This window comes from Stegodyphus dumicola, chromosome X2, assembly GCF_044657685.1.
Source record: "Stegodyphus dumicola isolate Sdum_Otavi_A_Nest chromosome X2, ASM4465768v1".
In the NCBI taxonomy this organism is placed as follows: Eukaryota; Metazoa; Arthropoda; class Arachnida; order Araneae; family Eresidae; genus Stegodyphus; species Stegodyphus dumicola.
In genome coordinates this window covers 87,692,797-87,836,975 of record NC_140781.1, presented here as the reverse complement: position 1 = coordinate 87,836,975, position 144,179 = coordinate 87,692,797, and the positions used below count along the sequence as shown (strand labels likewise).

At 34.2% G+C, this 144,179-nt stretch overlaps 1 protein-coding gene across 3 annotated transcripts; it reads right to left on the bottom strand.

Moving 5' to 3' along the window:
- Positions 1-39,254: 39,254 nt before the first annotated feature.
- Positions 39,255-83,258, bottom strand: LOC118192615 (putative fatty acyl-CoA reductase CG5065). 3 transcript variants are annotated; one of them, XM_035363609.2, is made up of 14 exons: positions 83,143-83,257; positions 68,678-68,711; positions 63,317-63,445; positions 61,682-61,798; positions 58,924-59,099; positions 56,521-56,593; positions 56,232-56,338; positions 54,991-55,168; positions 54,793-54,837; positions 54,159-54,277; positions 53,192-53,431; positions 50,388-50,517; positions 42,962-43,089; positions 39,255-40,237 (listed from the first exon to the last, which is right to left on the bottom strand). In XM_035363609.2, exons 3-14 carry the CDS (start codon positions 63,398-63,400, stop codon positions 40,090-40,092), a joined length of 1,545 nt encoding a protein of 514 aa, XP_035219500.1. In that variant the 5' UTR covers positions 63,401-63,445; positions 68,678-68,711; positions 83,143-83,257; the 3' UTR covers positions 39,255-40,089. The 3 variants fall into 3 exon arrangements, 2 of the variants coding, with proteins under 2 accessions (XP_035219500.1, XP_085665805.1); XM_085809679.1 differs by lacking the exon at positions 68,678-68,711 and having other exon boundaries at positions 83,143-83,180; XR_004758791.2 differs by lacking the exon at positions 50,388-50,517 and having other exon boundaries at positions 40,098-40,237; positions 83,143-83,258.
- Positions 83,259-144,179: the final 60,921 nt, after the last annotated feature.

The following is a 144,179-nucleotide window of genomic DNA, read 5'->3' as shown; positions in this document are numbered from 1 at the left end:
TATAAATTTATGTAATGTAATGATTGATACAATGATAAATATTAAAATTTTTAGTTTTTAATATGGGCGACAATAAGAAACACAAAAATAAAGCGACAAGAAAAGGCATTTCGCTAGAAACTAAAATGCAGCTGCTTAGAAGATTAGATAGTGGTGAACGTCAGTGTCAAACTGGTGTTGCATTGAACTTGTGAACTTCAACAATAAGGACACAACAATAAGGTAAATGCCTACAATATGGTATTTTTCCTTCCTGCTTCAAGATAGGACAGATAATTCTGTTCAACAAGAAAGGTCAAGATGCATCCAATCCGAGCTCATATAGGCCAATGAGCCTTCTCCCAGCGCTGGGAAAAGTTTTTGAAAGAGCCCTTGCGAGTCGCCTCAGACACCATTTAAGAAAATCAAATAGCATCAGTAACTTGCAATTTGGATTCACACCCAACAGAAGCACAATAGATGCAATCAAAGAAGCTATAATCCAAATTTCTAACAACAAAGCCCAAAATATGCATTCACATGATGATGATGCTCTACTATGCTTAGACCTCAGAAAGGCTTTCGACTCACTCTGGTGGCCTGAGGTATTAGGCACACTTAAAGAAATCAAATGCCCGAAGAACCTATTTAAAGTATTCCAGAACTATTTCTCCAACAGAAAGAGCATAATAATAACCAACAGCAGAACCATCGAGAGAAACCAAAAAAGAGGCTGTCCACAAGGCTCTTGTCTTAGCGCTGATTTCTGGAATTTAGCATTTAACAAAATAGTACAACATCAATGGCCAGACCACACAAAGTGCATTGCATTTGCTGATGATGCAGCCTTTGTAATCAGTGGAAGTTCTAGAGAAGTACTGGAGGCCAATGTTAATTCTACTCTGGAAAAATTCAACGAACTTTGCAAGCACCAAAAACTAACAATATCACAGGAAAAATCTTAAGCCATGATATTTCATAAGCCTTCTAAAAAAATAACCAGATTACCGAAATTCCACATTGACAACAAAATCAAAATAGTCAAATCCTTAAGATATCTTGGAATTACAATAGATAATAAACTTAACTTCATTGAGCACCTACAGCAAATTAAGAAGAAAACCTCCAGTATAGCTAACAACCTGAAAAGGATGCAAGGTGTCGGATGGGGCTTAAACCCCCAGATACAAAAGCTGTTATAGAAAAGATAGCACTGTATGGTGCAGCGATATGAGCGTCACCAATGACGGTGAGAAAACAAAAGCAACTTCAATCCATCCAAAGGCCCTTTCTTTTAAATTATTCCCGTGCTTACAGAACAACCTCAAATGCTGCACTGTTTCAGCTCACCAACAGCATCCCCCTATTCTTAGTTGCGGAGCAGGAACATGCAAAGGCTTCAGTTCTTCAGCTAAGAAAACCTCACCGACTCATCCATATGAAAGACATCCAGCTAGCCGAAATAATATAACACTATGCATAAGGCAGAATAGATACCAAGCATTATATCCAAAGATCTACACTGATGGTTCTGGCATAAACAACAGAAAAGGATGTGCTATAAAAATATATCTCAGTGACCATGAAACAAAAGACTTCAAGTTCCAACTTGACAAAGAGAATAGCGTTTTTCAGTCGGAAATGTTCGCGATTTTGCAGGCAATCAACGTAAGCACACATCATCATTTTCCAAGGACTCACATCTATACAGATTGTCTCTCGGCAATGCATGTACTCGCGAACCCAAATAATAGATCACCATTAGCTCAGGAAATTCTTAGAAAGTCCTCTAATACCCAAGGCCAACACTTCTTTATAATCTGGACCAAGGTCCATGTTGGTCATAAGGGAAACGAAGGGGCTGACGAATTAGCCAAGGAAGCCGCACAAGGAATCAATGCCAAGAAAATAAGCATCCCCTGGTCAGCTTCTCACCTGAAACTAAAACTTCAGATCACAACTAAAGACTTATGGCAACAATGGTGGGACGGTGCAAATACAGACAGAAGAGTTTACAACCTCTTCTCTAAAGTTGACTCTCCTCCATTCCCTCTCTCCAGACATATCACGTGGTTTATCACGGGGCATGGTTCCCTTCCCACGTACCTCTGTGCAAGAAATCTCTCTTCATCAGACTCCTGTGCATGTTGTGAAAAGGGTCACCCCGAGCATTATCTATTTTCCTGCCCGTTGACAGATTCCCTTCATCTAAAGAAGCCCAATTCAGAAGAGGATTTATTCCCATTTCTAAGATATGCTGTCAAGAATAAGCATTTGAGGAATAAAATCACGAAGGTTATTGATTTTTTTGGCAGCTAGAAGTCAAGAGCTATGTAGTGTAATTTAACCTTCAAAGAAATGCTCCAGCCATAGCAAAATAAAGCAATTAAAAGTAGATATAATGTACGCGCGCGTACCTTTATAGGAAAAAATAAGCATCGCAAAACCATATGAAGCACAAAATAGGTCACTCACAAATAGGGTAATGGGCTCCTATCTGTTTACTTCAGGTAAATGGTAATAGATGATTCCTACATTTCTATGTAACATAAGATCACCAATTACCTGATAAGTGAATACATATAATAAATAGCCAGCTTTGAGTTGGTAAAATATCAACAATGTAATGTATCATAGAATGTAATTCATGTAAACTAATTACTGTAAAAACATATGTACTTGCATACAATGCACTGACAAATATAAGTTGGCAATGTATCAGCATATGTATGCAGATATATCTAAAAGTACGTAGTACGCATAAGTATGCAGATGAAGCTCTTTTTTTTTTCTTTTGCTTTCAGATTTATTTATGTCTTTTTTATTATTTTATATTCTTCTCAAACTTTGACAGCTGTTTGTAAAAAAAAAAAAAAAAAAAATGTAAACAAGTCATGATTGTAGGCATGATCTATACACTAGAAATAAGTTGCTTCTAGCTACCACAATTTATAATGTCATGATCAATTTTTACATGCAGATAACATGTACTACTAGACAATAATATAATTTCTGAAAATCAATTAACATAAAAACGTACTAATTCAGAAGTCAAACAACAAAAATCAGGGTTATATTTACCAAATTTTCACAGGACTAGTTTCGATGGTTTCACCGAACCACCATCTTCAGCTGCAAAACCGCAAATGAACCAGATAGGAAATAATGATTAGATAAGATAAGAAAGCCTGGACAAGAATAAGCAAGTGGCGCCATCTGTTGGTGAAACCAGAACTAAAACATAATTTCTTTAAAGGCCGAAGGCAAATTTGGATTGGAATTAGGATCGTTAACTAGAACAGAAAGATTTTTATGAATGTGAAATGCCTCTAGAAAATCCAGTTCTCCAATGGAAGATGTTTTTTGAATAATTTTGGCAGCAGAAAAACTGAAAGTGTGGTTTTCGGACCAACAATGTTGAGCAACAGAAGACTTCTGTGTTTCCTTTTTTCTAACATATGCCTCATGTTCCTTGACGCGAAATTTTAAGGCTCTCTTAGTTTGGCCAATGTAAATTAAACCACACTGGCAAGGAATCCTATAAATACCCCAGGAATTCATATCCGGAATGGGGTCCTTGAGTATGGAACTCGGAATTTTATTGATGGGAGAATAAACAACCCGAAAGTTAAATTTCTGCAAAATATGTGCAACTTTATAGCTAATTGATGGAAAGAAGGGAATGACAACAGAATTTTTATAATCTCCTAAAACAAGAGTGTGCCTTTTAGTGTGTTGAGATGAGAATTTTTTAACTGCTTGATTAATAATGTTGGGTGGAAAGCCCCTGTCAATAGCTATTGCTTTTAAATAATTTAGTTCTTCATCAAGGGCTAGTTTGGAGGAGCAAACTTGAAGAGCACGGAAAACATAGGAATAAAATGAAGCTAACTTTTGTTTAGTCGGATGACATGATTTAAAGTGTGGTGGAAGGCAAACCGATGAAGGTTTACGGTAAACCGTAGTACTGAAGTTGGATGTGTTACGTGTGACCAGAATGTCGAGAAACGGAAGAGAATTGCAAGTCTCAAGTTCAAAAGTGAACTGAATAGCAGGATCAATAGAATTCATTGTTGAAAGAACTTTATTTAAATCATCTTTATTACCTTCAAACAGAGTAAAAGTATCGTCTACTTAGCGGAACCATGCCGGGAAGTTTAAAGTTTCAAACAATTTTGATTCATAATAATGCATGTAGATATCAGCCAGGATGGGACTGAGGGGGCTTCCCATGGCTAATCCCTCAGTTTGCTTGTAATATTTGTTTTGGAAAACAAAATGTGTTTGTTTCAAACAGAGTTGAGTGAGAGAAATTAGCTCATCAATTTCGATGCAAGAGAAATGAAATTCGCGAAGTCTGGTTTCTAGACATCTTAATGCACCCTCCACTGGGACATTGGTGAATAATGATTTTACATCAAAAGAAACCATGAGTAAATTACTCGGAGAAATGTTTTTAACTTTTTTTACAAACTCTATTGAATTTTTTATGGTGTAAATATTATTGTCTAATAGAGTTGAAAATCTAGAAACTAAATATTTAGCTAAAGGATACGAGTTATTGTGTTATACGAGTTATTGCGTGTTATTGTGTCTTAATTATAAAAGCCCCAAACAGGCTTATTTTTTGCTTTCTTTTTTGCACGTGGTGTGGCCGCCATTTTGTGATTGCATGAGTTTCGGTAAGTACTTTTTTGCAATTTTCAAGTTATGTTTATATATTGTATATTTGGATATTGTGCTTTGCTTGTCTGATTTCATGCATTTTGCTTACAAACGTTTTGTTTTTTATTAATTTCAGTGAGTTATTTTTCTGCTGTTTTGTGTGTGCTTTATTATTGTTTAGTTAATTTAGTTTGATTTTCTGTATTGTTTATCATGCCTTCATCCGTTAATCGTTTCACTAAATTACGCCTTAGCAAAAATTAATTAAATTAGCAAAAATTCCTTAATCATCTTGACTTTTTACTTAAATGTAAATGTAAAAAATTGATCCCAAATTTTATTCAAATCAAATCTAATCAAAAACCTTCGAGTCGCGTTTCAAGAATTCTGTTAAATTGCAAGCTTGCCTTACTTCGGTCCGTCATAAGGGATACACGTCAACAATTGTCCAAAATTGAACGTGAACTCTATAAGCTTCATCTGGAACTCGCTAAATCATATCCAAAATTCACTGCCCTTGAACAAAAGTCTTGGTCTAGAACGGAGAATGCAGTTAACCGTCATAAAAACACCCTTGCAGTTAAATTCGAAAAACTTCTTTTACAATCTTCCAGTTCAAGTAGTTCAAAAAATCTTCCCATTGTAAACATCAAGCCAATAGTTAATATTTCTAATGTTAGTCTTTCAGAAGAACAAGAGAGAATTCTAAAATATAATTTTAACTTCTCACAAACCTGTAAGCCCTCGATTCCAAAGATTTTGGCTCCTATCGAAAAAGCTTTCAAGTTCAGTAAAGTTTCAGATTCACAGAAAGAAATGATTAGGCATCTTATCGCTCATAATGTGAAATTCAATAATAAACCTTTGAAACCAAATCTAACTGCGAGAGAAAGAGCTACATTGCGTGAAATTCATTCTAACCCGGATATTATTATTTCAAAGGCCGACAAAGGTGGCCAGATAGTCGTCATGGATAGGAACACTTACATGGATGGTGTCACTAAACTCTTAAACGAAGGACCATATAATCCGATCCCTAAAGATCCTTCACCTTCGGACTTGTCAAAAATACAAACTGCGATCAAATCTTCGCAAATCATTTCAGGCAACTTAAAACGTTCACTTATCCCATCTGTTGCGAATTGCGCCAGATTATATGCTCTTCCCAAAATTCATAAAAGTGGTATTCCTTTCCGCCCTATTGTATCAAATTTAGGTACTGCCTCGTATCCTTTAGCTAAATATTTAGTTTCTAGATTTTCAACTCTATTAGACAATAACATTTACACCATAAAAAATTCAATAGAGTTTGTAAAAAAAGTTAAAAACATTTCTCCGAGTAATTTACTCATGGTTTCTTTTGATGTAAAATCATTATTCACCAATGTCCTAGTGGAGGGTGCATTAAGATGTCTAGAAACCAGACTTCGCGAATTTCATTTCTCTTGCATCGAAATTGATGAGCTAATTTCTCTCACTCAACTCTGTTTGAAACAAACACATTTTGTTTTCCAAAACAAATATTACAAGCAAACTGAGGGATTAGCCATGGGAAGCCCCCTCAGTCCCATCCTGGCTGATATCTACATGCATTATTATGAATCAAAATTGTTTGAAACTTTAAACTTCCCGGCATGGTTCCGCTACGTAGACGATACCTTTACTCTGTTTGAAGGTAATAAAGATGATTTAAATAAAGTTCTTTCAACAATGAATTCTATTGATCCTGCTATTCAGTTCACTTTTGAACTTGAGACTTGCAATTCTCTTCCGTTTCTCGACATTCTGGTCACACGTAACACATCCAACTTCAGTACTACGGTTTACCGTAAACCTTCATCGGTTTGCCTTCCACCACACTTTAAATCATGTCATCCGACTAAACAAAAGTTAGCTTCATTTTATTCCTATGTTTTCCGTGCTCTTCAAGTTTGCTCCTCCAAACTAGCCCTTGATGAAGAACTAAATTATTTAAAAGCAATAGCTATTGACAGGGGCTTTCCACCCAACATTATTAATCAAGCAGTTAAAAAATTCTCATCTCAACACACTAAAAGGCACACTCTTGTTTTAGGAGATTATAAAAATTCTGTTGTCATTCCCTTCTTTCCATCAATTAGCTATAAAGTTGCACATATTTTGCAGAAATTTAACTTTCGGGTTGTTTATTCTCCCATCAATAAAATTCCGAGTTCCATACTCAAGGACCCCATTCCGGATATGAATTCCTGGGGTATTTATAGGATTCCTTGCCAGTGTGGTTTAATTTACATTGGCCAAACTAAGAGAGCCTTAAAATTTCGCGTCAAGGAACATGAGGCATATGTTAGAAAAAAGGAAACACAGAAGTCTTCTGTTGCTCAACATTGTTGGTCCGAAAACCACACTTTCAGTTTTTCTGCTGCCAAAATTATTCAAAAAACATCTTCCATTGGAGAACTGGATTTTCTAGAGGCATTTCACATTCATAAAAATCTTTCTGTTCTAGTTAACGATCCTAATTCCAATCCAAATTTGCCTTCGGCCTTTAAAGAAATTATGTTTTAGTTCTGGTTTCACCAACAGATGGCGCCACTTGCTTATTCTTGTCCAGGCTTTCTTATCTTATCTAATCATTATTTCCTATCTGGTTCATTTGCGGTTTTGCAGCTGAAGATGGTGGTTCGGTGAAACCATCGAAACTAGTCCTGTGAAAATTTGGTAAATATAACGCTGATTTTTGTTGTTTGACTTCTGAATTAGTATTTATTCGGCGTGTTATTGTGTCTTAATTATAAAAATGTACGTTAAAATAAATAATGAATCGTCAAAATTGAACTCTTAAAGTTTCAGCACAACTTTACAACAGTACTTATATGTAAGCTTTGTAAACAATTTTATAGTTCTTAAATAATTCTGATAGTAAACAGATCATGTCCACAAAAATGATTTGTAACGTGGAAACAACATGCCTGTTTGTAATGCAGTTGAACAATATATAATGTCCTGAAATATAATGCCTGTACCCACTACAATAGATAACATTTTGAAATATGCACCTGCACAACTATCTATATCGCAATGTATATCATGTAATTTAATCCCTTACTTGAGCTAATTTAACGCTGAAAGGTTAGGAGTACCGTTGATGCCGCCGGCGGTGACAGTACTTGTAGTGCTCACTGGAGTCACAATTTCCATCACGACTCAAGGAATGATGCCAGAATGTTGGTAGTTTTCTAGTTAGTGTTTGGGGCTAATACCTGCTTATTTAGGGTAAATATTAGGTGGCCCCTAACTTCTTCATAACATAACATAACAATAAGGACAATTCTCAAGAATAAAGAAAAGACAGTGTCATCAGCAACTACAACTACTAAAAAGCCCTGCAACTAAAATAACGTGTTCTAGAAATAATACCATATAGGAGAGGGAAAAACGACTTTCTATATGGATTGGCGATGAAATCGAGCGCAATATGCCATTAAGCCAAGCTATTATAATGAAAAGCGCGAGAAGAATTTTTAATTACATTCAGGCTGAAACTGGTGACGCAACTGAAACTTTCGTTGCAAGTCGAGGATAGTTTAGTAGATTTAAGCATCGAAATAATCTTCATAACATACAGATTACAGGAGAAGCAGCTAACGGAGATATAAAAGCGGCGACTGAATTCCCAGCGACATTAAGAACAATAAACTGAACGAGAAACTATCCTCCAGAATTAGTTTTTAATGTCCATGTAGCGGGCCTGTTTTGGAACAGAATACCAAAACATACAATTCTATCCCGTGAAGAAAAAACGTGCACTAGGATTTAAAGCTGCGAAAAATCGGTCAACACTTCTCCTGGGTACTAACGCCAATGGAGACTTCAAACTGAAGCTACTTCTTGTTTATCGTTCCAAAAAGCCAAGGGCGGTGAAAGGAATATCAAAATCAACTTAACCTGTAATTTAGGAATCTAATAAAAAGTCATGAATAACTATGCAAATTTTCCAGAATTGGTTCACTGAACATCTTTGCTCGTCTGTTAAATGCTATTGCGAAATCAAAAAACTTGAGCCAAAAGCGCTACGTTTAATGGATACGTTGCTACGTTTCCAAGATACCCAACGAATTTATCTGATTTAATAACATGCCTTCCAGTGGAAGTGATTTTCTTGTCGCCTGATACAACTGCATTAATCCTACCAATGGATGAAGGTATTATATCAAATTTTAAAGTTTGTTGCCTGTGGCGAACATTTAGACAAATGTTTGAAATACAGACGTAGAAGATAAACATTAAAAGATTTTTGGAGGAAATATAATATCAAGGATGCTATAGAAAGCCTAAATCTTTCTTGGAGTGAGGTAACGGAAAAATGCTTGAAAGGAGTGTGGAAAAACATTAGGCTTCATTTTAACAAGGACGATGACATTAGAGATTCTGTTGTTGGTATAAACGGGGAAAATAGTGGAATTAGCGAAACAAATAAGGTTTAGATGAAGTAAATGGGGAAGATCTAGAAGAAATTTTGCAAGAAACAGCAGAAAGTCTTTCTAATAATGAGCTCATGGAATTAGAGGATTAAGAAGAATACAAAAATATTAAAAATAGCAACTCTGTAGGAGAGCAAAAAGAACATTCAACGGTATTTTTAAAAATCAATTAAGCTTCCCTAACGGAAATTATGCACTTATTTATTGAAAAGAAACAGATTTTGATAGGAGTTCAAAGCCAAGACGAGGTGTCATGGATGCCTTGTCCCCTTATAGACAACTGCTTACGGAACGCAAAAGAAAAATCTAAATGGCATTAGATATCTTCTTGATAACAAAACAGAAAATTGGAATGCAGAAAAATGGGAATGATCTAAACTGTAAATTCAATATTTATAAGCAATAAGTTTTTATTTTGTATTGCGATAAAACATATATTTAATCAACTTAAATAATAAAATACTTGAACAATTTTTTTTATTTCATACCAGTTTTCCCTTAAACTCATTATTTACATGATGACATGACATCTTTTAACGCTATTTCGTATAACGCGCTACTTTGATGCAACGTAACCCTCGCATTAAGCGGGGTTTTACTGTTTGTAACCATGACGGCTGTTGGCCACCATTAAATAAAATGTTTGTTTTTTTCTTCTCTCTGATATAAATGCACTAGTTTATTTACAAAGTAAGTTTCATGCTACTTCATTCTTTGCTTATTGAAATAAGTAATTTAAAAGATATATTTCTATATTTTACTGAAAGTGTATTTTCTCACTAGAAGTATCAAGTTGACAATTATATCAATTCAAGAAAAAACTGCTTAGCGCATGTGATTTTTAACTGAAAAGATCGAATTTGAACTGAATTCATAAAATTATCTCCAAAATCATTGAACCATTTTAACAATGTACACGCATCTTGGAATTTTATTGTCATTAATCAACTACTTTGAAATAGACGACATGAACTGAAGAAAATACGACTTGTTTTGCAAAATGTAGGCAGCGCAGTTTCCTTTCCTGATTGCATATTTGAATTTGATTCCTTATAGGAACGAAAAAAAAATATATTATTGAGGCAAGAGCAAACGGATTTTGATAAATTATGTAACAATAAATTACTCATTAATGGTATTTCAGAGGCTCATCAGCAATTTCCCTTGTGTCAGTTCGAGAAACTACATATTTTAATTAAAAAGACCAAAAATTGTACACAAATTTTTGCTTGACTGGATTTTGTTTAACCCATTAGCCGCTGGTGTTGCGTTGACGCAACGGTCAAAATAAATGCGTATATAAATATAACTACATAAAATATTTTATACCAGCAGATGATTTTGTGTAGGGAATATTATGAAGATTATATCTGTAAAAAATATTTGCCTTCAACAATCATTTTGTTTATAATAATTAATCTTAAACTTTAAACAAAATTTTCAGCCGGGTATTTTTGCTGAAAATATTTAACGAAAGAATTGCCGTCTTTATGAGTGATCTATTTTTAGTCAAGGTCACCGTTTATCAGAACATTACATCAGTCAGATGTTTATATTTGTGTTGAGAAGGAATAGAAAACAGGTGTTGCGTTGACGCAACGTCAGCAGGAAACGGTAGTCAATCTCCTTTTTCACTCATTCCTTTCGATGTTCTGGTTCATTTTCTGGTTGTTTAAAAATGCCTAGAACGAGGTATCTTACATTAGAAGAAGCCCTTCAAAGATTTTTTGATGAAGAAACAGAGGATGATAATGTTAATAATGACCAGAATGAAACTGATATTGTTGTTGTTCCCCCAGAAATTGCAGAGGCTAGTGACGAAGGAGAAAGGAATGGCAATGTTTTAAATAATGGTAATGATATTTTACCAAATCATACTGCTGGGGAAGCTGAAATTTACGTAAGAAGTAAGTTTCAGCCTTCTAAAAGCAGTTATAGTCATACTAAAAAGTTTAAAAAGCAGAAGACAGATCTTGAAGTGGATAAAAAAGAAACTGTTAGTTATGTCTCAGGAAAAACATGAAGAAAGAGATAGAAGAGAAATTATAAAAGACAAAACACAAGGTAAAACTAGTGCACAGATTTTCGATTTTTTTTTTTTTTTTTTTTTTTTTTTTTTTTTTTTTTTTTTGGTTTAGACATTTACTCTCTTATCGTTGAACAGACTAATATATACGCTCGGAAAAAAAAAAAAAAAAAAATTGCATCTGAAGTCTATATGAGAAGATTTATTGGAATATTATTGCTTACAGGATATCATTCTTTACCTCAAGAAAAAATTTATTGCTCTTTTGATAAAGACATTTCTGTTCCTGTTGTACGAGAATCGATTTCACGTTTGCAGTACAGGAATATGAAGCAGAATTTGCATTTGACAATAGTCAAGTTGACAATACTGATAAATTATATGAGGTGAGACCGTATATAAACTTACTAAATATCACCACGTTTTGCTACTGGAAATCGGCTACTGGCTACTGGTTCGAATCCCTCGAAATTTTGCTACTGGCTGCATCGGCATTTTCGTGGTTTTCCCCATGTGTAAAGTGTGTACAAGCCGGTTTTCTTAGAAAGTCCTCCACGAAGCCATCCCTCCTCTTAGACAGATAGCCTTCGAGGCTTTGTCACAATAAAATAAACCATTCACCCTATATCGAAAATAATTCGATCAAACTGCTTGTGCATGTTTATTCTCGAAATCACGGTATCGACGTGTCAGAGAACAGTAAGCTGTGGTTCTCGATTTAAGGTTTTCTAGATTCTCATTAATAATTGCTTACTTCAGAGCTAATACCAAATTTCTGGATCGGTTTCACAAAAGAACAATTGACCCAAATCCGTAATTAGAGTAGTTTAGCGTCTCTCTCTCTCTTTTTTTTTTTTTTTTTTTTTCTAACATTTGCATAGTCTTATATCTGAAACATCGTTAAATTCAAAACAGCGCTCTTTTTTTTTAGCCAAAAGATATTAAAATATAGTGTGTCCATAAAGTCCCTGAACAAATTTACCCTGTTACTGTGTGGGCAACCTGTGAGAGGTAGTGCTGTAAAGTTTTGTTTCAACACTTTTTTCTAGCGATTTGTTTTGGTTTAATATGCACATAATGTGAGGATTTGGGGATAAGAAAATTCTCATGTCTAAGGAGCTGAATCAGGAGAGCCCAAAAGTGAATGCTCGGTGGGGAATGCTGCATAACAAGATTTAAGAACCATTTTTCTTCCATGAACAAATAATAAGACACCAAATGGGCAAGCTTTTCATTCCCAAACCCCAAACTCTTACAGTTGTCTAGGGACTTCGGGGACACTCTGTACTTTCTAGTACAAAAAAGATCTTTCAGCTATGAATTTCAAATTGAATTGGGGGCGGGGGGGGAAGAACCCATCCTGTACTTTTTTGGATGCCTTGTACTTTCACGTACAAAGAAGTTCTTCCAACTTTGAACTTCAAATTGGTTTTCGGGAAAAGAAGCAGTTCTATACATTCAAAATAAACAACATCAGTTAAAAGGAGCAAAATTCCAAAATATAAACTAGAGAAAACTGTTAAATATGCAGTTTCTGTTCGTTTTCACAGGCAAAAGTTTTGCAGTATTTTGAAATTTTAGAAAGTAACAAAGCCGCATTTAGCTACATTTACGCATTTTTCGCCTTCCGCTTGCATCGATTTAGCAGAAACATTTTTAGTTAAGCGTATTACTAAATCCGCAGAATGGTTTTTCCTTTTTTTCATGCTTGCATTACGTATTGATGCAATTTATAATATTCTAACCGATGCAAATAATTTGGATGCTTTACTGAAAATGCTTCTCAGTGTTTAACCAAATTTGTATAATACATTTTGAAGTAAAGTTTCAAATATTTGTGGTTGTTTTATTGTTCACTTAAGTTAGGGACTGCTTATTATAAATGTAAACAGTTGCCATAGCTGATTTACGTTTGATTCGCAAACGGAATTTTTTTACAAGTCTCAGACTGGTACTTTGGTTTGATTCGGTATGTATAGCTGCTGCAAATACATTATTGTTTTGATAGAGTCTTCTCTGTACCTCATTTGCGTTTTACCTTTAATTCGTTATCAGAGAATTAATTTTCCATCACATTAATTCGAAAAATACTTCTACTTCATTTTGGTTTAGAGTTTTAAATTAATTGTCTCTATTGCCTCCCGCTTAATCAGTGATTAAATTTTGCTTTCCTTTTTCCTCAATTCTCTCGTTTTTCCTCTGTTAGATGCATAATTTAATTTGTTAGTCACTGTACCTGTTCTGTGCTATACTTTTGATTCGTTATCAGGAAATTCATTGTCTGTCACTTTAACTCGAAAAAATACTTCATTTTATTTTAGTGTTTTAAATAAATTGTCTCCATTACCTCCCGTTTAACCAGTGATTGAATTTTACTTTCCTTTTTCCTCAATGCTCTTGTTTTTCCTCTATTACATGCAGAACTTCTCTTTAAGATGGCTTTGTCGCTGCAAGCTATAAGGTCGATAATAAAGGCATAATTTTTCTCTGCCCTTGACTCTCCTTCCCCTTCCCCCGCGTGTACGCGGTCCATTCTTTTGTCAGCAATGAAAGAACTATGTCTTACAGCAGTCTAGAGCTTCCGAAAAGTTAAATTTTCAGTTCTTACTCCAGTTTTTGTCAGGTATAATTTGCTTTATTTGGCACTCTGTCTTAACCAAGCAATCTAAAACTAAATCATACTAGTCTATTTGGAGCGCATTATACGTTTTAATTTTCTACACTTTTGTTTGAGCACTGTACGATCGTATCGAGTTCGTAGTCTGGAGGAAGGAACTTGGCTACATGGATATTTTCACAGTTTTCCTCTTTTGTTCATTGTAAATACGAGTCTGTTTCGCTTACAAAGTCTCCTACGAAGACATCCCTCCCGTTAGGCAGATAGCTCAGAGAATATGAATGAACAATTAATCATTTCCGTATTGAATTTTATTATAAATGGTTACTATTATATTAATATTTGTAATGTAATACTATATTACATTATGCTTTCATTTTAAATGTCTTTGACAATACATTTCTATAAATAAATTCATAGAAGTAGCGTTTATTATCAATAAAAAAGAAAAAAAACATTGCGAAGAGCAGAAAGAAGCGTAGCGCTTAGCAATAGTCACCCTCCCAAATACTGCCTGCGTCCTTCATTCATTGGTTTTAGGTAAACGGTGAAGGAGGTGATTCTTACTTCTAGGTGATGGAGCGTAAGGAATGCAAACAAACTGACACATAGGTAGAATTACAGCAAGTTGTTATTAATAAAAAATGTAAGATATTTGGATAATAAAATAGGATATTTGGTGCTTTCGAAGATGTTTTCGAGTTCCCTCATTGTGCAAAATAATTCGATAAAAGTTTTATTGAGGTTAGAGTTTTTAACTGTTTCGTAATAAGATTTAGGTTTTATGATAGGAATAAATTTGGAACTGCTTCTGTTAGATGTTATTTTGTTCTTGTCAGGAGGAGGTTTTTTAGGATTATCTATTTTGTGGTAAGCATTATTATTATGTTGAAAATTTATGGATTTGATGAACTTTGGTTTTTAGAAATTTTGGAAAGGCATGGGTTTTTAAAAGTAACGCAGCGAATCTGCATTGCATGAGAAAACTTCAAACTGAGATACTTTCAAATTTCTGATTTCTTTAATAGTCTGGGTTATAATTTCAAAATAAAATATCCCCATGAGTTTTCATTCAGTCTTCTATTACATATGGTTTTTTTTAATTATCTTCTCATGTCATGAAATGTATTTTTAACGAAATTAAAGCTGACAACTTAAAGATATTTCTAACATTAAAAAGATAAGAATTAAAAGTTTCATGTAAAGAATTCACGTTTTTAAATCATTCAAAATAGCTCTCTGACAGGTTCCCAGATGTTGCTGGCTGTTTTGGATAGCATTCATAGATGAATTTCAAAGTCTATCTTTTAGGCCGGTAAAGTTTTGTCGACGCCTTACATGTTTTCGACTCAATTTTTCTCCATGGGGTTGCTGTGTCATTGAGGCTTTACTTATTCTCCCAAATTAAATTTTTTGGATAGCCCTGAGCTTTCGTGCAATTTATGATAATGAAACAAATAAATTTTTAAAAGCCATAACAGCAGTACTTTACATACGCTTTTCCTCATGTGTATTTTGCAGTAGAAAAATAATGTTAGATTGGAAAATAAAACTGTTGGTTAAGTTTATAAGTAAGCACTTTAAAATTGTATTTTCAAGATAAAATAAATAAATGAATAAAAATTTTTAAAAAAAAGTACCTCTAATAATAAAAGATAAAAAAAAAAGATAAGGATAAAGTTTCATAGATAATTTACGAAATGTGAAAATAATGAGTATTTTAGAAATATTCTTTTGTTTCAGAAAAATGCTGACTTCTTTGTTCAGTTTTCTTTTAAAAAAATGCTACCATTTTAAGGAAAATGGTTACTTTCTTGCTGTCGAAATAACTGTAATAAGTACTGAAAAGCGATAAATAAATGCAGTCTTAAAACGTAATTAATATCAGTTATTCTTGGTAGCCTTCTTGAGTAACAGTGATAATAACAAAAAAATTGTGGTAGAGGTAAATGCTATTTCAAAGCTTAATTTGACGTCAGTGATTCCTGGTAACATTTTTTTTTCCTTTATTGAGTATTAAATTATATAAAAAATTTGAAATAAAGAAACAGAAGTTAGTTTAGCAATTTTAATACTCATTAATACTTTAAAAAATATACTTGTTTTCAAATAATTTGACGTAAGGAACTAAGTACCTATCAAACAAAATGATAAATTTTCTTTCCTAAAAACAGGTATTTATTAAATTATAAGGTTTTTTTCCTTGTTGTAATAAAAGTTAAGTAGTCTCAAACAGACGTAAAGCGAATTATCGCTAAGTCTGAAGTAACTGAAGAGACTGGAAAATTTTAAATAAACCTTTTCATTTTATAAGGCATTTCTCCCGCCTTCTTGGCATGCCTTCGTGGTGTGGTGGTCCGCACGCTGAGCGTGTATTCCAGAGGTCCGTGGTTCGATTCCCGGCGAAGGTGTTGCATATTTTTCAATCTCTCTTGCTTCCAAAAAATCCTAATGTCTCTACAATTTAAACGAAACTTTGAACAGAAACTCACTTTCTTGTGTTATCAAAATCAGCCACAGCTCATTGTGATGCAACAAAAGCAAAGATCAGTTTCAATTTCAGACGCAGACTAGCAGTCAAACACTACACAATTAAATTTTGATCTAAGTTGGCTCAGAAATTCTACTCGGCGTATCAAATTTGAACATCGGCAGCAATAACGCAAAGCCAAATAATTAAAACATATCAGGGTTGGCAGAACTAAAGTAAAGAGCCAGGAAAAGTTAGAAACACGCTTTGCCTTACAATCTCCAAACCAAAGAATACTCATGTTTAAATATTGGTTACTCATTTATATTCTAGATGAGGAAACTGAAAGGAGAAGTTATAGTAAAGGCTGAAACTATAAATAACTGTGTAATTTAAATAATAATTAACCCGTACAAAACATTGATAATTCTCGTGTTATTAAGTTTCTGTTCCATATCATCTGAAAGCTTCAGGATCTAATTATAGAGAAAAATATCAAATCCATCACAGCAGTTCTTAACAACTATTTGCTAGATATAATCACAAGTTTCGCCACAGATGTAAAAGTAAGACTGATTCGGATTACAAAGAAAAATTATTAATAATATTGTAAAGTTGCGCGCTTCCAACCTGCACGCAACAAAGTGGTGACTGCAGAAAACTGGAAATTAGACAGAGTCTTGAGAAGGGACTTCCCTTTTTATTCAACTTTAGAAATTACAAATGCGTGCTCTTGACGCTCACACACTACGCCGACCCGGCGGTAAAATAAAAATAAGAAACTGAAAAGAGATAATAACAAGAGACTAACTACGAGGCTCTCTAAACGTAACTAACCTCACCGCGTTTTACACTACCGCTGATACTTCAGCAATTCTCTGAATATTACTCTGAATATTACGTTGAAAGATTAACAATTTGCCTAGGCAAGCACACAGGCCGAAACGCGTGGTTCTTCAATTTCTGACTAACTACCTCCGCGCTCGTGAAGTAAGAAAAGCACACTTCGAACTCGTTTCCTTTCTATTTAACTCAGAATACTTCCGCTGATAATTTGAATCCTTGCGCGTTCTACTAAAATTTACATACTCTGGCATTGGCAGTTCCAGGGGAAAGTAAGGCTTGACAGGAAAGATAGTTTAAACTTAAAATAAATGTTAGTTAAAATAAATATAAACCCTACAATATAAAATCAAATTCTAGCAAGTTCAAATAAAGTTCAAGCAATAAAAACCTGTAAAAGACACACGCAAATATACGATTTTCAACAGGTAAACCAAAAGATTTATTTGACATAATATCGCGTAATTTAATCATTTCGATGACCTGCAGAGTGAGAAAAATTATCTTTACTAATGAGTGATCTTTCAAGTACATTATAAAATAAATAATAAAGCTACCGTAACTGAAATTAATAAATTGATCGCCCAAAGAGACAATTTAACTAAGTCTATAACTGTCAGTCTGCGGGGTTGAATCTCGCGTATGTCTCGGCTGTTTTTGTTTTCGTGTTTTGTTGTTTGGTTATTTCCCCCTTTCTCGCTGGTGGAATATCGGTCGTTCCTTATAGTTCATCCTGAGTTACGTTCTCGGAGATGAGTCAGCTAATTATTCAATGGGTTCCACAGTTCCCGAAGAATTCACAAATTTTCAAGTATCCGGCCATTTGGCAATAAGTAAACAAATAAAAACAAATGTCAGTTTATAGAAAAGATAAAATTTTTCTACCCAACGAAAATAAAATGGGATTGTTTTCTAGTTTTCATAATGTATTTCCTAAACATGCCTTCAAAATTAACATTCAGTCCAAAGTTGGAGAGGTGCCCCTTAATTTGAGAAAAGCAGTATGACACCACTCTGAGAATGGATTAGGAACTATTTTGGCTGAATTTCTCTTTCATGCTGCTGGCACTAAGCAGTCAGGTACAAAATTTGTTACTTTATTTTATTCGTGTTTTTTTTTTTTTTTCATATCATGAAGAGGAATACCGCTTGAAGCAGAAAATTTCAAGTCAAGCTGTTAGTATAAAACAGTCTTCTATAATACAGAGGGTGGGTCTTTTTAGGATCGGCTATGGCGCTGCTGAAAAGTGGTGCGGTTGTTATGCGAACAAAATGTATGTATGGAATTATGGCTAACTAAAACTACTCAATGCCCGAAAGAAAGTAATTTATGTATTTTCTTTCTTTTTAGAAAATAAATTTAAACTGAGATCAATGTACAAAATATCAAACAAGTTTGTAAAGAAAATTTATAAAGTTGGATTTTCGTGCATATTCTTTACGAATGGGTGGATACGAAATATCTGTCGATTTTTCCAAGTCATTTGTACCGGCAGAAATTAAATTGGGGTGATCTTTGAGCCGAACAGAAATCGTATGTAATACATCAGAAACACATTTAATACCATACAGAATTTGATCAAACTTTAAAATAATTTAGAAGTTGATTTGACGTTCTAATTGATAAGAAATTTATGGTAATTGAAAGCTTTAGGACTTTCTCATAAATTTTATCAATGTCACAGCTTCGAACTCGATGTTACCTTCAGAAAGTTTTGAGAATCTGTCAATTTGAGGACAACAGATATTCGATTTGCTTCCCGTGGAAAGAGCATCCAGGGGATTTACGTTATAATTTCGAGACAGCAGATAATTTTGAGTCGTTGTGGCGCAGATTTAAGCACAATCCGTATCTTTATGAGCATTATAAGACTGTGAGAAATCAGAATTAACAGGGAGGTATCGTGGAAGAATCGAAGTATTTAAAAACAGAAAAATAGTAGTTTTTACCCCATCAAGTTGTCATAAGAAGAGACAAAGACACATAACAGACTTCGACGCATTATCACATGCTGAAGACATGGATTTGTGGCTTTTGGAAAATCTAAATACGCCTCTCGAACTTTCCTAAATTCTGACATACGGCTCTTACTGACATGAAGTTTGGTCACCCCTGTTCTATACTTTTCTGTTCATTTTTCATTCACAGAGTTTAAAAAAGTGTCATTTTTAATGTTTAAACTTGAATAAAGTAACTTAAAGAGAATTTTTAAAACAATTGCAATATTCGCAAGCAACCAACACTACTTTACGAATCCTACTGTGCCATCAACTGAATGATAAATTTTATGATCTGGGCACAAAGCTAGCATCTACATCCTTATTTATTGGCAGATGGTAAAAAATACTGAGTAAAAAACTACTAATACATTCTGTCTTCGACAAAAAGAAACGTTATCTTCTTATTATTTAATTAGCGTCTATTTTCCGTAGATCCGACAAAAAATCGTGAGAAGGAGATTGATACTGCAATGCCGGCACATAGGTGGCAATCCAGCTCTGACAACTCATTTCTGACTACATCTCAGCTATGACAGAGAGTAGTCCAGCAATAAGTTTTGTTTTGCCACCAACTACATGAGAGGATTTTAGACCGACGTTATGTGCCATTGCTCTTTATAGACATGATCACTCCATCTTCCACACTCATTTATATATATTAGCTTTTCTGAACCATAATAAAAAAAAATTTTGGAAGCAAGGATGAAATTGTTATATAAACAGCACTTTGTGGAAAATACAAGTTAAAGCCATTATGGCAGAGCACGTGTTTATCAAGATGGGCATACTAGTGACGTAAACGCTCCAAGGGGTAACCTTTGACCTTAACCTTTTCAAGAAAAGTCTAACAGTATAATGTCACCCTGGCAGATGTTATCCATTTTAATAGCCAAGCCCTGCCTTGAGTAGGGCCAGTAGTTCAGACAGCATTTATTGAAATTGAAAGTAAAAAAAAAAAAAAAAATTACACTGGCAAACAAGGCCCATTTAAAATACATAGTTGCATATACTGTTAAGCTATATTGATAGTTCAGTTACACGTTTTCATTATCATAATCGCATATAGACATATGATTACTGATTTTATATTGCCAGCGATGTTATTTTAGCTTGCAAAAGCAGTGCTAGGTAAATTTAAAGATTGTGCGTATACGTTTCCTTATATACAAAATAATTAGAGTACAGTTGTACTAATATACTCTATTCAATACTGCATTAACAAAAGTAATGGTTGATTTAAATTTAAACTGGATTACATAAATAAACAATTAAACAATTAAAAAACTCGTTATATACAAATTATGCTATGAATAGCAATTAATAAAATTTTTAATTTGTGTCTCTTTCTCTTTCTAATAATTTTACACATTATATATATATGTGTGCATGTATTACATATATATTGAAAAACTATCAATACGTTTTTATAAACAGTGTTAGTTAAATAATGACTTATAATACTTATCAGCATAAGTTTAAAACTCTTTTAACTGGCATATGTAGCATGAACTTTTACTAATTTGCAGATTTAAATGCTTAAGTTTTCTCCTTGCTTTAACATTAAACAGTTTTTAATTAATACAAAAATATAAAATATATTTTTATATACATATATTTTTATATGTTCCTTTATATTTCGTGTTCTTCTGTTACTCACAAATAATTTCTTTTTGTGTTCACAAATGAATACACGAAAATTCACTAAAACTTTATATAATCAGAAAATGCATGCCCGCTGATTTATCATCATGCAATGATTTCTACGGCCTTTATTTTTTACTGCGATATTTTGTACGACGAAATTTCAATACTGTGAAGGTTTCACACCGCTTTATTTTCTACCACGGTGTTTTAAAGAACTGCGGTATTTTCTCCTTGCTTTCTTTCTTCCACGAAGTTTTGTGCAACGACCTTTTTTCCTTGTGTTGTTTCCTCTGCGACGTTTTAGTTCGCGATGTCTCGAAAACAGGATTAAATATTTCACTTAAAAGCGAGTATATAGTTTTAAAATAGTTCATTACACAGTTAGGTTTCCATCTCTCCTGAACAGAACTGCAGGCTTTATTTGCTGAAATTTGATAGTTCTGTTTCCAAAATAAACCAGACTGGACGTGGAAGACTTCGTTTGGTTTAGTTTGGTTTGGTTTAACTTGGGTCACCTGACAGGGAAGAGTGTTTTGGCCTGCAGTGAATGAAAGCTCATCCCGCGAGATTATATGCAGAAAAAAAATATATTCCCTCATGAGAGTCTGCAGAAAATTTTTCGGGAGTGGAGGGCTTGGAATTTGTGGTAAGTTTAGGTATATCAAGAAAGTGGTATGATTAGATTAGTAAAAGATAAACAGTCTAAACTCAATTAATATTTATTAAAAATTAAATATTTAAAAAATCAATAACAAAATATTTAAAAAATCATGCGTGCTTTAATTTCTGCCGTTGGCATCATTTCAATACTTTTATACCCCAGATTCGCTGGAACATTGAGGCAACGAGTAACTATGGGCGCAAATGCGCATAAAGTTGTTCATAACCACAAGTTAAGATTAGAGAGAAAGGTCTACCTTACGTACTCGAACTCAAGATGCGGCCATTAAGTAAACGGACAATTTCTTATCAATAAGAAAAAGATTATTAACCTTCAAATAAATTTATCTTTTTCAAAATAATGATCGCCAGAGGAGGCTATGCAATTTTTTCAACGTTTCTTCATGTCATCAAAACACTGTTTATAGGCGTTAGACCTAACCGTTCTTAAAATACGCGTAACATTTGATTTAATATTCGACACGTCTCCAAATCTCTGTCCTTTCATGGCCATCCTAAGCTTCGGAAAATGAAAAAAAATAGCTGGCGATAAATCAGGAAAATATGGTGGATGATTTATCACTGCAATTGAATGCTTAACAAAATACTGTTCCACACACAATATATTGTATGGGGTCTAGAATTAACGTGTAAAAGAAACCATTGCCCAAGATCAAAACGTTCCTTCCTAACTCATTAGGATTATTTTGAAATCAGGAGAGATGGAAACCTTTTAAAGAGCGACTGGTGATTAGGCGTCCCAATCGCCAAATCCTGGCGGTGGAGAATCATCATTCACCACCGTTTTTAGTTCGAGCGCCACTGTAGAGTCATTAGGATCTTTTGAAGCTGGAAGACGTGGAAAATGAGCAATGCCCTCGCTGGGGCTCGAAGCACGGACCTCTCGAATACGCGCCGAGAGTGCTGCCCACTACACCACGAAGGCAGGCTAAGAAGGCGGGAGAAGTACCTTATAACCATATCCTATTTCTTAATCAAAAAAGCACCTCCTTATAAAAGTACTGATTAAGTGATTGACTTTCAGGGACAAATTCATGATGAATGGGACCTTTGTAATAGGAAAATACAATTAGCATCACCTTAGTCTTTGATTGCAACATCCATGATTTTTTTTCTTCTTTTGCGCGGGAGAAGACGGTCCTTTCTCCTGTTCACTTCGTCTTTGTTTCTGGGTCGTATTGTTGACAACAGCTTTCATCCTATACTATGACAACACTTCAAGAAATTGTTGTCCTGTTTCTCAGTAGTCACCATTTCTTCATAGCAAAGTTTTCTAATTTCTTTTTGTTATTATGTCAAAATCCGAGGCAAAACTTTAATCATTTTCATATTTTCAACTAAAATTAATCTATAATTTTCTTTGCTTATTCAGCCCACCAGTGCCCGAGCGGTAAAATCGCTGAACACTGGTAGGTCGGTTTGAGGATCAAATTCCGCGAACGGGATGGCTTCAAAGGCGTTTTCTCCATGTGTAGCATGTATACGAACAAATTTCCCTTATAAAGTCCTCACTAAGGCGTCCCTTTCCTTAGGCAGATAGCCCTTGAAGCTTTGCCGTAATCGCATAAACCAAACCAAAATCTTTGCTTATCCCAAAGCATGTCTGAAAACTGCTGAAGATACCTCAGCAACTAACTTTGCTCATGTTTAATAGTTCATGTAATCCTAGTTAATCTAGTTCATGTCACCTATGCCTTGTTATGACACCCCATTATTCCTTGTACATCATCCCTCTACGAATTGTCTTTTCTCAGGAACCCTTGCTGCATGTATATATTTTTCTGTAAATATTATCTATGTCATGTAATTCCAATGTACTTTTGAAATTATGATTGTATGTATCCCATGTCTATCATGAAGCTATTAAGACTCTCACATACTAAAGCAATACTAGACATTTCTTTTTAATACTCTGCCATAATAATTGCATATGCACAACGGGTTGTTACTAGTGCACTTAACTTCCTCTGGCCTGCTACCGCGGGTGTTTTCGTTCGGACTCTCCCACATGGTCTACCGCATCTAATGACTTTCGTATCCCGTTGGACTTGTGTTATCTTTTGACTCCAAGTGTTCGTACAACTCAAGGACTCGAAAATCGACTATCATTACGGCGGGTTAGCGATCATACGCGGGCACCCTTTGCTGCGAACTTTTCGAGTTTGCCTGAGCCGAAAACTGCTGAGTTGTTACACGCCTATCAATGTTTACCAAAGAATGAATTTTCTCATATTTGGAAGTTGAGGGGCGTCCCGTCTTTGGTTTATTTTCAACGTTTTCGCGCCCATATTTAAAGCACTCACACACGTGTGTTCTTGACAACGATATACTGCTCGAACCATCTGTAACGTTTCGGCAACAGATTAACCTAATTTCTTACCAAATTTAATGTTGTAACGTTGTTCCATCTCAAAGCAAATTTTTTGTACAATATTTTCTCAGTAAATGAAAATGATTCCATTTTGATATGCAAACGGCAAAATAATCAGTTTAAACTAGCTTTAACAAGCGTTCAGATGACACGCTCTAAACATAAATTTATTCTTTAGCCTTTTCATCTTATCGTTTAGTCTTAATTTGCTCTGTTTCCTTGTGCAAGAAACTCCTTACATATTAGGGTAAATTTTATGGAATAAATATGTATGTGGATATAGATCCACTCTTCCTTCCGAATTTCTTCAAATAATAATACCTTTAACTGGGGTTGATGGATTTTGTTTATTACCTTGTAGGGATTTATATTTATTTTTACTAATAATTTAAATTTTAGTTGAGACTTTCCTATAAGCCTTCCTTCCTCTAAGTGTCAGTGCCAGAATAGTTAAATTTTTGGTAGCGCGAGTGGAAGAATGCAAATTCTACCTTGAGGAGAAAAGTTTAAATACCGAGATTTTAGAAGAAGAGTTAGACTGTAGCTGCCGTCTTTTCCGTAGGTACGTTTGCTGATTGCTGGTTGAAGTGGCTTAATTGCATTTATCTGCTGCCACTAGTTTTAGAAGGGGGTTGAAGTTCGGGATTTCGCTGAGCCCTGTAGTCTAGTTATAACATTTGTTAATATCTTCAAATTTTTAGTTTTTATTCTCCGACTTTCAGTTACCGCCCAAGTGGAGGCGAAGTTTGTTAGCGTCAAGCAGACGCATTGTAAATTTTAAAGAGTTAATAAAGAGTTTGAAAACTTCTTCTATGTAGGTTCTTGCTACTCCTGTATCCAGATAGAAGTTAGCCCCCTGGACACTACAACCTTTTTTGTTTTCAGGTATCAGTGACTAGTGTAACGAATGCAGACCTCAGTTAAAATCGCTCAGATGGATGTGCCTAATTTAATTAACGGTAGTTGTGTTGTTTATATGTACAATAATTACCTGCGAGACAAATTTAGAATTTTAAACAGTGTAATTATCCTGTATAATTACATTGCTATAAGATAATTAAACAATCATATTCACCGGCCAATAAGACGCACCCCCTTTTTTGTACATATTTCTGAAGGATAAAACTTTATTTCTGATTATTATAATGAATTAATAGTATTTTAAATATAAAGTAGTACAAATACAAAGTAATACTTTCTGCAAATACCCAATTTATCTGGGAATGAACATCTTTTAATTTTCTTCGTCAAAACCCAGGCACTCATTCCCAGAGCTAAATGAAGAGTCATTTGAAACCTCTTCTAAATCAGCATCTCCAACAAATTGTCCTCTGTACTATCCAGTGCATAACTAATGCCACACTTATTAAATGATTTAACCAGTCTTTATTTTCATTGCATCCCATTAAACTTTGACCCATTCACAAATTTGCAAAATGCTAGGCTAGTAGAGGAGAAAAGGAAAGTTCTGGCTCGGGAGCTTAGGGAGCCGGAGCTGAGAGAGCTCCCGAGAAGGAATGGTCAGCCGTGGGAGGGAGGCTTATCTGAAAATGGGGACAGGGAGCCTTATCAGGAGGTGGATGTGAGTAGGGTAGTTGCTACGTCACAGAAAAAGGACGTGTGCTTAGGTTTTATTAATTTGGTGATTTAGGAATTTAGTAGTTATATGATAATGTGTAAACTTTCTTAATTATATTGAATTCTTAAAAATATATATCAGGCAGGTGTTTCCCATACATTTTGTTTAGATAAGTTAATTTCGTTAAACAGATATTTGTATATAACAAAATGTTTCCTTAACAGTATAACTTCTTTGGAAAATAATTATTTTCTTACTTGCATTTACCCGAAGGTTGAATGTCTATAATACTGCTACATATAATGGGTTCCATACAGACAATAAATTTTAAACCAAATCAGAAGTTTACTAAAATACAAATAATATTGAGTACTATTTCTTAATTTGGTGATTTATACATTTATATCCATGTGATCATTTGTGAAATTACTTATATTGAGTTCTTAAAAGCATATATCAAGTACGTGTTTGATTTTCTTTAAACAGAAATTACTATATAATACAATGTTTCCATCACAGTATAACCTCTTTGGGAGGTAATTATTTTCTTACGTGTCCTATGACTGAATATCTACAAAACTGCTAAATGTCATCACAATTTAATAAGAGATTATATTTTTATTGATTTACCCGAGGTGACTTCCTTCGTTAATAAATTTTTAGCGTTTGTAATTTTTCTTCGTATTTCAACTGATGATTATTTTCTAGGTACCCTTAACGACGATTATTTTCGAATTTAATGATTGAGTGATCCTATACACGCAGAATTTTACCTTATTTCTCAAATTTTCTGTTCATAATATCAGATATACTTTCCGTAATCTTAATTACATTATTCATTTTTGTTACTAAATTCATTTTACCCAGCGTGTTTTCATACTTGTTAGCCATACTTTTAACTTATTTGATATATTTTACGAGTGTAATTACTAAAATACGCGTTTTTGTGTGTTATATTATTTAATGTTAGATGTGTAATTTTTAACTTAATTCGTTCTCTTCAACGTTAGTGATCTTCAACATATTCTGTATTTTAACTTATTTCATATATTTTCTGATCATTTAGATGACTTGTATTTAATTTTAGATGTAACATTTCTAGCTTGTTTTGTACATTTTAACCTTCATTATATTTAATATTATATTTAATATACTCCAAATTTTAACCAATTAATATTTTCACACTATATACATGACTTTTACTTGATTTCTCTCATACATTTTAACCTTCATAATTTCCAATATAGTCCTAATTTTAGCACAATTCCTATATTTTTACATGATATACATGACTTTTATTTAATTTTAGGTGTAAATTTTAACTTCTTTTCTATATTTTAACGTTTTTAGTTTCCAATGTACTCTTAATTTTAACTAATTTGCTATAGTTTCACACTATGTACACGACTTTAATTTAATTTATAGCTACTTTCATACGTTTTAACCTTCGTAATTTCAAATATACCTTTTAGTTTAATTCCTATATTTTCTGACCATATATATGAATTTTATTTAATTTTAGATGTAATTTTTAACTTGTTTCATACATTTTAAACTTTCTTAATTTTTAAAGTACTCTAATTTGGAACTTGCTAATAACATTTCCTACCATATACCTGACTTATTTAATTCTAGATGTAAATTTAAATTTTAACTCCTTTTCCATTCGTTATCGTTTTTAGTTTTCAACATACTAAGAATTTTAACTAATTTGTTATATTTTCACATGACTTTCATTTAATTTGTAATGACTTTCATACTTTTTAACCTTCCTAATTTCAAACAGGCTCTTAATTTTAGCTTAATTCCTCTATTTTCTTACCATGTATATAAGCTTTATTTAATTTTAGATGTTGTTTTTAATTTATTTACATTTTTTAACTTCATGATTTTTAAAGTACTTTAATTTTGAACTTGTTTATTACATTTTCCTACCATACGCATGAACTTAAGTTAATTTTTTATGTAATTTTTATACTTTTCTGACACTGGTATTCTTTTCAGTTTTCAACATATTCTAAAGTTTAACTCTGGTTTATAATTTTTGATTGTAATTGCGCTTTTGATTTTATTACTTCTGCTAAATTAACATGCTTAAATTTCTTAAACATAGAGATAGATTTCAATTAAGCATTTTATTTCACAACCTTAAACTGTTATTCATATCCAATTCGTTGAATGACCCTTACTTAGTCCATATTTTATAGTACTATTTTAATTTGCCAATTCTACAATTTACCATTCTGTAGTACTCTTACCATGACTGATCCTACTATTTTACTTCATTTGCATTTTCAAACTTCACAGTTTTCTGCATATTCTGGTATTTCCTTTTAATTCTTAATACCCTTTATATATGAATGTATGTTCTTAAGCTCTTCATTGTTACCAATGTTCAGTTTTGAATCTTGATTCTCATTTGCTTCATTCTCCCAAGCTAGTTTGATAGATTCTGAATTTTTAGAATGAAATCTCAACTTTCATCCATAATTTTAGAACCATATTCATTCTTTCATGTACTCATACAAAATTCTTTCTTATTATTTTGAACGCTCAGTACCTTTTAATTCAGTAATTTCTACTAATTGAATGCATTCTACATAACTTTAAATGTCTCGACTATGCAAATTTTCCCTTTATTACCTTTTCCTACACAAAGTACGGATATTTATACCTTCATGAACGAATTTCATGTGAAACTGACGAAATTTGACGTTACATGTATAAAAGAAATTTCTAAGATAAACATTTCCAGTATTGAATAAGAGATGAATGACCATCGATTTTACCCATTGGTTACAATTTCATCTCTTGAAAGTTTGTTTGATTGATATGCATTTATTTCTAACGCATAGTGTTAACTCATTTTTTAACTTAGTCCAGTTCCAACTTAATTCACTAAACAATTTCATATATAGACTATATTTTAATTTCTTAGACTAAAATATTCTTTCGCAAATGTCAATTTGCATTAATTTCTTTACCAATTAATTTTCTTATCATTCTTCTACCATAATAAAATCTTGTGAAGTACTGCCATACCTTTACACAACATATATCATTACCAATATACCTATATTTACAGAAGGAACCAAAGAGAGAAAGAGTAAGAGACGTTTTACCCAGATTTCCACTATAAATTCGAATATTTTAACCTTCTTCATCACAAATACAGAAATTTCTTCGTACAATACTCATCATAGCAGTTAAATATTCCTTACTAATACACATTTAATGAGGAATAACTCATTTTCAATACAAAATTACACCCAAATAAGTGTTACGTTTTCTTATAATTGTACATATATGTTTGCATTATAGGAAATTTCTAATGCAATTTTGAGAACTGTAATTTGCTAAATATTACCTTTTTCTGAGAGAAAAATACCAAAGACCATCTAAATCATTTAACTTTTCCTCCAATATTCCCACAGTACAGAATAACTATCTTAGAACTATTTTCTTAGTATTAAGAACTAAATTTGAAATAAGCACTTTTCACTTAAGAATATTTAAGGTTTTACCCAAATAAGGATACAACTTTTACCGAATTTAAATTACTTACCCAGAATTCCCAACAAATGTTTAGAAAATGTGCGATAGAAATCAATTTATTTACCTAAAAATGAGTCTTAACAGATTCTTATTGGCTCCGGATTTACTATCAGTGGGAAAAACCTGAATTTCCCTTTATCTACCCTTGTCAGTGTACACAGAAAAGTCATGAATCATTCTGTAGTACAATTAGCACCTACATACATTTAACACTAATCCAAATAATTTTAATTAACTTTCAATTAGGATTTTTAAAAGAAAAGAATATTTATGCGATACATTATTAAATTACCGCCAAGCGTTGTTGAGGAAAATGCAATTAATATGCACGTACACGCTAAGAAAATCCCACTCATTAGGAACAGTAAAACCATACCAATACTTAAACGAAATGTAAAATATTGTAATGCATTAATATAAAACCTGAGTAACAAATCATTTCTTATAAGCAGTATACGGTTAAAAAGAGTTTTCTTATAACTTATCAACTTTTAAGAAGTAAGAGTAAGGTAATGAACCAAAGTTTTTTGAAATTTTCCTTTGTTTTCTAAATCTACCCTTTTGTACGAACGAGAAAATTCAGTGATACTCCTATCTTATTTTTATGTAGGCATGCGCATTTCTTCTAACAGACGAAAATCCGAATATCTATCTCACTTTTCCAGAGATTTAGCTTTAGACTTACTTTCGTCGGAAAAGGAAAATAATTTTACTTAAAAAACAGGATATCTTCTACTAAAAGGTCTTGAAACAATCACGATCACATCTATATGTAGCACTCAGTGATTTAGTTTCAAACCAAATTTTGATATTGTTTAATCACGCAAGAAAAGATTTTCATCTTCGAGTTAAATTTTATACGACTGCAACAGATTTTTCAATGGCTTTCATACTCACATTGTGTAAAAGACTTCTAGTTTTGACTATTTATTTTAATGTATAATATTGAGAAATACACTGATTATTTTCAGAAAACGTCATTTCAGCATCATATTTTACCACTCTGAAACTTTTGAATAACACTTTCTACCATAATGACAACCAGATACTATATTATTTTTTACAAAAACATGATTTTTTTTTTCTAATTCCTCTTCTAGAGATACTAATAAATTCTGCTATAGAAAGAAGATTCAATTCCTATTATAACTCTATACACTATTTGCAAAGAGAAAACACACTCTAAATGATAACATAGCATCATATCACCAATATAGTTTTAAAAATTTAGACCAATTTTTTCAGTAAGGCAAATTATCTACAGAGTTTTCAAATACGGATATATTTCTGAAAGAAACTGCCTAACATACCGCTCATTTACTTCTAAACCATTTAAATAAAACCAACCAATTAATAAAATATTTGAATTTTTGATATTTTAGTACATCTATACAGTTATTTAATTCCTGAAGTACCAAATTTTGAAAATAGTAAGAGTAAAAACATCACTATTTTGGAATTTAGGAAGAGATCTTCAATAATGAGAGTGAACATATACCGAACTATATGCAAGTTTTTTATCGTTTCATACGAAACATTTCACTATTTCGTAGACTCTTAAGAACACAGCCCAATCGTTTTCGAAGAATATATATCATTTCACATTAATTAGAGAGTTTAATTGCAGATGCTTACTAAATGACACTCAAAATTTCAAGGAAAAAATCGAATATTTTTCATCTTTCATGAAAATTTATGAATAATAATGATATCTCATAAGAGCTTGAAGACTTAGCGCGATGAAACAGTATCAAAAATAGAAAACTATTTTCAAAATCTCAATTCGCATTGAAAATTTTACATATTCTTATGTAAAGTTATATCACTTCAGTCGAACTTGAAGACGAATCAGATTTATCACATGATTTGATACATTTCTGGTATTCTTTTCCGAAAATAGAAGTTTATATTTTTCATACGCAAACTATTACAATGAATCAATGAAATTTTATACCTATATTACTTAACATTTTTTACTACTATTTTAAGTTCCATATTCGAAGCTCAGTATCCATAAACTTCACATAATACTACAGTTACACAATGCAAACCATAAGAAAAGCTGAACAATCTATATTACATACAGAACGTAGACTACAATACTCAAAGACCTACTTAAAGAATACATTAAAGTTAAAAAATTAATCATATTTATATAATTCTATGCATATTTCATACATTAAGCAAATTTCACGTTGTTAGAAATGTAGCATCACGTTTTCCAAGACAATGGCCAATATATCCAACCTTATGAAAATGAATCATTTAAGGTTGATGGTGTAGTTTTATTATCTTAATTCGGTAAACAAGTCATTAGGAAAGTGACAGCCTGTTAAACTACCACTACTAGGATATGTACTACATATCCTTGTTTAACAAGGCCTCATTTCCCTAATCGCTTGTTTATCAGTTTAAGATGATAAAACTACCCCATCATACCTTAATTGATTGAATAATATAACATTCAATTCAAAACATTAAATAATATAACACAAAAAAACGCGTGTTTTAGTAATTACACTCGTAAAATATAGCAAAAAGTATGGCTAACAAGTATGAAAACACGCTGGGTAAAATGAATAATGTAATTAAGATTACGGAAAGTATATCTGATATTATGAACAGAGAATTTAAGAAATAAGGTAAAATTCTGAGTGCATAGGATCACTCAATCATTAAATTCGAAAATAATCGTCGTTAAGGGTACCTAGGAAATAATCATCAGTTGAAATACAAAGAAAAATTACAAACGCTAAAAATTTATTAACGAAGGAAGTCACCTCGGGTAAATCAATAAAAATATAATCTCTTATTAAATTGTGATGACATTTAGCAGTTTTGTAGATATTCAGTCATAGGATAAATACACGTAAGAAAATAATTACCTCCCAAAGAGGTTATACTGTGAAGGAAACATTGTATTATATAGTAATTTCTGTTTAAAGAAAATCAAACACGTACTTGATATATGCTTTTAAGAACTCAATATAAGTAATTTCACAAATGATCACATGGATATAAATGTATAAATCACCAAATTAAGAAATAGTACTCAATATTATTTGCATTTTAGTAAACTTCTGATTTGGTTTAAAATTTATTGTCTGTATGAAACCCATTATATGTAGCAGTATTATAGACATTCAACTTTCGGGTAAATGAAAGTAAGAAAATAATTATTTTCCAAAGAAGTTATACTGTTAAGTGTCAAAACAACATACAAAATTAGAACTCTACGTTTATTTTCAAAGATGAACTTTAATTCCAGCATTTTAAAATTATATTATTATTTTGCTTGCCAAAACCATAAGTGACATCGTAGAGGTCTACTTGATGGCTTGTAAACATTATTCAAATGTAAAATATGCATTTGTAGATCTTAACTAACTTTTATTTAGAAGAATATTCTCACAACTAGCAACACTTACAGCATTTGAGAGGAAAGCTCGCAGTAGTGTTGCAATACTTGGAATTTTGTTCGGGAAATTTTATTTTAGAATAAACTGCAAAAATTCAAAAGGATCGCCATTCCATGTTAATTTTTCGATTTCTCGAGCAATAAAGACAAATAAAACTCTGAAATACTTCTCGCTTAACGGGGAATTCCTCCTTGTTAATGTCACTGTGATCATAATTTATTTGATATTCAAAATTTACGTTCAAAGATTGGTACTTTTGTATTATAATGTCCGTGAAAGTTCGCTACCATCCAGTTGTTAAAGTTAGATGAGATCCCATCAAAGTTGAGCTGCCGAGCAGTAAAATCGCTGAACACTGGTAGTTCGGTCTGAGGTTCGAATCCCGGAAACGGGCTGGCTGCATGGGCGTTTTTGTGGTTTTCCTCATGTGTAATGTGTATACGAGCCAGTTTCCCTTAGAAAGTCCTCCAAGAAGGCATCCCTCCCCTTAGGCAGATAGCCCTAGTGTGCTTTGCCATATTCTCAATAAACCAAACCAAACCCATCAAAGTTGCACTAATCGTTAATCCATTCATTTTCATTCACTCTTCGCTCTTGCATTTATATTTATTTATAACGCAGTCACTGTGGAGAAAAACTTCTTAATTTTTTTTTTTTTTTTTTTTTTTTTTCCAGTATGGTCGCTTTCATTCATCGTGAGATTCCAAACTGAATATTCAGATGTTTCCAAAAGTCGGCGAAATGCGCACTTAGATAAAAAAAAAAAATTCTTTTCAATATATGAAATAATAGAATAATATATCGTATCTTGATTCTCCGGTTGATTTGATTATGGCAAAACACTTAGGGCTATCTGCGAAAGGGGAGGGGTGCTTTCATTAAGGACTTTTTAAGGGAAACTGGCTCATAAAACGTTACACATTGAAGAAAGCATAAAGACGCCCATACAGCCAGCCCGTTCGCCTGGAATAGAAGCCAGGTCGGAACTGGAATCGAACCCAGGTTCAGCGACTTCTCGGCCGCTACTAGTTACCACGCAGCTGATCTCGGAAATAACCCTAATCTCTTCTGGCTAACATTTAATGCATAACAAATATACGTAAAATTACCTCACAAAATTCTTTTTATAGTGATTAAATGTCACATAATATTCACATCAATATCAAAACTTTCACATCAGCATCAAAATTTCACATCAATTTTTCCATTAGAGGATCGCATGTGCCAAGCAGTTTTCGAGAGAAAAATTATATCGGCAACATTTCCTGTTGACTACCACTAAATTAAATAAATTCTTATATTTTATAGCAGAAAAAAAGTAAATACTAAAGTAAATATTATCATTAACAAGTTTTAACAAGTAACTTACCGGAGCCTGGCTGCAGAGCTTCTTAGTTTTTGGAATAAAACATAAATTTAAGCCGGAGCGCTCCACAGTCTTAAATAAGAAGGCTCCAACACTTCTTTAAAGCAATTGAACAACAATGTTAGCAGAAATCTAATCTGGAAAATTTTATTTTTAATAATAAAATAAGATTAAAAATCGTTGCTAACTTCTAAATGAATGCTTCTCTTTCCTTGAGAAACAAGCCCTTGGATCGAAGTCGAAAGGATAAGTAAGGAAAAAAGAAGGAAAGAAAAGCCCCCACCCTACATGTCAGAGGCTTATTCCCCAGAAAGTACAATGAATTTATAACAGTGGGTAAATTTTTCTTTCTAACGGTAGTGTCTTCACGCGGAAAAGAGCAACGGCAGATTTTTTGAAACGATGTAACTAAAGATGGGGAAAGAAAACTGTCATTTGTTACTCTTTTTTTCAGCTAACTCTCGGATTCGGTGAAAATTTGTTCCCCTGTCATCTTCTGCTTGTAATTTAGAATCATACTGAAAGGAGATCGTGGTCAGAAAATGGTGGACTCTTCAGCTTTTGTTTTCATACCCACAGATCATCTGTTAAAATTTTCTCAATAAATTCTGTTACTGTTTGTAACATTCTGTGTGTTTTCATCAGTGACTCTTTAACCAATTTAACACTTTTCATTGGGGTGCGGGAAGAAGAATGGACTTTATTTCCATCATGCTTTGAAGAAGTACATTACATTCAGAGCTTAAATTAAACCGGAGACCAGTTGAGCTCTTTCTTACATTTTGTGTGAAATTGTAATTCCAATCGAAACCCCACATAAGTCAAGGTCCAGGACTTTATTCTAACATTTATTTAATAACTTATTGTACTGTTAATTATCTCTTTACATTTTATTAAATTTTAATATTCGTTGTTTAATTATCCTAATCATTAATTATTTTATTGTAATAATTAAGTATTTAATTATTAATTACTTTACTAGTCATTTTTTATTATTATTTATTTTTGTTTTTCTTTCCTGACAGTTCCATAGGGCTCCGCCTCTACTTCAGCAGCATGTTTGTTATCCATACCATACATTTGCTGCTATGTGGTCTGCGCACGGGGTTTATTTTTCAGGACCAAACGAAAATTCTTTTTCTTGCTCCTGAATAAGAGGGTCCTGTGTGTTCGCTTTTGAAATCTAGAAAATTTTATTCAAAACTTCCTCCAAAGTAAGGTTGCCTTTTTATGTAATTTTATATTAAACGCGAACATAAGCAAAATCACCTTCGTGTTTATTAGGTCATTGCGGTTTTGTACTGGTGATACCGTAGATGGTGATACCGTTGGCAATTTGCGGTTGATTATGAAACAAGTTCAGAGCACCGCTGTCAAAAAAAGTCTATGAATATGTCAAAGAAAGTCTATGTCCGCTGTCAAAGAATACATATTCTTCGCCGCTGTGAAAGGGCGAGAAAAAAGCTATTCGAGCTTGTAGTGACACAGAAAAAAATGATCCACTGTACGATGGCGCCATCAAGTAGCATGAAATACGTGATAATAAAGTATTTGAATTACACAACAATAGGAGCATTGGAATTACTCACAAGTGGTCTTAGGAAAACATAAGCCCTAACATAGACTGCAAAACCCTTAAATAGACGCAAGTCTGAAGCTTGAAATAATATATGAAGAATTGAAGATACATTGTTCAAGCAGAATTTGGAAAATTACACTGTACTCAAGAATTCAAAAGCATTCTTAAATATACAGGTACACTATTGTAAATACTATATGCATTATTTGCAGCCATAAGTTATCCTAATAAGCAGTATTATGGTGAATGGGTCGAGGTTGTTTGATCGGACGTTCAACTGTTTGATCATAATGTTCGTGTATGATAACCTGTAACGGAAACAAAATCTACAAAATTTGCTTATATATAGACCTCTAGATGGCAGCACCAGCAAATGGGAACATTGATTTTACCTAAAAGACAACGATGTGAAGCTAGGAATAATTCAGACTGAAATTGCATGCGATCCGGATGCAGCGATTTTTTTTTTTTTTTTTTAACTAAACTGAAAAGCTTTTTTTAACAAAACAATTTTTTCACTTAAATTAAAAATTTTACTTTCGAAATACTTGTCAAAACATCCACAGACGGTAATAATAACACAAAGCAAAGAATTCCACTTTATATTAATTTTGCGTCCGAAATCTAAAAGCTGGGACGTAAAGAAATTCCTTTTTTTCTTCACACTTTCTAATTCAGAGCTTTTAATAGCTAAATATTCAGTCTGGCATTTATACCAAATATTTCGGAAGTGTTGAATTAACATTAAATACCTTACATTATTTTAAATTAAACAAGTAACGAAAACTTTCCAAGCAGAACAAAAATTCAGAATAATAGCAAACTATTACTTTTCTTTTATTTACTAAATTTTTCTTTAACACACACGGAAATATATATGTACGTAAACAATTAAAAACTTCAAATTCTTTCTTTCTACAACTTTCAGCTGCAATATCTCACGTCGCTCAGATTTCAATAAAAATTTGTGACTTTGAAGAAATATTACTAAACACTATCACGAATTACAAGTGCTCATCAATCAGCCCGTTTCTCTTTCGAGACAATTTTGAATTGTGGAAACAAGCTATTCGTATATAAATGTATTCCCAAAGAAATGCGATTATTCTTAGTACAAACATTCGTCATCAGGAGGATTTATCTTTTGGCAAGTACGAAATATGTTTAAGCAAATCTGCGTCTTCAAATCTTTGAATAAGATATATATCACGGTATAAATACATTAGAGCCAAATCTAGATTTTCTGAGGCGTTAGAGACATTTGCTTTTAACGGTAATAAAAACAATGTAAAAATGGATTCAAATAGTTGCCCTAACAATGCTAGTTAATTTACAAAAAATAAATTCGGGTACCCTCGCTGCCTTAGAGCACCATATTCAAACAAATTACGAAATCTAGCTAAGAGATTTTCTGGGTAAAATATCATCGTATTTAGTTCACCTAAATTATCGCTTAAATTCGCAAGACCCTTTCGAAGCATGGCTCCGGAATTCGTTATGTAAGCAATTTTAATATAAGCCGAACTCTATCGAAGTAAAAAAAAAAAATTCAAAGTATGAAAATAACTTAGTTTTAAACGTTAATAACTCCAGCAGCATTTCTACAAACTCAGTCTAAATGTAATTAATTTTCTCCAATTCTATTTATATTTTATTTAATTTCTACGTTATATTTATCATGGATTTTTAATTTATTTATCATTCATTTTATTTGGTTTGATTTTAATTAACCTCTAGCTTATTTTTATTTATTTTTTAAATTTTTTATAACGCTCCTGCTGGAAACTATTAAACCGTGCCTACGATGATTTATATACTCAAAAAATGCAAGATAGGAATGTGATGTGGAATACAACTTTTGCATGCTATATAAACATGAAAACAAAAGAAATGCTTCACGGAGGCTAGCAAAGTAATTCAAACTAATTCTCTTCCTTTTCTGAAACTATACAAATTAGTGGATAAGACCACCATGCACTAACAGTTTGTATTATCAAAGTCGTATGGTGCCCAAGGGTCTTGCCAACGACAAGCGCAATCTTGCACTCCTTGCGACAATGCATTTTGTGGGCTTGTTCTGATGTTATTGTCAGACAAGTGAGGCAAGTCATAACAAATTTAGCGTCTATTTTCTTCCAACCCCACTTATTCACAAATCTGAAACTTGATTTTGATTCAGGTGATATAACTTATGACATCGGTTTCCAACACATAAAATTAAAAATTAGCCATATCGCACAAATAATTTAAGTAAAATAGTCCGATTAATTACAAAATATATTTTTTAACATTCGAAACTTATACTTTAGAATGAGAGATCCTCACTCTAAAACAATCATGGCGCAAGTATATAACCCTTTTATACTGTAAGGAAAAGTGAAGAAACCAGTTCGAAATATTTTGTTCTGTCCTTTCTTGCATCTTTTATATAAAAATATATTCATCGTCAATTCTATGCACGAGTTTTATCCTTGGGTTTAATTTTTAGATTGCTGTTAATTACGGGCATATATTAAAAATGATATAAAGATCAGATACTAATTAAGCGCGAATTTGAGTTATGTTTTGCTACATTGAAATCTTTATTCGTAAGTTATACTTACTTAAGGAACACTAAATTAACATAGTCGTTGAAAACATGAGACCTTCAAGTCACAACAACGAAATTTTAATCATGGATCATTCAGTACCTTCATAGAAACAAATTTACTAAAATTTATTATGTATTTCAGTTCATTTTACAACCCCTCTGCAATTCAGTATGCCAGCTTCGTTGAAAAGGAATAGTACTCTTAACGATACAGGAAAGAATGTTATTACAATAAAATCTAAAAAGTATATCTGGATTATTTTGACTGAAAACGGATGTAAATTTTCTCGAACTGTAATTATAGCACATATTTGCAGAACACGGAAAAGTGCATTTCTCTGCAGGCGTAACCCCCCCTGAATAATATATATATTTATAATAATATGTTGTATGAACTTAAATCCATTTAGTGCGAATACAAGTTATTACTTGCGCAATTGCTGCAAAGTTAGTTAATAATAATTTATTTCCTAAACAGTATTGATTAATTGATTATATTATCTCCTAAGTTTAATTAAAGTAGAATTATTTTAAAAGTGTGCATCCATACTGGCAAGTTATATTTTGAAAGATGTTTTGAAGTAATTTGAAAGCAAAATGTTAATAATGTTTTAACGGGGACTGGAGTTAAATCATCACGAAGAATAATATTTCAATTGTAAAAGGAAAAATTAAAACATGTAATTATTGTCATTGATCGGAAATTAGTTGACTTTTCAAGGGGAACAAACCAACTCCCGTTCAATGAACAATAATTGATAAAAATACATAAATATGAAAGTGTTTCGTCTTTACTCGAGTTATAAGTTAAAGCCAAACCGGCAATTCTAGTCAGGTCAAATATTTCCGCGAGTAGTTGCTACTCAAAGAACTTATTCTCATGAAGCATTTTAGTCAATTCAATTTGGAGTAAAAAAAAAATTACTGTAGAGAAATCCTGTAAAACTCGAGTAACCGTCCCCGACACTATCGCTGGAGGAAAAGCTTAGACTTTTATTGGATTTTGAATGTTAAATCACTATGAAGTCAGCGATAACAGAAATGAAGATATTCGCATTATAACTATCCATCTATTATTTACGAAGGAAGATAAAAAAAAGTCTAAGCCAAAATTTAGAATTCATGTTTCTAAAAGTAATTATTTAGAACAGCTAACTATTTAGAAGTTCCTTGCCATAATTAAAACCGAAAGTGGTTTATTGTTTACTATGAGACTAAAGAGAAAAAAAAACTATTACAAAGTCTTCAATGATGCAACTACCTCATTATGTAATAAAGAACTTCGAATACAGGATGTACATATGTACATTTTTTTGAATGTGTGTGAAAATGTTTCCTTCCTCCCTAGCACAGAGTTTTTGTTAGTTGTTAAGTGAACACCCCCCCAAAAAATGTTCCAGAAGACGTCTCAGACAACAACATTTTATTACATGGAAGTACAGCATATATTGTAAAATCTATATAAAAATACACAGTTCACATTTCAAGTACGTATGAATACAGAACTCGGCCTTTTATTATTAAATACAAAATTTACTTTACAATATATAATACAGTATTATCTCATAAGGAGAGAAAGATTAAACAAAAATTAGCTTAAGTAGTCAGAAACCCTAGGAACTTGGCCGATTGTAAAATCTCGGGAATTCTGCCCTCTTTCGCAAAAACTTTAACAATTAACTCATTTGAATCTAAATGAAATTCATATATGATGTATTATCAGTGGCACACAACAGTGACTAATACTGAAGAAAACTCCACAAAATGGTAATACTCAATTGACAAACAAAAAAAAAATAATAATAACAATTAACATATGCAACTCCAATACAGAGATAAGTTCGTCATTCTGGATTAGATTTTCCAGAAACAAATGTTACAAGATTCAGTGTAACTGAAGCATTAACTGTTTTGAAAGAATATTCAGTTTTACACCCGTTGGATTTCTAGTCTGTCAGTTCAAATAATGCCCGCTGGGTATCCGTTTTAAGAGTTTTGTAAAAATTTTAATACCAAATATTTTGGTAGCATTATCCAAGCAAAACTTTCTAAAAGTATTCACATTAATGACGTAAAATATTACAATTAATGATTTCGATGAATAAGCATGGAAATTCAATGTAAACCTTGGAATACAGCAGAGGGAATGTTTCTTCATTTTGGGCAAGATTCAGGAGGTATCCTGCTCTCAAAACTTCAGAAGCGTAAAATAAGTTAAAATATTTTCCTTTTCCTCGACTCTTAGTCATCCTGCATCAATCCGTGGACTTTCAGAGCTGTAGCAGACAAGGCATACCACACATTGCTGACCGAAAATATACGAGAGAAAAATATCTTCCAGACGCCTACTGCCACCAAGAAGTGAATGAACTGAGAGATGAAGTATCTCCTAAGGGAAAAGAAAAGCATGTCAAGGTTTATAAAAGTTCGTCAAATGAAAAATGATTAAATCATTAATCGAGCCTTAACCCTTTCTATCATGTAACGACGCCCTTGACACAATCTCACATGGAAGAATGGAGAGCTCGAAAGAGTCCATTACTACAAGAGGACGAAAATTGACAGCAAGGTTGCTTGTTGGCCTGGATACAGATTACCGAAAGTAGTAAAAAATAACCTCGGAAAAGCAACTGACTCATGAAGACTCAGAAGCACGGAAAATGTTGCAATTTTTGCAAATAAATTTCAGTTTCATTATTTGTGTAACTTTAAAAAAGATGTAAAAATGAAAAATTTTGGCAAACATAAATGATGCAAAATCGTAGAAGTTAAAAGCTCTTCAGAGATAATATGTAAATTTACCATATTTATCTTGTGCATGTTTCCTTTTCTTTTTAAAACCTTGTTAAGGTTTGATTTGGTTTTGGTTTACTTGACTACAGCAAAGCAGGCGAAGGCTACCTGCCTAAGAGATGGGAATGCCCTTGTAGAGGGCTTTATAAGGGAAAATGGCGCATATGCACTTAACACATGATTGGGAAAAACACAACCGCACACGCAGCCAACCCGTTTTCCTCGAGTCAAGCGTAGGTCGAACTACCAGCTACTTAGCCGCTGGTGGGCCTTTAAAACTCCTTAGGGAGATCCAAGATTTTAGTTATGCGAAGGATGAGAATATTTTTCAAAAATATTTTCCTAATAAAAATTTAAATTATTTTTATTATATATGCAGCCTAATCTTAAAGATGCTTAATGAAGTTATCGCATCTAATGATGTATGAGCCTAAGAGAAACTTTCCCGAGACATGAGCTTTTGCCACAGGAGAGTTTTTAGCCGAAACATCTGTCAGGGTAACCGATGTCTCCGGGTATTTTGGTTTGGTGTAGTTTATTGAAATTACAGCACAGCACATTATGGCTATCTGCCTAAGGGGAGGGATGCCATTGGGGAGGATATTCTAAGGGAAACTAACTCCTATACACGCTACACATGGGGACAACTACGAAAACGCCCGTGCAGCCAGCCGGTTTGCCCGGGATTGAACTCAGGTCGAAATACCGGTGTTCAGTGCCTTTACCGCTCGACCTCGTTTGAGCTTCACGAGGTGTCAGAATGATCATCTTCATGAATAACAGATTATAGATGATAGAAGAGTGGAGATTTCTGGCGGTTACCAGAGATTAACGGGAATTGTCTTCGCCCTCCTATCAGGAGTTTATTGCAATAAAAGTAATTCAGCATGGTCAAACATCGGCGATATTATATAAATCATACATTACAGATGATTTCTGTTTTTCCTAGTGAATCAACAGTTTGGTCTTACAGAAGTTAAACGTGTTTTATAACTAACGCAATGCCAAAACATAACATTAATTAGACGAAAATTAATATCAAACAAACTAAATATAAACTAAAATTGAAAACAAGCCCGTTCGCAGGATTCGAACCTCGGAACGAACTACCAGTGTTCAGCGACTTAACCGCTCGTCCGCCGGTGGGTTCTCCGGGCATTTTGTAATTGGGATGAAAATGGTTCTCTTGTCCCTTGTATATTTCCCCAAAAGAACTGGTTTTCGCGTCAATCAACCAAAGATCTCCCGAAAGCGAAAATTGGTGGAACTGTTTCCATATACGCACTGTTGAGAGTGGGTAGTAGATGTGATACCGGTTTAACGCGCTATGTCAGCGATATTAATTGAAAACGAATCCGCCAGTAGAGGCAGTAATGTACCCATAATCACGCGTATGTTTCAAGACTTATCGCAGATATATGAAATCATGAGTAGCAACATACATCTTATACAGGGTATGAAAATTAAAGTATGCCCAGTTCAAATTTTAGTACGGCTCTTTTATTAGCGCGTATAAAACATGGACGTAAATGGACGCATTGCAGAACGTGTAATGAGAACGAAGATGCAAAGTGTCCTTAGTTGTATCAGACAAAGTACATACAGTGCATATTTATCAAATTAGCATGGTTTTCGATCTGTGGTTTTCATCTGGGCACCCTGTGTAGCGGGCATGGCCATTTGACATGTAGAAGTATGGCAAAGTTTAATAAATAAATGCCATAGCATACTACACGTAATATTTTACTTTTGAAGGGTTATGTTCTTTGTCTCACGAGTATGAAAAGTACTTTCTGAACTTTTAGTCCAATTCTCAGCAAATAATAAAACAATACAAAACAATTATGCTATATATTATCATATACAGTTTCAGAGGCTAGCAAAACAGTTAATTCTTTTCTTACGATTGCCATGTATAGATAGAAAACTGCTGGATGCTTCTGGGATGTTGTCCTCCTGTTAGTGTACGTTTTCGGTTAGTGCCAGTTTTAATTTAAGATTCTCATTTTTTAAACCAAGGATAATGAAATCAGCATATATAAAGGCCACTTTCGAACTTCGCTAAACACTTAGGGAGCCTATAGAGTACACTGTGAACAAAATTTACAAACGCCTATAAACATTCACAACAGTGAAATGTTAAAATTAATAGACGTGAAAATGAATTGGTATGATTATTAAGGATTCAGGTTAAATTAACAGAAGTATTAAAGTACGCGAGTGCTGTGTAAAGATTTCTATGGAAATTCTAGTCTTAGAAAGCTAGAAACCTAAGTATTTCAAAATTTAGCAAATATTTTAGGAATTGAAATAAACAAACCTTCTCAGACTCTTTCTCGCAGCTGGTATCGTAGACGGATCTTCTTTCAGTATGAATTTCCGACAACCTAAAACATGATTTTCCCAAAAGTAAGACCAGTTTAGCTTACGGATATCAAAAAAGAAAACCTAAAAAAAAAAAAATCAGAATTAGAATATTTGGAAAGCAGCAACAAAATAGTAATACTGCCACTGAAATTCATAATTTTTTTATGTGCATGTTATAGTACTTTGATGCATCTTTAACGAAAACATTTTATGGAACATTAAAGTTTAATGTGAAGTTTAGTCATCCTCACCTGCTTTTTAATTTTTATAGACTTTGAAAAAGCAGGAGACATGAATATTTAAAAATAGTATAACTGCACATGAAGTAGTTAAACAATCATAACATAAAACTGTAAAATAGAATGATGGAATAAAAAGTACTGAATTAATGGTATATGTTTAACATATATCTAAGCGAGGGTTCCAGCAACTTGTTGGACTGCCTGCGCATTATTTTTTATGAAAGAACTGATTTATTTACCTGTAAAGAATGACTTGAATCTCATGTTTGAGCTGCGTTATCATATTTATATATTCACACACATTCTCATCATATATTATATATACATATATGCAAGATACATAGAGTTGAATATTAATTATAACACTTGCTTTGCAATGCACGGAATATTTTTCTTGTAACATTTGTTTTTAATCAATTGAACGCCTAATTTGCAGTCTTCTTGAACACATTCTGTTACATTCTGGGTTGCAGGCAAATATATTGCAAATAAAGATGATTTGAAAACGAAAACAGAAAATAAGAGAGTCGCACTTCATATGTCAAGTCTGCATATTTTCGGAATAAATTTAATGCGATTTATTTTAATACAGACGGTCCACTTAAAACAAGGCATCCCTGACAAAACAGCAGAATAACCAGAAAGTTAAAATTGTAAAAATGTGTGGAGGTGGGAGGAAAAGGCTATTGACTGGATCAAAATTTATTCTCCAAGAAACAACGAACAGAAATAATGTTAAATTTATAAATAGGCTCCGTCTAAACTAAGAAAGTTTCTTAAGTAAATTTTTTCTATTCCCTTAAAAAAAAAGGAAAAATCTAATTAATACCTTGTTTACTCTTAATCATGCAAATAGTTTCGAGCTGTAACGTCAAAATACTTCTACATCTTAAACTTTCAGCTTTCTGGTACTCTATTTGTGGTTTTCGCAGAGATCCCTTAGATATTTTATATATTCTCTATTTGTTTGCACCTATTTTGTTGTTTTTTTGTTTAGTCATTACACTTATTTTTACACATTTTTAAACACATTTAAGGCTGTTTTAACAATATTTTATTATTATTTGCTTTTTATTATTAGCTAAATTGAAGAATTCGTACACACAAAAAATAAGAAACTTCCAAAGCATTCTTTAAAGCAATAAAAATATGCATCGAATCTATAAATCGCAAAATGCTACAGCAAATAAACGTAATAAGGATTTTATGATGCAAACTGACTAGCGAAAATATAAGAATAAGCATGAAAATCCAATGCTACGGATTATTCACCTCACAAGCAGCCCAAACCAGGCTTGAACTGGAATATGGCAATGCACAGGAGGGCTACTTGCCTAAACACAAGAATGCCTCCTAAGAGGAGCTACTAAAGGAAACTGGCTCATATTCACCTTTACACATGAGAAAACCTCTTTCGTCTGGGCTCGAACTACCAGCTTTCAACGGTCTTAATTCCTCGGCTAGTTGTAAGTCCTTGCATTCTACACTTCTGGTGACCTTTCGGAAATTTGGACGAATGCTGGATTTCTTGATTATGGCAAAAGACACTAGGGTTATCTACCCAAGAGAAAAGATGATTTCTTAAAGAGTATGTTAAAAGGAAAAATGGCTTGTATTCGCTTTACATACAAGGGAAACCCCACGAAAGCACTCATACAGCCGGCTCGTTCACTTAGGTCTGAACCTCGATCGAACTCCTAGTATTCAGAAATTTTATCAACTTGATTACTGGTGAGCAGCAGTTTAGAAGAAGTCCCTTCGGTAGTGAAATGTTTAAAATTTTCATGATTAAAGACTTTATTCAATGTAGGAATTTTTAAGTTTTATACTTGCAGAAAAATAACGTTTAGGCAGTCATTGAACGTAGTCGAATGCAACTGTTTAAGAACCAAGGAATCTCTCCTCAAGGGTCGTTTCGGAAGCACATCAAATAGCTAAAAGTAAATCTCAGGTGCATGTTATGTTACAGCACGTAATGAATGCATGAAGAAATTTATTTCTTAAACACAGTAGTAGGTCTCGGTGGTTAACTGTAGCAACGCACTGAAAGGCAACCTGTCTTGATGGCAATATTTTAGAATTCTCAGATGTAACGCAAGAGTGGTGCATCTTTTTACCTTTTATCTCCTATAAAAGGAAAATTATTCTTTTTTGATCGTTTTATAAACTTAATTAAAATAAGCAGAGGAACTTCAGTTCTCGCAGAGGGAAGCTTTAAACCTTTCATCATTATATGATCATATATCGCATTAAAAGATGTTGGATAACTTTGTCCCACTACCTCTGAGAAACTACACTTAAGCGAAAAATAATTAAATTGTACTATATACAATAGGAACGCGTCGTACAATATAGAAAATACACTGGTGGTTAAATTTTCATATTGAGTTCCCGCTTAATGATATTAAAACTCTTAGCTTAAGCTCGCCAGAAGCCGAGTAGTAATAATCACTGAACACTGGCAGTTCGAATCCCGCGAACGGGTTGGCTGCATGGCTGTTTCGAGGTTTTCTCCGTGTATAACAGCCAGTTTCCTTTAGAAAGTCCTCCACGAAAGCATTCCTCTCTTCCGTGTAGTGCCTAAGGGCGGAGCAAGTAAATAAAAAAACAACTTGTAGCTTTGCTAGTATAAACTCTTGTTAGGATTAAGAAGGGATTAAGTTCGGATTTAACTCCCGCGATCGCTGATTCTTAAGCCAGAGTTATGAATGCATTCTAACAGTAGGATAATAATAATCCATTTCTAGAGGACACTTACAGGATGATGCAGTAATCTTAATAGGTTTATCAATGTATGTATTTTTTGATGCAAGCAACAAATAACGAACTAGCAATCATTAAAATGGTTACCAGCTTTAAGTTCCCATGCATAGGAAAACTAAATCATTTGGTAAAAAGTAAAAAAAACAGCGCTTCCCTACACACACGTACAAATTTATTCTGTAAATTATTGCTGCTAACTAATTTGCAATATCATTCAAATTCAGACAACATAGGTAAATATATGAAAACTATAATAAAATCCAAAAGATTTTAAGAATTAAAATTTAATTTGCGCAAAGTGAATAATTGTTGAACAGGCAGTTGTCTCCAAACCTAACTTTTAAAGCACTCACAATTCGGGTTTCGTCATCCATTTTAGGCATGGGTTAAGAATTACACAAAACCAAAAGTAGCGAAATGTTTTAAATGAGATTTTTTTTTTTTTCGTTGCTATTGTTGAGAAATTTCTCATTTAAACATTTCATTACTTTTGGTTTTGTGTAATTCTTAACCCATGCCTATATCGATGACGAAACACGAATTGAGTAATTGAAGATTTAGGTTTCGAGGCAACATACCCTTGAAAATATGTCTCTTATCTGCTCAACAATTATTCACTTTATGCAACTTAAATTTAATTTTAAACAAATTTTTAAAGTTTTTAAGATGAAATCGTTGGATTGTATTATATTTTTTCATGTATTTACTTGTTCCTCCTTTATTTACTTATGCTTTAGGAATTTGAATTGATATTGCAAATTAGTTCGCAGCAATAATTAATAATCTTATTTTTTTGCAATTTAATTTACATAAATTAAAATTTTAATTTGCTTTTAATGAATAAGATAATATTGTATTTGTTCAATTCATTCTTTGCAGCGCATTGGTGCAAGAGAATTATTTAATTTTATTTAACTTTACCAATTAGTTTCTAATGAAACTATATACTGAAACATTTGCACCCCACTTTAAACACAGCTGTTCCTCCCCCCCCCACGTCCAGCCAGTATAGTGATAAGTGAGGTTAACCACCGTGTTGGCTTCTGGCCCAGGTATATGCAATAACCATGCGGAATTGGAATGCCACCTCAGGAGTTTTTACTCTCAACCAGCTACAGCCCAGGGATCCTGTCGAGCAGCTTAGACTGCATTTATTGAATGAAAGTTAAAATTATAATGTTATGCACATCAAATTTAAAGCTCATTCACCAATGATTGTAGGTAATACATGAGATGCATTACATTCAGTCAAAACTCTCAATAGCACAGCATAATTTGTTACAAAACATTACGAAATATCCCATTACACAATGTTACATTACAGGCAGAGTCACACACAATGTTACATTACAAACATATTGTCTTCCTACTGAAACAAACAAAATATGCTTATAGTCTATAAGATGCAGTTCAATATTAGTTAATCCATAAATTAGTAATGAGAAACAAATTCACAGGTTGTATCCAAATAAGTGAGAAGGGTAAATATGAATGATGGTATTTTGCTTATATTATAGTACCAAAATATTTACAGTGCAAATATATAATCTTAATACGTAGTATCTTAATATAATTTTGCATATAATCTTAATTACATAGTATCACGGCAAAATTTAGACGCGCTTAGTATTTAAATTAGTTTGCAATACTCTGGATTCAAACACTTAGTACAGATATGAGAGTGTCTTAAAACTGTAACTGTTAAAATTACTGAGTTACTTATACAATGTATGTCACAGTAACACTTGCTCTTATAGTGTCAAACCTAAAGCAGTAATAGCCTCATCTAAACTAACTTACATAAGTTATGCTTAATTTATAGACATTGTAAATTTGTGAACCATTGCATGCAAAGGTTATTACTAGGCTGTCTTAAATTTTTTTTACTGTCTCTGCAAGCAGGAGAATACCAGGTGGTCAGGGGTCATCTTCCTTCCCACACTCGAAGTTTCCATCCACTCTTGACTCCAAACCTGCTATGGTAGAGTGGGAAGGGCCCATGCCCCGTAAGGTAATGTGTAATCCCATTCAGCTTGCCGCCTATCCATTAGTTTATGTTTTAGACGTTCAGTTTCCTTTTCCTTTTATGTATAAAATGTAGCCTTGTTTAATGCAGCAGAAAGTACTTCGCGGGCTTTCCATCCATCTGTATATACACCATTAATGTCCATAATCTCTTGTGTCCTGCTGTGGAGTATAAACTCCTCTACATTGCTACGTGCTGGATGATCAGGAGTCAGAAGCAATCTATGTTGCTCATAATCAGTGTGGATGGAGGTATAACCTCACAGGGTCACCGTGTGTTGTAATCTGCTAACATGTGCAATATCAGCCTCTTCTTTCGACTGCAAGATCCAGTATAGACGTATTTGCCAGAATCTACAGAGGCACCGTCGATGTCATGCGATATGTTCTACATACCAGTAACAGTTGTTGGTGTTGTAAGGAGAGTAAAATTCATCTCGCATAAGATGCGAGTCGTGTTCCTCTCGAGCGGTTCATGGAGGTAGGAAAGGGAGGAGGGGCCAACCCGCGCTAAAAGGGAAGCACTGCTTTGAAGCTTGGGTCACCAGATGGGGTGTTCTTTGTTTACATTCAGAAGCTCGCTTGACAAGATTCTGATAGTATTTCGACACACGACAGTTCCATAGAAATCGAAAAAGGGACACTTTCGCATGAAAGAAACATTCATAGTGTGATGGATAATAACAATTTGTATAGTTTAGTGACATTTACGCAAAAATCACATCTTGGTTATTTTTCGATAACAAGAGCGATTTTGATTATGAATTTGTTTTATAAAATTCTAAGCTATTGCACTACAAAAATATAGATTTTAAGAAAAATGTTATGCTTAAAGAATGAAAAATACCTTACAGTACATTTAAACGAAAAATATAGTGAATGCACAGAAATTAAAGATTTGCACATGCCGGAAATGAAAAATAGGAAATATGTATGGGTATTTATGCATGTGCTTGCAAAAAGCATGCATCTGCCTTTGACAAAATACTTAAATATTCATTAAATTATTTATAAATGTATTTGAAATGAAGAATTTATTCACTTATAAACAACTGTGAAAGTACTGTGAAGAAATCTAATTATTAAATGTATCTAATTTATAATGATTATAAATGCTATCTAAATATATAATAAACTTAATATTGAATTGTAAACAAATTGAAATCCTGTTGACAAATACGTTATAAAACTATTTAAGCAAGAATTTTTCGTATTGGAAAGCAATCTGTTAAAAGGTATTGCAAAGCAAATGCTATGAGATGCGCACTTAAGAACGTAATAAAGAGTTTTGGAATATGTATTGTTGAAATGAAGGGTAAAAAAAAAATCTGATAAGTATAATTAAAAGAATTATTCCCCTTACATTTTATAACTCAATTACAAGTTTTAAATAATACTTTTAAAGTATTTCGCTAATTCCTAATAATTCTCTAATTTAAAATGAACCGAATAGAGCATTAATTATAAATTGACTTACATTTTTCGATTTAAAAGATGCCTCAGAAGCCAAAAAATCATGTCATATTTAAGAAAGTATTTTAGGAAGAAGCTCTATAAATAGAAAAGAAATAATGCATAATTTTAATATTAATAATACAATAAACTTTGATCTTAATTTTTGTACCTTAACCGAACAAAATCGAATTACCTTAATTTTTTTTCTAATGTAATTAACGAAAACTTGTGAAAATATTTCATTCAAATTAAACCATCCTGAGAAAACTGTCCTGTGAAAAGTATAGTATTTAATTCCGTTCAGAATGAAATGTTTAAAAATATGTTGTTTTCACATACTTAGGACTCTGAAGTGTTGTAGAAAAAGAAAATATATACATTTATATGTATATTTACGACGTAATTACAAAATATTTACATCCGAACGCGTCAAATCCCATAGAACTCAAAGGTAAATGACCCAATGTTTTGGTCACCACGTAGGGATCGCCGGTGCTTCAGAGCAGGGTACGGGAGAAACTTGTTTAGGGCGACTCCATCTTACTTCCTACCTCCATGGAGCGGTTAGTGCAAACAGAAGAGGGGTGGGATACCTACAGACCACGCCCCGGGTGTTCTCTCTCAAAAATGGGACAGAACTGTATAATTAGTGAGATGAGACTATACCTGTTTGACCACGGGTGAAATTCTTGTGTTCCGCCCTGTTCTACCTATAACTGTACTGAACGTTTGATATTTTATCCACTAAGATCTCTCGAGTTTTAATGAAGTATGATAATGTCTCCGGCAAATACTCACCTTCTAAAATTAATATCCCATAAGGGGAAATTAAATCTTAGCCAAAAAAAAAAAAAAAAAAAAAACGACTAAGTTACAAATAGATAAGGAATTTACCTCCTGATCCTCAGGCGGAATTTTGTCGTTGAGCATGAGGACGTTGTCGCACTGGAATTCCCATTCTCTTGTCGTGAAGTATTCCAGACACTGGGTGGCCTTGTGCACTTTTTGATATACTCGCATCATCCTGCACATAAAAAATTTCTGCTCTAGAATGTTCTTCTCTCAGACTTACGTATAACCAAATAAACAGTTTTGAAGGTCTATAGTTATTTGCATTCAAGTGAGATATAGAGAGTATTTAAAAAACAAAAGGAGTAAAAATTTACAGTTTCGTTTCCTTTTCCCCTTTAGTCTCTCTCAGTTTCCCCCAATTACAATGCAGGTTTTTAATCTTGAAAATTTAATATTTAATTACATGCGAGAAAAAGAGTTACCATAACCATGACGAACTGTGCATACTTTTTCTTCCTCCTTTAAAGTCTAGCCAGCGATTTTATAAATGAGAATCGCATAGAAACTTATAGGTCGCTAAAATATGAAATGTAACCTTGCATTTTTTTAAAGGCTCGAATTCTGCGGACATGTAAACATTCCTTTGCCCACGTAACTCTGAACAGAAAAGAAACTCCCAAAGGAAAATAAACGTAATCTTTCACAATTCATGTAATAATGTAGAATGAACAGGTTTTGCATCATGAAGGTATTAAAACTATACTGCAAGTGTAGCTTGACAAGGTATTCCGTGAAAATAAAGTATTCTTCACATAGGCTTGAAAATATTGATAAAAGCGTTATCCATGCAGGCTTGAAAGAAAGCTCCAGTTTAGTGAGAATTAATCTTACAGCTTTCGCATCGCTTATGATTACACATAAGTTATTTCACGTATATTAAACAGAATAATTCACCAAAATATTTTGCAATAAAAAGTAAGCCAGCTGTACAAATTGAACGGAGTATTCGTAGAAACGCGTATTGTATTTATAAGAAAAATCACTGTAAACACAATTTTAGTGTTTTGCAGAATAAGATTATAAAGAAATAATATTTTATTAAAAAACTCAGGTGCATGTTTCTTTTGTGCACTAGAGATAGAAGTTGATATGTATATTGTAAATACTAAAATTTGATTTGCCTCTACGCTGTTAAAGAGTCAACTTCGATTTTTCTTTTGTGTACGTTGCGCTTGAGTGAAACGGGAAAATGTTTCGTTTACGCTCACTGAAACTCTTAAGCGAAACTTACCGTTTATCTACCATCTAAAGGGCGATGAGAGGCAGTTGTAAATTTGGAACTTAACTTACCTTGAAAGCTTTATTCAGTGCATATCAAAAACCTGCATGAAATATTGGCTACTAAAACTACGTACCTTAATATATATTAGACACTTGCAGGCTCAAATTTATGGATATTTACATTTCTTCAATGTAATATTTTGTAAATAAAAAAAGCAATCTTTCTCCCCTTTTTCAATTTAATGTAAAACGGAGACAAAATTAAACTGGCCATTTTTAAAGAATTTTAATTTTTCAAGTTAAATAAAGACGGAACTGCACTTGCGCAGCTCATCGCGAGTATTAAATATTTTTCCGATATGAACAACGGCCTAACTGAGCGTCGTAACGTGATTTCGTCAAAATTCACACGCAGAAAGTCCGGATAAATGCAATTTTGAACAGTTGTTGAGTCAGCGACGCAGTTTTTTTATAACAAAGGAAATTCAACTTTTTTATATGCTTGATTTCATATAACACACAATAATAAATAACTGAAGAAAATCATACAAGACGAATATATTGCCGTAATATATCTTTCACAAATTAAATTTCTGGACGTATTGAACATGAGGCCTTATTAAACATGCCGGTTGAACATAAACGTAACTCTACGCTGACGCCCAAGTAAGATAAATTGGAAGAAAAGCATCTTATTTTTAATATTCCAGATGCAAAACCTGAACACACATAATTTTACTTTTGCATTAAAGGTGTTAGGGCTAACGTAAGTATATAATTGAACACTACTTTTCAGCTGGGAAACCTCTAAGAAACATTTATTAACAAAATACTTCCTTACGGTAACTTGAAACCTAAAGTTATGTGAAGATTATTTAATGACAAGAAAAACTGCTGATAAAATCTTCTATAAATAAATTGCAAGAAAATGTATCCGGTTAGTTTCTCTAATAAAAAAGAGAAGTTTTCCGCCAGACAGTAATGTCATGCACGTTGTGCGTTTCCTTTTCCATTCACCAACAGCTTCGGACATTTCGATAATTAAAAAATTATTGAAAATCTCTGCAGCAGTTCCCAATACTTCACTGACGATTCAGCAATCAAATCAAGTACTGAAATCTGTTTTCCATGGAATCAGCGGATACTTCTGGAAAGCTATCTATTTCAGCAAGTGCGCCACAATATCGATCATTGTGTCGTAGGAACGTTGTTCTACTATGAAGGCTTTCTTTCCTTAAGATTTCTGGAAAGAAATTGTAGGGAGTTCAAGACAAGCCATGGTAACTTTTTTCCTCGTGAAATTACTCAATCGGTTGCCACATTCATCTTGAAATTAGTTACATATTCTAGTTATCTTCTTTAGGTGGAATAGGAAGTATACTTCAGATTGATGGTCTTTCATTTATATATATACACACCAAAGAGATATATATATGTAACGATATACAATTAGATCAGAGAAAGAAAATACATTTGCCTTTCAATACATAACTATAACAAAAAACAAGATATGCTCATTAATAAGTTAAAGGATTAATTATTTTCTTTAATTTATATATTTATACACATACTTTAAATGGGAACAATTAATTGGATTACAATTGTAGTTTCAAAATAAAACTTACCCAGGTTTCTGAAAAAAGAGATATGCCATGAGATCTACAAACAGAGCTGGAAGATAGTGTTGAAATGCTATACACATGGTGTTGATGGTTTGATTTCGACGGAAACTACCTTTGGGATACCGGAAAAGTTCAGCGCTAGGATACTTGAGTAGGTATGGATACGTCACTGCCATTATATCATCCCATGTAGTTTTGTTTAGTGATCCAGAGGTGCAGTTGTATACCAAGATGCTATTCGGTCTGCAAAAAGAATGGAAATTTAATTGTCAAAGCTTGCGTAGAATATTATAACAAGCTTTGGAGAAATTCATATGGGGAAATGCGGCCGATATACGACTGAAAAGGAATACGTATGTTTTTCGAGGTAGGTTACTTAAGTAAGGCATTCGATAAGACGCCTACATTTCATGTTCCAGATTTATTCCCCTTCTAAATATCTTCCCAATTTCTTCCCGGTAGCAGAAATGTTTACTCATTTCACTACATTTTAAATTTAGGGGAATTATAAAATTATACGTGCATAAAGAATTTACGATGATATGACACGCCAATTAGCTGATAAATATGAACTAGCTAATAATTTTGGAAAAGTCCAAGCTTAAAATTAAGTTTTTAAATACCGTCTTTTAACAACTACCGAACTTAAAATTTTAAGTCTTCTTAATATCAGAAAATTTATAAATTTTTTAGTTTAAATACGTGAAATACTTCCAAAAATTATTGATAGTAATTCAAGTTGAAAGATAGTTATTAGTTTTGAAATATGTGGTTCTTAAAAGTAAACATAATGGCATGTTTAATGCAAAAACTATTCACAGTGAAAGAAATGCAAAACTATAATCTTGAAAACATCTGTTAAATATTGAAAATTTAACACTTGAAATAACTTTATTGTCCGTAAAATTACTCTGGAAATATATAATCTGATTTTACGAGGAAACGCAGACAATAAAATAAGTGAACTGACCTTTGCGTAGCCGTGTACCACGCAACTGCGATCATAAGGTTAACGACCACATCCACAGGTATGATATCAGCGGTCACTTCACCATGAATGATCATAGTTCGCAGAACGCCCTTGCCGCCCTGGAATAAAAATATATTTAAGGACCATGTTTTGAAGAACTTTTTTCTTTAAATACTTTTAATGGTACAAAAACCAATACAAATATTACAAATACTTTTTAATGGTTTCCACAGCTCGGTATTTCCTGATTTTCAGCTTTTAATTCCTCTATTCAATGCATACATCTACATATGTTATGTACATCCTGTTATTCGAAGAAAAATTATTACAAGAATTCCCCTTTCTCATTCACCTTTATATAATGGATGATCCATCTCAATCATAAAAACATTTAATGTTTCTAAATATATTTTGCTTGAAAGCTGCTACATTTATTCAGTTTCCCTTTTACTGCAGTAAACGCAAATACAATAATTACTAGAAATTATTTGCAATACAGAGCAGAAATTTAAGATTTCTTCTCAATGGACATCGGGTTGAAAAAAAAACGTTATACTAAATATTTTTAACTAACTATTTAGGTATTAGTAAAATGTTTATTTTTAATTCACTGAAACATCTTGTGCATACTTACCGCGACAATTATTCCAGCAGGACCATTCAGATTGTCGATCCATCCCTGAAAATTTTAAAAACGTTAGATTAACATGAGTAAAAACTAGGTGTGTCAGCTTTCGTATGATTATCTTTGAATATTTAACATTGATTTATAAACGCGATATGCATAAATGGTTTTTATTGTACAAATTTTTACTTATTAATAATTAGTTACCGGATAGGGCTCTTTCCATGCAGCGCTGACAATAGAAGGCCGAACAATCGCCACTGGCAGAGAACCACATTCATCAACAAGAAGATTCTCCGCTAGTGCTTTGGTGAAAGTGTAAGTATTCGGTCGGTCTCCTATTAGTTTTGGTGTGATTGAATCTAGTAACGCTGGTTCCATCCATCTGCAAAAAAAGAAATCAATTATTACAAATTAAATTTGTTTCTTCATTTAGTTTTTGTGTTTTAATTTATTTGGACAAATATATCTCTAAAATCATTGGAAATGTCTGAAGCCTCGAAACTTGAATAATGGACAATACCCTCAGTGGGATTCCAGAGTAATTGCCAAAATAATATTAAACGACTGTATAATGAAATATGAAGCATTCATATCTCTTTTTAGCTGACTATGTTATTTCGAAAAATAGTGTAAAAAGTAGCGCTACTTCACAAGTTCTATTTATGGCTTTTTTACATGTTATTGAGCTATTTATATACTGCATATAACGAACTGCTGAAGCACAGAGCTAAAATCAATAACAGAAAACTATACTTCGTCTAGACTTACTAGAATCTTAATATGGCAACTAGAAAAAGGGATAAATATGCGTCCGATTGGAAAATTTCGTTTACTATTTAAGAATTAAAAATATCTGTACATATTAGGAGGCAGGTTAGGTTACGTTATTTGATGGTGGTGGTGTATTTATATATGGCAAAGCACTATCTGCCTAAGGGGAGGGTTGCCTTCGTGGAGGACTTTCTAAGGGAAACTGGCTCGTATACACGTTACACATAGGGAAAACCACGAAAACGCCCATGCAGCCAGCCCGTTCGCGGGATTCGAACCTCGGACCGAACTACCAGTGTTCAGCGGCTTTACCGCTCGGCCGCTGGTGGGCTCGTTACGTTATTTGAATAAGTTAAAATATACCAGGTCTATCTACTTAATGGGATGATTGCTTTCACGAGAACTTCCTAAGAGAAACAGATTCGTATCCACGTTACACTTGGGTAAAACAGACCATGCATCCAGCCCGTATTCCTGGGAGCAAACTCTCAGTATTCAGAGGTCTTAGCCACACGGCCGCTGGTGGGGTTCATGTAAAAGGCTAATTACAAAGATCTCTCAAAATGTCGCGTAAAAATCGTAAAAGTCTTCTAAAAAGAATCACACTTAAAATTAGCATTTAAAGAATTTGGTGTAAAGAGGGCGTTCAGCAAAGTTGCAGATTATATACTTACTCTGTCGCTTCTATGATTTGATTTGGAGGAATTGGAGCAGGATAGACAACTTCGTCTACCTGTTTTCTGTTGCAATTTGCGTACGCTGTCGACACATGAATCACAGCCTAAAATATGCCAAAAAAAAAAAAAAAAAAAAAAAAAAAAGTCTTAAGAGTCATTGATTAATGGATGTATGCTTATTTGCACGATATTATCACGGCAATGCAATTTAAGATGAATTATCCGGATAAACTTCAACTTTTTGTTAAACGAACTGAACAAAATATAATAAAAATCTAAAACTTACGACAATGTTTGGTAACTTATGACACAGTTCGATCATCCGCCTAGTTGCCAGAACGTTCATGTCGATAGCTTGCCTGTAATTAACACGAAATCTTAATTTGAAGCTAAAATCAAGGATATTATTCCAGAAATAAGAATTTACTTATGTTTTGATACTTCAAATAATTATTCATTCATTTAATAAAAATCATTTACATTCAAATTTCGAGCATATGCGAAACAATGCGAAATTCTTACTCAAATGGAAATAATAGACTCAAAACATTAGCCGAAAAATAGCTGGAAAAGCGTATAAACCAGCATCCATAGAAAAATTTTGATTTAAAACTAATTCCAATGAAAAGCAAACAAAATTTAAATAGTATTTTTCATGCCATTATCACATTCAAATCTCTACATCTAGGTAATCAAAGTTACTTCTCTAAAAAGGGTGAAATATTTGATTACAAATATACTCCCAAATGTACCTGACGCTTCTGGCTGATTGGCTGGTTATTTCCTTACAGCAAATGATGCGAAGGCTATCCTGCGCCTCAGAGGGATGCAGTCGTGGAGCACATTTTGCGGGAATCTGGCTCATATTTCATGTTACACAAGAATAAATGACAAGAAACTCTTTACAATTACCCTATTCTCCGAAAACTGAAGATTAAAGAAATAATTAGCAACATTTTTATTAAAAATTATCAACAAGAAAGAATTAAGAAATATCAACATTCTTTTCTTCTTAGCCGCTGGTAGACTTAGCTGGTTCGGAAGTCACTGGAGAATTTACTCGAAAGCTGTAGCCATACAGAAGTTTTCATAATATCATCAAGAAGTTTCAAGGCTGGCTATTTTGCTTCTTGTTTCTGGTCTCAGTTGAAGATACAAACAGCTGAGACCATTACAGCTGAGACTGCTAGAAAAAAACCATTTTCTAGCAGAGAATTTTTTTTTTAAATGCATAGGTCTTTTTAGGATGCAGGAAAGCAAGTTTTCTGTGATAATATGCCAAGTGCGTTTAAAAATTAGTTTTCAAGAATTTAGGTAAATGAAACACAATTTAGAACTTGCAGCATAGACGTAGAAATTAAAAGGCTTCAGCTTTCCACTATATACGTAAACTGCGCTCTGAAGCTGAAATAACTAAAACTGATTAGTTTTAAAATTAAATCAGTTGCATTACTGAGCATAACATTTTCATAGAATTCTGCTTAACTGAGAAAAGATTAACTAGGAAAAAGCAAACTAGGGCTATCTAACTAAAGGTACAGATGCCTTCTTCGAGAATTTTCTTGAAAGTATTGCATTTACTTTAACACGCGGCAAACCACGAAAGACCCAGGCAACTAATCAGTTTAATAGCCAGGAAGCAATAGAATTTTGGGGTACAGCTTAGCGGCTTAAGTTTCTCGGCCATCGTTGTCCGTCATTTAACCGGAAGAAAGAAAAGCAAATTTCTTTTCTATTCCTCATAGATTGTTAGATTAGGTTATTGGAATTCAGCAAAGCACACGAGGGCTATCTGCTTAAAGAGAGGAGGAACTTTCTATGGGAAACTGGCTCGTATTCACGTTACATATGAAAAGCAAGAAAGTTAACCAATGCAACCAACCCTAGTTCGAGCCCGGTCGAGTTACCAGTATTCAGACGTTTTCACCGCTAGGCCACTAGTGGGGTACCGTTTCTCATAAACTGCGAAACAAACTAATTTTAGAAGAATAGGGATAAATCTTTTCAGAATATTTCTAATAAAATTTAAGTGTGGATGTGTTTTGAAAGTTTTAATGAGCAGGAAATTTTACAGCCTATAAAAGTGTTTCGTTAGGAGATGACAAACTGCCAGAATAACTTACATATTTGTAAGAATTTTTAACAACGTTATGAAATACTCAACAGGATGACGTACATTTGAAGTAGTTGCAATCCACTTTCCAAAAATAAACCTGAAGTTTAAAGTATTACTGGCCTAGCAGGAGCCAAATAGCCACTAGATATTTAAAAAAAAAGTAGCAGTTTCTATTCGAGGTCAATGAATTAGCTACATCTTTATATGTAAAGTGAATGCGAGACAGCAAACTAGCCATTTTAAGTGTCCTTCACAAAGCTATTCCTCTTTTCCCAAATAGCTCTCGACTGCTTTGCTTTCTGTCAACTTGCAGGGATACTGGAAATGCTGGAAACTTCATTTTCTAGTTTTACAAACATGTTGAATTTAGCTAATTGCTAATCAGTACCTTTTCACTTGAAATCAGTATCAAACAAGTCTGAATTTTCATACTGAAGTCGCCGTGTATAGTTTAACATTTCAATTTCCTAGGTGATAGAAGAGGATATTTCAATTTCCTAGGTGATAGAATACTCCAGAATACATTACATATCTGCATTTTTGTGCTTTCTTTCCTCAGTTTCGCATACTTACTTTAGAGGTTCGTCAAATTTGACTGTGGCCGCTGAATGGAAGACGATAGACACGTTTTTTGCCATGGCTGCAAGATCAGCAGGAGACACTCCCAGCTGAGGCAATGAAAGATCTCCTGTAATGCCAATTACTTTTTGAATAGCTTCGGGCTTCTCTTTCTTTAAACGATCAAATACCTAAAAATTTTGAAAAAAATCACATTAAGGTTTTAGCGCTCAGTTAGGTTGCATGTAAAGTTCAGATTGTAACTATTTAAGCTCAAAGCCAATGAAAATTTTGTAGCTTTTGAACTATTTGAAGATTATGAAAATAGTTGATTATAGATAATGTAGCATAGCATAACGTAAAAACATAACAAAAGCAAGAATTGCCCTTATCTTCCCTTTGGTAATAATAATTTCATGCATCCTATTTATACAATATGTCAAGATTCCTCTGAATTTGTTTCCGAGGATATTCAAAACAGGCGTTATGAATTTATAATTGGTCAATAATTATTGTTCGTAATATTTATGTCCACTTCGCTGGCGCCAAGCCAATTCCGTCGAAACTAAAGCTTTTCATAAGATTGGTCATACTGGAGGAAAGGAATGTTACCTTCAGATTCCGTGCGGTGCGAAGGTTTCATTGAAAATTAGGATGAAAATAAGTCGTACAACCACTACTGGTACACAAGGCCTAGAGCCAACAACAGGCATATGCACACATTCATTTGTCTTCGCGAAGACTGCCGGCGTGAATAACTCTGGGATCGAGAATAAGCAGTTGCAATAACAGTTCTGTTTGAAGTTAAAAGATTAAATAAAAAAGCCATTTTGGTACATACAGTTCCATTTTCATACTTCTACGAAAAATCGCCAATTAATAGGCGGAAACCGTATGTTTGGCTATTTTTACGGTTCATGAGTTATTTGGCTTCCTTTAAGGATTATTCTGTTCACAAATAAAAAAAAAAGCCGTTTATTATTTGAAACAAATTTCATAAGGAAAAAACAAAAATCTGTACAGTTAATCTTTTTACATTTTAATAGTCAGCGGAAACTGTTTAGAGTAACGACTTTAAAGCATGCAAATCTGGGTGTATTTAAATACGTTGTATTCCGCGCATGCATGAGTTATTTTCTGTAGCGTGTATACTTGAAAATAAGCCAAAAAAGGGCAATACTATAGAAGGGTGAAATCAGGAGAGGGGGATGTAAATAATCAGAGAATACCTCAATTTTTGGAGCAAAATATACGAGCTTATTTGTTTCAGGAGAGCGAATGCCATAGTGGAGGGACTTTATATATTAGAGAAATTCACATTCTACACATGAAGACAAGGTACTTTTGTAATATCCCGTCGACCATGAAAGTGTTGCCAAGCAGCGCGATTTGGCGTAAGGTTTAGATAAGCATGATGCAACAACACATACATAACATCTGCGCTTTCGCTTGATGTTAACTCTGATCAATTCTCGATAAGCCACCTTTTGTTTCTATGAACAAGGGTATAAGTATACTTTTTGCCGTATGTTTTATTACATTAAAAAAAAGCGGTCTACAGAACAGCAAACGGTCGATTATTTTCAATAGTTATGGAATGATAAAGGTGTGCGTTATTAGATACTATGCGGTCAGGTGAATATAGCCGACTTAAAACAGTAATGTATTGGAACAATTACCTGAAGGAAGTTTGTATTCCTACCGTTCTAAACACAGCATCCGGTGAAATCGGAGGTAATAGCAAAATAGTAGATATCGACATAAGCACAACAATCTTTTTGCGAAGCGGTAGAGTACTGAATGTTTATTAAAATGAGCAGTCAGTTTCTTCAGAACTCTTCAGGAACGACAAGATTTTGGCAAGAATCTCTGCCGACTTTTGAGGTTTGTAGTAAATTTTCGTGGTCGATGGGATAAAAAAATAACAAAATCCCTCTTCAGTCTTCCCTTTCACAGGAAATAGAATTGTGGGGCGAAGTACCGGTGTTTTCACTTGTTCATTTATTTAATCGGCTGCTGTTGGCAATAAAGAACCAAGGGAGATTAAAAAAATCATCCCCATAATAGCAAAGCATTTTCGTCGTGCATAGCGACCACCAACAGTAATCAACTACGAATATTAATCTTTCGTATGGTCACTGCTTTAGCACTAGGCCGTGAAAATGGAGTTAAAAAGCATATTAGAACGTTTATTTCGCATTCAGAAGAAATGGTTGACACATGAAAGAAGGAAACCATTAGCGCAGATCATAATTTACTGCGCCACAGTTATCTCAATACCTTAATTATCAACTTCTTGCTTCAACAGCCCTCCAGATATGCAAATCGAGCTCCAGTTTTATTAATGTTTGGTGACATTTCTATGCGAAATTTTATGAGTGGACTTTTGCTAAATGGAATAAGGAAGAATATCTGGAATACATCATAGCCGCCTCTATGTGCATATTTGCAACTACTATTACAAACTAAACCTCTACCGTTTCTATTTACCTTCCTGTTATCCACTTCATTCAGCTATATTCTAAGTTAATAATACCCTTACTAAATTCATATAATAGTAGTAAAATATTTAGTAAATGATGCAATGAGCAATCTACAAATTTCACTTGAAATCTTTCAAATTTTTTATTCATATAGATTTATTCTTAAACACTAATTTCCAAGCTCAGTTAATCACCGCTAATTCTTTCATGAATTGTTAAAAATGTATCAAGCTAAAAGTAGTTCAAATAATACGTCAAATTAGCATTGAAGCCATTAAAATCATACCGACCTTGCAATTCAGAAGTTCCTCGAGGCGCAGTCTTGGTTCTTTTCCTTTTTTCTCTCTCATTAGGATATAAACATACTTGATTCCGGGACATGAACGTAGCAGTTTCTCCAGTAAGACCTAAAACAAAGAACATTGTAAAATATGAAAAACAGCAAAAACAATATATTTTATATCGTTAGTTCAAGTGCGACAGATCTTTTATAGCAGAATTTTAATTTGTTTATATACATAAGTAACGAATATTAGCTTTCTCTTTTAGTTAATTTTATTCACTCACGTTTTAATGGGAATTTTCGAGATGGATATTTAAGAAGATCAAAACAATGAAAAATGGTATTAAGCTTATTCCTTAAATATGAGAGAAAAAATCACTAATCCTAAAATTTTTTAAATTGCATAGGTAGATAAAGAAAATCGATATTACAAAAAAAGCATACCCAATCAATTGTGTACGCGACACTACGCTCTGATAATTTGCTTTCACAAGCTTTATTTTAGTGTCCCATCATTTAGTTATAGTATCATTTAGTTGAGACTTTTTAGTTCCATTACCATTCATTTATTCATTTCATTGTTTAGTTTTAGTTACTATAACATTTAGTTTAATATATCTAATCCTGTACTTTTCTGAATTCAACAACATGTGTTCGTAATTATGGCTCTCAGCTTCTCAATCTTAATGCTTAAATCCAAGTTGTTTAATAATTAGTTCGGTACTTACGTGTTATTGTAAACATCTGGGAAGAAGTCGCTAAACTTTCAGAATACACCAGACTCTGGCGACCATGCGCATCAACATTCTTCAGGCAACCATGCGCATAACAATTCTTCAATCAAGCAACGTCGCTATTTTTATATGCGTTCTTTTTGTATGCCATGTTCCAATAATTTTTGTAAACAAATTGTGATATTTTTTGCTGTAAACTTAATTTTCAAATATGGACTTCTGGAATTTGCCAGAAATGTAAGAAACTGCAATAAAATTTCTGCAGGAATATAGAATTTCGCTGCAAAATTTCTAAAGGAAAATACCAAGGAGATATATTGGTAGATAGTCACTATTGCCGAGGTTTGCGGGATGTCGAATCTCTGCAGTTCGCTAGCCTTTTTTAAGCGAAAACAGATTGCTGTGCACTCAGGAAGAGAAGTAGTGCAAAAAAATTTACAGAAAGATTTGGTGAAAAAAATATAAGTGTTTCATTTTTTTAATGTATCATGTAATCCTTATTTAATAATTAAAATTTGTATTTTAAATTGCTAAAGTATATTTTCTTTTCATATGTTTATAATGTTTGCTGACTTAGGATAAAAATATTGATAGTTTGGAAACCTTTTTTAAAAAATAGAGAAAAATCACCAACCTGCCCCCTTATAAGTAACTTTTACCCTTTCATCTGTAAAACATCGTCAGATTGCGCAGGGTGGTTGCGTTAATACATAAGTACCATTAGTTCTTGAACTACAGATCAACATGAAAGATGACCAAAATTTGTGACTAAAAATTTATTTTAATAAAAAAATTAGTTTTAGTTACAGTTTATTATAGTATCATACTTCTAAATGGAAAAACCGGGATTGTAAAGTTTTCAACAGTTTTAAGCGAAATTGCATTTTATTTGGCATTTAATACCTTACCTTTCCAATAAATCCTGTTGCACCAGTAATGAAGACGGAGCGCCCCTCATAAAAGGCCGGTATTGTGGGCGTCTCAAAATTCATGGCGGAGTTTTAAAGCTCCACTACTGAGCAATACAAATGTTATACCTGTAAAGAAACAAAACTTCATACTTAAAAGTATTTTTTATATTTTGAAGCCTTACTTTTCATTATTAAAGGTCTTGTGCTTGCTATAATGTGTTGACAACTTTTGGTATTAAATATGTATTGATATTAAACTGTTTGGTAACGTAAATATCCCGTAAAAATAGATAAATTGTTATTTAGGTACAGTAAACACTAGAAAGGTACTGCAGTAAATGTACCGAGGATTCAATCGAAAAGTTACTGTTATGCATCCAAGACATGCAGCATTTTTCTTTGACGAAGTTACCATTCTGTAAATTGATTTTAAATGAAAGACTACTTTAACGAAGAGATTATTTCATTCCAGATAACAAAGAAGGTGATCTCATTTCCTGGTCTCGTGCTTGACAGAGACCATCGGGGAAAGTAAACTGTAAAGAGGACAGACAGAGGGAAAGTGGGAGAACATAAAGAAAAATATATTTCCACACTTTTCCATAGCCTGGGGGTGGGTTAAACGAAAGCGAAAGCTGCACACGTGAGTCAACGACTTTTCCTCATAGAGAAACAAAAGTTGTTTGAATCCCCTGCAGGGTGGTAAGATATCAGTCGCCCTATTTTCTCAAGAGTTTTCTTCTTTTGCTTTCGAAGAAAGAATGGGACCGGAATCTTATTAGGTGAGGAAATGAAGTTCCTCTCGGAGGTGGCAATTCATTTTTTATAACAGATAGTTTTTTCTTCGATATTAAATGTGATTGTAAAATGCTGCCCATTAAACTTGCAGCATTTTACTTACTAAACATATCAATTTTCTCATCTAATGGCCTAACTTTTCTGTGGCTAGAGTCTTTTGCCTGACGCTTTTAACTGCATTCTATTCCTTACTGCGAAAACAAATCACTGTAAAAAATCAACCTACCATTTACTAAAAAGCTGATACAACTCGCAAATACCAATTTAATATCAAACTGGAGAACTGTTCTCGGCAATGGAATAGCAAAATCCTGCAAGAACCAGTTTACTAGAAATGCGCAACGTCGAATATGCCGGGTATTATAAAAGCTGAAGAATAAATCTCATCCAATTTTGCCTCCAGTAGGCTGTAAAAAAAAAAAAATACGCACTTAACCCTCAGGTACACTTTACTCAGTTGTTACGCCTAAACTACTGGAAAAAAAAGGTATTTGGAATTTTCCAAATCTGGTTGTCAAAAGATATCCAAACTCAGCTACACGAAAGTTATTAGGTTACGGTTGAGCAGTTGGCTATATACTCACTAGCTTATCTTTTAGCTGCCTTTGCCTAGTGAGTGCTTATTTTTTTTTTTTAAATCAATGCAGAAAAAAAAGTCCATTTAAAAAATAGGTAACTCAAATAAGTTTTTGTACGTTAGCCGGGCGCAAAATGATAGCAAAGAGAAATTAGATGAAACGACAGTTCTGTTTTTAACATTTATGACTATATTTTATTAATTGTTCGTTAACAGTTTAAAGCATCATATTCACATGCGAGCTGCGTAAATTAACTTACGAAACAATACTTGTTCACAATTTGTAATAACCTATACAAATATTTCTGTTATAATAATAATTAGAAGATTTGTGATTAATCCACTAGTGTGGACTACAGGCACTCAAACGCTAACAGGTATTCGAAAAGCTTTTAAGACACTTGCATTTTAACTTTTTAATGACACTAAGCTTTAGTTGCGCTTATAATGTAAAACATATTTAACAGATTAAAAAATTTAAAAGGTAAGAATTTGCGCGACTGCAATAAGGGACATCAGAAGTAATTTTTTAGGTTCTCTATAATGACAGAACAAATAAATTTAACCATGTATCTTTTGCGCATTTTCAAGCACTCGCAAAACAATGTTAATGATAAAAATTAATTTCAATTAATTTTTTTAATTAAATTTTTGTAATTCTTTTAAAACACCAAAATATTAAAAAATATTCATTCATTACGCGACAAAATGAATTCCATTAGAGGTTCATAATGCATTAAATGAATGGAACTTGGGAAATATGAAAAAAGTTTGGATTGCATATGTTTAATATTCAGAAAAGCTTTTGAGTTAGCTAAAGTGAAATTAACAATAACCAATTTATGATACACATAGAAAGAGGCTGCAGACTTTCCAGAAATTGCCTTCGTAAAAAGCTAAGTGGCATTGATTTGTCTATTAAAAATAGGAAAGAAAAAAAAGTTCAAGCAGTCAGCCTGCTTCATAGGAAGTTGAACCAAGAGATCAAATTAACTTGTCCACTCTACCTACTGTTGAAGCCCCGAAAACGAAGGACGGCAGTAAAATATTTTGTCCTTTTTTTGATTTTGTTATTTGTCCTTTTTTTGATAACGACACCGTACAATTATAAAAAATGAAATCAATTTTTAGCTCTGCCATAGAACAGTTTTTTTACGGCACTCCAAGTGCTAATAGAAGGGCTTCGGTATACTTTATTTTCATTTTAAATATATAAAAAATATTCATACGTAAAGGAGAATCAATTTTGTTTCTAAAATTTTTAACTTGGAAGGGCGACTACGCGGACAAAACCCGCTGAACAGAGTTCTCTCACTCCGGATTCGAATTCCAGCAAATGGAAGACTACATACGTGTTTTTGTGCTTTCCCTTATATTTGTAGCGTGATTATAATTCCTCTTGGAAAGTTCTCCACAAATGTATCCTTCCCTTTAGGCAGACAACCTTTGCTTATTTCAACGAACAGTTAACCTACCCTAACAAAGTATCCTAATCTAAACCCTGATCTTTTAATGTCGATTCGTAATGGTTTAAAACTTCAGCTAACAAAATATTAAATTTGGTCTAGCTTTTTTACTTATATGTTATAATACTGAGAGAGCTGAGAGAAAAATTTTCAATTTCATGGTAAGGAAAAACATTTACAGAACTTTTGTGAAATAAAAGCACATATGTGCACGTATAGTGTGAGTTTAATGCGCGTTTCCAAATCTGAAAGTTATGTAAAATAAATTATGCCGCGTGAACGAAAGATAAATCTAAACGACGTATTTGACTATAACATTCTCTTTTAAATGAGATATGTAGATAAAATTAAAACGGAATTTATAAAACTCATGCATTTTAATTATAGCTAAAAGCAAATTTGTATTAAATACACGACGTTTATCCAGTGCATCATCAATCAATTCCTGGAAATACAGTTTTTCAAATGTATCAGTCATTAAATGAGCTTCCACAGTTAGAAGGGAGTTACTGGATTATGCTAAATCACACATGGGGTTACCTGTCTGAGGAAAAGGATGTTTATGTGGAGGACTTGCTAAGGGAAAACTTTCTCGTATTCACATTACACATGAGGTAAATCACGAAAATCAACCATGCAGCCAGCTACTCCCAATATTCAGCGGTCTTAACCACCGAAATTGGAGAGGAAAGTATATATATGATTATACAAAGAAATGGGAAAATTTAAAAACCTTTCAGCCTAAATTCTGCAAGATATCAGTATTTTTGACAGCAAAAGCTTCGTATTCTAGTAAGATAGGAATCAAAAGTTTCTGTATAATGATTTTTTTGCATTTAAGCCCTTTCCCCTTTGAAGTCAATCACTGGAACCTCGGAAAGAACCCGTTATTAAATATTTTCACATAGTGAAGCACAAGCAAGAACTTGGCATAGCCCTCGACAACTTTCCAAGTAGATCATATTTAAATCACAATACTGCTTATCTGGTTAACAGTAGTAAAATATTCGACAGCTGTCTTCCTCAGAGGGAGTGCCTACTTTGAAGATATTCTAATCATTTGCATTGCCCATTGGAAAGAATCCTGACGAACAAGCTCTCTATAGAGCGTTTCCATTTTTTTCCTCGTGAAAAATATGAATTTGAACCGGTTTTCCTTAGAAAGTTCTCCATGAAGTATTCCCACTCTTAGGTAGCAGCACAAGTCTGCTTTCTATTTAATAAAATAAATCAGTCATTCGGAAGACCAAGTAAACACTCATGAAAACAACTTATTCCAAAGGCGAAACGACAATCAAAAGAAGAAACCTAACAATTTCCTCTGTCATAGAGAACTCATACTTGGGAATAAAAATTAAAGAATGTGTTTCAGTTCCATATCAGAAGAAAGAAGAATGTAAACGGTCAACCCCTGCCAATGCATTTTAAATTTCAGTGTAAAAAAAAAAAAAAAAAAAAAAAAAAACCATCAACCTATCTTTAACATTTAGAAATTGTTATTAAAAATTATGAAAGCTATCTGAAATTAAGAAATTTATTGAACTCTAGTAGTATCTCTACTACTCTAGTAGAATTAGGATTATTTAGATTATTAGATTACAGCAAAGTACTCGAAGGCTTCCCGACTAAACGGAAGGATACCTTCCGGGAAAACTTCATAAGGGAACGGACTCTTACTTAGACTTTGAAAAAAAAAAAAAAAAAAAAAACCCAAAGAAATTTCCATACAGCCAGCCTATACGCCGGGATCTGTACCCAGGCCGCCAGTATTCAGCTACTGTTGTGCAGATTATTCAAGAGGATTGCAATATTAGGGCTTTCAGAGATTCTATGTTAAAGTAAATTATACTTATGGAACAAGGAAATATCGTAAAATTATGCTTGCTTAATCATTAAAGGGGAAAATTCAGATCTACCTTCTTAAAAGGACGGATGCCGTTATAGGGTCCTTTCTAAATAAACTTTTCCCAGTTACACACGAGTTAAGCAACAAAAACACCCAAGATAAATTACCCGTATTTAGCGTCTTAGTGAGCGTTCGTAATGAGCTCATCCGCAATTTATGAACGTTCGTGCAAGATTACTAAATTTCCGTCTGCATAATTTACAAACCAAGGTAAAAACATGCAGTTCTCACTTCGAGTATAGGCCCACCAACGGCCGAGCGGTAGAATCGTTGAACATTGATAGTTCGGTCCGGGGTTTGAATCCTGGCGAGCGGGCTGGCTGCATGGGTGTTTTCGGGTCCCCCCCCCCCCATGTTTCACGTATTATATGAGCCAATCTCCATTAGAATGTCTTCCATGAAGGCATCCCTCCCCTCAGGCAACTAGCCTAGAATTTTTTGCCGTAATGAAATAAAAACCAAACCAAACTCACTTCGAATATCAGTTTTAGGATAGAATTTTTCAGATTTCAACGATATTGTTTGTTCCGCTTTTAAAATAACAAGTCAGCATACAAATTCATTTAACACTCTAAATTTACCTACAGAAACGCTTTTCGTAGTGAACTTACCATAGATCCAAGACCACCCTATTATGAATTTCACCTGAAAGAAAAGTAAATCTTCAATATTTTTGAAAAAGTTAATAAGAAAAATCAAACTTCAGAAAAAAATCTTATAACACGTAATATGAGTTATATGAATGTTTCAAAGTTTCACGACACTCCATTTCAAGGACTAAATGTAAATTTCGCGGTATTACTAAATTTCCAAAATGTAACTCCCAGAAATAAACAGCGTAATGGAAGGCTAAAAGCTTGGCAATTACTTAAGCTTATTATAACAAACATCATTTGGCTTTGAGGGTCAAGTATCAGGAATTAATGATAAGATGGACTACCTTGTCCGTATCATGCAGGTCAGGGTCCAAACAGCCGGCCTTAAAGATCTAGAACAATCTTGGAGCTCAACACTGATACTGACATTGACCCCAATTTGAATACATTCTTCAGACCTCGAAAGTCGAAAAAAGTAAAGTGCAAATTTCGTTGAATACTACGCAATAATTTTATTGGTCAAATTGGAACTTAATTCTAAAAGTATTTTTATTGAAAGTATTTTTATTGAAAGTATACTCTTATGAACAATTTTGTGGTAATATTCTGTATAATATGCAGACATGTAGTGTATGTTAAACATATTTAGATGCAGAGTGACAAACAACAATTATACTTAAAAATACGATTATTATTAGCATTCATAGTGCAGTCCAACAAGAATATATTAGGAACATCTTTGTTTCAATAAGAGTTAAAAATACAGTCAATAAATGAAACAAGGAAGATAGTTAAAACTTGCATCGCAAAGTGCTTCTGGAAAATATGGTATAACTTAATTTTTCAACTTTGTTGGATGCTTTAAATATAGTTCAATTCCTTCTAAACAAGCGTGGTTCCGCGAAAGAAACTATTGTTTTGGCTTGCTAATTCTATCGAAACTTCTTCAAAAGGAAATAACTAATAAAAAACGTTTACCAAATACGAGTGCAAAAAACATACAGGAAAGATATTGAATTAGCTTTTATTTAAAAGCTAAGCAATTCCCAAGCAAAAATGGGTTTGGATAGTGAATATGTTTTTATGCATGATAATGAGCCCAAGCACACAGCCCTAAATACACGGCTCTGGATATTACATAAAATCGCAAAGTTTATGAAATTTCATCCTCAGTCTACCGACCTCAAGCCCATTTAGAATTTATAAAAAACTTCATAAAAATGTAAGATCCAGGCACATTTCGAACAAAAAAATGACTTAGTAACTGCTCTTAAACAAGAATGAAGAGTCCATATCTAACACAGAAACAGCAAATTTGATTGAATCATTGCCAAAGAGACTCGAAACCGTTAATCACACTAAAGCTGGGGTTCTCAACCGGTGGTACGCAAGACAAAAACAGGCGGTACGCAAAGAAGCAAAGTATTTTTAACTAATAAATTCAAAAATTAAACCCCCAACATCCTGATTGAGTGTTTTCTCCAACACTCGTAAATTTATGCGATCTGAGTTTTGTTCAAGAGTGGTCGTGGTAGTAGTACTTTGTAGTGGTGGTACTAAAGGTTTCCAATTTTAGTTTATATGATACGCGTTAGTCAAAAGGTTGAAAACTGCTGCTCTAAAAGATATGCTATAAGGTATTAATTTAAATATATTTATGAAAATATTCAACATTATGTATAAGCTACAAATACTTTTTACACCAAAAGATCATGGATTATTTTTGTTTATTTATGCATGCATTTATTTCATGCAAACTTCACATGGAAATATATTTCATTATACATATTTAATTACTGCTTTGGAATTTATAGTTTTTATCAACGAGGCATTTTTATATCAGAGCACTTACTATACGAATACTTTCTACACTCACTGTATCATTCAAGTACATTCTGTGTTGAAATGGACCAGTTCATATTTAAGAGGTTGTACTTCTACGTTGATGTAGCGAAACCAAAAACTATAAAGGGTGAGCTTCTAATTTAGCAAAACTTTTAAGACAAACATATCCTTCTGCCAAGTTCCACAGCCTTTCTTAAAGTAATTGCAGTTAAATGAAACAGCATTGCTGTATTAAGTGTAAGATGTTTAAAAATATTAGCTGTAAATTTTACTTCAGCTTAAAAACATAAGATTCTGATTTTCAAGTTTCTGTTAATATACTAAAAATATTATTAACGCAATACTTTAGACTACTGATCATTATAAGCCATCTATTTCTCGAACTGTTTTCAAACACTAACTAAAATTATTGGAATATAAAGAGAATTATTTAGATTATAGCAAAGCACTCGAGGGCTATCTGATTAAGGGGAGGGATGCGTTCGTAGAAGACATTCTAAGGCAAACTGACTCGTATTCACGTTACACATGAGGAATCACGAAAACGCCCAAGCAACCAAACCGTTCGTTAGGATTCGAACGTTTAAGGGAAATTGGCCGATATTCCCGTTATACCCGCCTCCCATGCAGCCATAGCCTATCGCCGATATTTGAATCTGGGTCGAATAACCAGTGTTAATGATTTTACCACTCGGACAGTGGTCGGCCAATATTAGAATATAATCCCACCCATATTAATGCAGCGATACAGAATTCGATACTTTTTCCCATAAGTTATTTACAGTTCAATTAAAGCAGATAGTCCCACTTTCGAAATAATTAAGCAAAATAAAGCTTTGAAATATCAGATCATTTTAGTAAAAACCGCGGCCTGTGTTTGTGTTTAATGATGTATTGAAAATTTATAAAATTTAGGAAAATCCGGAGCAAGAATAAAGGCCTAAATGAATTTCATTGAAGGTTGCATAAAACCTATACAGATGCGGCTTTAAATCATTTGTAGCATCAGCCACTAATGACTGAATAGGGAAAAACCGCAAAGCAGTGGCTTCTAACTCATTCGAATGGGGATTTTGCAGTTTCTTGCATGGGTAAGGACCCAGTTTCCTTCAGAAAAGTCTTCTACAAAGGCATCCCTTCAGCTGAATTGAAACAATACAACTTGTAATAAAACACTGTATCTTGACTGGCACAAGGAAAACATTTACGTATAATAGGAAATGTTGGGTGTCACGAGTTTACAAATAAATGTATATTGCTTGACAGCATTTCTCAAATATATAAGGTATTTGAAAACGCTCATCAGTCCTATTTTCTTGAATACTGACTTTATATTTACACTTCCGAATTATGAAGTTTTCAAAATGAGGTAGAATTCCATCAGTGAGTAGGAAAACTAATTAAATTTAACTTTTGATGCAAAGGAAATAGCACAAAATGCTCAGTTAAAATATTCATGCTGCTTTACAAAAATTTTTGCATCTTTACCTTCAAAACTCGTTGAGGTATTTGTAATTGCTAAAAATTAATACCAAGTACTATTTTATTCAATACGAAAGACGGTTAAAGGTAAAAACGAATAGATTTCATAATTTAATACAGTTTTCCTAAAAGTGATCTCACACAAACAGGCGTTAAAATAAAGCCATTTATTTCATTCTCTGTTACCTCTGCTAATTTTGCGGCATATTAATGGCCGAGAGCATGAGATCGCTAAACACAGACAGTTCGACCCATGTTCAGATCCCCATGAACTGACTGGCTGCATGGTATTTTTGCCATTTCCCTCATGTATAATGTGAATATGAGCCAGTTTTCCTTAAAAATAACCTCTGCTAAGTGCTCTACCCTTAGGCAAAATGCCTTGGTGTGCTTTGCCATAATTGAAACAATCCAAGAACTTTGCCCATAAAGTAAATAAACCTTTCGTTTTTTACTGGTAGAAAGATAATAATCATTTTATTAATTGGGGTCTTTTTGCTATAGGAAGCCGTATAAGCAGATTTTTCTATTTAGAGTAAGAACGCTGCCATCCACAATGTCAATAAAGTTTTCAGAAAATTAATCTTTTTTTAAGAAATGGTCCATGATCAAAATTTCAGGAAATAAAACTAGTAGCCTCTTTTTCTTTTGGATGACCAATAATTTGCAGAATTTATTAGTAATTTAAGGTAAAACAGGATATTTGTTTTTTCGTGAAAACGATTAAAGTAATTAGATACACAACACGTCATTCAAAAGATAAGAAAAATAAGCTATAAATGGAAAACGTTAAGTACAGGTGACAGGTGAATGCAGGGCCCGGACACCCGGACGGCTTAATAGGACAAATCGGGTGTCGTCCGGTACCCGCACCTATTTAGAACACCACAACCCTGGCGACTTCCTGAAAGGGCTGCATCGGAAATATATTAATGGAGAATATGTGGTATTGACGTGGCCAAACAAGGGCGTGTGCATATATATGCTTCAGTATACAATTAATAAAAAGTTTCATACATAGGTACATTGGTGGTATAGGTACATTGGATACATATGTATATTGGTCTAAGGGGTTAATGAGATAGGCAAACAATAAACACTTATACATTAAAAGAAATGAAACACTGACGCAACTGGCGCAATAATGCAGAAGATGACAATTAATGAATACACGTAATCGTGTGTCATCCTATATGACTACATAAACTACTAGAAATGATATGCATAAACACATACAAATGATGGCGATAAATGAAAACACATAATCATACATTATTCTACTGGACTATACACACATCAATAAAAATGATACATACACACCTATACGTTGACAGAAATGATACACTGAGAATGAAAATTGTATCAGTGTGAACGATGACAATTAAAGGTTACACATATTCGTGTATTACCTTACTTGGCTATACATATATATTAGTACAAATGATACACTTAAAGACTTATACATTAATGGAAATGAAATACTGAAAATGGCACTTATACATTATACGATAGATGAAGAATAATGGTAACACGTAATCGTGTATCATCCTAAGTGGCTATACATACAGTAATCGAAATGATACACTTATACATTAATATACATTTACATAAAGGATAGGGTTGTGGTTAAGCCGAATCACACAAGTCCTGGCCTAATGCTTGCAGTCTGTCCATAATACTTTTGAGTTTTTTAAGTACCGCTGGTTGGCGAATGAAGAATCTTTTATAAGCTGGATCTGTGTTGTAAAACGGCATGTGCCACTCTCGTGTTAGTGGGCAGAAGGTGACATAATGGTCCGGGCTACCTGGCTGGCCACACACACAGATGTTGGTGTTTGTTATTCTTCGCTCTAGAAAATAATCGGGGAATGGACCATGACCCGTTATAAATCTGGTGATGTGTGGCTGAGATATCTGTCTCTCAAGGCTGACTTTGTGAGCGAATTCGTAAGTCCTTCTTCCTTGCGGAATAGAATTCCACTCTTCCTGCCATTGCTTGAGTGCGGCGTTTAGAACAGCCTTCTTTACATAGGATTTTGGTAATTTTATTGCCAGTTGTTCCGCATCGACATTGCTCGCGGCTTCTTTGGCTAGTAAATCTGCCTCCTCATTCCCCTGGTGTCCAGCGTGTGCTTTAATCCAGAAGATGAGGATGCGTCCTTCGTACTGGTGCAGGGTTTGCTGAATGCGCCCTATGATGGGCGACCTGTGAAAAGGATTCCGAATTGCATGAATTGCTGACAGGCTGTCGGTGTGTATTTCTGCGGGGGAGTATCTAAATTGACTCGCTGCTAGGATTGCCTGGCGTATGGCTTCGGCTTCCGCCTGAAAGACCGAGTTGCCTGCGCCCAGAAAGCCTTTGCAAGACCTTAAGGTGCTTCCATTTCGTTTGATGGTATAGCTACAGCCTGTCGTTCCATTCACCTGGGAGCCATCTGTATAAATCAACGTTAAGTACAAAAAGAAATTTCGTGTTCCTAAACCGAAGAGGATGATTTACGAGCTGTTAACTTATTCTCTGTACTACCTGAGGCCCACCAGCGGCCGAGTCGCTGAACACTGGTAGTTCGGTCCGAGTTTCGAATTCCGCGAACGGGCTGGCTTCATGGGCGTTTTCGAGGTTTTCCTCATGTATAACGTAGATACAAGCCAGTTTCCCTTAAACGTGCGCCACAAAGGCATCCCTTACCTTAGGCAGAGAACCCTCGAGGCTTTGCCATAATCACATAAACCAAACCTTACTACATGAGAACCGTACAAGTGCGTTTATGAGTCCCTCGGAAATTCCATGAGCTTTTCTCACATGAGAACATTGAGTCATGCAAGAAACTTTGTTTTGAAAAATTACACTCGTACTGCAGTAAAACACTCAGTTTATTTAGTCATCAATATTAGTAACTCACAAAACGGAAAGCCTAATTTTAAATGCAGGTACTCGTACTGGGTTGTCAAATTTAAACCTTTACTTTAATCCCGATCAGATACTGCCAAATTTTGGTTTAGAAAGGGCCCAGACTAATGGCCGATTGGATGACACTACTGATAATTAAACCTGGTTTTAAATTTATGCATTGCCATATTATAATCAAATACTGCTAATTGGTTTAAAAAGTCCTCCACGAAAGCATTTATTCCCATGAGCAGACAGCCTTCGCATACTTTGGAATTATCAGTTAATCCAGCCCAATGCATTTTAAAATCAATTCATTTCCGATACTGAAAAAAAATCTTCGGCGAATCTGGGAAACCGGCAACGACGTAATAATCAGGCATTGTGTGACCACTGGAGCTCGCTAACATAGGCCAGTTCATTGAAATGAAATATTTGATTGTGATAACACAATAAGGCTGTCTGCCTATGAGAGCAATGACGGAAGGATTTTTCGGGGAGCTAGCCATATCTGCTTTGTACAAGAGGAAAACTACAAAAACCTTCTTCCACCACCGTAAAAAACCTCTGGTGGAAAACAAATCATCGGTACTTGAAAGCCAACTTCCTCTTACATACAAGTTTAATACAAAACAAGAGGCTTCAAACATAGAGCCAATTTGTAGAACACTGGTGCCTCGAACAAAATATGTACAAAATATAAGCACTTTTCCCAATTTTTCATATTTGAATAAATAATATCCACAAAGGGTATTCTGTTATCAGAAACGGATTCAGAAATATATAAATGTATGTATGTGTACATGTCTGTACGTATGTACATTCACATACATGCATATACACCTTCGGCTAATCTTTGGAATATGGTAGCAGGTAGTTTGGCGACATTTTGGTAAAGCAATAAAGGTTACTAGCTAGGACTTTAGAAGTGTACATGGATAAAGTCAAGAATGTGCACAATGCCATTTTTGTGCAATTCTGGGATGTTTTTTTAAGTGAAAATAGGTCGACGTGTACATAGACATCGTGTATGTGCAATTCTTAAAAACGCGGCAAGCAGCGGGCGATTCTGCACTTTCTCCCAATTTCGCACTTAATCTTCGTCATGATTAAGCATTTTTGTTCCATAAAAGTTCTAGCATAAGCGTAATTCGGCTAGCAGATTGTTGGAAAAAAATGTTGAGTAAAAAAAAAAACACGCCTTTACTTCGTGAAAACAAAATGGCGTCCAAAAAAAAAAAAAAAAACTAGCAGGTTGCTGTAGCAGGGTTGGTCGCCAAATTTTCGCCAAAAAATCACGAAGTTACCATAATCCGCAGATTAACCACACCTTCATACATACATTCCTGAATCCGGTCCCGACAACAGAAGAGTACCACCCCATAAATATTATGTGATTGAAAAGGAGATAATCCAGCTTCGAGTTTTAAATCGTTACGAATGAGTCATTTTTTCCATATCCAAGTCCGTCTAGATGTATAAAAAGTTATTTTATAAAATTCATGTTTCGCCGTGAATAAATTTTAACTGATTACCCAGACAGTGTGTCCGTAATATTTCCAACATTGTATGAAAAATCCTTGCTATATAGGTCTTCACCAGAATAAAATATGCATCAATTTAGAAATTGATACATGTTTAATAGAAACATTAAAAAGGTTTTAGCTTCTCCAAGTTAAGAAACGGTCAGCTGAAAGTAAACGTCATATTTCCTTTAGATAGGTACGTATTCTTGAATGCAGTACCGATTTATATTTAATATTTTAATCGATTTTAAGAAATCGAAGTTTACCAACATTTCTTTTTCTTTTAAATGCTAATAAAGCATTCCGTTCTTTTCATTTATCTAAATTAATAATTCAAAATTTTCAGTATTACACAAGGTTATTACTAATGCAAAATTTTCTTTTAATTACGTACATACAAACTCCTTACTGCATTTAATAATAATTTACTTGAATAAATGAGATATAAGTGAGAAAGAATATTTCCAACATTATAAACTAAATGCTAGAGAAATTATAGGTAACAAAGTGGTTGATTATTATTGACCTTGGAGTAGATGCCTCCATAAATTTCTTAAGAGAAACCAATTTGTATTCGTCTTACGTACAGGGAAAAACCTCAAGTAGTTCTGGAACTGAAAATACAACTCATGGCACAACTTTTATGTGTTTCGTAGTGTTACCGCATTCAGCCATTAGCACTCTATAAATAAGTGGTGAAGAGTGTCTTTTCGGTTACAACACGCACCAAACAATCTTTTGTTGAAATATGTCAGCCAATGTTGATTATTCACCACATTTATTTTAAATGTGCTACTCTTATTTTATAACAACATTCTCGTTTTCAAAGCGAATTTATTTCCTTGGTTATTGAAATAAGTAACGTTAAGATATATATTTCTTATGTGTAGAAAAATAACAACCGAAATGAATTGATGTGAAAACTATGTTTTCGCGTTGGAAGTATTAAATTAAGGAATGTATCTTGGAAACAGAAAACTGATTTGCGCATGCTGTTCTGTAACGGAAAAGATCAAAGGGGGAGGGGGAAAACATATCTGGAACAATGGAAATGTTTGCAATCAAAGCAGCTGAAGTCTGCTATCAGCTTGATGCGTTAACATGGGATTTAAGTTCATGCAATAAATGTTACACTTATTAAAAAACAATAATGAAATAAATGTTATACTTATTAAAACAATAATGAAATAATGTTATATTTATTAAAAACAATAATGAAATAATGTTATACTTATTGAAAACATAAGTACTAAATAGCACTTATTTAATAAGATTTCAGATAAATTTATTAATTTCCTTACATTCATATTTATCTTTCATTCATACTTTGGTTTCGCCTTTCCAAAAGAGAAAAAAATGTTAGGAAAAAGTATAAAAGAAATTAAAATTTCAAACAGGAACACAAATTTCAATACTTGTTTCCGCCAAGAAAATGTCATGGCTTCGACCGTCATCTCCAAAATTCTGGAACTTAATAATTGACCTTCATTATAAATTCAAATTTGACCAAGAAACAATGTTTCGAATTGTTCAACTAAATGCCCTGACCCTTTATCTTGTTCCTTGCTTACGCCGGCATTCTTAAGAATAGTTAATAGGGAGAGTATTGAATTTATTGCTTTTTCCGTGTTTATTTCACAATCAAAGTATAAAAAATAACGGAAAGAAACACGCGAAATGTCTAAAATCTTTGTGAAATTGGAAAACCTAAGCTGAATCAGAAATAGGCCTATTTCTTACGCAAAATATTAGTTTGTGGAACTTCGGAGTTGAAAAGTGACTCTTCTTTTTCGGTTGAAAGTTTAATTCTCTTTCCGTTTAATATTATTTCATTACTTAACCTCGTTGACTTCATTAACTTTTATGAAGGTTAATACCCTAACTGGCTGCTTCACGTGGAAGAATTCTAACACTGCCTGTGCAGGCAGTATACCATTCTTGGAAATTTAAGAATGATGGAATATTTATGCTACATAAAAAAATGACGAAAACACCGAGGCAATGAAGTCCATTCCGTAATCAGTAACATAATCTAAAAAATATCGCTATTCCATTTTCATTCAAGCCGGTCATCTAATAATAACTACCCACAAATCAAGCGCTTAACAGTTTTATTAGAAAACATGTTATATTTTATTATTATATAATAAAGATTTATTAAGATTTTATTGTTATAATAACATTTCAGAGTAAAACATATAATGGTAATGATCATTTTATTTTTTCCAGAAGAAATATGCGAATATAGAATCTCACCCGAAAGAGATAATTTTATATTATGTATCAAAGTAACATTTGTGTAAATTGCATTGGTGACTTTTCTTACAAGAGGTTTGGTTTGGTTTTATTAGATAACGGCAAAGCACTCGAGGGCTATCTGCCTTAAGGGAGAGATGCCTTCGTGGATTTTCTTACAAGAGAAAAAAGAGCCAAGGAATATTTTCGAAATAATCGTAGTCTTACATTCCATATAATTTATCCAAAATACGCGAATATTTATATTAATTGCATGCATATAGCTTTATAAAGCGCTGTATGGTGATTATTATATGATGTTACTTTATTATTACTTGATATCGTGAAAATTTCATGCCTGCCTTTACGTAGGTAGTTTAAATTGCGATGAAAATTTCATGTATGCTTTATGAGTGCTTAATCTAACTATCAAATACTCCTGAATATTATGAAGCTGCTGAAATACTTGATATTCTCCAGACAAAAATTTCATTCGGCAAAATTTGATACTCGAAGTCTCTGGTAGTATCCCTACCGTAACAGCTGGAAATGCTGTTGCACTTCGTCCGTGAAAATGCGAATTGTTAGGCATAAGTTGCACGATCAGGGGATATGATAAGCTTCCACATCGTCAAAACACTTATCATATATTTTTTTTTACTTCTCTTTCCATTCAGAAACGAATTTTTCTTAAATATACAGCCCGGCAGAATATCAAATATTTTTTAATGTTAGGTAGCAAGAACTTCAAAGTGAATCCTTGGTAAAAATGGATTGGATTATTCATTTATGGCAAAGAACACGACGGCTATCTGTTTAAAGGGAGGGATGCCTTCGTGGAGGACTTTCTAAGGGAAATGGCTCGTATACACATTACACATTGGGAAAACCACGAAAACGCCCATGCAGCCATCCCGTTCGCCTGATTCGAACCTCGGACCGAACTAGTAGTGTTCAGCGTCTTTACCACTCGGCCGCTTGAGGGACTGGTAAAAATGAACAACTACGGTTATAGTTTAATTTCAGCTTGCAAGAAAGACTGTGAACGTAAACTGTTCAAAAATTTATGTAGACAAGGCTAACAGGAACTGAAGATCTTCCTAAACATTTTTGACGAAACCTTCGTTTAAGACTTCTATAACAAGTTCTGAAGTGAAAGTGCTTCAGAAGACTGGAAATGGGTTTTGTTTTTTTCATTTAGATAAACAGAACAGCCTTAAGCCAAGTACCGATCCGTATCGAGAAAGAAGTTCTACTCTAATGCGGCACCGGAAGATATCGGCAAGCTTAGTCACTTAAAGAACATTAGTCAAACTAATGAAAAATTAACTCATTCTGCAGGAAACAGAATTCAGTTCAGGAGGGAAAAGAATTAGAGTATTAGCTTTCCAAACCCCCGAAGCGCATTCAAGCATTTCGTGTAATAAATTTACTTCATTCGAATGTTTCAGGTAAATCTGAACAGGAATCGGGAGATATTCATGAGATGTTCATTATTCACGCTCAGTATCTTTTTGATTCCTTATATTTCATAACATTTTGCTTTCACCTATAATTCTATAACTTAAACTATTATAAATATCAAAACTAAATTTGCCAACTTTAGTCTTAGTATAATAGTTACAAGAAATTCGTCTTACCTCGCTTTACTAATTTAAAAATCTTAAATCAATATTTGCAATTCGCCTAAATTTTTACTGCAATTTATTTGACCTTCCTTAATTTTCAGTAAATATGGCTTCAGCATACGCAAGTCTTAAAAAACAAAAATTATTCCACGTACAGAATTTCACATATTGGCCAGAATATAAGACCTCAAAACTTGAGATCCTGCATTTTATAAACGTGTTTTAAAAGCGCAGCAGAGGGTTTGTAATAACCAAGATGACCTCAAATATAGGACTAACATATTTAAATACTCAAGAACAAAGCTGAAAATATATCTGTAGCATACCATGCGGTAATACCAAAAGAATGTTTTCACTTGGAAGATGTTTTATAAATTATCTTAACATTTAACTGGACAAGGAGCCTTAGGACCCACACATCACGTTTTGCCTGAACCGCATTTACCTGGGAAATATTCATCACTTCTAGTGAAAATATCATATATAAAAATATTTTACCTGTAAAGGAAAGTTTTAAAGATTTCTCTGAATAAGTGATTAATATCTGAAACACCTTCGTAAAAAGTACAACTTGTGGGTCCACAAAAACCGTGCAAGTCAGTTACACATGAAAGTTTCGTAACCCCAGTTGAAATTAATAGGCTTTCGAAGTACAGAACGATATGGTTTTCAAATGGGCATTTTAAGAAAACGGGATTATCTAGACAGTCATCAACATGTTATTAAATTTTTATCGAACTTGAAATATGCTTCAACACGAACTGTTATTTGCATTAAATTCTCTTCCTTAAATTCGAGTCAGCAGTAATAAAGCCTATTTTAGTGAGACGTGATATTTTATTTCTAATATTGTTCACACATTAAAATTCAGTTCAGAAAATACGCTTTCATGTATTGGCCAAGTTTGGATTTTTGAATAATATCGATCGCGATCTGTTTATTTTTGTTGAATTGGTATTTTGCTATTGCAAACTTTTAAATGTATATTTTTGCAGATGATGGTAAAGATGACAAAATACTTTGGTAACTTGCTTACTTAGATTAATAAATGTGTCTTTGCATCAATAGCTAAAATTTACTTTAAAGACTTGAGCGTTTTCAATTAGCTACTTTACGTAAATAAAATAACTATTTGAGAACACATTTTTATTCAGCATCTTGGCGTATTAACAACAGATTTCTTCAAACAAATTTTGTAAATTACTTTCATAAGGAAGTTCGAAAAGGTCCATTATTGACTACGGATGAGTTGGTAGTTTATAGTACAGGGTCAACAAGTATTAATGATACAAATTACTTACGCAACAGGATTACGAGATGATTATCGTAGAATTTTCTAGAAGAAATAAAACTGAGGCTTTTTTATCGGTAGTTGTTGAGAGGAAATGAATAAAGCAAAGCACGTACAGCGCCAAACACGTGGGTTTACCAAAAGGTAAAACCGAAATATTAGCAATATTTCTTTCATGTCTTCGCTATTATTTTAGATTACTTTAAAATAGATATATAGTATACTTACACGATTCATGAAGCATATATGTAGAATTAAATTCATCCATGTTTCACTTTACAGAACTTCCAAACACGCAAAAAGTACACTTTTGCAAGATTTCTAAAGTTACTACATTACAAAATATTATGCAACTTAATTAGTTTACAGCTGTAATGCGTATAAGGAAACTATTCAAAATGATTGCACTGATAATCACAATTAGAGGAAACATGGAAATTATTCACATTCCTTTAAAACTCGCATTAGAAACCTTTGCAAATTTGATTTTCCACTTTCGAAATGAGACATTTGACGTTACGTTACCCCATCGCTGTTGTGTACTCTTAGCCTAACTTCATTATTCTTCCATGCGACTTAGCGAAACGTTAAGGCACAGGTTATAAGATCTCTACGTTTCAGATTATAGCAAGACGCTGCTTATCAAAGATGCAATAAAGCGATTTTTATAATTTTCGATAACTATATTACTGGCATTCAAGCAGTTAGTGTAATTCAAGGTATTTCTCACATCATGTATTAGGAACCGAGGCAAAAGAAAGATTTCCTTTAATTTACAGTTAAAATGTATCTATTCCTACAATAATTTTTGTTGACATCGCAGTAGCACTCCTAGTCGTTAACAGATTACACACTAATACTCTAGAAAGTCCAGTTTACGTTTCCGGAACATGTAAAATCGTTTAAAATGCAATTAAAACTATCTACGAAGTAATAATTTAGAGACATCCTAAATTTTTTTGTGACATGTCATAAAGAGCAGTGAACTAAATACACACCAAAAAATATCAACTGCTGCATAAGGGATATTTAATAATAAGTTGTGAAACGATTTAGAAATTGTCTTAATTTCACCAATTAATTTAATTGGACGATTTTTAAAACTGAGAATTTTGAAGCAAGCTTCTGAGAAAGCAAATATTTAAAACATATACATTGCATAAATTACTTTTCATTGAAATGAAAATAATTTATAGATAAATAAATCTCAAAAACATTTCAACGCATTAATAGTTTAGAATCTTATCTGCTGAAATAATGCAGTACACTTTTACACAACACGTAATATTTTGAAAGTAACGGTATATTACTTAAATATTAAATGAAATATTAAAAATTTATTTAATTAATCTTTATCTATGAGTAGCAAATAATTGGTCTTGTATCAAATCCATGCTTATTGAAATTAAACTCAGACTATACATGTTTAGTAATTCATTAAATCACATCTCACAACAAATGTGCATTTTTAATCAAATTCCTGTAGTCATCTCAAGAATGAATTATTAAATAGGTTTGATACACACAGACGAATTATACACTGATACATTAATTTATAAACCACGTATTAAATCACTCCCTACCTGTGAGAATCCTTTGCCGACTTGAGCACAAACTAAACGAAGCCTTAGCACGGCCATTGCTTATATCGGCGGCGGAATGCTCCTCTTGGCGGCCGCCTTGGCGAGCATCTTTACGCAACTAGGCCACCGGCATTTTTTAATGACTATTTTTTTTATTCTTTTCACAAAACTTCCGCCATCATTTTCTGGGCCCCACGCGCACCTCTGGCGTCTCCAATCCTTTTATCACAAATCCTCTGATCACTCTTAGGGAAGAAGAAAAAAGTACTTTCTCTTTTGGTCTAATTTTATTTTTTTCTTCGGTACCTCTCTTTCACATGACTCATGAAGAATAAAAGCTCCAGTCTACAGATTTAAGAAAATTTGAGTACATTTGGTATTATCAAAACTGATTTCTGATTTTCCACTTTGATAAAATCAATTATTAACTCTGAATTTAAAATATATATAAAAAAATAACAATTTTTAACGCGTTTGGTAGAAAAAGATCAATTTCTTATCTATTTTTACGAATTTCAACTATAACTTCTGAGTTATGAAATGATAAAAGTGATCCTAGCTTATTGTCATTGTTAAATAATGTCACATTTAGTGCATGCGCTCGATATTGTATAAATGTAAGTAGTTAAGTCAATAGGAAGAGAATACAGGAAATTTAAGAATCAAACTACTCCTTCCTTTCGTGGTAAAAATGTTTAATCTTCCAGTACTTTGCTTATACTTCTCAGCAATTAAATATAGCATAGAAGTTTTGATGCACTATTCACTAAAATTGGAATTCAGGAAATTAAAAATTAAGTGCCCCTTTCCTTTATATAATTTGCAGTCAAAATGCTTAATCTTTTCATTTTTACTGTACATTTTTTGGCACTTAAATATAACATAGCAACTTCGATGCACTATGCATTACGAGGGAATTACTTGTATTATGGCAATGCTCTTTAAGGTTATCTGTCTAATGGAAAAAATGCTTTTGTAGCGGACTTCTAAGAAAAACTGAATCATATTAACGTTACACAAGGGGAAACCATGAAAATTTCCATGTTACCAGCTGGTTCGCCGGGATTTAAACCCGGATCAAAGTACCAGTGTTCAGCGGTTTTACCGCACAACGGATAATAGGCTCCCACTATTTCTTAAAAAAATTATGTTTTATAAAAGCTTGGTATTACTAAATTTATCTGTCTGATTATTATCAATACTGGCTTGAAAGTAATGCGCTGAGTAATTAAGTTTACTTTCTGAAGTATTAATGATATGTACAAGGTAAATTTTATTATCTGTCACTTTTTTAATCATTAATCATTGACACAATTCGAGAGACATAATGCAGAACACAAGGAGTAAAAGGAATAAAAAAATTCGAAAATTTCCTTTTCGACTTTAATGCATCATGTTAAAATCAGATCTTCGTCATCGACCTCCGTATCCGATGATGGTGATGGAGAGAGTTGCTGTTATCCGTCTGTTATTACGACGACGATCTCGATGTTGATGATTAATCGAAGTACTAGTGTAAAATTTCAAATGGTAATACAAAAATTATTTTATTGTACTTACATGTTACAGTAAATTTATACGTAATTCTGCACACTGATAGCAACTTGTGCTGCAGTTTATCATCATATGTCTGTAAAAACTGTCCGAGGATTGCCAGGGAAAAAAGCAAGGGATGATTAAACAGCTTTAGAATTCTAGTAAAGCCTAAAAATGACACTATTAAACGTATGAAATATGAGTTTGATCCAAGATCAAACCAGACGTCATTTGTGTGGAAAAAAGAAATGTGCTGTGACTATATCCAGAAAAATAGCCTCAAGTAAGCTGAATTAAAATCTCAGGAAGGATCGTTTTACACGAATACTTATCCGTACAAGACCATGCGGTGCTTATATAAGCACAAATATCATTACAAAGGTCTGGTTTGGCTCACAAGCCGCCGAGCGATAAGGGCCCTAAACACTGGTAGTTCGGTCCAAGGTTCAAATCCCGCAAATGGGAAATTCAAATCCGCGTTTTCGTGGTTTTTCCCATGTGTAACGTATTAATATAGGCCAGTTTCCATTAAAAAGTACCCCACGAAGGCATCCCTACCTTCCGTGTGGCTCCTTAAGGCAGAACACGTAAATAATAATAATAAAGTCTAGTTTGGTTTTATTTGGTTATGGCAGAGCGCGTGAAGTCTATCTGCCTAAAGGATAGGTTGCCATTGTGAAGGATTTTCTATGAGAAACCCACGCATCCACGTTACACATTGGGAAAAACTATGGGAAGAAAAAAAAAAAAAAAAAAAACCGCCCATACAACTAACCCATTCACCTGGAATTGCTTTCTATGTCGAACTACGATTGTTAGCGACTTTACTGCTCAGCCACTGGTGAGCCATCATTACAAAGGAAAGGCGGTATTATTTTCTCGACGGTATCTAGGCTGAGGATGATCTAAAGAATATTTATCTCTTAAAAGAAAAAAGAAAAGAAATTCCTCATATTCTGCGCAAATGAATTCGAAATATCAAGTCTTTCTTATATCTGCTCACGTGATTGCACATAAAAAGACATATTTGCATATACACAGAACACAGCTAGTATTGAATAAGAAAATTTATTAAAATCCTTTGATATATAGGTGTTTGAACTGTGATCTTCTGGTACAGAATTTTTTTTTCCCTAAATCTCCAGATCTGAGGCATTTGTTAGAGTATTTTTAAGAGACTAATTTAACGGCGAACACATGACAGTTACTGTTCTTTGGCAACTAAATTGGCCGAGGACTTTGATAAGAAAAATCTCCCTATATTTAATGATGCACAAAAAATGGGGATAACCAACAGAACTTCCTCACAAGCCATCAAGAAACGAATCAAAACGAAAACTCTTATCCCTCGGCTAATTTACCATTACTTCCAATCGCTCAACACTGTAAAGTAAAAGAAAACTGGATTATAGTAACGAGCACTCAGGGTTTTTTTTTATGATAAGTACTTGTGGCATATTTGTCTACGATGGCTGTCTTCATGAAGATCTTCCATAAGAAAATTTACCCGCACTTAGGAAAATACGCACATAGGAAAAATCTTATGCAGTCAACCCGTTCAGCTTTTGAAAGCTAATTCGAGATAAAATCCATTGCTTATATACATTCGGCCTCTGGTAGTTTTGTAATGAAGATAGAAAGCAATAAAAATTACTAACTTCTTACTGTCAGAAAGAATACATTTTAATGAAAGGAATTAACTTTTCGGAGTTAATTTGTAAATCGATTATCCGACTATAAGAAAATGAAATGCCTTGTTTATCGCTGCAACCCTAATTATAAGAGCGATCTCTCGAAAGGCGAGTTTCGTTGCAGAAAACTATCTAAGGAAATTGGATTACATTCAAAATTTATACAGGGTGCTTCAGCAATTCGATTACAAATTTTCCGGAAAGATAGAGTACACCTACACAATGGAAAGTCGCCCAGCAATGCGTGGTCAGAAACCCTTTCCTGGTGCGATACTGGCACACAAGAAAGGATTGACATGAAAAGCGTGAGAAAACATGTTTATTATGCTCAGTGCAACTAAAATGTTAGGAATGTTAAATTTTTGCATACATTAACAGCCTTGATGTACGTCTCCACCTGAATGCAACTTATCCTTAACATTTGAACGGTAAGGGTGCCTTGGTGCATTGGCCAGCAAGATCGCTACACCTCATTTGCGTTGACTACTGTTTCTGGGGAGTACGTTAAGACACTGGCTTACGACACCCCTGTTAACATAGCTCAGGAATTTTTTGCACGCATTGTGGCAGCTTCTGATGAAGTCCGGAACATTAAATCTTCTATGCGCTGGAGATGTGAGGCCTGAACCATGGTCCGGAATCGTAATTTCGATGTCATAAAATTTAATTCTTTCTTTGATGACAATTGTTGTCGGTTTTTGTTTTCATTTCTTGGCTTCTGCTGTACTAAGCATAATAAATATGTTTTCTCACCCTGCTCGTGTCCTTCCTTTCTTGTGTTTTGTGTCGTCACTACCGCGCCAGGAAAGCGTTTCCGACCATGCATTGCCATGTGATCTTCCATCGTCCAGCTGTACTATATCTCTCCTAAAAGTTTGTAACCGGATTGCTGAATCTCCTGTATACACAAAACAAAGAATGCTGCCATAGCGAACTAAACACTAAACACTGGTGGTTTGACCTGGTTTCAAATCCCAGCGGAAGAACTGACTACATGAGAGTTTTCGATAGTTCCCCTCATCTAAAACGAGAATATCAGGCAGTTTCTCATTAAATGTCCTCCAGAAGTAATTGTTTTCCTTAAGGCAGTGATCCTCACGTGCTTTGCTTTAATTACAATAAACCAAAACTTTTTAGTTTTTGGAAGTGAGCTCGGTAAGAATTATTGTTATCTAACTGTTTTATCTACAGGGCCATTGATGGATATGCGAGAAAGAACAATATGAAAATACTTTGAACAGCAATGCGTGAAAGAGATCCGATATTTTCATCAGCATCTATTATATCCTTTTCCTAAATATTCCAGCCTATTTGAAACACGAAAAAAATTAATATTTTCAAGCATATTTTATAAAAACGTTTCAACAATCATTTGATATTTCCAGTAACAATTCGTTTTAATTAGGCACGGATGTTTGTTTTAATTGTCTCCACAAAACTGATAACAGTTTCAATAGATTTTGAGAATTTTACATACACCAGCACTCATAAATCTGTTCAAACTGGACACATTAAGTAGTATTTGTATGGGCATTTAGTAGTAGGTAGTAACATTGGATAGGATACAGGACAAGTGCAATGAGTGAAGCCGTGAGTAACCAGAAATCCCAAATGATTTGGTTTGGTTTATTTCGTTACGAGAAAGCTCTCGAGGGCTATACACCTAAGGGAAGGGGTGCCTTCATGGAGGACATTCTTAGAGAAACTGGCTGATACACACATTACAAATGGGGAAAACCACGAAAACGCCCATGCAACCAGCATCGCGGGATTCGAACCTAAAAGAAATCCAAAATGAATGGAAATTCTGCTGCTAAAACAGTTAAATATAAAATGTTTGAAGAAGGCTATTTGAGAAAACATTCAATTTATTTAGAAAGTACAAAACAAGAGATAAAATCTAAGCATTTTACGAATGAAGTATGATGGATTACAGTATTTAAAATGGCTAAGATTTAGGTAGATGAATTTGCGGCAATCTAAGTTCTTGCCTTATGCATTAGGAAGGAACCTGAGAACCATATTAGTAAGTTTTAATAAAAAAGTTTTGCTCAGTGAAATCACGTAAACAAATTTATTAATCGTATGTAATGTAAACAATGTAAGTAATTATGGAAACCAACAGCAGCATTTTCTTCCCCAAATCCTTTATAACTTACTTAGAAAAACTTGTTAAATTGTTAATTTACTAACAGGAAGTATATGCTGATTTATTACAGAGAATATTTATATTTTTTATTGATATAATTTATCACGAACTAGTTTTTGAGTTAGTAGTGCCTAGTTTTCAGATTCTTTTGTTTCAATGGAAACTTTTCGTTTTGTGACTTAGGTTTCAGTAGTTTTATGTCACTACTTGTAAAATCTTTGCAAATATGGGAGCTGTGTGAAGTTTTCCCTTCACATTAGTGATTCTGATCTACTATATAATATATTTTAGGGAATAATCTTAAGTTTTTCTGCTAACTTTCGAACATCTTTCGGGTATTACGAGAACGGATAATTATAACAACTGTTTTCAGAAATGGGTTTTTCTCATAACTTGTTTTGACAAAGCAAACAAAAGCGCGATGGAAAATCATTATGCCCATCTTGAAGCAAAGTAGGGACTACCAATATAGATTAGATAATAATAGCTATTTCGGGAAATGTCGTGTCGACAGCTATTGCTACAGACAACATTGCTCAAATTTTTGAAGCTCAATTTTGTGTTATCAAATACATAACGCTCAAGCTCGATAGTGTAATAAATGTGTTGCGTGCGTACGGGTTCGTTATGAAATGAATGCACAAGTCCGATGAAAAATGAACAAAAATTTATTATTATCACAACAAAAATGCTTAAATTTTCTCAAATTATCATGCAGTATTACAATATTTCACAGTAGTTTTCTTTTAACTACTCAAATGTCCAATAGAACGTAATTCAAAACAGCTAAAGAACGCTAATCCGCGAATTCGCTACAATCAACAACAGTAGTTTTCTAAACAACAACAAACTAAGCAACTACTACAAACTGAGATGTTTTCCTCCTTTTATAAGCTTTTAAAATCACGCGCTAGAATTTTCCAGTACTTTCTCGAAATCAAAAAGAGATATTTATTTATTTAACGCACGCGCTCTTGTATTTTTAATTTTTCCGGCTTAGCTTTCTTTTAATATTCGTCACGCGCTGCACTGCGCGAGAAATAAAACCATTTAATTTATAATTGAACTAACATTAGCTTTTTAAATACCAAATTCGTAACACTGACCCCTTCCCAAGGACTGCACGTCCCGGGCAGTACAATCCCTGGACAGGAAGCTAAACTTACAACTGTGGCATAAATGCATTAATAAGCATTACATTACTATAATAAACAACATGAACAATAAATGCAATACATAAAACAAATCAAATGCTATCAAATACTAAATACAAAACAAATACTAAATACAAATCAAATACTAAATACACATTTATAAACAAAAAGGACCATGGTCTGATACTATTTACAATTATTTACATTACGTACTATGGCCATAGTAATGAGTTAACCTGTCGTAAGAGTTCGAAGACTCACGGATCCGAACCATGACGTCATTTAGCCTGTTTAGGATTGTGTGCGAACCATCCCAAGGTGACTGTAAATCAGGCCTGACTCCTTTTCGTCGAATCGGGTTCCACAACCACACCTTGTCTCCTTCGTTGGATCTATGTCCAGCAGCTCTCGTGTTGTATCTGGTCTTCACTTTCTCCGTCGCCAAGTTCACTCGCTTTCGTGCGGAACGGTGCATCACTTCAAAACGGGCCTTGACATCTTGGATGTGTTCCTCAGGCGATGAAGGCGCATCCGTACGGCGATGAAACAGGCGGTCACAAGGCAGACGAAGGTCTCGACCGAAGAGCATCTGAGATGGAGAATAGCTGGTAGTCTGGTGTTTCTTTTCGACCCTAGCATGATTTCGACTGTTTCTCGAGCTGGTTCTTTCGGACAAAGCGTCGGCATTTCCTGGTGAGGATCCCTTCTTAGGATGGATAGTCATGTCTTCAGATCCTGAAAGCAGTTTGTTGTTTTTCAAGTCTAAGGAAAAATTGTATTTCCTTAAAAAGTCCAATCCGAGTATGCATGGATCTGTAATATCCGCCACATATGCCGTGTGATGGTAGGCGGCACTTCCAAACGTGATGTTTACGTTTAACTTCCCAGTTATGTCGATCTTGTCACCAGACGCAGTCTGAAGGGTAACACAGGATGGCGTCCAAATAAGTTTATCTTTAAACTGTTCAGCTAAATCTTTCCTAATGATGGTAACATTAGCTCCTGTGTCAATGATCATTCTGCAAGGAACTCCATCGATATTCCCATTGATGGACAGTCCGTTATTGTTGCCACTCACTGTATAAATTTTAAGAGCTTTAAAACAAGGTTTTTCACTATCTGGCAACCTCCGTTCCTCGATATGGTCACTAATTTGTTTACTGCGTTGTTGCTGGGAAATGGTCTTATTTTCCGTACCTCGGGGTGTTCTGCAGTTTCTTCGTATGTGGCCTTCAACTCCGCAGTTCCAGCACTTTAGAATTAGTTTCTTTTCACTTCTGTTCCGTCTCAAGCCACTGACTTGTCTGGTAAAATTATCTGCTTTATATTCCGTACCCTGGGGAGTTCTGCAATTCCGTCTTAGGTGACCTTCACTACCACATCTCCAACACCTTAGAGCCACTTTCTTCTCGCTCCTACTCCGTATCAAATCTTCGACTTGTCTGGCTAAATCATCTAAACGAGCCATCAGTTGATCCACTGGCTCATGGACTCGCACAGCTCTAACTGGGTAGCGATCTCTACTAGTTGCTTGCTGGGCTGCCTCGAACTTCATGGCGTACAACAGAGCGCTTTTTAAATCTTTTACATCCGCCATTCGTAGAGCTTTCTGTATTTCAGTATCTCGGATGCCGTCGATAAAGTATTGCAAGGACAGGATTTCCCTTGTTTCTGTCGGGCATTCCGAAAAGGCGAGATGGGACAGCCTTTCAACATCCGCGGCGAGCTCCTGAAGTGTTTCGGTAGGCTTCTGTTGACGAGATTTTAATTGGAGCCTGCTGTAGTCTTTTAAACACTTCTCCCCAAAGCGCAACTCCAAGGCGCCGGACAGAGCTTCGAAATCTAACCTTTTGTTTTCGGGAAGAGTCTGAAGGATATCCGCTGCGTCGGCTCTTAGAGAAGCGGCGAGATGACAGGCCTTAGCTTGGGAATCCCATCCATTCGCATCCGCCACGATAGAAAATTGTGTCTTATACACCTGCCAGGAGGTCTTCCCATCATATGTGGATAGCTTCAGAGGTGGACGAGCAGGCATTGGTAAGAATTTAAAATCATCACTCCTGCTCCCTGCCGACGCTACGAATTTCTTTAAAGTATCCATTTCTTTGGCAACTGCAGAAACTCTCTCATCAATTTGTTCTTTTACAGAAGAAACTCTTTCTTCTATTTCTTCTTTCACCGAAGAAACTCTTTCTTCAATATGTCCAACTTTATTTTCAACTGCGTCAATTCTGCCTTCCATAGCTTCAAATTTATTTTCTATTATGCAAGTAATTTCTCTTTTCATTTCTTCTTGACCAGCTTGAACGGCTTTCATTTCGTCCTTAACGGATTCCTGGCCCAATTTCATTTCTTCCTTAACGGATTCCTGGCCCAATTTCATTTCTTCCTTAAATGATGCTTGGCCAGCTTCCATCTTTTCTTGGAATGCAGCAAAAGCACTAATGAGCTGTCTCAATTGTTCTTCCATCGCTCTTGTTATTGGCATTCAAACCCCACTCCTGACACCAAAAATTGTTGCGTGTGTACGGGTTCGTTATGAAATGAATGCACAAGTCCGATGAAAAATGAACAAAAATTTATTATTATCACAACAAAAATGCTTAAATTTTCTCAAATTATCATGCAGTATTACAATATTTCACAGTAGTTTTCTTTTAACTACTCAAATGTCCAATAGAACGTAATTCAAAACAGCTAAAGAACGCTAATCCGCGAATTCGCTACAATCAACAACAGTAGTTTTCTAAACAACAACAAACTAAGCAACTACTACAAACTGAGATGTTTTCCTCCTTTTATAAGCTTTTAAAATCACGCGCTAGAATTTTCCAGTACTTTCTCGAAATCAAAAAGAGATATTTATTTATTTAACGCACGCGCTCTTGTATTTTTAATTTTTCCGGCTTAGCTTTCTTTTAATATTCGTCACGCGCTGCACTGCGCGAGAAATAAAACCATTTAATTTATAATTGAACTAACATTAGCTTTTTAAATACCAAATTCGTAACACTGACCCCTTCCCAAGGACTGCGCGTCCCGGGCAGTACAATCCCTGGACAGGAAGCTAAACTTACAACTGTGGCATAAATGCATTAATAAGCATTACATTACTATAATAAACAACATGAACAATAAATGCAATACATAAAACAAATCAAATGCTATCAAATACTAAATACAAAACAAATACTAAATACAAATCAAATACTAAATACACATTTATAAACAAAAAGGACCATGGTCTGATACTATTTACAATTATTTACATTACGTACTATGGCCATAGTAATGAGTTAACCTGTCGTAAGAGTTCGAAGACTCACGGATCCGAACCATGACGTCATTTAGCCTGTTTAGGATTGTGTGCGAACCATCCCAAGGTGACTGTAAATCAGGCCTGACTCCTTTTCGTCGAATCGGGTTCCACAACCACACCTTGTCTCCTTCGTTGGATCTATGTCCAGCAGCTCTCGTGTTGTATCTGGTCTTCACTTTCTCCGTCGCTAAGTTCACTCGCTTTCGTGCGGAACGGTGCATCACTTCAAAACGGGCCTTGACATCTTGGATGTGTTCCTCAGGCGATGAAGGCGCATCCGTACGGCGATGAAACAGGCGGTCACAAGGCAGACGAAGGTCTCGACCGAAGAGCATCTGAGATGGAGAATAGCTGGTAGTCTGGTGTTTCTTTTCGACCCTAGCATGATTTCGACTGTTTCTCGAGCTGGTTCTTTCGGACAAAGCGTCGGCATTTCCAGGTGAGGATCCCTTCTTAGGATGGATAGTCATGTCTTCAGATCCTGAAAGCAGTTTGTTGTTTTTCAAGTCTAAGGAAAAATTGTATTTCCTTAAAAAGTCCAATCCGAGTATGCATGGATCTGTAATATCCGCCACATATGCCGTGTGATGGTAGGCGGCACTTCCAAACGTGATGTTTACGTTTAACTTCCCAGTTATGTCGATCTTGTCACCAGACGCAGTCTGAAGGGTAACACAGGATGGCGTCCAAATAAGTTTATCTTTAAACTGTTCAGCTAAATCTTTCCTAATGATGGTAACATTAGCTCCTGTGTCAATGATCATTCTGCAAGGAACTCCATCGATATTCCCATTGATGGACAGTCCGTTATTGTTGCCACTCACTGTATAAATTTTAAGAGCTTTAAAACAAGGTTTTTCACTATCTGGCAACCTCCGTTCCTCGATATGGTCACTAATTTGTTTACTGCGTTGTTGCTGGGAAATGGTCTTATTTTCCGTACCTCGGGGTGTTCTGCAGTTTCTTCGTATGTGGCCTTCAACTCCGCAGTTCCAGCACTTTAGAATTAGTTTCTTTTCACTTCTGTTCCGTCTCAAGCCACTGACTTGTCTGGTAAAATTATCTGCTTTATATTCCGTACCCTGGGGAGTTCTGCAATTCCGTCTTAGGTGACCTTCACTACCACATCTCCAACACCTTAGAGCCACTTTCTTCTCGCTCCTACTCCGTATCAAATCTTCGACTTGTCTGGCTAAATCATCTAAACGAGCCATCAGTTGATCCACTGGCTCATGGACTCGCACAGCTCTAACTGGGTAGCGATCTCTACTAGTTGCTTGCTGGGCTGCCTCGAACTTCATGGCGTACAACAGAGCGCTTTTTAAATCTTTTACATCCGCCATTCGTAGAGCTTTCTGTATTTCAGTATCTCGGATGCCGTCGATAAAGTATTGCAAGGACAGGATTTCCCTTGTTTCTGTCGGGCATTCCGAAAAGGCGAGATGGGACAGCCTTTCAACATCCGCGGCGAGCTCCTGAAGTGTTTCGGTAGGCTTCTGTTGACGAGATTTTAATTGGAGCCTGCTGTAGTCTTTTAAACACTTCTCCCCAAAGCGCAACTCCAAGGCGCCGGACAGAGCTTCGAAATCTAACCTTTTGTTTTCGGGAAGAGTCTGAAGGATATCCGCTGCGTCGGCTCTTAGAGAAGCGGCGAGATGACAGGCCTTAGCTTGGGAATCCCATCCATTCGCATCCGCCACGATAGAAAATTGTGTCTTATACACCTGCCAGGAGGTCTTCCCATCATATGTGGATAGCTTCAGAGGTGGACGAGCAGGCATTGGTAAGAATTTAAAATCATCACTCCTGCTCCCTGCCGACGCTACGAATTTCTTTAAAGTATCCATTTCTTTGGCAACTGCAGAAACTCTCTCATCAATTTGTTCTTTTACAGAAGAAACTCTTTCTTCTATTTCTTCTTTCACCGAAGAAACTCTTTCTTCAATATGTCCAACTTTATTTTCAACTGCGTCAATTCTGCCTTCCATAGCTTCAAATTTATTTTCTATTATGCAAGTAATTTCTCTTTTCATTTCTTCTTGACCAGCTTGAACGGCTTTCATTTCGTCCTTAACGGATTCCTGGCCCAATTTCATTTCTTCCTTAACGGATTCCTGGCCCAATTTCATTTCTTCCTTAAATGATGCTTGGCCAGCTTCCATCTTTTCTTGGAATGCAGCAAAAGCACTAATGAGCTGTCTCAATTGTTCTTCCATCGCTCTTGTTATTGGCATTCAAACCCCACTCCTGACACCAAAAATTGTTGCGTGCGTACGGGTTCGTTATGAAATGAATGCACAAGTCCGATGAAAAATGAACAAAAATTTATTATTATCACAACAAAAATGCTTAAATTTTCTCAAATTATCATGCAGTATTACAATATTTCACAGTAGTTTTCTTTTAACTACTCAAATGTCCAATAGAACGTAATTCAAAACAGCTAAAGAACGCTAATCCGCGAATTCGCTACAATCAACAACAGTAGTTTTCTAAACAACAACAAACTAAGCAACTACTACAAACTGAGATGTTTTCCTCCTTTTATAAGCTTTTAAAATCACGCGCTAGAATTTTCCAGTACTTTCTCGAAATCAAAAAGAGATATTTATTTATTTAACGCACGCGCTCTTGTATTTTAAATTTTTCCGGCTTAGCTTTCTTTTAATATTCGTCACGCGCTGCACTGCGCGAGAAATAAAACCATTTAATTTATAATTGAACTAACATTAGCTTTTTAAATACCAAATTCGTAACACTGACCCCTTCCCAAGGACTGCACGTCCCGGGCAGTACAATCCCTGGACAGGAAGCTAAACTTACAACTGTGGCATAAATGCATTAATAAGCATTACATTACTATAATAAACAACATGAACAATAAATGCAATACATAAAACAAATCAAATGCTATCAAATACTAAATACAAAACAAATACTAAATACAAATCAAATACTAAATACACATTTATAAACAAAAAGGACCATGGTCTGATACTATTTACAATTATTTACATTACGTACTATGGCCATAGTAATGAGTTAACCTGTCGTAAGAGTTCGAAGACTCACGGATCCGAACCATGACGTCATTTAGCCTGTTTAGGATTGTGTGCGAACCATCCCAAGGTGACTGTAAATCAGGCCTGACTCCTTTTCGTCGAATCGGGTTCCACAACCACACCTTGTCTCCTTCGTTGGATCTATGTCCAGCAGCTCTCGTGTTGTATCTGGTCTTCACTTTCTCCGTCGCCAAGTTCACTCGCTTTCGTGCGGAACGGTGCATCACTTCAAAACGGGCCTTGACATCTTGGATGTGTTCCTCAGGCGATGAAGGCGCATCCGTACGGCGATGAAACAGGCGGTCACAAGGCAGACGAAGGTCTCGACCGAAGAGCATCTGAGATGGAGAATAGCTGGTAGTCTGGTGTTTCTTTTCGACCCTAGCATGATTTCGACTGTTTCTCGAGCTGGTTCTTTCGGACAAAGCGTCGGCATTTCCAGGTGAGGATCCCTTCTTAGGATGGATAGTCATGTCTTCAGATCCTGAAAGCAGTTTGTTGTTTTTCAAGTCTAAGGAAAAATTGTATTTCCTTAAAAAGTCCAATCCGAGTATGCATGGATCTGTAATATCCGCCACATATGCCGTGTGATGGTAGGCGGCACTTCCAAACGTGATGTTTACGTTTAACTTCCCAGTTATGTCGATCTTGTCACCAGACGCAGTCTGAAGGGTAACACAGGATGGCGTCCAAATAAGTTTATCTTTAAACTGTTCAGCTAAATCTTTCCTAATGATGGTAACATTAGCTCCTGTGTCAATGATCATTCTGCAAGGAACTCCATCGATATTCCCATTGATGGACAGTCCGTTATTGTTGCCACTCACTGTATAAATTTTAAGAGCTTTAAAACAAGGTTTTTCACTATCTGGCAACCTCCGTTCCTCGATATGGTCACTAATTTGTTTACTGCGTTGTTACTGGGAAATGGTCTTATTTTCCGTACCTCGGGGTGTTCTGCAGTTTCTTCGTATGTGGCCTTCAACTCCGCAGTTCCAGCACTTTAGAATTAGTTTCTTTTCACTTCTGTTCCGTCTCAAGCCACTGACTTGTCTGGTAAAATTATCTGCTTTATATTCCGTACCCTGGGGAGTTCTGCAATTCCGTCTTAGGTGACCTTCACTACCACATCTCCAACACCTTAGAGCCACTTTCTTCTCGCTCCTACTCCGTATCAAATCTTCGACTTGTCTGGCTAAATCATCTAAACGAGCCATCAGTTGATCCACTGGCTCATGGACTCGCACAGCTCTAACTGGGTAGCGATCTCTACTAGTTGCTTGCTGGGCTGCCTCGAACTTCATGGCGTACAACAGAGCGCTTTTTAAATCTTTTACATCCGCCATTCGTAGAGCTTTCTGTATTTCAGTATCTCGGATGCCGTCGATAAAGTATTGCAAGGACAGGATTTCCCTTGTTTCTGTCGGGCATTCCGAAAAGGCGAGATGGGACAGCCTTTCAACATCCGCGGCGAGCTCCTGAAGTGTTTCGGTAGGCTTCTGTTGACGAGATTTTAATTGGAGCCTGCTGTAGTCTTTTAAACACTTCTCCCCAAAGCGCAACTCCAAGGCGCCGGACAGAGCTTCGAAATCTAACCTTTTGTTTTCGGGAAGAGTCTGAAGGATATCCGCTGCGTCGGCTCTTAGAGAAGCGGCGAGATGACAGGCCTTAGCTTGGGAATCCCATCCATTCGCATCCGCCACGATAGAAAATTGTGTCTTATACACCTGCCAGGAGGTCTTCCCATCATATGTGGATAGCTTCAGAGGTGGACGAGCAGGCATTGGTAAGAATTTAAAATCATCACTCCTGCTCCCTGCCGACGCTACGAATTTCTTTAAAGTATCCATTTCTTTGGCAACTGCAGAAACTCTCTCATCAATTTGTTCTTTTACAGAAGAAACTCTTTCTTCTATTTCTTCTTTCACCGAAGAAACTCTTTCTTCAATATGTCCAACTTTATTTTCAACTGCGTCAATTCTGCCTTCCATAGCTTCAAATTTATTTTCTATTATGCAAGTAATTTCTCTTTTCATTTCTTCTTGACCAGCTTGAACGGCTTTCATTTCGTCCTTAACGGATTCCTGGCCCAATTTCATTTCTTCCTTAACGGATTCCTGGCCCAATTTCATTTCTTCCTTAAATGATGCTTGGCCAGCTTCCATCTTTTCTTGGAATGCAGCAAAAGCACTAATGAGCTGTCTCAATTGTTCTTCCATCGCTCTTGTTATTGGCATTCAAACCCCACTCCTGACACCAAAAATTGTTGCGTGTGTACGGGTTCGTTATGAAATGAATGCACAAGTCCGATGAAAAATGAACAAAAATTTATTATTATCACAACAAAAATGCTTAAATTTTCTCAAATTATCATGCAGTATTACAATATTTCACAGTAGTTTTCTTTTAACTACTCAAATGTCCAATAGAACGTAATTCAAAACAGCTAAAGAACGCTAATCCGCGAATTCGCTACAATCAACAACAGTAGTTTTCTAAACAACAACAAACTAAGCAACTACTACAAACTGAGATGTTTTCCTCCTTTTATAAGCTTTTAAAATCACGCGCTAGAATTTTCCAGTACTTTCTCGAAATCAAAAAGAGATATTTATTTATTTAACGCACGCGCTCTTGTATTTTTAATTTTTCCGGCTTAGCTTTCTTTTAATATTCGTCACGCGCTGCACTGCGCGAGAAATAAAACCATTTAATTTATAATTGAACTAACATTAGCTTTTTAAATACCAAATTCGTAACAAATCATATTCGAAATGAAATCTGCATTGAATAAGGAAACCAGTCTTTACTGAAGCACGCTTAATCAGATAATCTATCTAAAGGAAACTTGATGGGATTTTGTACAATTCCCACACTCATGAAGTCAGGTGTAGATGTTATGTCATGAAAAACAAGAATTTTTGAAAGAGTTGAAAGATACTTGAAAATTACTTTCTGGCGTTGTTTGATAATAGAATTGATTTTTTTAGATGTTAGAGCCATTGTACAACCCAAGCGTAGGTGATCAAATTATTAAAGCTTTCGCTAGCGTATGAAACTGCTATTCAGGATATATGGAATAGTTACGATTAACAGATTGTAGTAGCCAATCATCAGGATATTTTTAACATCAAATGGACTTATATTTTACTTAAAACCATAAATACATTCAGTTTAGACGTACGGGTGAAATATTAAGAACTGTCATGTCCAGAGTATTATGCCCGTTCGGGAGTTAATTGCGTTTTACACAGATTTAAAGAAAACTCGCAGAAAAATTTGTGAACTGGTATAAACGTTTGCATTTTATTGTTTAGGAAATTACATGCAGGAAAGAATTTGAATGATATAGAGCTTATTAGAGTAAACACTGGAGAAAGCTGCAAAGGAAAAATAAGAAGGGTCCTATTTAATTGTCCATTAGAGAAGAAAAAGAGTAAAGGTTAAAAATGATATTCTACAGAGTGTAGATGGCATGTACTCTGCTGGCCATTAAAACTGCTATGCCAGGAAGGGAAACAAATAGCAGAATTTTATGTACTGTATATATACAGTATAATAGAAGAAAGACATGATTAAACTTGCAGGTGGTTTGGGGTACATAATGTGAAGAATTCAAAACACAGAGCTGCAACCTCTGGCAGCAACAACAGCTGCAATACGCTGGGCATCAAGTCAAGCTGAGCTTAGATAACGAATACAGTACTTGATTCCATACTATGACATCATAATGCCTGGCAAGTGGTGGGGGCCAGTCTCACGGTAACGCATGATCAAATGTTGCTAGTGGGTAAGAGATCTGGAGAACATGCTGACCAAGGCAACAGTCGAATACCTTATGTAGCAAGGAAGGTCAGGAGAGCAAGGGAATATGTGGTCGTGCATATTCTTGTTGAAGACGGCGTAAAGCAGGTCTCGAAATAGGACACAGCTAGAAACCCTAACACGTCAGAAATGAGAAATATAATGACGGTTGTCTATATTACAGGCTTTGTGAACAAGAGTGACTAGGATGTGTACACAAAGACATCCCATACCATGGTCAGTTGCTGGGCCGGTATGATGATAACAAATACAAGCTGGCAATGCTCGTTCTTCCTGGGGCGTCCACACACAAATACGTTCATCATGATGAAGTACGCTGAACTGGGTTTCGTCTGAAAATACAACATGGTGTCACTGCTGTATCAGTAACGTCGTTCGCCGCACCGCTGCACACGTGCCTGTCTCTGCTTTAGCGTTAAAGGAAGCCGCAGCAATGGTCGCTGTGCTCACACTCTAGTGCTTCAGATGTCATCGCACTTTCGGGCGGACATTTATCGTTCTGACACGAGCCAAATTCTTGACTCAGGTTATGTAGCATGGCTGTACTATCCGGCAAGCATATCTGTTCTCTCGGCGTTAGGGCGTTAGGGACCCGAGACCGCTGATAACCTGCATAGCGCCTTTTGTGTCCCTCATGGATCTATCGATGCCATATTGACCTAACACTCATGGGATCTCGACCAACATGAGCAAAGATGTCACGTAAAGATAAATCTCAGTCCCGATAAGCCACGATCCTGCCACGGTCGAATTCCGACACGTAGTAGGGTTTTTCGTTCTGACTCGAGGCATAAAACAATTTTACGCCAAAACCCAACGTTAAAATGCGATTTAGAAATGAGAAAACCGGTTACGGATACGGTTTATGAGGTTGCTTATGTGGCCTCAGAGGAAGCCTTGTTAAGTTAGATAAGAAAATTAAGCCTCTGAGGACACATAACTTTGACGAGTGTTCAAATGAAACTCCGAGAACGGTCAAGAACGTAAGGTAAAGGTGGAGAGACCATTGTCCTCTTTTACTGCATGCGTGCCAATCAATTGGAAAGCGACGAGCGACAAGTCGCGCCATGCAAGAAAACAAGTAAATATCAGCAGTTCACGCTAGGTTGCGAAGTATGTGGGCAGCAAATGGTCTGATAAAATTACTTTCTGGAATGATTTGATAACTAAGAACTTCTGAAACATTTGCAGCATCACAGCTATGGTCGCTGTGCTCACACTCTAGTGCTTCAGATGTCATCGCACTTTTGGGCGGACATTTATCGTTCTGACACGAGCCAAATTCTTGACTCAGGTTATGTAGCATGGCTGTACTATCCGGCAAGCATATCTGTTCTCTCGGCGTTAGGGCGTTAGGGACCCGAGACCGCTGATAACCTGCATAGCGCCTTTTGTGTCCGAAACGCTTATTAGGTTTAGTAATGTGATCCACTGTAGGGTCGATTTTCAAGTTTTTAAGTCGTCAGGTATCAGTCTGTTTCTCATCAGGAAATGCGCCTTTACATTTCTTCCCAGAATCTTATTCTGTACTGCCTGAAGTTTGTGGAAGTCTGCTTTTGAGGATGACGCTCAGGATGCAGATGCGTAGCATAGAACTGGTCTTCTCGTTTTGGTCGCTCTGGTCGTAAATCCTTCTCGTTTTGTTGAAAGGCAATCCAGAGTAGTTTCCAAGGAGTACAGAAAGTTGGTTGGCGACACCACAGGCTTTACCTACGAAGTGTTTAATATGGCAAGCCCATGTGAACCTTTGGTTAATGATAACTGATAATCTCCAGATAACTTACATTATTTATACCGTTCACAAATTCCCTAACTAAGCAGATGTTGTTCAGTGCTATTTGCCAAAACTTACGAATGCTTACTACTAGGCATTTATACTGAGTCTTCATTTATTGTACCAGTCCTCGATATTTAAAACAAAATCCTGGAGCTTGAAGATGGTACTATTGGAATGGATAGAGCTCATGGCTACCCCTATAGTAAGCTAACATAGAGTTATGATTCAGTTTATCTCTGGGAAATTCGATTACGCAAAAAAGGTAGAAAATGGGCACAAGACAGGAGCCCTGGAGAAAACCTGCGGTGACGTTTTTGAAGGCTAAATGGACATTTCCTTGACTGACACTAAAAGTTCGGCAAGGAAAGAATTCGGTAAAGAAGGAATATTAAGAAGAATAATTTCCTGATTAAAGTTCATCTTGATCAGTTTGTAGATCAGCCGCTTATATCATACGCGGTCGAATGCTTTCGCCCCGTTCAGCATAAGTTATACCATGCATTTATTATAGTGAAAAGCTGCTGCAAATTAATTCAACAAGCCTGACTAGCTGCTTTGAAGTAGAGGGTTGCTTCCTGAATCCGTATTGGTAGGAGGGACATAGCGGATGATAAGGATTCATTCTTTTTAAGATAATGCATTCGTAAATTTTGCTGAGATTGGAAAATAAGAAAGCCGCTGAGCAGCCATTTATACACAATAAATGACTGCTCTTACACAATAAATGGCTATTCATACACAATATACACAATAAATGGCTGCTCATTTATACACAATAAATATAACAGCGATTGTAAATAACACACTATGTAGAGAGCGTTACTCATAGTGCTTTGTATGCATGCGCTGGAATGCTAATTATTTGCATATCCCAGCATGCAGTACCTTTCATGTCAGTTTGACATTTGTTATAAGTCGCCTTTATGGTGTAGCAAATTTTATGGCCAGTAGTGTGAATTCGTAACAAATACATGAGTTTCACACTAGACGCGTATTCAAGAGTTCCAGGTTCCAGTCCCTGTTCATGCGCCACTGTAGAGATATTATTTTTTTTTTCGATGCAAGAGATGTGAAAAATGAGCTATGCCCTCGCCGGCACTCGAAACTGGGCCTCTCGAATACTCGCCGAGTGTGATACCGTTACACCACGAAGGCATACTGGAAGGAGGGAGAAAATATTTATATTTAATTTTGAAATTTTGGATATTCGAGGTCATTTTCAACTTGCTTGTGGAGTCGGTTAATAAATATACTGCTCAAAACAGGTCGGGGTATTATGATTTTGGATATAAGCTGCGCATGAGGAAATGTTTTGGGGACTGATAAAGGATGTATAGGTGTTGTAAGATATGCAAAAAGAAGAAGAAACAACGAACAAGCGATAATTAAATTTTATTGACGATATTTGTCGGTAAACAAAAAATACACAATTTGTGCATATTATATAAAGAAACAAAATGTGTGATTTCTTGGACACAAATGGGTCTCAATAAGGAGTATTCTTCCCCCTGACCTAAAGCAAAGTCGCTCAACTACGAAGCATGGAATCAATAAGGGACTAGAGTATTCCCTCCCACTTATGGGGCAAAGAGCTTTCAACTCCTGAACTATTTCTAGGGCGTGATAATTTTCTGGGGGTATAGTATTTCTTTCCAAACGGCGATAACATTGGGTGGCAATATCTTTTTATTTGAAAAGTGATACAGACAAAAAGTGAGGATCGAGAACCCTGTTCAAGAATTTTCTGGCGTATCTCTTGACCTTGTCTTCATTTTTATTTTCAAAACGTTGAGGTAATTTGACACTTTGCGCTTTCTATATTGTCTTCTACTTTGCTAGCACTCCTGATCACTATGCGTTTGTTTGCATCAACACAAACGAAAAGCATATTACGAAATTCAATTCTTCGAGCTTGGAAGCATGGGGTGGGGAACCAGAAAGTTCAGTCTTTATGTTCTCACAAAGTTCTATATTTTAAATTACTGTGCTGAGATAAGCGATTCCACTCCTTGAAGAGTAGCTTACTTTCATCCCATTAGATGTACTAATGTGTCAAAAATATACATAACTCTACATCATCCCATTTACTTTGTTAAAATAGGCATCGTGAACTGTTATTCATAATTGTGAAAATATTTCGATGTACATACCTAACTGGTTATTCATGTTTAAATAATCTAACCATGTATATAATATTTATATGTGTATACCACCTGCACTTCTAATGTTCATGCAGTATTTTTCTAATACTCTAACGTATCTGGTACAAGATACAGAATATATCTACCAAGTTGGTAACCATCCTCTTACGGTTAACGCTAGGCTAAGGAACTACTTTGGAGGTTATTTGTTCTGGTCTGTTCTCACAAACAGCGGAGTTAATTTTTGTTATTGTATTAGTTCGTGTAATCACCAGGCTGTTGTGTTGACCTCCATTTGAATTAGTATTTATTGTACTCGTACTTAGAGGGCAAGACGGGGAAATAAGATTTTTATCTGGAGTTGGCACTTAAAATAGTAGAACTATGCATGGATTTCCTTAAAAATAGTTGAATATGTTCTTTAATGTTAACTGTGGCCTCTGTGTGCTCAAGAGAATTGATTCCTCGGCTACTGAACACAGATTCTAGCATGAACTGTTGTGCCTTCCCAGCATGGGAGAATTTAAAATTTGTCTCGTCGAAATTCCTGTCAAGAAAATGATGTTAAGATAAGAAGTATAGGACATACTCAGATTCTGTTTCCTGGCTGGGATGAAATTAAGGCAGATAATATTCATGTACCTTGCTTTATATGAATAATTCAATCAAGTCATCAAAACTTCATCATGTTCTATGTCTTAAAGAACTAAACTAGCGATTAGAAAAGAATGGAAGCAGAAATAAGCCGTAGACATTAGCCATGATTTCAAAGAAATCAGTTCATCTAATTTCATTCTGAAAATGGCAAGTGCAGATAGAGTTCATCAAATAAGAATATACGAAATTTATTAGAAAATTCTTGATCTGAATTTTTCGAATCTTCACATTGAAAGATCTGATCAACTATGACAAGCACTTTGCAGGCACATTAAACAGTAGAAATTGCTATTCCAACAATTCAGAAGATAAAGTTAATTAAATAAAAAATGAAAACAGACTGTCTATAACAGGCCGCCATTTGGCCTTCTATGGTATTAATTATCAATTTTTAAGTTCGGCTTAAAAAACAGCTTAGAGACACTGCAAGATAGCATGCCAAACCACATAATTAAAAAAGGTGAACAATTTGCTTTACTGAAAAAAACATTGCGGCTTTACTCCCTTGAATAATTTTATTTTTGAATATTAAATTTTTCTTTGACTGGTGACATCTGAAACATTGAACAGTGCTCTACCAGTTTCTCTTTGCGGTACGGAGTTTCTTCGTCAGAGTTTGAATAAACCTCATGTTTTGGTTTGCTTTCAACACTTTATTTCGACCAGATTTTGTCCTAGATTTTTGGTCTGATTTCAGCATTTCTATGACCTTAGTATTTGATTTGAAGTTAATATTTTGATCTCTTGATGTACAAATAAGCTTTAAAAAATAGGTTCTTCTGGTTTTTAAAACCACAGTTTAAAGTGGTTTTTTTTCCCTCAGAATCTTAACTTCAAAAATGGCAGTGTTGTACACTTGTTTCAGTTTTCAGCTCCTTATTTAGGATTTTTGTAGAACTAACTATTTACAAAATTATAAAATAAATCATTTTAAAGAAAAAATAGATTTTTTTAGATAACTTTGATGCATTACATGCCTCAAAGTTACCTGTGATTGAGGAAGTATAGCCAAATTTTCCCGAAAATGCTGTGAATCAACCCTCACATGATAAAGTATGACAATGGAAAAGCTGGCAAACATAAATTAAACGTAAATGCCTTTAATTGCAAGTCTTTATATCATTATGATATGACATCATTTTATATCTAATGTATCAGCCTTAATGGACAATACCCTTTGGCCATGCGACTATATCTTAGCAATTTTTTCTTTTCCTTATATATTTACCATTTAGGTGATAATGCCATCGATGATATAAATAAGACGGAATACTGCGCAAAAGAGTAAACTTACAGTAGACATTTTATTTTCCTTTTAAAAGCTTAAAATTAAAGAGGATTTTCCTCCGCCCTTAAAAGTTAGGTTTCATTAATACATTCTACAGAATAGCAGAATAAATCTCCAATAAGTTACGAAAGATAATTTTATGGGATTTTTAATTTTTTCATTTGCAGTAATTTGTTCCAGCGAAATTGATTTCTACTTTAAGATTATACTTATGATTAGTGAAATAAAATACATGCCAAGCTTCGTACTAAATTTTCATAAATATGTGTAATAAGAATAAAAATATAAGGCTACCGTAGCAAATCTATCAGCTATTGAAAAGTATTTAAATTCATTAATAGCCATACCTATGTTTATCCCAAAGTGAATACTTATTAAAATTATACACCTACGGTGACTCACAAATTAATAATTTGTTTTGTGACAACATTTATTCAGTGATTTGACTAGGAAAGATAATATTCATTAACTCGAGAGTTATTGTGATAAAAATATTCATTTTCATCATCTTGAAAGCAATATCCTTTCAGAGGAATATTGTCTGTTGGCTTCATAGAATGCTGTGTAGTAATATTTTATTACATTTGTAAGGTTTTATGTTAATCCATTTTCTTATTATTTTGTCTGTACTGTCACTTCTACTTTCGTCGATTCCCACTGGGATATAGTTACGTGCATATAAACAACAAAGTTCTTAACGTTAGGAAAAGAGCGGTTGGCAGCAAAGCTGATGCTGTGGTAATTTTCGCCTATCTCATTACTTAGTTCAACTCTATCCTTTTGCTAGACGTGATCTTCGTGAATTAAAAAAAATCTGAGCTACAGCTTGATAGGATTTTGCCCTATAAATTTCAAACGTTAATTATTTTACTATAATATTTTTCTATTAGATTAGATCCCGCAAGTAACGGAGATTGTTTTCTTAGCAGGAGCTATGAAATTATGAAATTTTAAGTTTTAATAAACAGTTTATTTAAATCTAATTTTTAGTTGTACTATGCCGGGGGGGGGTTAACTCACTGGACGGTCTCACACGGAAACAAGTTTAGCTTGTAAGTGTTTGCTTCCCTGTACATTCATTAAGAGATTTGATTGGAGTGGATATTTTACAAGCATGCCAGGCCAACTGATTTATCTCCATCCCAGTTTCAACAAGAAGTCACCAGTGCACCACCGCACAGACAGCAGGACCACTTGCTAACATTTAGCTTTCCTTGTACCAAGAATACTCCTACAGTGAAATCAGAGTAGCTTGCACCAATTTTGTTCTTCTACCAACCTTTTGTTTCTCTTTTTTTCTAACTTTTTGTTACTCGGTTCCTGGGGCTTTTGGTTTCCCGGGATTCATAGTTTAATATTTTATTTGTTTGTTTTTCTTTGTTAGATTTTTGAGCACGGCCGGGTCTCTGGCCCCTCGTTTGTTGTTAGATGGGCCGGCCCTTGTGATAAGTCATATGACCAAGTGTTCTTGGTTGGGTGGGCTGAGGGCTGCGCCCCCGTTAATTCACCAACCTTTCAAGACAGCTTTTGGATGAACAGATATTAAGTGCATCCGTTTCACAAGAACAGCACAATCACAAATGTCCATGCTTTAATCCAGAATCCGAACCCGAGCCCAACTGCATGGCAGTCAGTCAGCCTTCCCTAACCACTTTATCGTTTAGGACGACACACGAGTATAAATTTTCTGCAAATAAACTTTCATAATTTAAATTAAGAAAAGATATGTTCCTCAATGTTTTGCACTCAAAGCGTTGCTCTTGAATAAAAATTGTAAATACGTTGGTACCTCGGTATACGTCCGCTTTGAAATACGCCCAACTTGGTATATTTCCTGTTTGAACGCAAAAATTTTTGTTTGGTGTAAAACTCGAGTTTTATGAATCACGATTGCCCGTCCTACATGTGGTTACCTTTTTCGAGACAACGTTGCTACTGCTCATAATGGTCAGTACGCCTGTTGCTACCATTCAGTAAACAACACGTGCTATAACTCTGAATTTTCCAGTGATTTTGTGTTTTCCACGTAAATGTTTTGTAAATTTATTAACAATAAGTTTTAGGAAAGTTAATGAGAAGAGTAAAGCAACGAAGAAAATTGTTAGGAATCCCATGGGGCGAAAAACCGAGGCTGTCGAAGAGTATCAAAATGCCATGCGTATTCGGGATTTGGTTATTGTATACCATATGCCGAGTACGGTGGTGTCTAAAATTGCGAAAAAAAAACGCTATTAAATCAGCTAAATTTTCGAAGGGTGTGAAATCAATTACCAAACAAAGATCAGAGACATTAGAGTAAGTTAAAAAATTGCTTTTGATCAGGCTAATAGAAGATTTATGTACAGCATCATGTGCAGTTCTTCATTTATGTACAGTATTTATATTTTTATTAAACTGCATTTATGTTTTAATATTAAACCGTGTTATAATAATATTTTTTTTATAAGAACGTATGAGTTATTTTCCGTTTATTTCTATTTGGAAGAGTTGGCTTTCTATATATCCAAGGATCAGGAACGTATTAATTACGTACACGGAGTACCACTGTTCTATGGTAATGTAATTGCCCTATTAATCTTTTGGCGCTGTCGTGAATCAAAGACGTATTAAATTATGCAGATAGATAAGCACGAGGTAATTTCCGTTGGTCATGATTTCCTAAATTAAATGAAATTTTCAGTCAAATTAAAATTTAAAAAAGAGTAAACAGCTGAATTGTTTATACTTATCACCAAAAGGAGGAAGGAGAATTTTTGTAGAATTTCCCTTCGAAACAGTTTATAATCGAAAAAAATTTACACTTGCGGGTAGAAATACAAATTATTCCTCAAAGATTATTCGTAAGTAATGGACTGTCAAGTATGAGGCTATTCATGGTTTCCGCGAGGCTCTGGCTAGAGCGGAATGAATTCCTGCTGAACATCAGAATAAACAACGAAGCATCATAGAAATACGAATTGTAATAAACAAAACGACAGCAAAGTAATAAGAAAAAATTAAAATAGTCATATCTTGAAGATCTCAATGGGCAATCAGTCGACGTTATAGGAATCAAAGTGCTTGGTTTTAAGTACCCTTCTCAGTTCGTAATCTCCCCTTTTAAAAGTAGTGGGAAAGACGGGTCAAGAAAGATCTTTACTTTTAAGAAATATTATTGATGGGTAAGTGAAGCAGACCTGATCTTCCATTTAAATGAAATGTTCCGCCACCAAACGATGTACTTAAATTTCACTATAGCTTATGTAAAACGCGTCTGCTTTCAAGCACGTAAAGCTATGGGCAGCAGCGTAGAACAGCAAACTGCATTACCATTTCCTGCTCGGTAAAGGAAAATCGAATACTTGCGTATTAACGCAACCACCTTGGCGGTCTTTTACAGCTAAATAAATAAAAATTACTTATCGGGTACAAGTAGACGATTTTCGTGACTTTCGTGTTTTTAAATATTCCCAAATTATCAATATTTATCGTAAATCGGCAAAACATTATCAACATAACAAATGAAAAATATTTAAAACTTTTGAAATACAAATTTTAATTATTAAATAAATATGTTAGGATATATTGAAAAAATAGAACATTGACATTTTTCGGAAAGTTCTTGGTTAAGTTTTTAGCTCGCATCTACATAGCGATCTGTTTTCGCTTAAAAAATAAGAGAATTACACAAATGAGTCATTATGCACCGGCCATCTACTAGACTCATCTCATCGTTGTTCCCTTTAAAGTAAAGAATTGCATTTCTACGGACCTTTCTTCCACTGCTGACAAATTTCATAAGCGATATTTTAGAAAAGATTTGGAGATAAAATACGCAACGATTCGTCTATAAAACCGTTGGAACTCGGAATACAACAAAAAGAAGACATACAATAATGATGATGTTTCTTGACCAAAGAACTTGTAATGAGCATTGTTGTCTGAAGTAAGGTTATGCGCATGGTTTGGCACATTCTGAAAATTTGGCGTCTTCCATTAAAGTGATTGCGGTAATGTGTGAGTGTCAAAAACCGAATGGCAGTAGTTTATGAAAAGTTAGTGAGATGGCGCAATGAAAGATTTATGCCATTATATGCATTTCAGTGATGGCTAAAGAAATGCTAGCGTTGGAAATATAATATTACAGGAAACAAAGTAGACCTAAGTGTTTTAGTGCCATAAAGATTTGAACTTCAACGGAAGAAGGGTCGTTCGTTCAAATTATGAGAAGCGAAGATCTTTAGTATATTTTCAAGCTCTCTTTCTTGACGTTTAATTTGTATATAAAAGGCAAGTGGATATAAGATAAGTACATCAACTACTAATATTAAGAGAGAAAAAATGCTCGTGTCAACATCTATCAAAGCTGAGACAGCACCGAAGGGAAAAATCCGAAATTTGTGATTGCAGTGCATGAAACAACTCTTCACGGAGCAGATTAGTAACACCAAATGCAAAAATAAAGCAGGCTGTAATATTCCTGAGTTGTTAAAACGTGTCTAATATATCCGAAGGAAATGCTCGTATCTCCAGTCTAAACTTATTCAGTATGAATTCTTCGTTTCTCCGATCGCAAAAGAAAGGTGCATTAAAAGCTGTTACAAATGAGCATAAAGAAGATCAACGTCGTGGGGAAAATTCTGAAGAATATACGGAGAAAGATGATGTCTAAGATGTCTCTGAATAATGCCAACCATGATTTGATAAATATGAATCCACCGGAAAGAATTGTTTTGAAAAAGAGCTAATTAAGGTCTTATGTAGTTCAGATTAGTTCATAATTAAAAGCAAATCTTCTCAAATCTTCCTTCGATAACCTTCGTATTCTATTTTTCAACTGGCTGCACTGCTGATTTCACAGAAATAAAGTTTTATACACTTTAATTATTCATAAAGATTCGAAGTATAAGAAATAATCTACTGCTTCGGAACCATGATTTCTGAAAATTTCAGTAATCTATTTGAGCTAAATTTTACCAAGCATTGCCTTTCCTCATGATAAAAACGTTTACCATTTCCTCAGCGCAATTGCTACTGCCATCAGTTACTATGAAAGTAGTATTTAGTAATGTGTTGCCAATGACGATATAAATTGCCATGACATCTGCAACCGCAGATTTGCAGTGCTTATCAGTAATGAAGTATTACGGGTCAGTATTGAAATTTCAACGTTTCGATGTCGAAAGATTATCGGGGGTTTACATTAGATTTCATTTTATTCCTTGTTTGCAATCGTAAGGAAACTAGATATATTGAAATATTATAATTTTGAACTAGACAGAAAGCATTTTTCTCAGTTACCTGACATAACTCCGTAAAGCATCTATTGCTAAAAAACTTTTTATGCTTATACTCGAATTTCTAAGTTTATTGTAAGTTTACGCAAGTTCCGAGTACTGTCCCAAAATCTAAAGTTATTCCAGGAATGTTTTACAGTGCTTCATGTAAACATTTCGATACATTTCTTGGCACTAAAACTGACTCATTCCGTTTTGAATTTTTGATTCAAATATTGGCCCCAAATATTAGAACTCTTTCATTTTATGCAAGTGTATGATCATTCAACATAAAGATTCGACTGTGGAGCCAGAACTAATGAAAACATGACGTCTCTTATTTGATTGCATATTTGTTTTCCTTAATGTTAAATTTCAAAGTAATTTGGTATAGTAGGTAAAAAACATTAATGACGCAAGAAAAAGATCTTTTGATTAATAATATTAAATAAATTTTAGGTTCGAGATATTTCAAAGTTCATTAATGGTTTCAAGGTTCATTATTTTCTTAGTGTTTACACTAAATGTATTACATGGACTAAAACAAAGCTAAAAACCGACTTTATTTCAAAAGATAGCTAAATCATGCCAAATGAGCAAGCATCAAAAATGTTTTCCAATTCTCCAACTATAAAAGTTTATAAATATGTGTATTGCTTCTGTGAAAATATTCACCATTAAAAATGAAATGCTGCTCTTCTCTGATCAAACATCATAAAAAATGTCAATTCTGACTTCAGCCAAACAATTCCAGCCTATCTAAAACTATTTCTTTCAATTAATTCAAGCATTGTTTTCCGTTTCAAATACATACCATGTGACATTTTATTCAAGCCAATCCCATTTTTTCCAGACATCGTTAATATCTTATTTTTCTCCAGCAACTAATTTTACTCTCTTTCAAAATGCGAGGAACTATTCATTCAGAGATCTTTATTCGGACAGAAGATGCAGCTTATTTTAGTGAAAATGCTGCTGAAAGCGTTCTCCTTTAAAGGCTCGTCAACACCAAATGGGGGCCATTATGTATGTTGCATAAAACACAGTCCATTCACTTTTTAAATGATTAAAAAGAAAAACACAATGAAAAACGTCAATGAACCTCAAAATGATTCGAAATCGACAGTTTATTATGCTGTGATTCATAAATAATACCTTATTCCTGCGTAATAGATATTTTTCTCGTCCCATACTGAATCCAATTCAAATTTTGTTTACGCAAGGAAAATGAAAAATGAAATTTAAATGAGCAAATCAGATTTATTTCAATTCTGCTGCTCCATCCAAAATATCTTATGATATAAATAAATAGCTTATGATAAAACATGTATATAAAAATGGAATTTATTTCAAAAAAGTAATTAAAGTTTCATTGGTATATGTTTTCAACTAATGTAATTAAAGTTTCATTATAGTATATGTTTGTAGCACTTTTATTTTGCTTTATATTTAACTAAAGATCGGCAGTTTCTAAGAAAATAGCACCTATTTAACTAGTAATGTACATGTATAAATTCTGTAGATGTCTTGAGATTAGAAAAACAGCTGCTTGGATACATGAGATGGCATAACGGAGAAGAAAAGCCTTCAGTCGTAGCCGTTGATTCAACATAGTTTTATTTCATAATAGAGGAAGCCTTGATAAGTACTGTAATGTCCAGACACGTACTGTAATGTCCACCATACATACATTTAGTTCATTTCATTGTCTTATGCTCTGTATTAAAAACCTTACAGAAGGTAAACGTACCAAATTTTGTTACCTCGTAACGCGTAAATTAAGCGTTTTCCGTAAAATACATTCTTATGAAAGTTTTTGCTTAATTAAGCTCCGCTTAGAATGCTATACCGACGTTTGGTTTTCCTGACATTCTGTATTTGTAGCACTAATTTCGTGATGTGGGTTTTAGTTCCTTTTTAATTAAAATAATAAACCATACCAATTTGAGGAAAAATTAATACTAACTTTAAATTCAATAAGTCCAGTGTGAGAGATCTATTTAAGCGTTTTTAAAATTAATTTGAAACTGAGTTTTGATAAACTTCATTAAGAGAAGCTCCATTTAAAAATTTTAAAGTAAGACGCATGCGAAACGAAATTTGACAGTATAAAATGTATTGCATTCGGCAGATCTTCTGATATAATATTATTAGCTAACAACTTTTTTCCTTACTTACATTCATTTAAGCATCTTAATTTACGCTACAAAGTTAAAATACGATTGCTTAGCAAAAAGAAAACATTCAGAAACAAAACATTTTCATCCTTAAGAAGATTCATTTAGTAGTGAATTCCTTAAAATAATCTAGTTATGTGTTTATTACATTGTTATATGATATATAATGTGTATTTTTAAATTATGTACCTTTAAACTCGTTTAAAAACATGAAAATATCCGAAATTTTGAGTAATAAAAATTTAAGTTTTAAAGTAAATTTAGTTAACAACTTCCTCCGACTAACGGCATCCGTGACTGAGACTCATATATTTCTTCCACGATTAGGTACTTCTGTTCCTCGGAACTGAATTGAAGCTGTCCTTTCTACGCAGTGGTTATACTTAAAGGTTACCCTATTTATACCTAGGTAGAACCCGTTCTGTTAGACCTATTTCGTTGAAAATTTTTATATATACGTTACATGGACCATGGGGAAAAGAAAACTGCAGTAAAAAATAATAGTTCAAATTTCACCCACTACATGAAAAGGGTACACCTGAAGAGCAAAAACACAAACTGGAAACTCAAAATTTTGTTTAATTACAGCATTTTTCAATGTGATTCCGTTTGCGTCAACCATACGTCTAAAAGCGGGCTATAGCGTGTTCACCAGGAGCGCGAACAGTCTCTCGATCAGTTGCAGCAACGGGAGATGTTATGCTGGCTTTTAATTTAGGAATAATCAGTATGCTTTCTCGAGGGACATGATATTTCAGCAGCTCCCCAACTGGAAGTCATATAAATACAAATCCGAAGAAAGAGGAAACGAGGCAGTCCGAAAACTTCACCAAATCACCCGATCATTTCCAAACTGGGCACGAAGCAAGGTCTTCACTGATCCGGTAATGTGAGGTGCTGCACTATCTTGTATGAAGACATTAGTTCCTAAAAATTCTCATTCTTGTAAGGTACGAGTGACTTCCTGCTTAAGAGTTCGCAGTAACGGGCACTTGTGATAGAACACCTTTGAGAGCCTTGAAGAGTGTCCTCCTCAAAGAAAAAGTCCAAGAATGAAAATCAACAGTAAAGCCATACCATACAGTGAGTCAATCAGGATGTAGAGATCGTTCATGCACAACATTAGGACTTGCAGTACCCGATAGGCTACATTTTTTAGTACTATTCCGTCTGGGTTAAAATGCGACTCGTCCGGTCCGATAACAAAATATTCCAAGGCCATGCGAAAGGTTACTCTGGGCAAGAAGGAAAAAAAAGATACTAGCAAAATCAGTGAGTTTGTCCGCGTCTTCAGGATGTAGCTCTTGCAGAACTTAGATCTCGTATGGATACCACTTTGCAATAGATCACAGATCCTTTCGTATTGTGAACCAAGGAAGAGACAAATCAAGAGACACCGCTAAAGCAATTGTCAAAGAATAGGAGGAACCGGCCGCTTTTTCGACCACAGTAAGAGCGGTTTCTTTTAGTGTTTCATTTGAAATCCCTTTCCGTCCTCTTGCTCGCAGCACACACAACTCTTCAAATTTAACTTTCTTAAACCTACTCCAACAAAGGCCTTTGTAGTAAGCCTTTCAAGCGTCGATATTCTCTCAGTGCAGTTGAAAAGAAAAGCTAGAGCTTTCTTCTCTAAAGGCATATTGAAGACTGATTTTACCGGCATTCACTAATGGCTTTTTAGGCAGTAAGCAATTTTAGTCAGTTTTAGCTCCAAATTTGCATAACGTCCTTTCTACATTGCATGAAAAGCGCCAATTTGTATTGCAGATTTCTTCACTCCATGTTCCATATAACGTATTTACCAGGTTAAGGGGCTCTATGTTGGTCTAAATAGGGTAACTTTAATTAAAAAAACCCTATATTGTTTTATGAGAAAAAATTCATAAATTGAAGCGAACACGACAAAATGGCAAAAACAGTTCTTATTGGTTTCTGTAGTTCAAAATCGTTGTACTTGTTTTAGTGGAAGGTTATGTTTAATTTAATTAATTCTTGACACATGTGCAAAATTATTTCTAAATAGCATTTTTGGAGAAATCTCAAGTGATAAAAATTAAAACGTTTGACGTATAAGGAATAACAATGTTTTAAACAGTTAAATGTGTTGCACACGTTTTGTATGCACAGAATTAGCCCCTCAAATTGAAGAGGTAATTTAATATAACACATCATCACTTTTTAGAGAAGAATAGTAATCCTAAATATAATACATATTCATCCTAAAGTTGGTGATGGCATCCTTACCCAGAAATCCTCAGCTTCTGTGAATGTGGCTCGTAATTTATAAAGGGTTCAAGAAGGGGCTTTACAATTTCAACTAATCTTCCTGAAAGTCCTGGTCAGAGATCTGACTATCCAATTTCATCTATGAATATCTCTTCTTTGTTGGAAGTTTTGGTTTGTTTTCTGCGATCGAAGTCAGTTTAAGTTAGAAGAATTCGAGTATTATCGCCCGTTGAAAGAAAATGAGATGGAATAATACCACCCCTGTACTACTTAAGACTTTAGGATGATTTTACTTGTAACACTCAGCTGCCCTTTCCAAGAACGCAGAAAGATCCTCGGAAAGGGCAACTTGTGTATTATCTGCCTGTGAGCTATCTGCTAAGGGACCATTAAGGCATGGCTTTCAAAAATATCTGATCCTACAGTATTTGAACTGTAATTATAGGTACCGTTATCTTTGCGGAAGAAATGATAGCGAGAATCAGTTTACAAGTTGAATCTCAACTAGTACGTAAAGCGAATATCTGTCTGTTCTTCTCTTTTACATCTCTATATAGGCATTCAGATGGAAATTCCTGCGAAAATAGGTTGCAGGAATAAAATCTACCTGGCTCTGAGACTGAGTTTCGTTCCTCTTGTCCTATAGCTGCCTGCCGTAACGGATTGGGTCGCGTAAACGTTTATGAGGCACACAAAAACGTTTAAGGCACCCATAAGGAAATTTATCGCTTTCATCGAGAATGAGCAGCAGTTCTTGTGTTTTCGGGCTTTTAAGTTAGGTTTTACAATTTTTAATGTAAAAAAATCCCTTTCGGGAGAATATTATTCAAGTTTTCTTCCCTTAGATGAATTTAATGATTTGGATAATATTTCTAAAACTGTCGTTGAGAACTGACTTCCCTGAAACCATGAGACATCTCATTTGGGGAAATTTATTTCGGCTCAGGATCCTTGTCCTCAGGCCCTGTTGCAGTATGCAATCAGTACAAATTGACGCCTTGGTAAATTAAGCGTATTAATCATTCAAAACAAAAAAATGCCTTCATTTATGTGTCACATACGAGAACATATTATCTGGCTCCCTCTGAAAATCAGTGCCTTAAGCGACTGCTTTTTCTCTTATGCTTGGAGTCGGCCTTGCTTTTTCTACATTTCATGTCAATTTTCGAATCGAGAAGGAATTGCCTGTCCAGAACAAATTGATATAAATGAAATGTCGTTTACCTGGTTTGGTTTATTTAATGATGGCAATGCACGCTATGGCTATCTGCCTAAAGAGAGGGATGCCGTCGTGGAGGGCTTTCTAATGGAAACTGGCTCCCACGCAGGTACACACGGGGAAAACCACGAAAACGCCCATGCAACATGCCCGTCCGCGGGATACGAATCTCGGACCAAACTACCAGTGTTCAACGATTTTACCGCTCGGCCGCTAGTGAGCCTCGATCGATTTGGAAGATATACAAATGCAAAGCAACTGATAATATATTACACAAACAGAAGTTTATCTGTAGATTATAATGTCTGTCTCTTAATATATTCCTTAGTTTCGAAGAGAGTGAATAAACTCTCTTCTAAAAAGTATGGTTATAAATAATCATTTTCTACGAAAATGGATTTCTGCATTTGTTTGAAGTTGATGGGTCTTGAAACAATACTCTCTTTCAGTATTAAAGAAAGAGTGAACAAGTGAATAAAAGAATAACAATGATCTAAACCAAAGAAAGAAAAATGTTCAAAAGCATTCATGAAGCATTTCGAAACAATTATTTTCATCAACAGAGAAAATATTACTTACGAATCTCATAGAAAGCCTATAAGAGGTTAGGTTATTTAATTACGGCAAAGCCTCGAGGGCTATCTGCCTAAGGAGAGGGATGCCTTCGTGGAGGACTTTCTAAGGGAAACTGTCTCGTATACACGTTACACATGGGGAAAACCACGAAAATGTCCATGCAGCCAGCCCGTTCGCGGGATTCGAACCTCGGACCGAACTACCAGTGTTCAGTAACTTTACCGCTCGGCCGCCGGTGGGCAAAGCCTATAAGAGATTATAATCTTTGAGAAAAGCGTCGTCTTAAACTGCTGTATCTGATGCATGTTACATAAACATGTTTACAAACAAAATGGGCCTACAGGGCTTATGTCTGTGATTATCACAGCTTGAAATAGCAGAGCCGTCAAAACATCTAACAAATGGTTTAGCCTGAAAGGTTCACAAAATAAAAAAAAAGTCTTAAGGGGACACAAATTCCTTTACGATTTGATAATGAAAACTTTGTCATGGAATTTGTAAAATTTATGAGAAGATTTATAGAGCAGAAGAATTGTAGTTCAAAACTTACACAGTATAGAAAAAAAAAAAAAAAAAAAAAAACTTACAGAAGCTTTCGTAACCTGCTGTTGTTATTGCCAATCTCATTTTTCTGACGACTGTCAGCACAAGCCCACGACATTCATGTGGTAAGAAGTCAAATGCGCCTGTCATTGTCAAAAGCCTTGAGCACCATAAAGGTGACAGCTTGACTTCAGCTCAGTTCCGCTCCCAATTCTGAAGAAAGCAACCCGGGGGGAGGGGACGGGTTCGAAGGTCTTCCACCTCTCTTCATCTACCAACAACCTTTCAAAAGGACTTTCGGCTTGCCCCATGCCGCCCAGACACTATACATTTAAAATATCCATGCTTTCTCCGGGATTCGAAGGCGAGCCTTTCGTTACGGCAGTCAGGGTCACTAACCACTATGACGGTTAGGCGACTTCCGTAACCTTCGAAACGTTATGAAAGTTTCTGACAATTTTGCTTAGAAAATACATATTGTATGCCATTGCAATTCTTTAAAATAATTCTTTACGATGAAGGATATTCTCGATTATTTAAGACGATGAATACAAATAAAATAACTGCCACTTATCCAAATGATTAGTTTCTGAAAGTGTTTTGAGTTTTAATATTGACATACATTCATTTTATGAATTGGGGTACACTGGTTGATATTTGCCTTCCTACAGAAAGAGCTTTTCCAGATGACGTACTGAACGAAGAATAAAGACAGTGATACAGATGATATATGGGATGAAGGTATGATTCGAATGGAAATGAATTAAAATCAACCTCAAGTGAAGTCTATTAGGTTTTTCGAAGCAGGAAACACGAAAAACCAGCGATGCTTTCACTGAGATTTGAACCGCAGGTTTTCTTCGATCATCAGTCCAAAATGCTGTCAATTACATCTAAGCATTCAGTGGAATGCGAAAACATTCCTTATAATCAATCTTCGAAATTCATTGTATGAAAGCTATATTAGTCACTGCTTTGAAAGGACTAGACTATTCAATTTTGTCAAAGTTAATTTCTTTGAAGGAATTGAAGATTATAATTTTCTATTTTTAGTTTAAAGTTTAGCAAGTGTAAAATTTAGCAAGTACAACTTCAGTAGAGCTTTCTCGCCTTTCCAAACATTCTGAAAGGAGTTACTGTAAAGATCTGGACGTCGACCGGGACACAATTTCATACTCCTTCAACTGTTGATAAGCATATGATGGTAGTCTGAGAAAAGTTTCACATATTTTACATTTGACGAGAGGATTTGTACTTGAAGAATTTTTCGTTGGGATTTACTGGCAGAAGATTGTTATCGGGATGATGCGTCCTTTATATAAGGGTCTATTAGAAAAATATGTACACACATTAACTAAGGAATATTCTTCATTGTGAGCCAGTACCGGACTTTATAATTTAAGATCATAATATGTACGGTCGGTAAGTTAGGTTTAATAAAATCTTTCTGCACTTATACATGTACATTTACTTAATGCTTAGAGTGTCGGACTGGTGGCCATTAGCACAACGGCGAGTGGTTGAGAAATGTTAGTTATTGTGTCTCCTGGAATTAGTGCACATGCCGCTGTAACTTCTTGACGAAGAATTCCCAGCATAACCAATTTCTTCGCTACAAGGCTTCCTTCAAAGTCACCAATTTTAATTCATTATCACACGTCATACGTTACATATTACCGTCCTGAGAGTACCGACATGTGTTGAGTAAAGATGGCTATCTCGCTAACATGGAGCAATCACGGAGATATCGCCAAGCTGGCGATGGTTTTGGCAATTAATTTTGATCGCCAAATTTGGCAAGAAATCGGAACAATTCGCCAAACTTGGCGACCATTTCGCGATATTTTGGTCCGGTCCCTGTATAACTGTAACTGAATAACTATGATTGATCCCTATATGCAGCTGAAACTGTATCCAGCCCTTAAATGTAATTAACCGAGTAATTTCAAGGAATGAAATTTATTAGAGATTTCTCGGCAGTCGTGGAAAAACTATATAAGACCGGAGAGAGCGTGCAAGCTTCGCTCTTTAGATACGCTTAGCATTGCATTGTGTTTAACTGTCTTAGTAGTTTGAAGTGGACTGTATTGAGAAGAGCTGTACGAGTGTTTTTGTAAAAATTCCAGAGCTGTAAAATGTTTTGTTTTTTAAAAATAAATTTCATCATGCTACCATCGGTTCTGCATGCATTCATTCCATTACGAACCTCTAAACATGTAACAATATTTTGTGCTGCAGCTATGAACGTATTATTCGTTTTCCTTCTATTGCTTTTTCAAGCATCATTATTCATTTTTAATACATATAGATGTAAATATGAACATAGTTGAAGTTACAAAGAAAAAGGCAATGCATATTTTTTTCTTGCGGATATATATACAATATACATTTTCTTTCTTGCAGTCATATAGGCGATAGAAAGAGCATTAAAGTTTATACTATTAATCTTTCTTGCAGGTATACAGACAATATATAATTATGTATGTTTTCTTTCTTGCAAATTGAAACAGAACTCGCATAAAAACATTGTGCTTCTTTTCTTACCTAACAACTACTTGATAAGCACTTCGTTTCTTAAAGGAATTACATATAATATTCATCAGCTATTTATTCATAATGTTTCGCAATTATAGCTTTCTTTTTCAAAAAGCTGGATTTTTAAAAAATATTTATTGCCTACGATTAAAAATAGATTAAAACTGCAAATTTTGCGAAAATAAAGCACCCATTTTTTTAGGTTTTATTTTTCAAATGTTTACCCACGAACAATTACTTACTTCATAAAATTTTATGCAAAAATTAATCTAATTTTAAATAGAAATAAAATGCCTTTTTAAAACTAAGTAAAATCGAATCTCCAAAATGGACTTGACAAAGTGAAATACATCCAACAACAAAATAAATTGTATCCATCGTATTGCATTGCCACTGGCGATACTGCTAGAACATTCTGTGTAGTCTCAAAACAAGCATGTGTGAAGGTCGAATAAATACATGTTTTTTTACTAGTTCTCCCTTCAGAAATGAATATGACCTTTAAAAGCATTTTCTGTCTTCTCTCTTGAATCTAAAACAATTCCATGTTCGTTATAGTATAGAGGAAAGGAAATAAATCCCGTTGCTGTAATAATTAGGTTACTTAATTTTTCAATCAATAGACGAAAACTTTTGATTGCATGGAAATGAATCTTAGGATCGAATGAGTTAGTTACTTGAATTAAATACTAGTTATTTCATTCTTTCCGCAAAATAACATTAACCAAACTAACATTAATAAACTATTCGAAAAATGTATGATCACTTGACTTTCTCCTTATATTAAATACTTAAGAAAATATTAAAAAAATTTCCGTGAAACATGAATTTCAATAGGATATTAAGAAAGTCCTCATACATGCAGGCACACTGCAACCATTTTGGGAAACATCTGTAATTTTATAATGAAAATCCTGCTTCAAAAGTAGATGCATTACTTTATAGCGAATTTGGGAAAAACACAAATACACACGTCCTTCAAATCCAAAGATCTTTCTGAAAATTCTTCTTCTTCTTCTTTTTTTTTTTTTTTTTCTTTTAATGAACGTGATAAAAATTCATTACGTCATATTACATCTGAATTCTTTTCTGGTTATTTATACTTTTTCTACTTGAGGGTCTTTTTTATGCTTTTCTGCTATCTTAAGACACAGCTTGAATAATGATGTCTTGGTCTGGTAAAATCCTACAGTTTTCTCCTGCGCCTTTTCCCATTCACATTTCTATACTTTCTTCACATCTTGTCCATCAGAAAAAGTTTCAACGAATCTCAGTACCCGTACCTCTTCACCAATAGAATTTTTCTACTTAATCAGACCGATTCATTCTAAGAATGCGGTCCATCATATGTGGTATCTGTTTGGAATATTACAAGATTTCATCTTTTTACAAATACCAGGCTCAGCACCTTTTTGAAAGGCATAAATAATCCATAAATAAATTAATTATTTTTATAATTGGAAAAGATTACAACTGCCAGGATTAGCCATATCACTAGTTTCATTCTAGAGAGAAAAAATTTCTTCTTTTTTTTTTAAGTAATATTTTACACTTTATTGAGTTTTACTCTCTACCCCAGTTTATATTACACTTTGTTTTTACTCTTTGCCACAGTTTATATTTTATTTCATTTTTTACTAATTTATTCCCTTTAATTTCCCATTTTATGTTTCTTATAGTTTATACACTACATATATTTAATATTTGTATTAAAATTAAAGGTGGAATGGTCGAACTTATCTTGAGGCAGAGGAATGATAATTAAGTTCAGATCATCTCCTGGAGATTGGAACGAAAACAAATAGTAATTTCCATTCCATATCGGTACTCATAGAAGCCGATTTTCTGTCATCTTGCCTTGCTTAACGAACAACTGAACAAAAATATTTCAATTTTGTTTTTAAAAAATTAACTTTTATTTTTTTTGTTCATTTTTGTTCCCTAGAACAAAAAGTTATGCTGTTTCCGCTAGCATAGTTTCTTAACATTTTTTTATAACTTATTTCTTTCTTACAACTTTTTTTAAATAGCACGGCTAAAATAATCACTTACGGATGACCTTTGAATAATTTTAAAGAATTATTTCACACTTATTTAGTCACGTTTATGTGAAGCATGCTTTGGGTGCAGAGAAGCACATGAGCAGCACGAAGAGCACAAAATAAAGTCTAATATTTATATATATAAAAAAATATATATATAACTATACTTTTTTTTTGACCTGAAATAAAGTCTAGTGCACCTTTTTTGGCGAAAGAATTCGCTTATTTATTGCCTGTAACTTCGCATGGTTTCGGATGTATCTGAGCTACATATTCATATATTTAGAGTGCTCCCATGCCGCAAAAACACTGCACATTTATAAACCTCCATGCCTTTTCCGGGATTCGAGCTCGGGCCCTTCGGTACCGAGCTCGAATAGTAGGCTCCCCTAACTATAAAACCGTCTGGGCGGCATTTTATAGGGTAATCAAGCATTATGTTTGTCGAATGGTATATTATAAAGTAAATGATTAATGTCGGTCCTAAATGGGTTTAAGTATTTTAGGCATTTCTAGATGAGTAATTATTTATGAAGTAAAAATGTATTTTGTTTCATGTTAAAATCAAATTATGGATTTCCTCATCTAAGATATAACTTTGAAATCTATGTAACTAGTGGCAATGTTAAGAAAATTAAATCATGTTATTTGCACATACTGTTATATTGCACTATAAGGAATTAAGGCACCCTTCGTGTGTATATCCTTGTCGTGTTGTGGTTCACTGGAAGATCAGTTTCCATAGAAGATGCAATTGATGTTTCACGTTTCCTACTCCGAAAAAATCTCATAATCTGTACATATGGCATGTGATATCTACAAGTGCAGAGACCACCTATAATTTACATTATGTGAGTAGGTATAGGCTCCGTGCACTAGATAAGCAATCTCGTATTCGGCACAGTGGCGTCAGAGCTAAAATATGGACAACAACTTATCATCACATGGATTTTGCCAAATGGTCAGCGTCCCGTCTCCGCAGTAGGCATTAAAATGGAAAAGGTTAAGAACTGAGGCACTCGTTCCGTGTATGTGCTTGCACTTCTAGCCAGCAACTTTAAGAGTTATGGTACAGTTTATTTTCGCGTTTCTTGCTCCAAAAAATCCCTATAACAGATATCATGAAACTAGTTTATTTCCATTAGTAATTTGTAATAATCCTTCTTACATTTCTACAGGAACTGCGGGTAATCATACTTTTTAAATGTTTTGTTTGTAATGTATTCTTGTAATAAAAATCTCCGACCCTCAGACAGATTATTAACAAGGAATATTTACATAAATTAATAGCCCGAAAAATGTAGAATAGATGCTAGCGAGTTACCTTACCGTATATACCAACTTATATCAATTTTCTTCTTGAAGAAGTGTTTGGAGTTCTATCTGTTACTTAACAAAGAAAACCATTTCATATATTATAAGAGTTAATTTCTAAAATCAAAGTGTCAGAGTCTTATGGAAGACCTCTTTGAAAGATAAATTAAAAATAATAAGGAAAGTAACAAGTAATTATTAATTAAAATGATATAACATGCAAAGAGATAAATAAAAACTAAATTAAATTAATGATATGCAGTTAAATAATAAATTAAAATATCAAAGCTTGTCTTTCATGGGCATCCAGCTGAAATTAAAATTTCACTTAAAACTGCGGAGTATCGGAGTGGGACTCCAAAAGAGCTTTGACTAAATTTAAGCCCTGTTTAGCACCAAAAAACTTCCACATAAGCCCTGCTTAATAGTAGAGAACATCCACATTAATTCTCAGAGAGCTTTCACGCGAGATCTACTAATGATTTCTACCTAAACAAGTCATAATCGTGTTTCGAAGTTTCATTATTGGTTTTGATCACTATTACGATGTCTAATTTTAAGCAAATCATTTTATCATTTTAAATAACTGAAAAAATATTGCTCGAATTTTCATTAGTGAGCATTCAAAATCATTTCGCTACCACTAATTATTTGTTAATCATCATTGTTATCCTCAGTCACTAATTTTTTATACATCTTCGTTCCTGTTTTGCACTAATAAATTAATAATATACTCTGAATAGAGGATCCAAAATTTTAGGCTTTATTCAAGAGCTAGGAAGAAAACGCTTGTCATCAGAATGGTGCTGTTGTCATCGATCATAGACTGGAGTCGGTACGTAGATTGGATCCAGAACTCGATCAAGACCGTTTGGAGGCTTCAAATAAAGAATTCTTTCAGAAGCCCTCAATTCTGCACTTGAATTGGGATTATGAGGAATGGTAGGATGATTTGGGTCCCTTAAAATCCGGGAACAAAATTCAGGCCTTGTGAGACTAAGCAGTAATTCAGGCTCCGACTGAGCCTTTGGCTTTATCAAGGGAGTCATTTTGAACAGGTTCTATGAAACTCCTTAAGATGATAATTGAAAAGAAATTGAAATGATATATAAAAAAGAATTGATGAAATCTAAAAAGGAAAGCATAGTTTCGAACTTTTCTTCGAAGTGTAAAATGATAAATTTGACGTTTATCTAACCTAAGGAAATAAGAGCTACTTGTTTAAAAATTATTAAAGAAATTTAAATTGTAGGTGATCAGGATGAATCAGCTGAAAACATACAGTATAAAAAGTATATTTAAGAAGTCTTCAACAAAGACTAAATAAATATACATCCCGAGACACTTTCTTGTAGTTATTGTAGATGGATCATTTTTCAACAGAACCGTGTCCTCAAAAGTCCTTACCCAGTCCTTCTTTTTGCAACTATTGGTCGTAGACATATAATTCCATTTAAAAAAAAGGTGTTTTAAATCACGTAAGACTCATATTTCCGTATTTTTAAATTAAAAACATTAATTTTATATAATTATGAAATATAACTTTTTATCTTTTCTCCTGGTCCTGTACTTGTATTTAGGAAAATTTTGTACTCGCTATAAAATATAAAATTTAAAAGTTTTACTCCCATGCATCGAAAATTGAGCAATAGATTTAATTTCAAAATTTGCGGTATTTGAAGTTATGTTCAGTTTGCATTGACAGGTCCGTTTATAGATAAATTAGAATAATTCGACGTTGATTTTCTTCTTCTTAAACGCCGTTCAGTGGCATTCTTTACTGAATTATTAGTGTTTTTATTTATAATTTTGTTATATTTTGTATGTCAAAAGAAGTTTCAGGCAAGTCTTTTGTACGTTTTCCAAGCCTAAATATTATTAATATTCTCATGAAATTTTATTACTATAGAATAAATAAATCTGGTGATTGAAAGAAATTCATAATAGTGCAAATACTTTTTACTATTAATTAATGCAAAAAGATGGCTATGTGCCAGTACCAATGTTTTCTAGAACACGAATTCAAAACGATTCTGTGACTAAGACGTCCACTTTGAAAAAAAAAGTTATATTCATAAATATTTTTACAATAATCTGCATAGAAACGCCCAGCACAAAATATCTTAACGTCAGAAATGTTTTTTCTGAACTGTATTTCCTATCTTTAGACACATACAACTGCAAAGTTTCGCTCTTCAATTTGTGTAAGGCCCATGAAAATGATTCTCGGTTTTAATATCAAATATTTGGTTCAGATTTTGTCGTACGATAGTTAAGATTTTGTATTTAACAAAAATTTTGTTTTAAGTTTACAAATACGAAAACATTTTCGTAACTGGAAGTATATGACTACTACCAACGGTTGCGAACCTAAACGCAGGGTGAGGATTTTTGTAAACACGGTGCATATTTCAATATACAGTGATGTGATGATTAATTAGTAATGGCAAATCTCACGAAGACTATTTGTGTTTAGAAAGAATGCTTTCTCATAGAACATTCTAAGTTTTGGTTTGGTTTATTTAATTACGGCAAAGCACTCTAGGGCTATCTGCCCAAGGAAAGGAATGCCTTCGTGGACGATCTTTCTAAGCGAAACTGGCTAGCAGACATGTTACGCATGGGGAAAACTATGAAATTGCCCATGCAGCCAACCCGTTTGTCGAGGTTCTAACCCCAGAACGAATTCCAGTGTTCAGCGACTTTAACCCCCGGCCGCTGGTGGGCTCTAAGCATTTTGCGGGAAAGTGGCTCTTATTCACGCTACTCATGGGGAAAAACCACAAAAGCCTACTCAGCCAGCCCATACGCAGTAAGTCCAACCCGGGACTAACTATCAGTATTATCTGATCTTGTTTCTTTGATGGGCTTTCTTTGGCATGTAACTTTGTTTATTTAATTAAGCCTCTTTATGAGATCACCCAAATATAGAGACATATCGCTTAGAATATTACATTTTTAAATTTCCAACAGAATGTATACCATTTTAGGATTTGAACACAGTATCTTATCTGAAACATTCTTTATAACCTATAGGATAATTCTCAAAAAACCTCAGGGGAGCTTTTATCCAGCGAATTTCCCTGTCTCGTAAAATTATTGTTATCCAACTGTTAATATCTAGTCTTTTTCCCAAGCTCATTGCTCCTAAAATACCAGCACCAAAGCAGGGTTTTTAAAAGCAATCCTGTTTTTAATGAAAATTGATCTTAGTAATAATTTTTATAAACATTTACACTATGAAATGTAATTAAAACAAGATTTTTTTCTAACGCCATACATTGTATAACAGACATGTTACACATGAGATAATCATTTACTCATCCTACTCATCAATTACTGTAAAATAATCATTTACTCATCATTAAACTAACTGTACCCTGCAAATATTTAACATACGTAATCTCAAACTGCGTAGTTTTCTAACGTTTTTAAATACCTTAAATTTTTTTTGTTTGTTTTTGTTTACAGTTTGTGAGGAAAATCCTTTATAACTCTTGCCAATCTACAAGGCATAAAATCTTTTGTTTATATTTCAAATTCTGATCATACATTATTGATCAGAGCAATAAATGAGCCAAAAGTAATATATGATTCTTAATAGTATTTTGAAACATTTTGATGCTAGAAAGCTTTATTCATATTTAAACCATCAATATACTCAATAAATAGTATAAAACGCCATATTTTATATATATTTCAAAACAGAATATTTTCTTAACCCCTTTATCTGTAAGCAATCCATTTAAAACAAACGCAAAAATTATATTATTATTCTGTATTAACATACAGGTGGGCAATCATCGGCATTTCTCATTTTAATTTTATATAAATTGCAAGGACCTTGGCATAATTAGACAGCATTTGTTGCGATTACTTTCATTTAAAAAGTGAAGCAAAATCATTTTCCACAGACTTATATTTCAGAAAATTTCGTTTCACAGTACCTGGAGTATTACAATTCCTACTTAATTTATATATACGCATGATCATGTATTTATCTTTCAACAAAAATATCTATTTGGATTTATTTGATAGATAAAAGTGTTTCACATTGAGAATATATCAGTTTTTAATTCACCTACTGAAATTTGCACAAACTAAATGTTTTTCTGCAAACATTAGGTATTTATCACAGGTTTCTTTAATTTTTCTTGTATTAAGTCTCAAAGAGCATAACTTGCAGAAAATGTCTGTCCTCCTTTGTCCATTTCAAAGAATGGAAATACACAATTCCTCTGCAAAATCTAGATTTATACAATTTAACAAAAATAACTTTCCTCTTTCCCTTCTCCCAAACTTGAGCACTCCGATCAGTGAAAAACCGAGTTTCCTGTCCCACATCCGAATTCCCTTTTTTTTTTTTCATCTCGTGAGCATTTTCCACGTGATGAAAAGCTCACGTGTGTTGTTAAGTTTCCTCTCAAATAGATCAGTGTGTTCATTTAATTGTAATGAGAGCCGGCGAACTCTTTTTCGGCTTCTTTTTTTTTCCTTACAAAATTCATATTCTGAAAGTTACATTTATTTCTGCGAAGTAAAAGCCAATTGAAGTCTACCCTGGCCATGTGTTCAGGACATCCAAAGAGGGCAGATTTTTTTCTTCCTTTAAAACTCATAAGGAGGAAAATAAAATGAAGAATGTTGTTTCAAGCTTTTAATCTTTTTTAAATGTTTCTGCTTAATGATGCCGTCTATTTTGTTGCTTTGATTTTTATCTTAAGTGTGTAATAATCTATGAATTATCTTAGTTTTTTGGTCAACTTTTTTATTTATTTGAAAGTCAAAGCAACCACCATAGTTCTATTGTTGTATGTAGTACAATGCTAGAGATGTTAAGATGGATGAAATATCTTAAATAAAAAAAAGGTTTTGAGTTTTGTTTGCTAATAAATGTCTGGAAAATAAAGAGGAATGGTTTAAAAGAAGTAATCCTTATAAGATATGCAGAAATGTTTTTTCTACAACAATATGTAGAATTGTTCCATTCATTTAATAACAGATAAGGATTAAAACTGAACTGATTAGAAAATCTTTTACACTTCTAATGCAAGATTTTTGGCACGTTTTTGATTTTAGTCTCTTTTCGTAACACGTATCTGTGTTTTTAAAAAATATTTAAGCAAATGAACGAAAAGTTTGAGCAGTACACATTAGAGCATTTACCATGAGATTGTTTTTGAAAAGCTCACTCCTTTCATCGTTCATTCGAACATTTTGTAAGTATATTATGCGAATTAATATTTTACAATGAATTTGAATTCCGTATTTTCTACTTTTATTTCAACAACATATAAAATTACAGCTATTTATTAAAAAATAGACCATTACAGAGTTAGTTTCATATAAAACAACAACGGTCACCTTGTTCGAGCATTTATTAAAATGAGCGTGAAGATAGTAGAAGTGTCTTTCTATGCAATATTTTCTATTTTCAGAATAATGTAAATTATTTTAAAGAGTCATGTATGCTGAAGCATCGCAGAATACTTACTACAAAAAGATTAAGCAAAAGTATCAGAAAATTTCAAAAAACGTTAGAAATATTTAGGAATATTTATGACAATTCACAGTAATTTAAGTTACCTCAACGATAATATACTTTACAGGCATTTTATACTGAAATTGTTTTCTTTTATTTTTTCCCAATGGTGGGCTCTAGCCGTTTAAAGGCGTTGGCCACAACTAAGGTCGGAAGCAGTGGCTTCTTTATTATTGAGGCACTTAATAGGTAGGCCCCCATTATCTCCTATCCCTGCCTTCTCCGGGATTCGAACCAGGGCCCTTCGGTATGGCAGTCTACTAATTAACTTGCTCTTCCAGTCTTCAGCGTCCAGTATGAATTTGCATAAAGGATGTAGTAACTAAAATCGAACAAGAGGGAAAAACTAATAACCTTAAACAAACTTAAATCTTTTATCCTCGTAGTCATTTCAATTAAAATTAGATACAATTTTTTATTTATTCTCCAAGTAAAGTTTAAATAATTTTTTTTAATTGTCAAGTAAAGTTAAATAAATGTTTTCCGTTTAAAATATTTTAAAGTAAATTTAAATAGATTTTTTCTATTTATAATTTTCTCTAGAAAAGTTCAGTGAATCTTTTCTATTTACAATATTGGCATATATTTTGTTGGGTTAGTAGAAAGTTTATATACATACAGCGAAACATTTCAACCAAGCTAAAACCTGATTTCTTTCACAGGCAACAAAGTAAATTAGTGTTATATATTTTATTACTTGTTAGAAAGTCCTCCATGAAGGCAAACTTTCCTTACAGGTAGCCCTAGTGTACTTCGCCACGTTTAAATTACATGTCCCATACTGTTACTTTTAAGATAGCAGCAAGATAATTGAAATGTTTATTACGCTAGTCCATAAAATGAAATTTTCTTGCATTGAAACTAATGCTGCATATCAGGGAAATCGAAGCTGAAAACCTTCTCTAGCCTTTCATAAACATTAAAGCATTCAAGCTCATTCAGTATTACAAAATAAAAAAAAATGCAATGCGAAAACTTCAGATTACAATCTAAAAAACTCAAAAATTTGCTATTAAAATTTTTGGAAAAAATCAATAAAAAGTTAAAGATTATGTATCCCGTACTTAACATATGGCGTTAGAAAACATCTTTCATTAATTGCATCAAAACTGAAAACATTCGTGTAAAGTTTATTTGGATATTTTATAAATTAAATGCATTTTTATTTGCATTATTTTGTAAAGTTAACGCATTTTTATGATTTGGATTTATATTACATCTTCTTTCGTCAGCCTCAGCCCACCAGCGGCCGAGAGGTAAAGACGCTGAACACTGGTAGTTCGGTCTGAGGTTCGAATCCCGCGAACGGGCTGGCTGCATGAGCGTTTTCGTGGTTTTCCCCATGTGTAACGTGTATACGAGCCAGTTTCCCTTAGAAAGTCCTCCACGAAAGGCATCCCTCCCTTTAGGCAGATAGCCCTCGTGTGCTTTGCCATAATTAAATACACCTTTAGCTCGTCAGCCTCACGAGGATGCAACTGAAATTAAGTACACTATTTGTTTTGAATGTTTTAGATACACAACTTTTGGCTGCAGCGTTCGCAGTTTGTACGTTTCCTCGTTCAGCTCCGTAAGTTATCTTATACCCGCAAGTAGCGCAATTTAATTTATACTCCCAAGTTTCGCCTTTGTTAAGTTCATGTTTTAATGAAAGGTTGATTTAAAATCTTCATAAGACTTTGTACACAAACGCAGCGATAATTCGGTTTTCAGTTTAAATAAGGTCTGAAGAAATTAATTTTCAGTTAGTATTACACAAGTTAGGACCCTACAATTAGGATCCATATAAAAAAAAAGGAAAATATGGATTTATACTACTAAGAAATCCGTTAATCGCTTTTAAATCGCCCGGTTATTAATTAATGACAGGATGATTAAAATTGGAAAATAAATTAAAGAAATATGAAAATAATGAAAGATAAATTAAAGACCTTATATTTTTACAAATGGCAACATCCTGAGAAATGGCTATATGCGACTGTGTGTACAAGTTAGAATTTTATGTTTTAGGTAGTGGCTACATTTGCCAAGAAGAATGTTTGAGTTGGTGAGTTCTTTCAATTGTTCGTCCATCGGTTTCCGAAGCCTGATAGTGTCTACGGATTTCATTCAACTAAAACGTGATTTTGCATGTTAACTGAAGGCAAAACATATCTTTCGAGGTGTAATGAATAATTTATTTAAGGCTAGATTTTGTTTCTTAATTATTACTTCTTTATATTCTTTTTCTTAACCGTTTAATTAATATGCTAAACAACATTACTTCTTTATATTCCGTTATCTGTTCTATGAGAACTTAAAAAGTAACTTCACTTATGTCTGAACGAAAACTTGTGAAACCAGCTCCCAGTCTACTAGCGGTAAAATCGCTGAACACTGATAATTCGACCCGGGTCCAAATCCTGGAGAAAGGGAGGAAGCGGACTTTCTATATGATAGTTTCATGGTTTTACTGATGTCAACAACAATATGAGTCGGTTTCCTTATAATGTTCTCTACGAATGCATTCTTACCTCAGTATGTCTTTGCTATATTTTGCAATAGTTCAATCCAGACCGCATCCAAACTGGAACATGGAAAGAAATTACTCATGTGCAGTGTTTTAATCTGATAACCCCGAAGAAAATGAGGACATGTCAGGAAGGATGCGCATTTTATTAGCGGTAAAAATTGTGGAACAAAAGTGCCCCTAAATTTAGCAGTCGAACGTCATATTATCAAACTCTTGCACCATACACTAGTTTCGCTTGGAGCAATGATGAAATCCTTTCATCTATACATGGTAAAAAGCACATTAAAAGTAAGAGTATTAAAGTGAGGTAAATGCAGAGTCGTAGCTAGAGTTTTCAGCACCCGGGGGCAACTAAAGTTTTCACGCCCCCTTAATGCTTGCCAAGAACTACAAACATTTAATTATAAAATTTCGTAAGATCAATTTGGCGCTTCCAGGATGCTGTGCGAGGGAACAAATGTCCCCTTGACTCCCCTCTAGTACGCCTCTTAGTAAATGTAAGGCTACATAAAAGCAGAGTAAATTGCAAAAGTAAAAGCAAAGTTCCCTAATTTTTTAACTTGTAAATGCAAGGCCTTTATTGCACTTTTTGTTATGTATATATAAGTTACGAGATTTGTTCCGTTTCTAAGTTTCTGATTAACAAATTTGGTTTTCTTATCTGTAGCCCGGAACTAATGTACCAGAAATTTTGTCCTTGGATGATAAATTAGCAATATTCATGTCTAGAGGAAGACGGAAGAATTATTTAGGAAAATAATTTTAACCAAGAAATTTATTGGATAGTTCTCAGATCAACAAGTTTTCCATACAGTTTACAAATTATCCAAACAAAAAATATTAACTCATATTAAAAAAATTAAATCAGTGTTCCAATACTCTTAAAACCATATGGAAACTTCGGCAAGGCTTATTGTGTTTAGTCTATTGTTTTACACATTATCTTTTTCCTTATCAGATTCGAACGTTAGCCTTGTTTTTAGATCCCAGCTTTTCCTAAAGTTTTATGGAAAGCGTTTTATAATTCACCAATTATCTGATGTACCCACTATTATATTAATCACCGAAAGAACAAAGGAATTCAGTCTATTCTTTCAAGGTCGGGAAGGACACTTACATTGTTACTTATAAACCTCTCTGTGTAGAAAATGGTACTTGGGAAATAAGGAAAAGTAAAAGAAAAACAAGAAACGATTGCGCGGAATTTACGGTATCAGCCCATTTGTTAATGTGCAATGTAACTTCGTAATTCAGATTAAAATATTATCAGTTAAGATAACTTCAAGACGTCCTCTGTCTCTCTTTTTTTTTGGGGGGGGGCGGTATAATCTGCATTACGCTTGCAAATATAATAAATTAACATATAACTTACTGAAAATTCCATCAGAATGAATGACTGAATGAATTACTGAAAAATCCACTTTCAGTAAGTAACACATACTGGAATTTTAAGCAAAATTCCATTTTAAAATCTAGGTTTATTTTAAGCACTAATAGTGATAAAACATTTTAGGAACTTGATAAACACACTGGTACTGAAAATTAAAGGTTAATTATAAAAAAGATGCTAATTTTACAATGATTTATTAACATTCTACTGAGTGTAATTATATATAGCAATTAAATGCAGCTAAGCACAAAAACCTATTGCTTTGTAAGTTTTTGCGTGCGCAGTATGCATATTAGAAAAGGAAATATGTTCGATGTCTTGCATATATCTTGAATGAACGTAAAATTGTAAGTTTCAATGTGCTCAAATGTTGTTACTCATACCTGGAAACATCCCTTTGATGAAGAAGACGAGAAGTGGCCGATTTCAGAAAAAAATCCGATTTTGTGTCAAAATACTTATATTAGAACATTGCTATTTATAAATATAATAAATATCCTAAGTCGCACTTTCGAGACATGAAAAACGCAAGCTGAATTTCGTCAATCGGCCCAGTAGAACGGGAGATATAAAACTGTTCCATTTTTTTAGCCCAAAGAAGCGTTAGCTCAGACCTATTAATTTTATTTTGGCATTTTTCGTCGATTCACTTTCTGCGTTGACTCCCTTTTCAAACTGTTGCCACCAAATATTACAACCCTGTATTATATTTAAAGAAATTAAATAATGAAGAATCTGCATAAATGTTTCTCGCATTGTTATAAAACAACGGTACCTAGAGCCATCAAATTTGAATAACATAATCCTCCACCAAATATAAGCATTTGGAATTTGTTTTATTATCGACTTCATATTTCGTAACACTTTAACAAATTTTTGATTAACAAACTCAACGAATTTAAAGAGAGCAATGGCACTGTTGTACGAAAAAAAAAAAAAAAAAAAAAACATTTTTATCTCTAGCGCGCGAGAGTGTGTATCGGAAATTCTAAAGATATGCTCATTTTAAAATCATTTTGCGATATTGCTGTTGAATTCAATTTTATGGTTTAAGTGCAAAGAACATGATATTTAATACATAAACGAAACGTTAAGAAAAAGCCTCTTTGAGCGTAATGTAAAATCTGAAAGCTTTCAGATTTTTTTTCCTACAGTGTACCTGTCATCCCTTGAAAATAGTACATTACAGATATAATCAGGCCTTAAACTCAGATGAAGATCGGCTGTTTCTTAGCTTTTAAGTGGAATTGTAATTACAGCCAATGCTCGAAATAAGACAAGGTCCGATAATTTTTTTTATTTTACCAATTATTAACTAAATATTAACAATTTAAATTTTTATTTAACTATTTAAAATTAATTTATTAGATTTCTCTGTGTCTCTTTACATTTCTCTTAATTTAAATTTAATTATCTTAATTTTTGTACGCTGCAAAAAAAAATTGGGGCAGTTCTATATCTCCCGTTCGATTGATGAAATTCAAATTGCGTTTTTCATGTCTCGAAAGCACGGCTTACGATATGTATTAAATTTATATACAGCATTGCTCTAGTATAGGTATTTTGACACAAAATCAGACCTTTTTTTAAATGACCAGCCAATTTTTTTCCATATTTCGATAAGTACTCAATGTTAATTGAATTGCCGCCCAGACGGTATAGTGCTTAGGGAAGCCTGACTGCGATGCCGAAGGGCCAGGGTTCGAATCCCGGAGAAGGCATCGTTGTAACTGTCCGTCCCTTCATAGGAAAGGCGATGGTGGCCCAACTATTAGGTACCTCCATAATAAAGAGACCACCACATCTGGCCTTGTATAGATTAATGGTCTGGGTTACACTGTAACTGTTCACAATCTGCCTTTGGGGAAAAAAATGTTAATTGAATTTAGTATATATTTGTTAATATCTCTTTTTTTATTAAACTTATTTTAATCTTCCTTTCACATTTCAAAATTTAGGTTCGTTCCAAATAAAATTCGCCCATTTTTTAGGATTTATTTTTAAAATTTGCATTTTTAAATAATTTTTATAAATTTTTCCGAAAAACGTTTGTATCATAACCTATAAAATTTTTAACATCATCTTAATAAAGTAGATGTATTTCTAAGAACACCTGCAAAAATCAGAGTTTTTTGTTTGAAAGTTTCGAAGATATACTGAATTTACATATTAGAGCGTTTCGAAATTTGACATATCTATTATAAGCGATAATAACGGCAAATGTGGTTTACGCACTTTGTTAAAATTATTTGAAAGTGTGAACGATAACCCTTTTTTCCTCTCGTCTGCAATGAAAGAAAAGAAAAGAAAATAGGTTGCTATCAATTAAGAAGTTCGCCAAATAAAATTTTGAATTTCTCTGTAAATTTCGCTCGAAATTTTACAAAATTTGATATTTAAAAAATTAGCATAATTTGAGTCGCAGAATGTAACTATGGAAAAATTTGGCATGTCATTTCAGAAAAAGTACGATTCTGTGTCAAAATACCTGTATTAGAACAATGTTATATATAAATCTATTATATATCCTAAGTCGCACTTTCGAGACTTGAAAAACGCAATTTGAATTTCGTCAATCGACTCAACGGTGGATATAGAACTGTTCTATTCTTTTTTTTTTTTTTCGCAGTGCACACCGCATTAATAAACTCAGTTGTTCAGTTATCCTCCCGTGACAACTGTATAAGGCAGTATGTCACACTCAGTACGTCTTGTGGGACAAATAGTCATCAATTTAGACTGGCGCGGGGACCAAGGGAAAATAAAAGCCATTTTCATATTTAATGATATATTAAAAACTAAGTAAATGCATAAAATCTTACCTGATATTATATTACTTTAAAAATATAAGAGAAACGCAAGAAAATCCAAGTAGTAGATGGATATTTATTGTTTCTTTCCCGACACCTTACATCTCTTACCCGCAACTAGATTTGAAATGCTTGGAGATATGCTGCTAGCGATTTTCAGAAGTCTAATGAATGTCTCTTAATTTGGATCTCGTTGGGTATTTGTTCCTTTTCATAAGTACGAAAAGTTCATACTAATTCACACTACCGAACATGGAAACTATGTACGATGCAAATTTGTAGCTTTCTGCGAACCATGCAAGCAGATATTTGCAAAATTTGGGGATACCCAAATTTTTATTTTATTTACTTTAAATTCACTGAATTTCTGTCTATTCCATCTGTAAATGAGTTGACATTTGCTTATCGTCGATTGAAGAAACATTTTTATAAAGAGACTATCTCAAGGGTCCTTTTTAATAATCGGAATTGTGTACACGCCTCGATACGAGGTGGAATTCCATTTGTTATTAAAGTTCTTTTTCTCGGGATGAACAGTGTGTTACGAGCTAATTATACCAAACTCTCAAAATTCTCAGCAGAATTGGTATAAAGACGGTGAGCAGTATCACACAAAACTCATCTACCATGAATTTTCCAACAAAGACTGAATATTATAAACTTGCTGCATTTTTTAATATCGCATAATACTTGGGGTCCATAAGTTTACTTTTGCATTCGCAGTTAAATTAAACTGAAAGAAATTACTCAGACGTCTGAGTCAAAAATATTTAAAAGAAAGCATTAATGAGTGCCCTCCAGCGGCCGAGTGGTAAAAGCCGCTGAACACTGGTAGTTCGGTCCGGGGTTCGAGTCCCGACGAACGGGCTGGTTGCATGGGCGTTTTCGTGATTTTCCCCATGTGTAACGTAGATGAGAGCCAGTTTCCCTTAAAAAGACCTCCACGGGGCATCCCTCCCTTTCCGTGTAGTGCCTAAGGGCGGAGTACGAAAAAGCAAAAAAAAAAAAAAAAAAAAAGCTATAATGAATGAGCTGTTAGTTTTTATAAGAATAGCAGTCTAAGCATTGCGTAAAGTTGCTGCGCGTGTTAGTGGACATAACTAAGAAGTGTCAAGGCGAAGCTTTGTTTTCTTATATTAGTGATAATATTCATAAAAGATTATAACACTAAGTTTCATTTCTCAGAACACAATTAATTAGCGCAACACTTTCAGTACGGATATTATTAATAAGCACTGCTTATTAAATTTAGAAGGATTCAAATGTCGCTTGGGTGCGTAAAGGAAGTCTTTAAAATACTAATAGAGTAATTTTAACTCTTCAGTTAAAAATTTTAATACTTTAGTTTAAAGCTGAAGAACTGATATTCCACTAGCTACTGAACAAGATCGAAAGAATAGAAATGGGGAACTGTATTTAGGCTATAAACAGCCAATTAACTGTGAAAGTATTTCTCTCATTAAGCTTCCATTGTTTAGAACCGGAAGTCTGGCGAAGAATTTCGTAATCAAATTGAGCTCTCAATTCATAGAAACTTCGGGGTGAAAAGAAGAAAAAGATTAATTAATACACAATGTAGTTAGTGAAATATCAAATGTAGTTATCGTTAGATGTCGCACATGTTTAGAAAGAAAATGATAAACCGGCTGAAATAAAACACGCCACATTAAAAAAAAATTTACTTTAATCATTTTAATTGACTTCAAGACGCGTAATAAAATTGCCCTCGACTGTCGTTGGTTTTAATGCACTTTAATTGCTCTTTGGGATATCAGCAATTTACGCCAGTCTTTAAAACTCTAGAGTTCCTAAATAGCTAACGTCTTAAAATGATGATAGTTCGTTCGAGGTTTAGTTTTCAGTAGTTGAACAGAACCTAAGAGGAGTATAAGTTACAGCGAAATGACATAAAGTGTTTGACAGATCAAAGAGAGCGAAATGCTTGTTTTATTGTTGCACATACTTTAATTTTTAAACAAATGTTATACCCAGCAGTGACCTAACAGTAAAATCGCTAAAAACAAATAGTTTGACTCGGGGAGATTTCGTGGTTTTCTGCAGTGTGTAACTTGAATACGAATCAGTTCCTCTTGAAACGTCCTACACGAAGGCATTCTGTCCCTAGCCTTAGTGTGATTTGCCATAATCTAAAATAGTCCTAATTATAAACAATTATTAGTTGCTGCAGGGAGAAATGTAATTTTTATAGGCACTTTTTATTATCAGCATCCCGAAAAAAGTCTCCAACTCATTGGTGACTTGATAAATTGGCTAAAATCATTTATTTAACTAGCGTTATGGCTTATAGACACTAATCTGTTCATAAGCAGTAATCAAAAGAAATAGAAAATTTTATGAGAAAAATAATCGGTAGGATCGATATTTACATGTTTACTCCTGGTATCTTTCTGTTAAACATAAAGCGCATAAATCCGCGTATACTCAAATATATGAGTGGTACGAGCATGTATGGAGTGGATATTACCATGCGCTAATTATTCATCAAACACAAGGCAGTTTTACCGGATGTTAAAATCGAGGTTGCGGATTACCAAAATGTGCTTTCTTATATGTGCTTAGACAGTACCAAAAATATTCATACAGTAACAAAATAAAAAAATTTTCCAAGAAATGCATTTAAAATGCGTTTAATTTTTATTTATTACGCGGTATTTTTAATTCAGAAATTAAAGTAAGTCTTCACAGTTTATTTTTTGCATAAAATATGCAAAATTACGTTAATCTGTACTACAGGCGAGTGCCAAAAGTACTCATACGTTCTCTGTTATGATATAAAAAGCAACCTAAAGCGACATGTGATTGCACTTCGTTATTGCAATTCACTATTTTGAAAACATTAATACGTCATTTTCGAAATTTTTGATTTTCTTTCTCACTCGTAGCTAAAATAAGGGAAACAACATTAGAAAAAAAATTACCTTCGAAGTTAATAAAAAGAGGAAAAATCTCTACCGTGAAACTGAAAACATGTTTTGTAAGAGCTTTGCTACATTTCATTGTAAAATAAAAAAGTAGAAAGTGTGCATAACTCTTGCAAACAAACGTGGCGGTGGGGGTCTTCAAAAACTATCGCTAATATGTAAAAGCCTTATTTTGAAAAAATAAATAAATAAATAAAGCAAAATTATCATATTTGAGATACAAAACTGAAAGTTGGGTTAGAAAATAAATACAACATTGCAGATTCTATCTCAACAATCAAAAGGGCATTAAGTGAACAAAATTTTCATGGGCGATCTGCTCGGAAAAAGTTCTGAGTGTCTTCTCTCATTGCAAAGACTATCTTTTGCAAACAGACATCATAATCGACCTCTGGAAAATTTAAATGAGATTATATTCAGTGATTAATCTAAATTTAATATTTTTGGACAAGGAATTTCAAAATATGGCGTAAGCGAGGAACAGCACTTCTAAGAAAAAAAAGAAGACTTACGAGCCTCAGTAAACTATGGTGTTGGCAGTATACTTGTTTAAAGAGATGTGTGTCTGCTTGAGAAGTAGAATAGTAAAAGTGTATCGAAGGGAAAACGGACAGATTTTAATACATGTACATACTTAACCTTTTGATGGTCATAAACTACTCAGCTAACATTTAAGTTAAACACCACAGCGGGCGCTCAAACGAACCAATTCGCATTACAGATTTACCACTGGCAGATATAGCGCGTATTTGGGAAGAAAGAATTTCTTAATATCGCAACCGCTGAAGGGTTAAAAGAAATCTTAAAACAGTGTCCAAAATTGGGATTCGAAAGTGATTTTTGTATTTCAGAACGACAACGATTCGAAATATACTGTTTAGGATGCCTGGTTGTGGCTTTTGTATAATGTGCGCAGTTAATTAAATACACCTCTTCAGTCACCAGATATAGAGTTTTTTAGAACATATATGGGCACATATGAATTTTCAGTATAGTAAAATTGAAGAAAGACAGACAAAACATGACAAAATTACACTAGAATTTTGCAAAAAGTTTTTAATTCAATGCCTAGAAGATCAACAGCAGTCAAGAAAGATAAAGGCTATCCGTCTAAATATTAATTAAATTAAAAAATAAAGAAATTCATTGCTTTCAATCTAGTGCATGAATGAATATTTTTGATGTTTTCAATTAGAACCGAGATACCTATTTATCTATTTCAAGAGGAAATAAAAGGAACTTAGTTTTTTACATTTTTCTTTATTATGTATTACTTCCAGTAATTGAAAATAATATTGAATACTCATTATACCATTTTTTCCTTGCAAATAACAAAGTTTTCTAATCGTTTTTAGTAGGAATGAATGCTTTCGAATCTGACTGTATATGTGTTTATACGTGATCATGTAAGAGTATGAATTTTATTAATTCCTTCATCTTACTATAGTCAAGATTTATGATAGCATTAGGGAAAAGGCATTAATTATTATACATAGATTGAATAAAAAAAGGAGCTTAAGCTAAAATTTAGGAAGGGAAAGGGAAGGAAAATATTTATTCTGAAAATTTCAGAAATTTCAGATTGCTAACAATATTTAAAAATTAAAAAAACTTCAGAATTCAACAGCTTAAAAATTCACTGCTATCCCTTTCTGATACGCAGATTTTAAATTAACATTTGAAACCACTTTCATCTGACCGGTTAGCGTAGACCAACTAGATTAAGAATTAGTCTTCCAAAAATATATAGAATATTGTTGCGTGCGTACGGATTCGTCACGAAATGAATGCACAAGTTCGATGAAAAATGAACAAAATTTATTATTATTACAACAAAAATGCTTAAATCCCCTCAGATATTCGAGCAGTATTTCAATATCTCACAGTAGTTATCTTTTAACTACTCAAACGTTCAAGAGAACTTAATTCAAAACAGCTAAAGAAGCTAATCCGCGAATTCCCTACAGTCAACAAGAGCAGTTTTCTAAACAAACTCTTAAAACAACAACAAACTAACTAAAATCACATGAACTGAGAAGTTTTCCTCCTTTTATAAGATTTTAAATCGCGCGCGAGAATTTTCTGGAATTTTCTCGGAATCAAAAAGAGGTATTTATTTATTTATTAAATGTTAAATGAACGGTGCTCTTGTATTTTTAATTTTTCGGCTTAGCTTTCCTTTAATATTCATCACGCGCTACACTGCACGGGAAATAAAGCAATTTAATTTATAATTCAACTAACATTAGCTATTTAAATACCAAATCCGTAACAATATAAATACTTATATTTAAAATGTGCAAAATGGCAAAGGCAAGAAAGTAGTGAAAAATATTATAGGATATCATTTCACTGTAAATTAATGCCAAGTGGAGATTAGTGTACTTATTTAATAAAGAAAATGATTAAAATTATTCAAAGTAAAACTATATATTTATTTCATTGTTTGTTTGATTTCAGCAAAGAAGGCAACGTGCATGCCTAGGGGAGAAGATGCCTTCGTGGAGGAATTTCGAAATAAAAGAGGCTTATATCTATGATACACACGTGGAAAACGACGAAAACGGCTATGCAGGTAACACATTCGCCGATATTCGAAAGCGGATCGAAATACAAGTGTTCAGTTACTTTACCTCTCAGCCGCTCGTGAGCCATCCTACACGAAGGATCCATGCTCTTAAGCAAACAGCTTTCACGTATTTTGTCCTAACTTAAATGATGAGATCAGTTATTTGTCAGATTAAAAAAAAGAGCTTTGATAGGGATTGAATGTATGTTGTGATTCAAGACTGTTTTAATCGTTAAACTTTAAGCTTAAAAAATAATTTTAATTACAAGTTTTTTAAAAAGATGCTAGTATAATCAACTGTAGCTCTCTTAACTTCAAAACATGGATTTTTCCCCTCAAGGATTTTAAAACATTCATAGGCATTTGAAGCATCATTCCTCTTACGCTGTATCTCTCCGAAAACAGGTTTTTGTTACTCGTTTTACTTACGCCAGTTGCTATCTTGAGATTTTTCTTGCCATCTCTTACGTATATGATTCACTGCAACCTTAAGATAAGATCTTATCATTTATATTCACTGAGTAGTTGTCATCGGTTCATTCCAGAAATTAAAAAAAAATGTGCACGATGAAAAACCTCGGATTGTATTCAAAGTTACGTATTTCGTCACTGAAGGGACGTTCGTTGTTCTATTCGTGAAATTTATTTTGTTTCTTCTGCTAAAAATGACGACCTTCCGCTGAACCAAGGGTAAGATGAACTTTGAATAAAAATATATCAGAAATTACACCGCTTTGACGAGAGCACAAAACAAACATCTCATTGAAGTTTGTATCTTCAACTTCTATTTACTTCGCGACAAAGATAAGCTGAGTGAACTTTCCTTCAAAATGTAAGATGAATTTCTTTCCGGGTGGGATTTCATTTACTCAAAGAGGGGAGGGAGAAGGAAAAAAAAAAGAATATTGTCACTCAGAATGATCATTCAGCTAAAGAAAAACACACTAGTGGTATCTGAAAGAAAATTACCACTGCTAATCAAACTATTTTTCAGCACATTTTTAAGTTCGTCTTCTTTTTTGACCGACAAACCATGCTTTAGGTTATTAAATTATTTTCATAAACCTAGAATCAATGAATGTATGATGAAAGTCCTTTTGATGCAGTGATATAGTTTAGTAATTTATAAGGTTTTGTGTTTAATAAGGATGCCTGTACAGGATGACAACACGCGAGTAAATGAACACAAACGCAAAGCCTCTGTATGTGACGTGTAATTTTACCCATCTTATAGTTTTTTTTATACTAGGATTAGAATAAAGTTTTTTTCTCATGGCACTACTGTGACTGTAGCTAAGGGGAGTCTAAAGATAGGACTGTGAATTGCCAAGATCTCTCAAGCCTCCGGTAGGACAAAACTTATCTAGGAAAAACTGACTTAGATCCATGTTTGTAGGAATTCTACTGTAGTCTGTTACAGTAACCGAATACCGGGTGGTTACGTCATTAATCTAACAAATCTTTTACCTTCTTGTAGGTTAAAGGCTCTTTATCTTCACTTACTCTGCTTTCGCCATTAGTTGCCGTTATAAAACAATCTAGTCTTCATTTGACATTTCACGATCATCATTCTCGACTAGTCCTTCGCCGCCTGTTCCTTCTGAAATTTGTTCCATTTCATTGGCTTCATTTTCATTTGATGGAAATCCTTTACTATTACTGACAACTTCTGGAGAGCGCTGATGCCATTAAGCATTCATTGCTAATGTTCACTGCTGCTGCACCTGTTCCTATGAGAGTTTAATTATTTCTATGCAGTGTCTCGTATTGAACTGCTTCCAAAATGTCCTTAATGTGTCCTGCTTTCCTTCATCTAGTGCTTCATTTGCAGAGAGGTAAACATGCTTTTGAATGTTTTCATGATTCCTTGATCCATTTGTCGTATTTAGAAAGTGGTGTTCGGTAGAAGGAATGAAACCTCTACAGTTGGATGCAATGTTGTCAGAGCTTCAGTACAGTGTCCTGGAGCTTTATTGAGAATTTGGACAATTTTAAAACTAAAGTATTTGCTTTTATAAGTAATAATTAATTTCTTTAATGAATAGATTTTCAAGACAGTAATTTAAGAAGATTATTGCAACTTGGCCAGCACTTTACAGCTTACCGCGTATGAATGAAATTCTTGCGTTGGACAAATAATGACGGCAATTAAGAAAACGCGTATCCGTAAAATCGCGTTTCGCAAGTCCGCATTTAGTAAGGGTTTCCTGTATTTTAAAATAGGTACTTCAGAGTTATTTTCCATACCCCACTTGCTTCGTAACTATGGTAGCGGCAGCTGTGGCAGATGGTAGAACTCCTTAATTGCTTTTTTCTTCACTTTATTTCAGTTTAACATATTTATTTAACTTCGTAAAAAACAAGCGAATGAAAGCTGATTCGAACTAGAGAAAGAGGTGCAGGAAATAAGTACTTTTCGGTAATGGTGGTGGTGTGGTGTATTTATTATGGCAAAGCACACTAGGGCTATCTGCCTAAGGGGAGGGATGCCATCGTGGAGCACGTTCTAAGGGAAACTGGCTCGTATACACGTTACACATGGGGAAAACCACGAAAACACCCATGCAGCCAGCCCGTTCGCGGGATTCGAACCTCGGACCGAACTACCAGTGTTCAGCGACTTTACCGCTCGGCCGCTGGTGGGCCTTTTCGGTAATGGAAAGAGGGATGGCGAAAAGACCTTGAAGTGCATATTTTAAACGAAGAGACAGATTTTCAACAGCTCGGCTTACTCTGCTCTGTCACTGACGAGTCTCCGCACGGTATTAAGCTTTGATTATCATACC

What these genes read in the sequence shown, in the direction of transcription:
- LOC118192615 (XM_035363609.2), bottom strand. Translation starts at nt 63,400, where the DNA reads ATGAATTTTGAGACGCCCACAATACCGGCCTTTTATGAGGGGCGCTCC. An exon ending in CTCTTTTTTCAGAAACCTGG is followed by an intron (nt 50,518 to 53,191) that starts GTAAGTTTTATT and finishes TTTTATGTGCAG; the next exon opens with GATGATGCGAGTATATCAAA. An exon ending in TTCCGCCTGAGGATCAGGAG is followed by an intron (nt 43,090 to 50,387) that starts GTAAATTCCTTA and finishes TTTTTTTTTTAG; the next exon opens with GTTTTCTTTTTTGATATCCG.